Genomic DNA, 144,179 nt, shown 5'->3' with positions numbered 1-144,179 from the left:
CCGTGAGACTGCCATGCCTTCACCTGTGTGGCGTTGCTGGCTGGCCTCTTCTTTTTATGCTTCAAGCCTCAGCTCAAGTGCAGTCTATACCTAGTCAGCTTCCTGGAGGTCAGTTTTTCTTCCATTTCCCCAAAACTCATAAAATCTTCTGTTTTTCATAATTGGCCTCTGGAACAGTGTAGGCAAAAAAAATGTTGAGGCACGCGAGGGACAGGAGAAAGGGCCAAACTCGAAGTGCGGAGAATAGATACAGATACAGGATCTTGGATGACTGAAGACAATGGGGCAAGAGCCCCTGGAGGCAGAACTTGCGTGACGTCTGAGCTGGTTAGAGCAGAAGTGTTTGAGAATAGGAACCAGTATTTGGAATTTAAAAAAAGGAGAGGGAAGATGGTTATGTAGAGTTCTGAGCACTGTATTCAGATGCTGGACAAGTCCAGCTTTCCTTTCTTCCTCTCCCTCCACTTCCTTCCCTCCCTCCCCTTTTCTTCAGCACTTACTGAGTACCTACTGTATGCCAAATGCTGATTTAGACACAGAGGCTGCCGAGACTGAGACATGTCCAGACATGACAGCTTAGGGGTATGCCCATATTTTGTTGATTCTAATTTGTGCATTATATTTTTCACATTCTATCATCTGTGGAATTGGACTATTTCTTACAAGCGTATCGTAGTTCAGTAGCATCTTACTCTATTAGCTCTTTCAGTTTGCAAGTGACTTAGATTTGCTAAAAGACCGGAGAAGCTCTGTGCAATTTTACCTGACAGCCGGATGTTGGTATATATCCTCCTGCACAGCATCTTCTTGGAATCCCAAATAGGGTGACGGGAAACAAGCTCCTTGCTCATCACGATTGCCTCTGTTCATATCACTCCGTCCCTTTACACAGACAGAGTTTGGAGAGGTGAAGTCCTGACCACACCCGACCACATCTTTCTCTTCTCTCTTTCTTCTACCTCTTCCAGCCTAAACCCAGGAAGAAAAAACATAAGTGGGCTTTTTCTTCCCTTATATCATATTGTCCTTAACCCGATTTAAGACCCATTGTTAAACCATAATGGTATCATTCGTATCTTCTGTACTCTATGGGAGGGACTCTGTACCTTATTCATAGATATTGCCTCTTTACAATGTTTAGTGGGAACACCAGGAATTTAGCAAAACTCATTTGACCGCTGTCCTTTGCCCTGAATTTATGTCTCACAAGGGTGAAAGACTCTAACAAACATAAGCTAAGGTAGGAGGTGGGGAGGAATAAAATGTGCAAGTTTAATAATTGTGAAAATAGGATCCCTTTTGAACTCATTCCTTTTATTCTCTTTTTTTTTTTTGTCTTACTGCTTATTGAGAACAATATTAAATATTCCACACTTCAGTGGAAGTACGTATAGGTTTAGCTTAACTATGGTTCCACCTGCTTTTTTGAGAAAAAAGTCTTAATTGTATTAAGAAAATTAAGCTTCAAGTTTTTATCAAAAAATGATGTTGATTTTTATCAAATACCATTGATTCATATATGAAATCTATCAGAATTATGGTTTTTTTCTCTGATACATTAATACAATACTATGTATTTTCTAAGAGTGAATAATCCTTACATTACTGAAATAAGCATTGTTATATCATTTTATTTTAGTATGTGTTCAATTCTCTGGTATTTTATTTTTGCTTTTTCCATCTATTTAAAGGAAATAATCTACATGGTGTGTGTGTGTGTGTGTGTGTGTGTGTTTGCTATTTCAGTCAGGTTTGCTAACAACATTATGGGAGCTCTTAATATAAATTGGGAAGCTTTACATGTTTTTTTAAGATGCTGTGAAATTTCAAAATTATGCTCTGCCTCTTACAAGATGTATAATTTTGGGCAAGGTGCCTTAGTTGTTTTTAGGTTTCTTTTGTAAAGATTAAATACTCAAGTTTTCCCATGTTTGAAATAAATTTTTATAATTTATATTTATTTATTTTGTATGTATAGTTATAATTATATTTTCCTCTATGAATTTCAGATATGTCCACCAGATGTTTACAAAGAATTTTAAAATTATAACCTATAGCAAATCAGTGGTAAACTTTGCATATAAGTTTTGCAAGTCTGTTAATAGTAGTTTGTCTTTTTTTATCCTAGCCCCAGGTTAATTTATAAAATATTTACAGATTCTCCAGTATATTAATGTTACATTTTTATCTCTTAAACTGAGTTTGCCAGCTTTATTGTATACACATTATTTCTCCTGGTTTTATTGTCCACAGCTTTTATCTTTTCTTTTACCCTTTTTATTTCTTTATTATCTTTTCCAAGTTCTGGTAAGATTGCTTGGCGTCTGGGTCCTAATTCACTGATTTGCTTGAAACTTGATAATCAGTTTTTCTAATTTTTCAGTCTTTTTCAATGTCAGCTTTTTTTCTGTTCTTAGTTACTGCTTATTCTGTTGTACAATATGCAAAATCCTCTTCATCTAATCAGAGAATTTCTGAAGTTGCATTTAGCAAAATTTAATCTCATTACTTAGACCATCACTCAGATTCCTTTTTTGACTTGTGCTCTTTTCATATTTTACCTTATTCAATGAGAGAAGGAGGTCTGAGTTGGTCCAGTGTTGGTGGTTTATGTTCTTTTAGAGATTGTGGGGATTTGAAGTTCTCAGATCAAGTAAGCCTGAGCTTGGCTGGACAGCAGCTCATTCTTTTTCTGGCAGAATTGCCTTTATATATAGAGAGAGCAATGGCAGCCTCTTTGGGCTTTTTTTCATCATGGTAGTCCATGTTCAGTATAAGATAATTTGGAAGGTCCCCAAGATTCCTTCTCTTTGTGGCTCTGGCATGCAGTGCATTTGCTTGGGGCGGGGTGACTTATATGTGCCCCTTACAAGGTCACCAATGACTTAACCATTACTTCTGGCCCTTGCTACTGCAATGAAGGTTATGGTCAGATTTTGCTGAGGTCTCTTTTCATATAATTTCCAGACTGCAAAGAAACCTGGAGTGATAGGCCTTTTCTTCATGGTCTCATCTTTATGATACTTAACAAAGATGCCTTCATTTCTAGTTACTGGCATTGCTATGTTTCTTGTTTATAATATCTATAGGCTAATTTCAAAAGAAAACTTGGATGAAATAAAGGGTAGTTAAATGTATCCTCGAGTCACCATTTTTAGCTGGAAGCCATCTCTGTTGTTCTGAAATCTGGGACAGCTACCAAATTAACACCCACATGTACTAGTAATGGCTGGCAGAGTAGGCAATTGGGGGCAGAAGATTTATGCTCTATACTTATTCCATTTCTAAGTCATCACCTACAAGCAGATGTCTTCCACAAGAACATCAATTCAATGGCCAAGAGTATCTTGAAAAGAGGAAGCCAAGATATTTTTTGTAGTGGTTGGTCTTACAAAATTTTTAATATCTTGAAGTCACCAGATCAATTAAATGTCCAGTTGCATTCTGCAATCTCATCTGTTGCTGCTGTCAAGACCCTTCAGGAACATAGGTGGCTGCCTCTATAATGTCTCTGTTTCACCCCCTGCAAGCCATTTCTTGTTCATAAAGTTTACCTTCAGGTGGGTAGAAATTCAGATCACTCCTCCCATATGTCAGTTTTCTTTTTCTAAATTTAGATTGTCAGCATCCCACTGCACACGCGCATCATACTAAACTAAGGAATTTTGACAAATGTGCCCGAGTTTAATAGTGATATCAAAGTCTCCTTTTAAAACCCTAGAAATACATACATAGCTTATAACTTTACATTTAGGTTCTATTGTCCATAAAGTTTTCTTCAGGTTCTGGATGGATTTCCTCTTACCTGCCCCAACAACTGTATACTGGACAAGTGCTCAAATTCAGTGAATTAGGAGCAAAACTTCCAGAAGCTCAACATTTGGGCAAAGCCTCAAAATTTCAGCAAGAGGAAGAATGCCAAGATTTTGGTTATTTCTAGGAGTTACACTTGAAGATAGGACACTTGAGCAGAAAATGCTGTTTGTGGCTGCGATTTGGTATAAGCACTACTATGGGGACTCAGTACAGGAATACCTAATGGTGTGACATGTCGTATGTCCTGTGGAGTGTACCCAGTCTTGCAGGAAGATTGCCAGGGGCTGTTATATGGTTAACATTTCTGAATAAAATCAGCAGCCTTCTAAACTTGTAGGTGACTAAACAAATTTGACCAGAGAAATAGACCATTGGTGCTAATGCTAGAAGTGATTATTACCATTCAGTAAACATGAGCAACTACTATGTGCCAGTCACTGTGTTAAGACCCAAGTATACCAAGATGCATGAGACCTGCCCACCAAAAAGCGAGTCCTTTAGGGAAGAGATTATAGTAAAAAGATGAGCTTATAGAATTCTGTCATTCTACCTATTGGGTTTCATCTAACTCCTTAATAAATATTGATGTTTTAAAATTTTTTATTTTAGAAAATTTCAAACATATATAAAAGTAGAGAAAATGGTATAATGAGCCTGGTGTATTCATTACGTAGCTTCAAAAATTATTAATACACCGTCAAGCTCTTTTTGCCCATATTCCTTCAACTCTCCCCTCATTGAGGTTATTTTAAAGTCCTGAACATCATATAATTTCCTCTGTAAAAAAGTCCAGTTTGTATCTCCAGAAAATAAGCAGGTTCTCTTTTTTTTTTTTTAACATACCTACAATACATTATCATTACATGTAAACAAATTTACAATAATTCATCAATATCATCACATCAAATTGATTATTTAAAAAAACTTTTTTAATAGTTTCTTTTTGAATTGCAATCCAAGTAAGGGCCATTGTTTGCCATTAGTTGATGGGTTTTCAAAGTCTCTTTTAAACTATAGGTTCCTCCTACATCTCTTTCTCTATCTCTCTTTTTTTTTCCTTGAATTTTTTCTTGTTGCTTATTTTATGGCTTCCATAGTTTGGATTTTGTGAATTGTATCTCTATAGTAATTTAAAAATATTCCTTTATTTGCTGTATTTCCTATAAATTGGCAGATTTAGAAGCTCATTTTAAGTTAAAATTTTTTTCAACACTACTTCATAAATGGCATGTTTTTCCATCATGAGGCAAATAGTGTCTTAGTGTCTGTCTCTCGTTTTGAGACATTCATTGGGGGTTACAAAATGGTGATACTCTAATTCTACTATTACTTTTTCACTTATTTCTATAAAGAGAAACCTACCCTTATCAACTACTTATTTGGTTATCCTGTAATACAGACTGATAGGAAGGTCAGGAGAGGCTTGATTTTTTTCCCCTGTATTTATTAGATTTCAAAGTAATGACCTTTCCCTGCATTTCCAAAGGTGATCAATTAGTTTAGTTTGAGAATAATTATCAGCTCATAGTTTTAACCATATTAAAGTATTTCTGGCCATTGAATCATGCTCATTGATGCTCAGATCTATTTCAGACCAGCAGGATTTATTTAGGTTGATGCTGGGGTACTTTTTTTTTTTTTTTAAGATTTTAAAAAAGCACCAGTAGAGAGTGGGCCAGAGGGAGAGCGGGGAGGAGGCTCCCCACTAAACAAGGAGCCTGATGTGGGACTCCGTCCCAGGGCCCTGGAATCATGACCTGAGCCAAAGGCAGGGGCTCAACCAACTGACCACCCAGGTGCCCCAGTGCCAGGGTACTTTTGACACTGCCCTAGTGGTACTCAATAGTTTCCTTCCTATTTTGAATAATGATGTTCCAGTATTTTTTTACATTTCTTACTCTAGACCCAGGCCTAATCATTTTTCCAAAGAGTTCTGTTGCTTTAAGAGAAAAATGATATTTACAGATCACAGTTTGGGCACTAGGGTACTCATTGCTACCAGGTTCGTCATTAGTTCTTTGCTGTTTCAGTGGTTAGAGTTAGGGAATGTTTGTTTTTTGTTGTTGTTAAGGTAAAACACATCATGAGTTAATATGTATACTATCAATTCTAAGTTAAAACTTGGTTTTTATTTAACGTCATCAAATGTATCTCTGTATCTTCTGGTAATGGCATGCACACAGATTTCAGTTCTCTGTGACACCAGCCTAATTAGATGTTTTATTTTTACCAGTCATCTCAGAAAGCAATTGTAACACTTACCACCTCCAATAAGATTACTGAAAATGGTTGAAGGTTTTCTTCCCCTCCACAACCCTCCAGGTCTTCTTGTCCTTAGAATGTATCTCTAATGTACCTTCTTTTTTTTTTTTTTTTTTTTTTAAGATTTTATTTATTTATTTGACAGAGAGAAAGAGATCAGAAGTAGCAGCAGGCAGAGGTGTGTGTGTGGGGGGGTGCTGGAGCAGACTCTCTGCTGAGCAGAGAGCCCGATGTGGGCTTTGATCCCAGTACCCTGGGATCATGACCTGAGCTGAAGGCAGAGGCTTACCCCACTGAGCCACCCAGGCACCCCTCTAATGTACCTTCTTAAGAATATACAGTTATTGGGGTGCCCGAGTGTCTCAGTTGGTTGAGCATCCAACTCCTGATTTTGGGTCAGGTCATGATCTTGGGGTCCTGGGATTGAGCCTCATGTTGGGCTCTGTGCTCACTGGGGAGCCTGCTTGAGAATTTGCTCTGTCCCTCTCCCTCTGCCCCTCCTCCTGCTCTGTCTCTCTCTTTTTCTCAAATAAATAAATAAATAAATACAAAAAAGAATATACAAGTATTGTGTTTTAAAGTTCTTTGTTGTAATTTCTCTCTCTATTCTATCAGCGATAATACTTACAATGTAGTTAGGTTCATTTGTTTCCTATAACTTTTCAATTCAGAGGTTGCTTTTATTATTTACTTTTGTTTTAATTTTGATGTAAAATATTTAGGTAGTTCTAAATCCAAACACGCAAAACAAGATGTATTTGTAGAAGTTTTCTATTGCTGTCCTCTCTCCCATGTTCCCTCCCTCTTCCTATAACTAGCCATTTAAAAAGCATTTTATCTCATCTTTTAAAAAACATATAATTATATATATATAGTATATTATATGATAACATATATATGAAGTAATAATTTATTGACATTTGGACTCAGCTCAACTATAGATGAATATAGTTGAGTCAGAAACCCACATGGACCTGTTAAAAGCAAGATAATAGGCCCCAAATCAAGTTGCTTATGCTAGGCTTTATATTACCAAATCAAGACTTAGCTTTTGGTTCTCTCAGAAATGGAATCTTATGGTAACTAACTACAAATCAAATAAAAACTTGAAACAGCAACAACAAAAAAGAAAGAAATGGAATCTTAAACCGGAGATTCAGGAATCACTGATCAGCACTAGTCAGGTAATCTGCCTGGTAGACCCATGCCATGCCCTAAAGGAAAAATAGCTTTGTAGTAACTAATCAGCTTTATTGCCTACTAGGACTTCCTTGTTCCTACTCTCTTCTGCCTATAAAACCCTTTATTTTCTATAGCTCCTTGGAGCTCCCTTTTATCCACTAGATTGGATGCTCCACACTTTGAATCAGTCTTTGCTCAAAGTCTTTAAAATTTTAACATGCCTCAGTTTATCTTTAAACAGAAGAACTATCCAGCAGAGCCCTGCCTAAATCCCTATCCCACAGAATCATGAGAAATGATAAATAATTGTCTTAAGTAACTATGTTTTGGAGTGTTTTGTTGTTGAAGATTATACAACATATATCCTGGGGTCAATACTATAATAATTTATAGAGATATGAATATTTATTTTTTTAATGTATATCAGAAAGTGGGTTTTCACTAGATGCAAAGGGTTCACTTCTTAGGTGCATCAGCCAATAAATCAGCCCTATTCCTTTTAGTTTGAGCAAATGGTTTTTATTACTTGCAGCAAGTAAGGAGATGGGGATCTAGCTCTCAAACACTTTCTCCCCATGGGGTTAGTACGGGAAGCTTTTCTTCAGTGTATTATGCAGTGGAGGCAGGGAACTTGCATATACATTAAGGGACTTATGAATATTTTATTACTTAGGCATCTTGGTTTAATTGTGCATGCCTAGCATATCAACATGCTAATGCATACATTGTATGTTCAAAAAAATAGCGGAAAACCCCACCTGTAGGAGGAAATCTTAGTATCATAATGAGCTAAAGATAACTTCAGGATAACTCAGGGGGCTTTTGCACAGGTTCTCAGCTTCAATCTGGCTCATGTAAGGGGCTATTTGGTGAAACACCTAACTGGGGATCTCCTTCAGTGGAACTGTAAAAAACAACATTGCTTCCCTTCTTTTTTTCCTGTCTCACTCTTTCCTTCTCCTGATTAGCTTTCAGACCTCTGACTTAAGTAACTTCCTATTGCACCCTAGTTAACAGATTTTTAAAAATTTTCCTTTGGGAGTAACTGCTAGGCTAAAAAAATCATCATCATTAGGCTGATTAGGCAGGAGGTATTAGTCCCATAATCAACTTCATCACAGAAATACTCTCCATAGAGGGGTACCTCAGTTGCTTAAGCTCAGTTGCTGAAGCCTCCAACTTTTAATTTTGGCCCAGATCATGATCTCAGGGTTGTGAGATCAAGCCCTGCATCAGGCTCCACACTGGTGGTGGAGCCTACTTAAGATTCTCTATCTCTCTCTCCCTCACTTTCCCTTAAAAAAAAAAAAATACTCTTTATGGAGAAGTAACATGAAAATATACCATTTCCTGCTATAGGGGAGGAAAAAATATTCCCTGTATGCTTCTGAGTCCTTGGCTGAGACCCCTGTAAGAAAAGACAGATTAACAAGAGAAAACTAACACACAGATATATTAGCTTGTATATCTCATGTGTACATTGCAGATATCCAGGGAAACTGGATATCTGGAAACTCCCAAGATGGCCCAAACTACCCCCTTAAATACATTCTTCGGCTAATGACAAAAGGAAGATGGGTGTGTGGAGTGGGGAGGTCTACAATAGGAGGTTAATAGGAAAAGCAGAGTAAACAAGGGTCAGGTTTTTTACACAGATTTAAGTACCTTCTACATTGTTGAGTTTCTTATGATTTAGTCATTCTCTTCCTGCTACAGGAAAGGAGACACCCATGGAGACACAAACAGAGATTTTCTTTATAAATGTAAATTTCATTAAAAAGGGTGACTTCTATTCTCTTTTCAGAGCTTCTGTGCCTGCACTTTCTCAAAATAATCATCTCAAAATAATCCCTATGCCAAAGAGGCATATTCGGGGGTGGCATATTCTGCTACTTTTTACTGAATTTGTTTTATGGCCTAATAGAAATGCTGCTAGAGTCTTTGGTTTACAGGCAAATTGGTATGTATGACCCCAGGAACATGATTAGACATCCCCCAAGGTATCATAATACAGGAGTGTTCTTATCATTCATTTAGAACAGATTATTTATTTCTGGCTTTTGGAAGTTCTTATTTAACATGTGTACTCATTTTCTAGGCCTGCTATAACAAATTACTACAAACTGTGTGGTTTAAAATCACACAAATTTATTGCTTTCCCATTCCGGAGGTTTGAAGTCTGAAATGAAGGTGTTGGCAGGGCCATCCTCTCTCTGAAGGCTCTAGAGGAGGATTCTTCCTTGCCTTTCTCTTTGTTTCTGGTCAGCAATCCATGGCATTTTTGGCTTGCAACTGTATCACCTCAAACTCTGCTTCTATCTGCACGTGGCCTTTGTCAGGGAAGAAAACAATTTTCCCTTTACTCTTGTAGGTTCTTGGCTGAAACACCTCTTAATAAAAGAGTTAGCAGAAAAAGAACAAACAAGTGTAATAACACATATACATAAGAGAGACTCAGGAAAACTGAGTAAATCCCAGAAACAGTCCAAGCCACCTCCTTAAATACTATACCTAACTAAAGACAAAAAATTTTGGGGGTAGGAATGAGGCTAGTTATGGGAGGTAACCAGGAAAACACAGGAAGCAAGGGTATTGTTTTGATGCGGGCAGTGGGGTCTCAGGACCCAGAAGGGGGGTCCTGGAGGATCAGCTAAGAGTGTTCTTGGCTTCACAGAATGGAAAGCAAATGTGAGCCAACAGGAGGTGAAAGCAGAGTTTATTGAAGATAGAGAGTGAACAGATACAGACGGAGCATCTGGGAGACTCAGAAAGGAAAGGAGCATGAGTCTTGTCTTTGTTAAGGACCTGGGGTTTTTTAACTGGAGAAGATGGTCTGTTGTACATATCCCCTCAGGCATTCAGGAACTGGTTAGAACAAAGAGGAGAGCCCAGGTGTTATTCCATGGAGTCAGGGGGCCTTGGTATTGAGATGTCTAGTGCTGTTAGTCTGGAATACACATTTGATACCTTCACCAGGTCATTCTCACCTGGTCCTTCCTTAGATATATTCTATTCTAGAGAAGTCATTAACTCCTTGTCCCTTACAAGGAGGATATATGCCATTTCCATTACAAGGCATGTGTAAAGCAGTGTGGGGATGCAGGTCCTAGCAAGAGTAGAAGCAGGAAGAGGAGCAAAAAGCAGATCTTTACGGAGTCCTTCAGTTTCCCTGTTTCAGTGTTTGTGCAGATTTCAGTTCTTGCCTTCTCCACTGATGAGTTTCTTGGGATTTGGTCATCCTCCTCTTCCTGGCATGGAGAGGAAGACACCCATACACATGTACAAATGGAGATTTCCCTCAAAAGTGTGAATTTCCCTTAGGAAAGATTAACTCCCACTTGAGTTTCAGAACTTTTCCTGTGTCTCTGTTTTTTAAAAGTAACCTGCACTAGGTAATCCCTATGCTAATGAGGCTAATGTTGGGTGACATATTTTTCTCTTCTTCACCTTCTCCCTTGTGTCTGTGTTCAATTTTTTTTTTCTCCTAAGGACACCTAAGTAATTGGTTAGGGCCCACTCTAATCCAGTATGATTTTGTCTTGACTTGGTAACATGTGTAAGGACCCTATTTCCAAATAAGGTCACCATTCACAGATACTGGGGGTCAGAACTTGAGCATATCTTTTTGGGGCACATAAATTCAATTTGACCCACATCGTGCATTTATTATCTGTATAATATAGAACCTGGAAGTTTGAAATTAACAGGATACCCGGTGAGTGGAAGTACTTAAAACATTTGCCTCTCTTGTGTCTAGGGCAGAATCCCCAAGCCATCTGAGGAATCACAAGGTAATCTTTCAATTATGCAAATACAGGTGCTTCGTTAAAAATGTGTGTGAACAAATATTGCTTGCAAGTTGTTTCATTGGTCTTGTGTGGGTCCCAGGAATTTGCCTATCAAGTTCCCAGATGATTCTTGTGCAAGTGACCTAGGACCACATTTTGAGAATCATTACTTTTATAGAATTTAGATTCCAAAAAGGACTTTTTCAGGGAGGGATATTTTATCACCAACTTTGTTTAGAATCACCAGCTGGTTGTGATAATGAAAGATAAACTGCCTTCTAATAATTTGTATTATCGTTTTAAATGTTTTAGAAACCACAACCCCTCACTGGCAAAGTTGGACTCCTTGCAAAGCTCTGCCCATGGTATGGCATAAAATGAACCGTAATTCTAGGTATCAATGGAGGATAGAGGATGGGGGGCCCTCTGGAGCAGCTTCAGCCTTCATCTAGGTCAGCAAGAGTATTTCTGGGGCGGTAGACAAGTGTTATCTCTTGAACTTTGTTGGACTGATATAAAACAATGACCCTGTGCCAGAAGCCATGACACTATTGAACTGATGAGAAGTCCTTTTTTTTTTTTTGTTTATTGTCTGCCTACCACCACCTCCATTTAGTTTGAATAGGCCTTCTTAGACAATATAGATAGAGTAAGTCCCAAGGGGCATACTGGACAGACGACAAATGTAGTAATTAATTAGAAAAAAAAGGCAAAGCAAGAAAGTGATGTGAGCACAGTGTTGCTGAGTTGGTGGAAAAGGCGATAGTAATGATATATAGAGTACATTAGCCAGGAGCCAGGACACCAATAATGCACTTCCCTGTGTCTGATGAGGTAATTCACACATGAGAAGTATTTAAAGATATTGAATGGCTCCATGGCAGGTCTTTGTAAATGTAGAACCAGGACTCAGCTGCTGTAATCACCAGAGCAACTTTTAAAAAATACTGAAATTTAGGCTTGAACAGATCTACCGAACCAGAATTTTGGACATATGGAGTCTGTGAGTCTGTATTTTTTTAAAAAATATTTTATTTATTTTATTTGAGACAGAGAGAGAGAGAGAGAGAGAGAGAGAGAGAGAGAGAACACACTCTGAGGGGAGGGGCAGAGGAAGAGGAAAAGCAGACTCCACGACAAAGGTCCCAATTCCAACCCTCGCCCCACCCCGAGATCATGACCTGAGCCAAAGGCACATGCTTCACCAACTGAACCATCCACGGCCCAGAGAATCTGTATTTTTATTTTTATTTATTTATTTTTTAAGATTTTTATTTATTTATTTGACAGATCACAAGTAGGCAGAGAGGCAGGCAGAGAGAGAGGGAAGTAGGCTCCCCACGGAGTGGAGAGCCTGACCTGGGGCTCGATCCCAGGACCTTGGGATCATGACCTGAGCTGAAGGCAGAGGCATTAACCCACTGAGCCACCCAGGCGCCCCAAGAATCTGTATTTTTAAAAAGTGCCTCAGGATGACTCTAACGCTCAGCCAGGATTGGACACCAGTAGTGTGTAATGAGAAATATAAAGGGAATCATTCTCACCCACAGGAGAAGTGATGGGCATCCTGTTCCTCAATGATGTAGTTTTGGAATGTCGGTGGGGTCCGGAGCCGACGGCCACGAAAGAACTCTTGAGACATCTGTGGTCCAAAATGGTGGTTTTGTTAAAGCACGGGGATGGCACCTGTGGGCGGAAAGAGTTGCTGCCCCAGAGTGTGAGGAGCAACTGATTAGAGACCTTGGGGTTGGGGGAAGTAGAGATAAGAGAAGTTCCAAAGGGATTTTCATCTGCTACAGAAGACTCGTGGGATACCAGAGGCCTTGCTATTGTCAAACCAAGGTTGTTTTTCCCTCTAGCAAGGCATTAACACTAAGACAGTTGCGAGCTGCTTGGAAGAAGGTAGTTCTCTGCCCGCCTCAAGTATTTGTCAATGGGCTGCAGGTTATAAGGACTTATTAGCTTTATCTACATTTTCTTCTGCCTTTGTTTCCCACATCACCTGGCATCCTGGTTGGCGGTCCCAAATTTACCTTCTTTCCTTTGATTCTCCTAACACGAGATCCATAAACCAAAACTGAAACCAAAAATATGACTGACCTCGTGGCTGTGTATCCTCCCATCTGCTTGAGAATGTTTCTGGGTTCTTGTTGATCTTTGGTAGTCCTGCCAGCACATCCTAAATTAAATAAAGTAGCTACTTCTTCTAGCACGGCATTGGAATGACTCCAGTTAAGAATTGATCTAGTAACAAACAACTTAATTTATGATGGTATAAAAAGCCTCAGCCTCAGAATATCTGTAAAGAGGAAGAATCCAACTGAGATTGAAGTGTGCTGGAAGGAATATTCTCCTCCTTTCTTTGCATGCGGCACACACATGCACACCCACCTCTTGTTTTCATAGATTCTCACAGCCAGAATACTCAGTAAGAAATTGTTTGGGCTTTTAGGCTTCTTGAATAAATAAAATACCCTGGAACTGTGATAATCTTAAAGGAATGAAGATGCCCCCACAATGATTCAAAGTGTTGAGGCGATCGAGAGAAGACAAAGTCGAGTCCTTTATAAAGACTTTTCACTGTACTGTCCATACTCTGATATCTTTCTAACCTGTAAAAGGGACTCAGTAATGGGAGTCAACCCTCCATTCCTGCTCCTGAGTCACCTGGCCCCCCAACTCCTGAATCAGTTAGGTAAGTTACCTTCAGCTATGAACGATACAGCTTCTCACAGACCAGTGGTTTAAACATGATAGAAACTTATTTATCTCCCACAAAAACAGAAGCCCAGAGGCAGGGAGTTCAAGGCTGGTGTGATGATGCCACCATTTTCATGGACCCTGATTTCTTTCTGTTGCTGTGCTTTTTGTCAAAAATGGGACTTTTCGCTCATGCTCCAAGTACGTGGCTTCAGGTCCGGGAAGGTCGGTGGTCTGTCTGGCAAGAAGTGAGAGAAGAGTACAACCCCTTTTATGGCCACAATGTTGGCCATAATTGAGCCACACTTGTTTGCAAAGAAAGCTAGGACACCTCATCTTTATTCTAGTTGGCCATGGAATTAGCTAAAGTCTGGAGTCTGTTACTAAGGAATGGAACCCATCTCTTTGAGCCCATCTCTTTATAGGCAACCATTGTTACTAGTTTCTTGTGTACCCTTTAAGAGATACTGTATATAAATATACAAGCATAAATGCATGCATATATACACACTCCTGCTTTTTTTTTGTTTTTAAACTTGAAGCCTACAAATTACATTTCATTGTTTCTGGTTGTTTGTTTTATGATTTTTTTGTTTCTGTATAAAATAGTTTTAGGAGATCTTCCCATATCTGTCATTATGATTTTGTTTTATCCCTTTTATTTTGTAATTTCTTAATTTTTTAAAGATTTTATTTATGTATTTAACAGAGAGAGATACAGTGAGAGAGGGAACACAAGCAGGGGGAGTGAGAGAGGGAGAAGCAGGCTTCCCACTGAGCAGGCAGCCTGATTTGGGGCTCGATCTGAACCACCCAGGCACCCCTATTTTGTCCCTTTTAAATGACTGGAGAGTTTCCCATGGAAATGATGCACTAACTAAAATCCTACTAGTGGCATTCAATTATGTCTTGGTCTGTTTCTACTATAAATATGCTGCAACGGCTATCATTTTAAGTTTATGTAAACAAGCCAGTAGGATATATTCCTAAAACTGATGGATCTAAATTTGGATGGTTATCAAATTGCCTTACACTTCCCCCAAAAATGTGTGATAATGTTGCAGGATTTCTCTGCCTTTAGTGCCCTCGATTCTTGGTCACGCTACTTTAAAGAATGAAGACATAGACCAGACGGAAGTGGTGGGCAGCACCACAAAGTTTATTGAGCAGTAGTATCAAAGCTCCTGGAGAGGGAGGGGGCCCCTGAGTGGGTTGTCCTTGGAGTTTCTAAGTTAAGGAGTTTTTATGAACTCTTTTGCAGAGCTTTCTTAAGCAATCAAGGCTTTGGTCACCTATCTGTCTACTTACTAGGTTAATCTCAACATGCTGATGGCCTTTTTTTGCTGACATCTGGGGACTTATGTCTCAACTGCCCCTTGCCCATGATATTGACAAATGTTTTGTGATTAACTGCCTTATTTTAGGACATTTTGTAGAAGTCACTTCTGCAAAGGCTGCAAAGCAGAATATTAGTGCAATCCTATCTGAGCTGCAAAATAGTATAAGAGTGCTGTTTTATTCTAGCTGTCCTGGTACCATATTTTCTTGTTGGGGATCCTGGCCCTGACCATCTAACTGTCCAACTCACTCCTAGCAATAATGCTACTTCCTAGCATTTTCCTGTATAGTATACTATAAATATGCCCCCTCCACACCCATAGGTGAAACATACTGCCGTGTCGTTTTAGGTACTATTTTCATCTTTTCATTAGTTTTTAAAAACCATTTGTATTTTTTGTTCTGTGAACTGTCTTTATGTTATCCAATCTTTTTTTTTCATCAGAATGTGAATTTTTCATTGGTTTGATCTCTTCAGGTATTGAGGAATTTCTCCTGGTTGGTTACTTCCAATTTCCTTTATGGTATTTTTTTCATGTTTTAATTTGTATGTTTTAAGTATATCAGTAGACTTTTTAATATCTTCTAGCTTTTGTTTCCTGCTTAGCGAGGTCACACCTACTCTACTCTTATCAAAACATTCTCCTTTATTTTCTTCTAGTACATTTATAATTTCATTTGTTAAGGTTTAATTCTTTTCTGTCTGCGATTTGTTTCCTTATAAGTAATAAGGAAGGAATCCAATTTTACTTTTGCCAGATGGTTAACCAGTTGTATTGTACTATTGTTATTTACTGAATAACCTATCTTCTCTCACTGAATTTAAATGCCACCTTTATCTTATTCTAAGTTCCCATATGTATCTCAGCCTATTTCTGGGACCTTCATTTTGTTCCGTTGGTCTTTCTGTTCAGGCATTGTTACAAACTGTTTCAGGTACTTGGAGATTTATACTGTCATTTCATATACTATATAAACATTAATTTGCCTTTATCATTTATCTTTTTCAGAATTTTCCTAGCTATTTTAGCTTCCTCACTCCCCCAAACCTGGAATCTGCTTGTATAGTGTAAAGAAAAAGTTTATAGAGTTAGTGATGTTGTAAGGATTATAGGCCAAAGTGTTTATTAAAAGAACATAAGGGAAGAAGCAGAGATTAAGTGTGTAAGCTCTGGAGTTGGACTGATCACTTTACTTTCTGACACCGTATCTATAACGTCGACTTTCGGGGCCCATCATTACACAGCCAGCATTTACTTAGTGCTTCGTAGATGCTAGTTACTGTGATACATCATCATAATAAATGCTCAGTAAGTGTTAGCTACCGTATTATTTAGAGCAGTACCCAGCACTTGGCAAACACATTATACATTTTAGCTCTCTGAAGACATGTTCAGATATAAATCATTTTAAATTTTTAAAAAAGCGGATTTAACATGTAACAATTTCCATCTTCTTTGTGGAACTTGGATCAAAGACACGCAGTGGAAGCGTGGGTATGAGTGTTAGGGAGAGCGATGGGGAGTGGGAAATCAGCACAGGGCAGTGCAGTATAGCATTGTTAAATAGCGGCGAAGGTCTGCTGAGACTGGGTACAATAACCAGCAGCAGCTCCATTCCTACATCATTAAGAAAATTAAATCATTTTCTCCAGCAGTCCTCAGCATCCTGGAGGCAAATGTTCGGACTAATCCAGTTTAGAAATTGGAGGATGAATGGGATGTAGAAACAAGGGAATAAGAAAGGATGGCAAAATATAATGTCCCATGGACTCTTACTAAATGGGAAAGGAATTAAATCCAGGAGGGCACAATACAGGGGTCAAGATGGACAAGAGGAAAAACTGTAGGCTTGACGAAGTATGGAGGGGAGAACACTGATACGTAAAATCTTGAGATGAGTCAGGGCTCAGGAATCCAGCCCTGAGCACAAAAGCTTCACCTCAGATCAAGAATTTAAGAGCTTTCCACTTGTGATGAGCACTGGGTGTTGTATGTCAGTGATGAATCATTAATTCTACGCATGAAACTAATATTACACTGTATATTAACTAACTGGAATTTAAATGAAAATATGCAAAAAAGAGAAAACTTATGTGTAGAAGTGTTAAGAATGAGTTGGACAAAATTAGGTTGTCAGGGCCAGGGTCCCCAACAAGAAAATAGGGTACCAGGACAGCTAGAATAAAACACCATTATTATACTGTTTTGCAGCTCAGATAGGATCGCACTAACATTCTGCTTTGCAGCCTTTGCAGAAGTGACTTCTACAAAACGTCTTAAAATAAGGCAGTTAATCACAAAACATTTGTCAATATCATGGGCAAGGGGCGGTTGAGACATAAGTCCCCAGATGTCAGCAAAAAAAGGCCATCAGCATGTTGACATTGACCTAATAAGTAGACAGATATGTGACCAAAGCCCTGATTGGCAGGACTCATCACATCCTGATTGCTTAAGAAAGTTCTGCAAAAGAGCTCATAAAAACCCCTCAACTTAGAAACTCTGAGGGCAGCCCTCTTGGGCCCCCTGTCCTCTGTGGGAACTTTATTCTTTTGCTCAATAAACTTTGCTCAGTTGTGATGACCATTCTTCATCTGGTCTACCTCTTTATTCTTCGAAGTGGCATGACCAAGAACCACAGGCACTAAAGGCAGAGAAATCCTACAACAGAAGCAGAAAAAAGTTTTTAAGAGCTTTAAAAAAATTAATCTTTAAAGCTCTGTCACTTTCTCTACAGGCACAAAGCCATAAGAATGATCAGCCTGGTTTTCTTTGTTTAGGAGGAGTCATTTATATATAGAACAATTCTGTACTCTGAGTTCTTATTTATGATATGAAGCACTCAAAAGACAAAAGTAACACAGGCACAGAAGCTTAAAAAGTGAATGTCTCCCCTTCTCCATTCCTAATTCCCAGGTGTAACCATTCTTAGTTTTTGTGTTCCCCCAAAAGCGTAGCCTAAGACAAGGACTTGGGTGCAGGTATGCTATTCCCACATTCATCAGTAAACAACTTTTGCCAAGACCACCAGGATCTTTAATAAGATGCCTTTAAGTCCAATTTCAAAATCTGTTTTTAGTTCTCTTCCCTTGCTGTCATTTTCTTTGATGTTCATATTATAATGGCTATATTCTGTCCTTCAAGTCACACCGATTTCAGATGTGATTTCAAAAGAATTAGCAATGATGATAGATTCAAAGTCAAATCGTGAGAGAAGAATGAACAGGGTTTGTTTTTCTTGCCCTTTTATTTTTATTATTTTTTTAACAAAAATGTTTTTTCTAAGCTGTTTGCTCCTGATTTTTCTGGAAGCAAGAAAAAACTCAAAAATGTTTGGCTTGATGTTTGAAGAAGATATCTGCTAATTATAGTTTGCAGGCATGCACAGCAAAATAACATGCATGTGGATTACAGCATTTTGTATTCTCTGCTGACACTGAGTGAAATAGGCTATTATTAGTTGAGAATTATGTGGGCAGGATATAGATTGGGGGATTCTAACAATTAAGTGAAAAGATATTTTTTTTTCTTTTTTCAATGCCAGTACATTTTATTGTCTTTCAAAAGCCAGTCTTACTCAATTGAAATTATCTCAGGAGATTTAGGAGTATTTATGCTAAGCTTTTATGAACTCATTTAATTTGGGGTTGACACCTGGGGCTTAGATTACAAAGTTTACTAGTTGGAATGCAAAAAGCATAGGAGCAAAGGCATGGGTTCAGCCATCCTGGGTGTCTTAGTCAGTTCAGGCCGCTGTGACAAAATACCACACACTGGGTGGCTTTAAACAACAAACATTTGTTTCTCATAGTTCTGGAGGCAGGGAAGTCCAAAATCAGAGTGCCAGCAGGGTTGAGTTTTGATGAGGGCCCTCTTTCTGGCTTGCAAGCAGCCACCTTCTTGCTAACTGCTTGTTCAGTGGAGGGAAAAAGCTCTGCTATGTCTTCTTCCTCTTATAATAGCACTAACCCCATGGAGGGGGCACTATCCCCTCATCAATTAATTCAAACCCAACTACCCCCCAAAGGCCCACCTCCTAATACCATCGCATTGGGAGTTAGGACTTCAATATATGAATTTGTGTACATAAACGTGTAGATCATAAAACTGGGATAGTTATGTGTTTTGCCACTTACTACCTGGGTGACCTTGGTCATGACGCTTAACCTTACAGTTTTCTTATCTGTAAAATGGGAGTATTCATTTATAATCTCATTCTCCTGTAAGGATGGAAAGGGATAATGTTTTTAAAGTGTTTGCTGAAGTGTCTATTAATTTAGGTAGTTATCATTAGGACTTCTTTACAAGTACAAAGTGTCAGTCTTTATAACCCTTCAGTACAGTGGTGATCGGTTGTGTTGGAAGAGGAGGCTCTCAGTTAGACACAATGGAGTGTGAATTATTACCTGTGTCAGGAAAAATTATTGGAAAAATAATTCATCAGTATTGAATCATCTACATGTGATGGATTTTGAAAAGGTTCAGGGATACCCTGCTAACTGGCCAGCAGGTAGACCAAATTCATGGACTTTGTTTCAGCGGCATTATACTCTAACCCCAGATGAAACTACAGAAGTTCTAGAATCTGAGACCTGACGCAAGCTTTTAACTTAGTATCCCTTGGCATCCAAGATTGGAGGGAATGGACAGGCTTCAGGTGTATCCATGCCAATGGACCTTATCTGCAGAGAAGCCTAGAGTGTCCTCAAATTCTCAAAGGGATCTCTGATTCTATAAACTATAAAGGTCTTGGACCATGAAGAAACAGTGTGTTTCACAGCATCCTCCTTAATTAAATTTGTTTTGTCCCCTCTTTTTGGATGAAAAACTTTTATTTCCCTTCCCTAAGAAAAGATTAAATTCTTTCGAAATTCTCAAGATCTAAAATTTGATAAGCTAATATATGTTTTTGGGGGTGAGGAAAGGAGTTTTAAATTAAGGAACAGAAAAAAAGCTATCAGTAAATTAAAAAATATTGATGGAATGAGAAGCCGCAGTCTTTTTTTTTTTTTTTTTTTTTTTTTTTTTTTTAAGTATCACAATGTAACCTGAATATTACCAGCTCACCAACCAGTGGGCATGGATGAAAAACATTAATAAGGCCTGAACTGAGCTTCCTTACAGCCCTCTCTACCATGTGTGAGGACCTCAGCTCATTTTCAGTTTTTTGGCAAAGTCATGAGATTCTCAACTGTACTCAGGACTAAGTCCACACATGTCCTAATTTTGTATCATTACTCAAGTCCATTGCCACTAGCTGCCATATTGTTGTTCTTTAGCGTAGCTGCTGGGGCTGGGCTTTTCAGTGGGAATGTTGCTTCCTGGCATATCTGCTCGCGACTGCCCTGAGATTACTGCCAGGGTCACCCTGTGCTGTGCAGACACTGGGGACCTGATCTTCTCTCTAAGTAGCAATTTGGTACCTAGTATACAACATGTCTTAGAGTCTTTCATCATTATGATTTAGCTTTCACTCATAATCCCTGCTTCTCTATAGGTAGCCCCTGAGAGTTGGGATGGATAGCAGATACTTTTTTTCCTTCTGTTCCATATCACTCTCTTCTCTATTCCCGATGAGCATGAAAATGCTCCGTGCCTTGTTTTTGTGTATGTGTTTGAGGGTGAGGTAGGGGATAAGTCCTGCGTACTGAGTGACACATGCAAATAAATCTGTGGGGTTGGGGATTTGAGGAAGTTATGCTCAGCATAGATATTTCAATCATTTTTACAAATTGATTGATTGATTTTTAAAAGTGGGCTCTGCACCCAACATGGGGCTTGAACTTAGGACCCTGAGGACAAGAGTCATGTGCTCTACCACTTGAGCCAGCTAGGTGCCCCCACTTTTCTTTCTTTTTTTTTTTTTAAGATTTATTTTAGAGAGAGAGTGCGCACGTGCATGCGAGAGAGAAAGAGAACTCGAGTGCATGAGGTCGGGGCGGGGGAGGAAAAAGGAGAGGGAGAGAAGCAAATTCTCTGCTGAGTGTGGAGCCTGATGTGGGGCTTGATCCCACAACCCCAAGATCATGACCCAAGCAGGAATTTAAGTGTCAGACGCCCAACCGCCTGAGCCACCCAGGTGCCCCACCCTTCACTTTTTACTATTAGTAATAATAAAACTTTTATTCATTTAGAATACTTCACTTTTATTCTTCACTTTTATTCACTTAGAATACTTCAGGCTGCAAGTAACAGTATTTTATTTACAGTGTCTTAAGCAATAGTGACACTAGTATCTTCTGCTTCCTAATATGCTCTGGTTGAATATCCAGTGTAAGATGGTTTTATTTACTAGTGTATCCCCAAAGCTTGGAACATCCAGCAATAGTAAGAGCTCAATAAATATTCAGTGAGTGAACAAATGAATGTCTGTGCAATTCTCCTTTCTTTTTCCCTCACAAGCACAAGATGACTGTAGCTGCTATAAGCATTATGTTGTCACATAGCAATGACAAAAAGCAAGAATAAAGGGTTTTGGGAGCAAAGACTCTATCCACATGTACTTTTCCTAGCAGGAGGAAAATCTCCAAGAAGACCTGAGTAAACTTCATATGTTTCAATGCCTAGAAACAGATTACCAGCACACCCCTGGACTAATCACTGTAAGAGAGGTATGGGATTGTCATACTTGACTTAAGCCAGTCTTGATTTCATCTGAGGAGGCTGAGCACTTTATAACCGAAGCAAAATTGGTAGCCAGAAAGGAGTCAACCTCTGTTGGGTTGTTAACCAACGGTGTCTGCACACTCTTCCTGACTTTTCTAAACCCAGTTTTTATATTTGTTCCATTTCCTCACTTGTAGCACACGTTTGTCACTGGAATAAAGTCATTTGATCACGTCCTCATTTTAAAATCTTCCACTTGATAGGAATGGGAAGAATACCTGATCTCTGTATGATTTAAATGAAGAAAAAGCCCAGCAGTCCAGAGCCTTATTATCCTTAGAATTAGAATTTAGCAAGCGTCTCTAGGTTGGCCTCCATGCCTCCAGCCTCTTGCACTAATCCACCTGCTTCACAGCCAACTGCATAATAATTCAGATTCCAGAAATGATAGCTTAATTTTTCTGCCTAAGAATTTCTGCTAGTTGCCACCACGCCTCATAGATAAACTCCTTAGTATCACAAACAACGCTCTTCTCAGTCTTGACTCACCCTATCTTTCCAGCATTATCCTTAGGTGTTGGTTCTTAGACACCCCACTTTGCCATGACAGGCATTCTCACACATTTGTGCTTTCCCTCTTTCTGGAGAATCTTCCCCACTTTGTCTGCCTGGTTGTCTCCATTTTATGAGCTTTCCTTAATGGCTCCAGGAGTCACAGGGGCAAGTATCTGTGGTTGTCAGGTCAATGAATGAGGTAGGGCAGACATAAGGGGAAAAAGTGATATTGATGATTGACCTCAGTATTTTGGAGAGAGTAGGAGGTTGTGGAGACAGGCAGACTGGAGAACATGTACTAAAGAAGGGCATTCACTTTCACCTTCAGCAAATTGTTGCCATCATGGAACATGGGCCCCTCATTGCCAAATATTCTGACTATTCCAGAGAAGCCAGGAATCAGCATTTTATGGGAAATCTCCCAATTTTATGTATTTAGAGTTTCGGTATTTCAGAATATTGTCGGCCTTAACCAAAAACAAGCGATAGAGTGAACTACCAGTTTTCCATCTCTGCCTTGGTCGTGCCCTTCTTGGGGCAACCATAGTATTAGATTGAACCACAGGAAATTGCTGAGTGGCAGTTTCATAGGCTTCAATTTGATACTTTGATCTTCCCAACAGTACAGCATGTAAAACATTGGAGAATGATTATTCGAGAATGGCTTGAGTTGTTTCATAAACCTTGGGTGCAGGATATCAGACTTCTTAAATTTTTGAAATAAAATTAATTTTGGCTTTTCCTTCCCAGAGTCTGCCCCAACCAGCATTGGTATGTATGACATACAGTGTCATTTACTTTTCCATCTTTCATCCCCTTCGCTTTCCTGTGGAGGAAAACACTCCAAATTTACCTAATCTATAGTGTGGGACAAGTCCTGTGATGCTCTGGTCCATTCAGAAGCAGACAGCTCTTTTGCTCTAAGCATATTCTTTCTCTCTGTCCTATTCAGTACCTGGGACATGGCTGTGGCTTTCAAGGATGTGATACCCAGTAAGGAGACATTCCATTTTGTGTGAGAGTGGAAAGAAGGGCCTCACACTGGTAGAACCCTACACTCTCTCCTCATAGTCTTGGGGAGTCCAGCTCTCCACCAGGTTGGGCCACTGCCCTCTCCTTCAAACTTCAGAGCACTTTCCTTCTCAGATAATCTAAAGTTTTGTATCACAGGGCCAGGATTTTGAAAAGCAAAGAAGGAAGAGGAAAGTGAGTCTTCAAGGGTAGAAACTCACATCCAAGTTTTGAGCCTTCAGTCAAGAAGACATTACACAGTTTGAAGTTGCCTCTTCCATTCTCATACAGCACAAGGATATCAGTAAATCATGGTGCTACCTGTATTTACGCAACACCCTCCCCGACTTACATTGTATAGCTCACACACTTAGCAGGGTGTCTGGCACATAGTAGACACCCCAAAATTGATCAGCGAATTAGCCTAAATATACCAGTTTTATACTGAGAAAGAAAGGGAAGGAGAGAGAAACAGAGTAGAGAAAGATTTTAGAGGAGGAGGAAAAGCAGGAGGGAGAGAAATGAATAATTACTGAGTTCTGACTATTATTTCTTGTTATTGTCTTGCATTTCTTGTTACTGCAAGTAATCCCGCCCTCCCCAAATGAGTACACAGGCATTTTCATCTGCATTTTGTGTGACAGACAGGAAGCTGAAGCTGAGAGGTTAAGTAAGTTACCCAACATCATGGAGCTTCGTAGTTGCCGAGTTGGGATTAGACCAATACATCTCTCACTCCAGTGTCCTGCCAAGTGCACACCTGTACCAAATATTCCCAACTAATCTGGTGATCCTTGGGACTCTGGTGAAAACTGCCTGCATTTGATGAATTCAAAGTAATATAAAATATCCTCCTGTTGTCTAGCCTGGGGTCCCCACAGAGTGAAATACAGGGAGGTGGAAGCCAACCCTGAGGGCTGGTTTCCACAGTGGCCAAATGTGATGCAGCACATCGCAACTTCCACTTTATTGTCTCTGGGAGAAGTTCCGTGCCTTCAGTTATCAAGTTCTGTGCATTCTTTTGTTTATTTGTTTTTTTCTTTCTTTTTTTTTTTTTTTTGGCATATTTGTTTATTTCTCAATGTGAAAATGTCCTTAATTTGTTAATGTAGCAAACAAATTTCAACTCTGATTGCTATGCAAAAGAACAGAAGATAATCTGCTTTGCAATGAACTTTAAAGTTCAACTGCACACAGGCAACATGCTATATATGAAAAAAATTACTAACCGAACTACAGGTATTAAATACTGAAAAGCGTTAACAGTTTGTTATAATTTATTTTATTTAACAATCTAGGAAGTTCGCAGCCATCAGCAGTTCTAGTGCAATTTCAGGTGCAATTGGGAATTCAGGAATCTCTGTGGAGCTGTTAGTGTAGCGAACCTTGTTGGTAAGATACATGCATACTTTTTTGATAGCACATGTGAAGGGATCTCTCTAAAATTGACTTCCTTAGTTTCGTTCTCAGCAAACTGACCTGGGCCACTCAACATGGCTTTTATTGTTCCGGATGTTAGTGCATGTTCTCTTTTTACAATAAATTCATGACCATCCGAAGATATCAATTTGACATACATGGCATCAGGGCCTTCACACCCACCACAGGTTTTCTCTTCTCCAACCATTATATTCTTATGAAATTCTGTTTTACTTCTATAGGAACTTTGGTAGTTTCCTGGTGAGGCAGGGACACTGTCCTGTTTTCTTCTTCTTCTTTTTTTTAAATTTAAAATCAATTTAATTAACATATAGTATATTATTAGTTTCATAGGCAGAGTTTAGTGACTCATCAGCTGCTTATAACATACAGTGCTCATTACATCAAGTGTCTGGGGGATGCCCATCCCCCAGTTACCCCCTACCCCCAACCCCCTTCCAGCAACCCTCAGTTTGTTTGCTATAGTTAAGAGTCTCTTATGATTTGTCTCCTAGTTCTGTGCATTCTAATGGCTCTGAACACCCTTTTCTAAAGGGGAGTGCTCCCCTGCTACTCTATAATAATCTTTTTCTGATACGAGGCCTTTTACTAATGCCAGTTGTTTTTTCATTGTAAGCTCCTAAGAGGACTAAGCATCAGGACACTCATGCTGTCCATGAAAAATTACATGTGATTATTCCTCTAGCTGAGAAAGAGTGCCTTGTGTCCCTAGAATATAAAGCTGAATGTTCCAGATGGACAAGAGCTTGTGGGGTTCCACACCACTCAGGGGACAGTTTGTTCCTTTCCTTTGCACTTTCTTTATTTTCAGTCCTCCTGATGTCTCTGCATCTACAGAAACTCCTTTAAAGGATTGCCTACTCCAGCTAAGGCAATTCTCTGTGTCTAAAAGTCTCTGATTAATTTCAGTCCAATAATGGTAGGATTTATTTTCCATAGAACCCAGATTAAGGAGATTGATTTGACACATTACTGGTGTATTAATAGAATATTAGTTCAGTGTTGAAAAAGAAAACCAAAACTGGTGGCATCACAATTCTGGACTTCAAGCTCTATTACAAAGCTGTAATCATCAAGCTCTATTACAAAGACAGTATGGTACTGGCACAAAAACAGACACATAGATCTATGAAACAGAACAGAGAGCCCAGAAATAGACCCTCAACTCTATGGTCAGCTAATCTTTGACAAAGCAGGAAAGAAGAGCCAGTTGGAAAAAAGACAGTCTCTTCAACAAACAGTATTGGGAAATTTGGACAGGTATATACAGAAGAATGAAACTGGACTATTTCCTTACACCATACACAGGAATAGACTCAAAAATGGATGAAAGGCCTAAATATGAGACAGGAATCCATCAAAATCCTAGGAGAAAACACAGGCAGCAACTTCTGTGACCTCGGCTGCAGAAAGTTCTTGCTAGAGATGTCCCCAAAGGCAAGGGAAACAAAGGCAAAAATGAACTATTGGGACTTCATCAAGATCAAAAGCTTTTGTACAGCAAAGGAAATAGTCAACAAAACTAAAAGACAACTGACAGAATGGGAGAAGGTATTTGCAAATGACATATCAGATAAATGGCTAGTATCCAAAGTCTATAAAGAACTTATCAAACTCAACATCAAAGAACAAATAATCTTATCAAGAAATGAGCAGAAGACATGAACAGACATTTCTCAAAAAAAGACATCTAAATGGCCAACGGACCCATGAAAAAATGCTCAATATCGCTTGGCATCAGGGAAATACAAACCAAAACCACAGTGAGATACCACCTCACACCAGTCAGAATGGCTAAAATTAACAAGTCAGGAAACAACAGATGTTGGCAAGGATGCGGAGAAAGGGGAACCCTCCTACACTGTTGGTGGGAATGCAAGCTGGTGCAGCCACTTTGGAAAACAGTATGGAGGTTCTTCAAAAAGTTGAAAATAGAGCTACCCCATGACCCAGCAATTGCACTACTGTGTATTTACCCCAAAGATACAAATGTGATCTGAAGGGGCACTTCTACCCCAATGTTGATAGCAGCAGTGTCCACAATAGCCAAACTATGGAAAGAGCCCAGATGTCCATCAACAGATGAATGGATAAAGATGTAGCATATATATACACAATGGGATATTACTCAGCCATCAAAAATTGAAATCTTGCCATTTGCAGTGATGTGGATGGAACTGGAAAGTATTATGCTAAGTGAAATAAGTCAATCAGGGAAAGACAATTATCATATGATCTCACTGATATGTGGAATTTAAGAAACAAAACATAGGATCCTAAGGGGAAGAGAGGAAAAATAAAATGAGACAAAACCAGAGAAGGAGACAAACCATAAGAGTTCCCCATTTTGTTTTAAAGATTTTATTAGTTTATTTGTCAGAGAGAGAGAGAGAGATAAAGAGAGAGTGAGAGAGAGAGCGCACAAGCAGGGGAGCGGCAAGCAGAGGGAGAAGCAGGCTTCCCACTAAACGAGCCCAGTGCCAGACACGATCCCAGGGTGATCTGATGCCAGGTGATGACAGAGCCTAAGGCAAATGCCTAACTGACTGAGCCACCCAGGCATCTCCCATAAGAGAATCTTAATCACAGGAAACAAACTGAGAGTTGCTGGAGGTGGGTAGAAGGATGGGGTAAGTGGGTGATGGACATTAAGGAGGGCATGTGATGTGATGAGCACTGGGTATTACATAAGACTGATGAATCATAGACCTATACCTCTGAAACCAATAATATATTATATGTTAATTAATTTAAAAATTTTTATGTGTTAAAAAAAAGACTATCAATTCAACATAACTTACTCAAGCATCCCACAAAACACAGGACTTTTTGAATGCAGACTTCTTAATCTGCATTAACAAACTTAGGCTGCTTATGAAGGAAATCAACCAGAATTAATAAAAACTCGGAATTACAGTTTAATGCACTAGAAAGAACATTTTTTAAAAACTGCATCTAAGAAATAGAATTAATTCAGTCTAAAGTATTTCCAAGTCAAGATTCACCTAAATCTGCTTTTATATGTAGAAGCTGTGGGTCTAAAGTAAGATCACTGATTTATACTTCAAAAGATAATACTACATATTTTAAAAACAGAGGCAGTTCTTCTAAGATGTTGATCTTGAATGTGATATAAATGTGACAAAATCAGAAATTCATACAAATGCAAATCACAACTCCACCAGGCTGAACTGCTTGAAAATATTCAATAGATGACAGTAACGGCTGCTGTGTATTACATGCCCATGCTTCACCAGCAGCATAATCCTAAGAGGCAGTAATTATTATCCTAACTTTTCAGTTAAGTTATGTTGTCTGAGGAGGTTAAACAACTGCCCCAATACCCAATAGCTAGTAAGTAACAGAACCAGAGCTCAACCTGAGAAAGGCTTAGTTGCAGACCCTTTTGTTCCTAGTGCCCAGTTAATACTGCTAAGAGAGAATTTAAGGGTTGATCTATTCCAATTCTCAAACTTGAGTGATGAGGCTCTCTTTTACAAAAAAACAAACAAAAAAAACCTCACATGGATTCACAGTGTTGGCATAAATTATTTGTATTATAAGAATCTTAAGTAGGTACAAAATGTTCCTTTTATGCCCTTATTTGTTATATAAGCTTAAAGTCAAACTAGATAACAAATTAAATACTAAGCAAATTAAAAAGCCAATAAAATTTTAATTAGTAGCATCAACATGATAGAAGATGCTTGTTTTGCTGAAACTAAATTGCCCAGATTAGTTTTAAAAATACCAAAAAATATCTACTAGTAATGGGGTGTTCATATAAATATAATGTTCAGAATGTTATTAATAATTTCAAGGCAGAGAAATGTTCAGATGCCAATTTTAATGGAGTCATTTAAAACTCTGTAAATGATCTTATTTACTTGAAGATAACATTAGCATTCTGCCTTTTTGGAAATCTACATTAAAGAATATCTAATTGAATTATCACTGGAATGTGAAACTAATATTTTCTCATTATGTTAATTGCTACACAAACCTATACTCCAGAAAGCGGATTTGACTAGGGTTCAGCAAGTCTAAAGTATCGCGATGATTTATGATGATGGTTCAATTCTCCATCTACTTTTCTGTTTCAAAGTTTTGGGTACAAGTGAAAGATAGTGTTAGCTCTTATAATATGTAAGCCTTGAGTTTTCAGTGGCCAACCCCATTACAGTTCACTTCTTGCTCATGTCAATATTTGATCATCCAGCCTTCCACATTTCGCGATTCCTTCCATTTTGTGACCCCACCTGCCTTTTATCCTTAGTGGCCTTTATGTTGAGCTGACAGATGGGGAAAGAGAGCAAAGATTGTATGCACTGGTGGAAAGGTGGGGTAAGTTCTTTCATGGGCCTGACCTGGAAATTGCACACAACTTCTGCCCACATTCTAGTGGTCAGTATAGTCACCTGGCCCCATACAAATCAAGAGAGGCTAGTAAGTATAGTCTAGCTGTGTGTTGAAAAAGGAAAAGGAAACAGAAAACATATAGCAGAATAGTTCTCATTATGAAAAAAAGTCTCTCTCTCTCTCTTTTTTTTTTTTTAGTGAACCAGAAGTTCTTCCATGAACCAGATCATAAATATGAATACCAGAATAGGTCCTGTAATGATGTAGCAGTGACTAGGTTTCAGGGGCCATCCATGCGGGATCTACCTAAACTCACACTAATGTTTTAGATGATCCCTGAAATGAAAACATTAAATATAAAAATTGTCTTTGAAAACTCAAAGGCCTCTGAGAAGACATACACAATCCTGAAGGTCCGTAAGTCCTAATTTTAGGATCCATCTCCATAAACGAAATCTCCATCCTAGTCAGGCTGGAGTGCTCCCCCAGGCCTGTTCATTCACCATAATTATTCCTGGCCTTGGGCTTCTGTTTATGCAGCTTAGTGCCTAAAATGCTCTAGCTCTTTCTTTCTTTTTTTTTATTAATTAATTTATTTTCAGCATAATAGTATTCATTATTTTTTCACCACACCCAGTGCCCCATGCAATCTGTGCCCTCTATAATACCCACCACCTAGTACCCCAACCTCCCACCCCCCCGCCACTTCAAACCCCTCAGATTGTTTTTCAGAGTCCATAGTCTCTCATGATTCACCTCCCCTTCCAATTTACCCCAACTCCCTTCTCTCTAACATCCCTTGTCCTCCATGCTATTTGTTATGCTCCACAAATAAGTGAAACCACATGATAATTGACTCTCTCTCTGCTTGACTTACTTCACTCAGCATAATCTCTTCCAGTCCCGTCAATGTTGCGACAAAAGTTGGGTATTCATCCTTTCTGATGGAGGCATAGTACTCCATAGTGTATATGAACCACATATTCCTTATCCATTCGTCCGTTGAAGGACATCTTGGTTCTTTCCATAGTTTGGCAACCATGGCCATTGCTTCTATAAACATTGGGGTACAGATGGCTCTTCTTTTCACGACATCTGTATCTTTGGGGTAAATACCCAGGAGTGCAATTTCAGGGTCTTAGGGAAGTTCTATTTTTAATTTCTTGAGGAATCTCCACACTGTTCTCCAAAGCAGCTGCACCAACTTGCATTCCCACCAACAGTGTAAGAGGGTTCCCCTTTCTCCACATCCTCTCCAACACATGTTGTTTCCTGTCTTGTTAATTTTGGCCATTCTAACTGGTGTAAGGTGATATCTCAATGTGGTTTTAATTTGAATCTCCCTGAGGGCTAGTGATGATGAACATTTTTTCATGTGTCTGATAGCCATTTGTATGTCTTGATTGGAGAAGTGTCTGTTCATATCTTCTGCTCATTTTTTGATATGATTGCCTGTTTTGTGTGTGTTGAGTTTGAGGAGTTCATTTTAGATCCTGGATATCAACCTTTTGTCTGTACTGTCATTTGCAAATATCTTCTCCCATTCCGTGGGTTGCCTCTTTGTTTTCCTTTTTTTTTTTTTTTTTTGACTGTTTCCTTTGCTGTGCAGAAGCTTTTGATTTTGATGAAGTCCCAAAAGTTTATTTTCGTTTTTGTTTCCTTTGCCTTTGGAGACATATCTTGAAAAAAGTTGCTGTGGCTGATATCGAAGAGATTACTGCCTATGTTCTCCTCTAGGATTCTGATGGATTCCTGTCTCACGTTGAGGTCTTTTATCCATTTTGAGTTTATCTTTGTGTACGGTGTAAGAGAATGGTCGAGTTTCATTCTTCTACATATAGCTGCCCAGTTTTCCCAGCACCATTTATTGAAGAGACTGTCTTTTTTCCACTGTATATTTTTTCCTGTTTTGTTGAAGATTAATTGACCATAGAGTTGAGGGTCCATATCTGGGCTCTCTACTCTGTTCCACTGGTCTATGTGTCTGTTTTTATGCCAATACCATGCTGTCTTGGTGATCACAGCTTTGTAGTAAAGCTTGAAATCAGGTAACGTGATGCTCCCAGTTTTATTTTTGTTTTTCAACATTTCCTTAGCAATTTGGGGTCTCTTCTGATTCCATACAAATTTTTGGATTATATGCTCCAGCTCTTTGAAGAATACCGGTGGAATTTTGATTGGAATGGCATTAAAAGTATAGATTGCTCTAGGCGGTATAGACATTTTAACAATGTTTATTCTTCCGATCCAAGAGCATGGGATGGTCTTCCATCTTTTTGTGTCTTCTTCAATTTCTTTCATGAGTGTTCTGTAGTTCCTCAAGTACAGATCCTTTACCTCTTTGGTTAGGTTTATTCCCAGGTATCTTATGGTTCTTGGTGCTATAGTAAATGGAATCGATTCTCTAATTTGCCTTTCTGTATTTTCATTGTTAGTGTATAAGAAAGCCATTGATTTCTGCACATTGACTTTGTATCCTGCCACGTTGCTGAATTGCTGTATGAGTTCTAGTAGTTTGGGGGTGGAGTCTTTTGGGTTTTCCATATAAAGAATCATGTCACCCACGAATAGAGAGAGTTTGACTTCTTCATTGCCAATTTGGATACCTTTTATTTCTCTTTGTTGTCTGATTGCTGTTGCTAGGACTTCTAATATTATGTTGAACAAGAGTGGTGAAAGTGGGCATCCTTGTCTTGTTCCTATCTCAACGGGAAGGCTGCAAGCTTTTTCCCATTGAGGATGATATTTGCTGTGTGTCTTTCATAGATAGATTTGATGAGGTTCAGGATTGTTCCCTCTATCCCTAAACTTCAAAGCACTTTAATCAGGAATGGATGCTAGATTTTGTCCAATGCTTTTTCTGCATCAATTGAGAGGACCATGTGGCTCTTCTCTCTTCTCATATTAATTTGTTGTATCACATTGATTGATTTGCGAATGTTGAACCATCCTAGTAGCTCTATTTCTTTCTTTTCAGAAATTGATCTAACTTCTACATGACTAATGGCCTCACACTTCTGTTAATAAAGTTCTCCAGCCAGGGCACCTGGGTGGCTCAGTGGATTAAAGCCCCTGCCTTCGGCTCAGGTCATGATCCCAGAGTCCTGGGATCGAGCCCCACATTGGGCTCTCTGCTCGGCAGGGAGCCTGCTTCCTCCTCTCTGCCTGCCTCTCTGCCTACTTGAGATTCCTATCTGTAAAATAAATAAATAAAATCTTTAAAAATAAATAAATAAATAAAGTTCTCCAGCCTTCTCGTTTTCCATGAGCTTTGATTTTTTAGATATCTTATCTTTAAAAAGAACCAAAAATGTATTCATACCATTATCTAGTTTATGGATATATGACTTGTCTTATCAAATGATTTCCCAGCCAGAATCTAGAGGAATTTTTCACTCCACAAAGAAATGAGGAAAATAAAGATAGAACACTGTTTTTTTTTAAAGGTTTAATTAATTTATCTTCCAAGACTTCTTTCCCCTGAGATCATATCTTTTCTATTTTTTAATATTAAAAAATGACTTGTTTTTATAAAATAATGGTTTGAGATATATAGAACAACTCTTTGTCCCTTTCTCCCTGCTTCTCTCTCTCTCTCAATGAAGAACTTGAACTCAAAGAGGTGAATTAACAACCCTAAGTTTACCTTGTAAATTCAAAATAAAATATATTAGTCAGGATATTGTGGACAACAAGTAACTGGAAACTCAAATGAAACATCTTAAACAATGAAGACACATATGAAGTTGTCTTGAAGAAAGGCTCCTACGTAGGGCTGGATTTATTTATTGGCCCAATGATGTCATCGAGGAACCAGATTCTTTCTGTATTTCCTGCTTAGCCATTCTCATTTGGGTAGCTTTGGTTACAAGGTAGCAGTAGTGGTCATAAGCAGACATGGAGTGTTTGACAAAGGGGAGGAGATGGTCTCTCTGAGGTTCTTATGTAAAGGTAAGGTAGGCTTTCTCGGAGGCTATCAGCAGATTTCTCCTTCATCTCATTGGCTGAAAATGTGTCACAGGCTGAGACCCAAGCCAATCACTGCAGCAATGGAAGGGAGGAGTCATGACTGGTTAGGATGTACCACTGAGCTGGGTTAAGGGTTACCTTCCCCCAGGAGTAGAAAACAGAACAAAATTGTGTTCGGTAAACATGGAAGAAGGGGGAGGGGAGAGTGGTTGTCAATGAACAATCACTACCGTCCACATCACAGACTGCTTTTAGGGGTCTTCTTCCTGAACAAGATACTGGCTGAATAAGTAGAAGTAAAAATATACATGTGGGAGAAAGAGGATATGAATTCAGGCATCGAAAGGAAAATGAATTCCTCATTCCTTTCTTTAGAACCATCAAATAGTTTTATAATTTATGATAATGAGCACTTGTATGTGCAATATAAAAATTCCTCCTTCATTCTTCCTTCTGGTGTTATAAACGAGCTTTATCAAATCAAACCCCAGAAATATAAGTTTTTATCACAATATTGATTATTTCAACTCTATTTCTACAGAGATGTAGAAATTTTATAAAATGAAAAATGAGATTTTAGGAGCTGCATAGAAAAGCCAAACAATTCCACAGATTTTCTAAAGCAGGACTTTCCCCCAAATATGTCAGAGCAGTATAAATACGTTTAAAACCAATCAACTTCACTAGTAATCAAAGAAATGCAAATTAGCATGGCAAACATCATCACTCGTCAAAGTGACATTTCTTTTTTTTAGGCTTAGTATTAAAAGTTGGTGTGTATGTAAGGAGATAGGTGTTCTTGTATACTGATGGTAGGTTTGTAACTTGGTGTATTTTTTCCTGATTGCCGTTTTAACAATATGTGACAAAGGATTGTTTACTTTCTGTCTCCACCAGATTTTAGGGCCATTGAGTGCCGAAACTATATTTGCTCTCCTCAGTATTCTTCTTGTTCAGACTACTACCTAATAATTCAATAAATGTGTATCTAATATTTATTGATAGTAACCATCTATTGCACTAATAAACAGATGTTTTAAAAACTAAGCATGACTTTTAACCTGGCATTGAAGTCTCTAGGAATATATATGAAAGAAGTAACTGTTACATACCAAGAATTACCTATAAACATGTTTATTTTATTGTAGCTGATAGCACTAACAACAACAACAAAAAAGTCAGTGGAGAAATGATGTTTAACACTAAGGGATTAGATTCTAAATGTTAGCACATTCAGATGACAACAGCTAATAAAAAAAATTGCTGGGTGCACCTGGGTGGCTTAGTCGGTTAAGCATCTGCCTTCTGCTTGGGTCATGATCCTAGGGTCCTGGGGTCAGCTCTGTGGCAAGCTCCCTGCTCAGTGGGGAGTCTGCTTCTCTCTCTTACGCTGCCCTTCCCCCTGCTGCTACTCTCTCTTGCTTCCTCTCTCTTACATAAATAAATAAATAAATTAAATCTTTATGAAAATTGTTCGGGGGAGCCTGGGTGGCTCAGTCATTAAGCATCTGCCTTTGGCTCTGTCATGATACCAGGGTCCTGGGATAGATCCCCATGTCGGGCTCCCTGTTAGGCAGGAAGCCTGCTTTTCCCTCTCCCACTCCCCCTGCTTGTGTTTCCTCTCACTGTGTCTCTCTCTGTCAAATAAATAAATAAAGTCTTTTTAAAAAATTGCTGAAGATTATTTAAGAATATTGAGTGCATACATAAATGGATATTATCAAACCAAACAAAATTTCAAAATAACATGATCTCTTGTTAAAAATGCAGATAACATGCATATGGTTAGAAAAAAATGCTTGAAATACATACCAGAAAATGCAAACAGGTTATTTCATTATGATGGGAATACACCTGATTCTTTTCAGTGTTTTTTTAGAGCTATCATGTATTGCTTTTGTAATAAGGAAGAGAAGAATAAAAGGTTCTTTTGTTCAAGTGAGTAGCTTGAATAAAATAATCTCTATTTGATTATTCCCAATCAAGTGTCATTATTTTATTTAGGTAATGGTGGTGTGATAAGTGTATACACTTTATCAACCAAACTAAGCAAAAGGAACCACTTACTGGTATTTTCGTGGGAGAAAATGGGCACAGACTGTGGGATGTTTTTCCCACTGTGATTCCTCCAGCAAAGATACATGTTTTTAAATGATATTTTAAAGATTACCAAAAAGAGTCACAAATTTCTGTGTAAAGTGTGGGCTCACATCCTTTAGTTCTGACCCTCAGAATTCAATGTCTTGTATTTGAAGTTAAGCTTCAACCTCGTATATTTCATACGCAAGAACAGCAGCTTAATGCTTTACAAAGCTGCTCGCCTGCTTCTCTCTCTGTGCCAGTACCGTTTAGAGAGCAGGACGAGCACACTTGCCAATAGGATGGATGATTCATGTCAATAATTATGAACAACAGCAATGCTTTTCTCAAAGCAGTGTATTTACTTTAAAAACGCTAAGCAAAGTGGTATCTTTATGCAAATGAATGATATTACCAGCTGTTGAAGCAGTGGGGTCTTTTCTTGGTTTCCATCAGCCCATATCATTGTTGGTGAGAAATCCGGTGATTCAGAGAACATAAAACATGGCATTTTTAACATGACACATTTGAGGCGCATAGTATTGGGTGTAAACACATCATCCCTAAGACATGATTCAAATTCCCTAACAGGTTTTATATGGTCCACCATGTTTATCAGAAACCTCCAGGTTCTCCATGGTGGGTATTTAAATTTTTTCCCCTTTTATCAAGCCTAGGCTTCTACCATCTGCCCCTTCACACATGACTTCAACACTTGCATTGTTCAGAAAAAGGGAACACACAAGACAGAGAATGACTCTACTTGGCACCACTTAAGCTACAAACTTGCCTACCCTAGGACTTGCCAATCCACTCTCCTTTCGTGGTTAATTCCTCTGTCTGTGCTTTGGATTCTTCCCTGGCCGTCCCATAAATTGCACCCTATCAGTTAGACTCCTTTCCTATGTCTTCAGCTTCTGACTTCAACCATGGGCATTTCAGTATCCTCTTGAATGCTGTATGAAGAGCATTAATAAAACTGCACTTCCCATCTACTGAGCATTTCGTCTGTACCAGGCACGGGACTAGACGCTTCTAAATCTCTTAACTTACTTTTTTCAGCCCCTCTTTAAGGTCAGTGTTGTTTTCCATATTGTGCAAAGGAGGGAACTGAACTGGAAGTTGAGGCCCTGGCTAAGATTATGCAACAAGTGTACGGCGGAGAGTAGGGGTTCAAACCTAATTCTGTCTGATTGCAAGACTGGGTCTTTTTTTTTTTTTTTTTTAAAGATTTTATTTATTTATTTGACAGAGAGAGAGATCACAAGTAGGCAGAGAGGCAGACAGAGAGAGGGGGGGAAGTAGGCTCCCCACTGAGCAGAGAGTCCGATGTGGGGCTCAATCTCAGGACCCTGGGATCATGACCTGAGCCCAAGGCAGAGGCTTTAACCCACTGAGCAACCCAGGCACCCCTGCAAGACTGGGTCTTAACCGTTTTGTTATTCTGTGTATGTTCGTAATTTCTATCTCATCGTAGACAAACTTCCTGGAAGACTTGTATTCTCTATCTCCACCTCCCACTCGTCAACCCACATGCAGCTTGGTATGTGTCTGACGTCACTGACGCCACTCCAAGCAACGTTAGCAAGTACCTTCTTGTTTCTAAAGCCAAAGAATATTCTGAGCCCCCTTCTGAACACCACTGTAGTAGCTTCTGACTCTGTTGACAGCTCTCTCCTTGTAACATTCTTCTTCCACGGACTCTCATAAAACACCCACTTTGCTCGTTTTTCTGCCATTTAATCAGTCTTTGGGGTTGTGAGTTCTTCTTTTTTTTCCCTCTATCCCTTATGTGTTGAAACTCCTCAGATATGTCTTCTTCCTCTTACAAATACAAATACTTTCATTACAAATACCATCCTGGGGATTTCATCCAGTCTATGGCTTTACCTCTAAGGGCTTCCAAGTCCTGCATTTCTTTCTGGAGCTCAGGTCTCTATCCTGACCTTCAGACCAAATATCTCCAGTCTGTTTGCAACTGACTTGACATGTCCCACAGGCCCAGAAGTGGGGTGGTGACATGTTGGGAGTTTCCTATCTAGATTCAGACCCCTGGGCTTGAATCCTGGCCCACTACCTAGAACCATGTACTTCTGGGCTTTCTTCTCTCTGGGCCTCCATTTCCTTACTTGTACTGAACTGACCACACACACAAACATAATTTTTCTCTTTTTAAGAGAAATTATACAAATGTAAAAAAAATGCATAGAAATAAAGACACTATTATACTATTGTAGGTTTTCATAATTATTATGCAGGCCACCTGCCACTTCATCAAATGAGAAAATAAGGTTATAGTCTTTAATATTCCAGGGTCCTATTTGTTATGGAGCAAAAACAAGAAAGGAGAGAGAGAGAGAAATAAAAGAGGAAATGAGGAGGAAGAATGATTGAAATTAAAAAAAAAAGCAAAGAAGTTGTGAATGTTCACAAAATTTTATGCATATTGCTATTCATTAATGGTATCACTCAAAATAATCATAAATTATTCGCTAACAGGGACTGGTTGCATTCAGACAGATCTGTACTCAGGAAAACAATACTCGAGTAGTGTTTCTCAAATCAAGTGATCATCAGAATCACTGCAGAAAATTTAAAATATATGTATGTGGGCTTCTCCCTGGACTTACTGTATCAGAATCTCTGGGGATGGAAGCTAGGAATGTGTGTGTGTGTGTGTGTGTGTGTGTGTGTGTGTGTGTATAATTTTTTAAATTACGTTATGTTAGTCCCCACACAGTACATCATTAGTTTTTGATATAGTGTTCTATGATTCGTTGTCTGCATGTAACACCCAGTGCTCCATGCAATCCGTGCCCTCCTTAATACCCATCACTGGGCTAACCCATCCCCCCACCCCTCCCCTCTGAAACCCTCAGAGTCCATAGTCTCTCATGGTTTGTCTCTTCCTCTGATCTTTTCTGAGAATATTTTTCTCACTTTGAGCAAACAGTCCGATCAATTCAAGGAGAGCATACAAAGTCAATCCTAGGAAATTTCGCAGGAAAAAAATTCTCTGTGACCTTAACAATTCAGACTGGCCATCTGCATGGTTCAAAATCATTAGGAAATCTGTCACATTCTAAATTTCCATTTCTTTATGTTTGACTTAGCCTGATCTTTTGGGAACAGCATGATACTTGCTACATTCAATAGGCTGCTTAACTTGGAGTGGAATAAAATTATATCCTTTGAAAAAATAAGCATTTGAGAAACAACCTGAAGGTTTTGGAGGGGAGGAGGGTCCGGGTTGGGTGAGCCTGGTGGTGGGTATTAAGGAGGGCACTTATTGCATGGAGCACTGGGTGTGGTGCATAAACGATGAATTCTGGAACACTGAAAAGAGATCAAATAAAGTAAAATGAAAAAAAAAAATAAGCATTTGAACCAGGCTGAATCAAAGCCAGTTGTTAAATTCAAGTTAACTGATGGGAAAAGAAATCTCTTCGAAAAAGAAAATCTGAGAAAAGATAGGAAAGTAAATCTTTCCTGGGAGAATCTACAATAGTCTGTAGATCCAGTCATTCTTTCTTTTCCAGCGAGGGCTTGGAAATGTGGACATTCTCTCATATAATCTGCCTACATCGTCATGGTGGGGATCAAATGAAATGATGTATGAGACTAAGCCGTGTATGTTCTACTGTTCCATGCCAAAATAAATTGTTAGCGCTCTCAACTCTCTATGACCTCTGAAGTCATTTCCTCCAAAAGAGGTTGGATGGTTTTCCCCATTCAGTTTTTGTTTTGTTTTGTTTTGTTTAGATTTTTTTTTATTTATTCGATGGAGAGAGACAAAGCGAGAGAGGGAACACAAGCAGGGGGAGTGGAGTGGGAGAGGGAGAAGCCGGCTTCCCGATGAGCAGGGAACCCAATGCAGGCTTCATTCCCAGGGCCCTGGGATCATGACCTGAGCCAAAGGCAGATGTTTAATGGCTTAATGACTGAGCCACCAAGGTGCGACCCGCCCCCTCCCACCCCCCCAAGCCCCCCCCCCCCCCCCCGCCATTCAGTTTTTATGTATCTGTTTATCTTCTGCTTCTGGCTTGTCTGTTCTTTTTCTTATCTCTGTGGGACTATAAACTATATATTAGAGAGGACTTTGAATCCTAGCTCAATTCCGTCAACTATTTTACTTGGTGATTTCAGCTGACTTCCAGATTTTCCCATTTAGTGGTTTACTGGATTTTTGTCATTAGTTATCCATATCCCCAGAGAAAAGGGACTTCTGATAAATGGAAAATAATTTCATTATTAGGAGATGAACGTGATTGGCATAGAAATGAATAGGTACAATAAATGAGGGTTTATGGCTACTTCTGTCCCTGCCTATTAGCACCATATTATTTTTGATGTATTTACAAGGCTATCTCTAGAACTAAGTGAACGGCGAGTGGCCAATGTGCCCATTCATCATTCTGTGTTCTCTTAAATAAGGGCTTCAGATACTGAGGTGGTGGAATGTGGTGGAGTGGATGTGTGTTAGGTGGCTTTCCTTCCATTCTTCTGAAAAATCTGCTTTACGCTGGTGATCTCTTTTCTAATGGTAGTAGTAATAATGATAATAATTTAAAAATAATTACTGTCATTTTTGACTGCTTGGCATGAGCGAGGTATTTTATATCCATTATCTTCACAATGGAAGATAGAAATATATATATATATATTACACACACACACACACACACACACACATACACAATGTTGATATGATTAGAGTGGATTGGTTATTTGCGTTAGGATTTTGACAACTCTATGTAGGAGTTCTTTACCAGTTTTCAAGCCAGCTTTAAACCCTCCTAGGATTCCTGTGAGACAGGCTGGCAGCCAGCATCTTAATTTAAGCAGGGTTTGAGCCTGATTCAGTTTTTTGCCTAGCACCTAACTTATTTTTGGAATGCAATACGTGGTAATAAAAACAAAGCAGTGAGCAATAATACAATCAGAGCAACATAAATACACTCCTCAGACTGGGTGAGGTCTCATTGGTGTTTCTTAAAAGAAACACCTTTAGACACCTAAAGGGTGTCTGAAGTACGACCTTGACTGGCAACAAGAGATGAAATAAAATTACACCAATTTTAGCTTTCTTTTCATTAAAAAACTCTTCAAGCTTTTAAAAGAATGGGCCGGCAGCCTCTTTCCATGAATAAGCATGTCTGGAGTCGCCACTGATTGTTTCATTCCTGGTGTTTTGGCATTTTTGGCATTTTGGCATTTTGGTCCTGGCATAATGAGCTTGTCTTCCTTACTTTCCCTTCAGAGCCTTGGGTATCCTCAAACTGTGTCTGCAGTTCTCAGGCAACATTAATTGCCACCTCCTTTCTTCTAGACCAAGTTAGGACTCACTGGCACATAGGAGGAAGTTGGGGAGTCACAGAAGAAACATTCCTGCTTGGGACCCTCTCAGGGCTCATGGCATCTGCTGTGATCTATTTTTCACATCCCATATTCTGGCCTTCAGTCTTACGGCTCCAAATATTGCTAGAGTCCCAGAACTTTCCAGATATAGGGAGACAGATTCATGCTCACTTAGCTTAACAGACTCCATGGAAAACCGAAAATGCTGGAGTTAAATCGTGACAATAAGAAATGTAACTGCCAGAAAGAATCTCTGCTACTGAAGTCTATATGCGAAGCTAAATGTTCATCCGAGCGTTACTTGGTAAGCATGAGAGCAGGGCAGGAGAACTAGCAGAACAAGTTGACTCTTCTAATTATATGGACCTGGACCAGGACATCTGCTACCAAGATGAGAAAAGCCAAATTCCTGAGCAACTTCTTGCCTTGGAGATGACATGGGGTGACACTAGAAATGTTTCCCTCTTCTCTGACCCCAGAAATATTTCCCCTCTCTACAGATCGCTCAGTCCACTTCACTGAGCAGGCACTAAAAGAAAGATAGTTATACACTAGCCCCTAGAGCACATAGACGCGGAGTTGCCCTAATTTTAATCTTACATTCATATTAGGAACTGATCATTTTTCTGAAATAAGATGCCAAGTAATTTTCTGTTCTTCATCTAGGAAGAGAATAGAGGTGGTAGATCAAAGTAAACAAAAACAAAAACCCAGAGGGGGTGGGGTGTGAGTGGGGGGTGCAGATCCCATATAGATATCTTTCAGTGCCATTTAATGGCTTACCTATACAGGTAAGAGCTGTTTTAAAAAGAAGATACTCCCAGGAGGTTTAAATGTACCGAATATTCATAGCTTAGTGCACTTAAATGAGTAATTTTTTGGTGAGGTCTAATGCTTGATTTATAGAAAATGATGATTAAGAACTTTACATAAGAAGAAGCTGTGACCTACAGAGCTGAAGCCACACAGTTGGTTAGAGGCCAAGACAAAATCCACACTTGCTTTCTTAACCCTTGGCCAAAGTTTTTTACATAATTAAGTACAGCTTATTTTTCTCCTATTACCCAGTTGATTATAAACCAGATAAGGAAAGGGAATTCTGGTTTGGGAGAGAGGGAGGTGGAAAGGGGAGCTTTATTTGAGAACGAGACATTGATAGGGACCAGTGGACCTAAAAGGAATCCTGGTGGTAGGCCATAAGGTGCAGGGAACATGATGATGACAAACATCTCCACTTCCGCAAGTTTTCGAGAATTGGTTGGCAGCACCATGCTTTTGGTAGTTTGTTCTACTACTTCAACTACATCAGCTTTGTACAGCACAAAACCCTCATCATCTAGTCCTGGAAGGGAAAGCAGAGCCATGGGAAGTTAATGACGCTAAGACCTGGAGATTCTGGTTAATGGATAACTTTTGAGACTGGGGTAATCTCATTTTGTTTTGTTCTACATTTATTGAGTGGGCCTAACCCAGAGCACACAGAGGAATAGCACAAGGTGCCTGCCCTCAAGAAGCCACAGTCCAACTGAGGAGACCTTCTCTGAAGCAATTCTAGTACCGCATCTAATACCCATTGATCCAAGGGTGTATAAGGCACTGTGATAATGTAGAAATAGAATATAATTCTATTGGGAGTGGTCAAGGAGGGCTTAAAATTGTCTCCACGCATGGAGTCTAAACTTATTGTGGCATTCTTGAGCTTCCACTTATTCCCTAATTCATCATCATTATTGAGCACCTACTATGGGATAGTTGCTACAGATAAAAGACAAATTAGAGGGGTTATTTGCCCTGGAGGAACTCACAGTGTGATGCACTTATTCTCAAACCTGACTGCAGTTTAGAATCATGGGAGAGCTTTTAAAATATGAGTACCCACACTCTACTTCCAAATACACAGCTGAACTTGAAAACCACGGGGATAGTGAGACAGATGTATATGTGAGCAGATGATTAGGTATGATTTTATATGACAAAAGGTCCTAAAGGGTTATAGGAATAACAAAACAGGCATTGAATCCAGGCTCAGGTTGAGGAGAGGGTCCTTGAAGGCTTTCCTGTGAAAATCGTTCTTGCTTAAATTGAGTGGTGAAGGACTAATATAATGTAATGTAGAGTTTACTTAGGCAAAGGACTAAATGTTGCAGGGAGACAAAAGTGCCTGGGTGTTGAAAAGAAACCATAGGCCCCAAATGCAATCACTTATGTTAAGCTCTACCAAGAATTAATACGTAAGTACAGTCTCAGCCTCTTCCATCAGTGGAATTTTAAGCCAATGAGCCTGGAATTTTCCAGATCCGTACTACAGAGGTAACCTGCATGATGAGATCCTTTAGGAAGTAACCTTGCCTGAAACAGTCTTTTCCTTTGCTAGTAACTTCCTTGTCCCATCCAGTTTCTGTCTTTAAAAGCCTTCCATTTCGCACAGCTCCTTGGAGCACCCTTTTGTTTGTTAGGTGGGGTGCTACCCAATTCATGAATTGTTTAATAAAGTCAATTAGATCTTTAAATTTGCTCAGTTGAATTTTTGTTCTTTAATATGGGTAAACACCCAGAGATTTCCCATTTTGTCATTCACCATCCTCACCTCTCATTCCCATTCGTAACCATGGCTCTAGTTGCACCATCTAAACCAGGAGTCAGAACACTACAGTCTGTGAGCCCAATCCAGTCCACCACCTGCTTTTGTAAATAAAATTTTATTGGCACACAGCCATGTTCATTTGTTCAAGTATCGTCTGTGGCTGCTTTTGTGTTAAAACAGCAGAATCACGTAATTGTTTCAAATTTAGAACACTCTCCAAAACTTAGTCTTCAGTAGAGATAATAGCTATTTAACCCTTCTGTGCTTCAGTTTCCTTGGAGTAACAGAACAATAAACACAAAAGCTGCAGCATGTTTTTACGGTGATTTAATAATCAAGTGCTCTGTATGTGGTGGATGCTGTGATTCCTCTTCAGAAGGAGGATTTCTTCTCTCAGGGCTATCTTGGAAGTGATGCCTCAGAAGATAGCACTTGGCTGGCGGCCTTCTGCCATCTTGGAAGAAGAATCACCTCAGGTCATGACTCTTCTGGGACAGCCTTCATCTCATGAGTTATTATTCTGGGAGGAATGAAGAACTGGACCCTTAATCTCCAGTTCAGACCTGAGGGGCCATCTCAGCACCAAAGCTTCCCATGGGTAATGGAAATTCAGCCTTTTCCTGTACCTAAGCCTGTTTTCTTCCACAGGTGTGGATCCCAAGAGCACTCATGAAGCTCCTTCTCAGGATTCGCATCTAGTGACTCCAGCCCAAGATGGTAGGCACCGCGATGGGTCACAAGCACAACACTGAGATGGGATTTTGGAGCTGACCACCATCTCCTGGCTGCCGGTGAGGATGCTGTCCATGGTAGGTGGAAATACAGGAGAGACAGTAATCGTAATGACAGTGAATTATCTGGCTCTGCTGATGCCCTGGAAAAAGGTAGCAGAAAGCTGAAATAAATCAACAGTTAAATGCTGAGTGAGAAAGCCAGAGGGCCTCCCTGGAAACACACAAAGAGGCTCTCATCTCTTAAATTGGGAGGAGAAGGGTTCAAAAAGAAGACCAAGGATAGGCGTTTATTGTAAGAACAGTTGAGGCCGGTCTGTAATGCCAGGGTTGGGTGAATGGGCTCCTGACAGAAGGTATGGGTACATCTGTGTTGATGTCCCTTCAGTAATTTTATTCACTCACTTTATTTATTTATTTATTTATGATTTCCTTTATTCATTTGAGAAAAAGAAGGAGAGAGAGGGTGCACATGAGCCGGGGAGGGGCAGAAGGAGAGGAAGAGGGACGAGCAGACCCCACGTGGGGTGACCCTGTGACCGTGAGATCATGACCTGAGCCAAAATCAAGAGTCAGCCACTGAGGCACCCAGGAGCCACTGTCCCTCCAAGAATTTTAAATCTCCAGATTACCCTGAGTTCTCTGAGCCTGCACAAATGGACAAATAGGCCACTCGTCCTCTCTGTTAAGCACTAGACACCCACATGCTTGCTTGAATTTAGTCCAGAGGCCTCTCCTTTGCAAGCCATTATGTATTTTATTCAGAATCTCCCCATAGCCGCTCCTGATCACCAGGTTAATTACTGGGGTTAAGTTATGAAATAACTCTGCCAAGGACCTGCTTCGATGGCTAAGGGAGGAAAAGAACTATTACTCCTTGAGTCCAGTTTCAACACCAGTCAACTGGGACATTATGCCTGGGACTGGACTCTGAGGGGGCCTGACAAAGGTGGGTGGGAGATGAATTTGGATACAAGAGAATGTACCAATATGGGAGCATTCTCCTGCAATACAGGTTGTGATAATACCCTTGCAAGGGCCTGAGAAAGGGTGACTCCTAGAATTGTGTAAAAAGCACTGACCCGTGTTAAGTGAGGCAGAAGTGATGGAATTGTCTGACAGCGTTACACAATGAAGAAAGGGAAGAAGGTATTTGGCACCCGCCTTCCTTGCCTGGTTTGATGGTAAATGACTTGGGCAGCAATCTCAGTCTATTTTTTGTTATTGCTGTGTCATTCCAGAGATGTCCAAATCAATCAAGAGGATGCAAAGTGATGTCAGGAATAGTACCCCAAGAGTGTCTCATGGGGACCCAGCAGTCCAGACACACCAAGAGACTGCTGGGCCATTAATGGTTCTGCTGGACCCAAGTAATTTATAGCTCCTGGAGTTCCCTCACCTCCCATCACCCCGTCCCCAACCAGGACAGTATCCCTGTACCTGACCTCATGGTCCAGATTTGTGCCTCCGACTTATGAGACCATATCAGGCAGGGCAGCCCTGGATATTTGCACTGGTGAGATAGGGCCTATCATTTCCAAGGACAAAGTGTAACAAGAGGAAAGAAAGTCTGATAATCAATTTCAGGAGAACTATTCTCTGATAACAAGAAGTAGTTTTTGCTTAGGAAGCAATCTCTGGGCTTTCATTTTTCTGGCCTCAATCTATATTACCTATTGATTTTCAGGTTCCAGAACATCAGCTATTTTACACAAATTCTGTTCTATTTTAAAAATCTGCAGTGGTGTATAGTTTGGATATTAGTTGGACATCCCTTATTTATATGAGCGTTGTATTTGGGAATGTGGAGCCGAGAATGCTTCCTTTTAGATTAACCAAGTGACCTTAGCCCGCATGGAAATTAGTCCCTGGTCCTGTATTATTTTTTTTTAAGATTTTATTTATTTATTTGACAGACAGAGATAACAAGTAGGCAGAGAGGCAGGCAGAGGGAGAGGGAGAAGCAGGCTCCCTACTGAGCAGAGAGCCTGATGCGGGGCTCCATCCTAGGACCCTGGGATCATGACATGAGCTGAAGGCAGAGGCTTTAACCCACTGAACCACCCAGGTGCCCCTCTGATCCTGTATTTTTAAATTCTGTGACCTTCTATCATTATGATTTCCAGTGGATATGGTAGACATTGACTCTGGTTACAATTTAAGGAGATACTTAGGAAAGCTCCCTCATTTCTTCTTATACTAGCTGGCTTCCTAGAAATAGTCTTCCAAACAGTGCTATAAATTTCACTATAATCAATCTATCAATCAATCACTGACATAGTTTATGAATGGGACTCAAAATAGTGCCATGTTGGTGCAAAGTTCAAGACGGAAGCCTGGCGATCCCGCTGTGAGGATGAGACCAATCCCCAGTTCCATTCAGGAATGCGTTACCAGGTTTTGCTTACCATTTAGCATTCTGGTCCTTAGCGCCACACATCGGACTCTCCCTGTTTCTCATTTATTGCGTAAGAACTTACCAGATTCTCTCTTTACTCCAAGTCAAGAGTGGATGCCATTGGTGTAACAAGGAGCAGACAGACTGTGAAAAAGAAAATATGTGAAGAGTAAAGGGGAAAAGGCCTCAGCAAATAGGGATACACACCACTTTTTGACTGCAATAGTTTGCAAAAATGAAAGACCAAATGGGGTGCTAGAAAGAGCCTTGGACTAATTGCCAAACTCTGAGAATCTTTTTAAAGATTTTATGTATTTATTTGAGAGAGAGAGAGAGTGCACACACAAGCTGAGGGGAGGGGCAGAGGAAGAAGCAGACTTCCTGCTGAGCAAGGAGCCCAATGTGGGGCTCAGTCCCAGGATATGAATATGCGTAAGTAATGTATCAGGAAATGTTTCATCAAATCTTTGAAGGAGAGTTGTAGAAATGTCATGTAAATGACAGTATAATATGGAGAATTCAGAACTGATTGATCCTCTGTATCATTGCTGTTATTTTTTGAGCCCCCATGTTAAAATTTATTAACGAATGGTCAAGGTCAAGCTGGCATGAAGTTCGAGAGGTGAGCCACTGGGCTCTGTCATAGTCCTGACCTATTCATCTCTCTTAGCATCTCTCCCTTCGATCATTGATTTAGTTGGCATATAAAAATCTGTGAATGGCATAAGATGCTAGGAAATTACTGACACATTAGATTAAAACCAACAAGGCAATCATCATTAAAGATAATGTGAAGCCTTGGATTGGGTGCCTGGGTGGCTCAGTGGGTTAAGCCTCTGCCTTGGGCTCAGGTCATGATCTCAGGGTCTTGGGATCGAGTCCCGCATTGGGCTCTCTGCTCAGCAGGGAGCCTGCTTCCTCCTCTCTCTCTGCCTACCTCTCTGCCTACTTGTAATCTCTGTCTGTAAGTAAATAAATAAAATCTTAAAAAAAATGTTGTGTGCAGTAAAGCTGAGATTTGATCTCAGATTGATATAACTCCAAAGTTCATATCAGGCTCTTAGAGGATATTAGCCACTGAAGGAAACAATGTATGGGTGGGAATGCACCGATATGGGTAAGAGTAGAGAAGTAAATTAACATTTATTAGGCATTTACTATTAGCTAGATATTTAACATGCATTCCCTTGATTAATAATACAATAACTCAATGAAATAGGTGTTATCACATCCCCATTTTCATAGGAGGAAACTGAGGTTCACAGGGCTAAATAACTCACCCAAGATCATCTGATACATAAGTGGTAGAATCGGGATCAGGCTACGCATCTGTTTGATTCAGTGACCGTAGTTGGCCATTATTTCCCCAACTTCGGATACTCCACATGGCACCCATATTGATTTTGCCCCATTTGTAAATCTGTACTGTAATTCACTTATTTTTTTTAAAGTCTCCTTTTTAAAACTTTAACTACAGAACTGTATACAAAACTATAAATGAGAAACCAGCCAAATCTATAAAAGAGAAACCAGCACCCCTTACCATAAGCAAGAAGAAGCCACAAACATAAAGACATTAATAGTGTTGGATTCCAGCTAACTACTGTTGCCTGTGGAAATTTCTGGCTCTGCAGTCTCTCTCTCTTAAAAAAAGGAAATTTTTGAGGTTACTAAACCTTTTCATACTGAGAAGGTCTCCTTGACTTAAGGATTGAAAAATTCAAGTAGAAGTAATTATCTCACTATAATTAAACATAATTCAAAGCTGTTTAATGCACTATCTGTGAGATAGCTAAAATAATCTCATGAACCATCATGTAAAGACATCTTACGTTCCACCAGTTGCTCATATCCAGTACTTTTTTCATCTACTCTTTACGATTCTTTGTAATTGCTTGAGGAGTAGTGGATGATGAATGTGGTAGAGAGAAAAGGCTTGGGACAATCACCAGCATTTTCAAATCCTGGAGGGCTAAGATGTAGAAAACAGAACTGATTTCTTCTCTTTTGCCCAAGGAAGTCACAGTAGGACAAATTGTGTGACATTTTGAAATGCAACTGTCAGCTCCATACGATATACACTTTGAATATTAAAACTAGCTATAGAAACCACCACTGCTCAAAACATTGAGCTTCTGCCCATGAGACTTGATAGCTGACCATCTTCCAAGTTTGATATTAAAGAGATTATTTTATTTGGGGGATTGGAGTCAACTCTAAGATCCTTTAGAACTTCAAGATCATTTTCAATTCCATCATTCTCTAAGACTCCATGATGCTTTTTGCTGCTTAAAGATCAGTAGACCTCTTCAGATCCTATGGCTGGTTGTTGCCTGGGTGGCTCAGTTGGTTAAGCATCTGCCTTTGGCTTGGGTCATGATCCCAGGGGCCTGGGATCGAGTCCCGTATTGGGCATCTTGCTCGGTGGGGAACCTGCTTCTCCTTCTGCCTTCAGCTCCCCCTGCTTGTGCCCTCTCTCTCTCTCTCTGACAAATAAATAAATAAAATCATTAAAAAAAAAAAAAAGAAGAAGAAGATTCTATGGCTGAGGATTTTATTCTAGGCAAAGATTTTCAACTTCAGAACTATTTTGGACTGGATAATTCTTTGTTGTTGGGAGGGGGCGCTGTCCTGTACATTGTAGGATGGTTGGCAGCATTCCTGGGCTCTACCCACACTAGAAGTTAGAAGAACCTCCCACTGTGTCTACTGTCCACTATGTCAACCAAAAGTGTCTTGAGACACTGCCAAATGCCTTGTAGGGAGCAGACCACTCTTGGTTAAGGATCACTGCTTGAGACCACTTCTCTCTTTGTATATTTACTCTTCTGAGACAGGAATCAGTAAGAAGTTTTCAGAATATTTATAGCTCATGCATACTTTTACCATTGTGCTTGATGCATCTAACAGACATCTGTTGAGTATCTACAATATGCCAGATGCCACATTAAGCTTTGTGGCTACAGTGGTAAGGGAGACAGACCCGGTCCTCACAGAGCTCGGTGATGGGTGGGTAGGATTCCAGGGGTTGAGGGGAGAAGAAGCAGCCTTGTATGGGGTTTATCATAGTTAACCCATGTGCTTATCTGTTTCCATCATTATCTTGTGAAATTCTTTTTTTTAAAAAAGATTTTATTTATTTATTTGACAGAGAGAGATCACAAGTAGGCAGAGAGGCAGGCATAGAGAGAGGAGGAAGCAGGCTCCCTGCTGAGCAGAGAGCCCGATGCGGGACTTGATCCCAGGACCCTGAGATCATGACCTGAGCCAAAGGCAGCGGCTTAACCCACTGAGCCACCCAGGCGCCCCTATCTTGTGAAATTCTTAAAGGTGAGAACCATATCTTTCTAATCTTTTGATTCCCAGAGCCTAGCTAAATGCCTGGGATATAGTAGGTGCTCTACAAATGTTTGCTGACTTAATGAATGAGAGGGTAGGGGATGGGGTAAGGGTAGGAAGTGGTAACTTACCCAGCACATTGAACAACAACAACAAAATCAACCATATTTATTGATTGGTGGAGGACAGTTTATATAGGTAAGTTTTTGTTGAGTTTCTGATACATTAGTATCATGGCATCTTTTCATGAGTTTTATCATAGGTTGTTTTTAACGAGTGTAGCCGCCTATCCTAACACCCCTCGGTATAGGAAAAAAATATGAGCCAGGAATGGCCTGCCATTCCTCTTTCTATTACTCTACCTTAAGATTAACAGACCTGGGGATAAAAATATATGTTTATAAAAAATATATGTTTATAAAAAATAAAAAATTAAAAAAAAAAAAAAGATTAACAGGAGGTAAAGTTTTGAGCCTCAGAAATGATCAAAGCAGGGCTTTTTGTTGTGGCCCATTTGAACCAGGAATTCTGGTGCATTTGGTCAAACTGCAACTTTACTAGATTTTGTTACCAATTTTAGGATTGCATGAGGGATTGATAAAAACTGTGAAGATTGGGGCATCTGGGTGGCTCAGTGGGTTAAGCCTCTGCCTGTGGCTCAGGCCATGATCTTAGGGTCCTGGGATCGAGCCCTACATCGGGATCTCTGCTAAGTGGGGAGCCTGCTTCCCCCCCTCTCTCTGCCTGCCTCTCTGCCTACTTCTGATCACTCTCTCTCTCTGTCAGGTAGATAAATAAAACCTTTAAAACAAAACAAAACAAAACTGTGAAGATTAATAATGAGATTGACATTGTAATGCTATGTGTTATAGCATTTGTGATGCAATGTTAAATGTTACAATGTTAATGTTAAATTAATCCATGTCTACTGTACCCAGTTACACTGCCCTCCTCTCTCTGTCTCAGTCTCTCATTGAACATCACAAATGTTTAATGTCTTTTCTCTGAGTCATACTGGCTGAACTCTGACCCAGATCTATGTGTTCATGTCCTTCTAAGGTAAGAGCAGTCTGTAAATAAAAATTAAAAGAGTAGTTCCACTACATACCTTATTTTAATTTTATTTTTTGTTTTTTTATTTTTTTTATTTTTTTACGGGCGCCTGGGTGGCTCAGTGGGTTAAGCCTCTATCTTCAGCTCAGGTCATGATCCCAGGGACCTGGGATCGAGTCCTGCATTGGGCTCTCTCTCTCCTCTCTCTCTGCCTGCCTCCCTGCCTACTTGTGATCTTTCTCTCTGTGTCAAATAAATAAATAAAATCTTAAATTAAAAAAAAAAGATTTTATTTTTAAGTAATCTCTACACCCAACATGGGGCTTGAACTTACAACCCTGAGATCAAGAGTTGTGTACTTTTCCAACTGAGTCAGCCAGACGCCCCTATGCACATTATTTTTAAAAGGTCCCTTACACTTGGGATTCTTAGTGTGAGAGCAGGGACCACACCACACTTATTTTTATATCCTGCACAACACATACCATGTTATCTTCCCGGAAGTAGGCACAAACAAATTTTGTTGAGGGAAAAGAAAAAACATGTTATAATTATTTCATGTGCATCATGCATTCTGTTATACGTCAAGATTTATGCATTATATATTTCTAATTCTGTCTGCAGTTATCATTCTACTGAGTTAGGTCAATAACTTTGACTAGAGGAACTGGTACTCATCACACCCTGAAAAGTATCTGCTGTTTTTGCTACGCAGCATCCATTCACCTCCGTCTGGATACTTCACCTCCATCTGGATAACCACCCTCCTTCCCTACTCTCAGTTCTTGTGCGTGGTGAGCATGGGGCTCAGGTCACGATACCACATTTTCTATAGGCCTGCTACCTGGCTCGTTTGAGGAAAAGACATTGGTTCAGAGCAGGGAAAATAAGGCGATGAATTTTTGTTTTTGTTTTCCTGGAATTTGGGAAGCACATTGCTTGGTTTTTCCCTCGCCCGAATTTGAGAGAATATGAAGTCTAGAGTTGTTGCCACCATCTTATAGCCATGAGGAGAGAGATCCAGAAAACGGAGGGATGGAGGAGGGAAGAGAGAGAGAGAGGGAGACAGAGAATGAGAGAGAGAGACTGAGACAGAGAGAGGAGGGCAGCGTAACTGGGTGCAGTAGACATGGATTAATTTGCAGCTAAGCTGTGCCACAAGGTAGCGTGACCATGGTTTTTGTTTGTTTGCTTGTTTGTGGTTGTGTGAGACACTCTATTTTGGCTTAAACTGTTTAAGCCAGTCTTCTGCCACTTTCAACTCATAGTATTATACATGCTCCAAACTCAAATTACATTTTCTTCATTTCATGGACTATTATAGTATTATGTACACTGCATCAGTTTTAATGCTCTGGGAGGAAGGAAATAAATGAATCTGAACTGGGCTTTTATGTATATAATTATCATTAATTCATCTAATATTTACTGAGCCCTTATTATGTGCCATTACCCAAAGAATTCTGAAAACACAAACCAAACTTATAAAAACAGCGGCAAAAATGTTTTTTCCCCCTCCCACTAGGGCTAGCTTTTTTTTTTTTATCATAAATATAATTATTAGTGGCTTTTGTATGTCATTTGGAAGAATATTCCATAAAGGATAAATTCTTTCATTTATACATAATATTAAAAATTATCCCTTTAGAGGAAGGAATTTTTAACATTTATAGTTTCTGAAATATGTTTAATTTTATATATCCAAAGAATACTATAAAAATTCCTCAAAACTTCTTTTTTTTTCATAAAAAACATCATTTTTTGTCATTTAAGTTGAGTTTCAGTTAGTTTTTAATTTCCATGAGACTGGGGGCACTTAATTGTGCTTAATTGTGCTCCCCAAGGATGGTAGCATTTGGCTTTCTGCTATGGTAGGCCTCAGATTGGGCATGGCCTCCAGGAGCATGGACCCTGCCTGCATTCAGTGGTTCCTAGCATATCCGGTGTCATAGCCACAGCCAGTGTCTTCCCAGCTCCATAACCACTGCGCGCTTGAGCCACTTGAGCTGTGCCTTGATATCCTTGACGAAAGTTCTTCATGGTCTCCAGAAGAGACCCTATGATCCTCTGGGTCTTACATGTTGATGTGGCATGTTAGATACGCGTAAACTCTTGTAGTTTAAGGCAGAAACATTGACAACTAGTTTCCAAATTACATGTGAAGTCATGTCCATGAGTCTCTACCCTGGTTTTTTATCAACCAACAGTCCTAGGATACTCAAGAAGATAATTCAACAAATTTAAAACTGTGTTCCTTCAACACAAAACCCAAAAACCTTTTAAAACCCTTTAAAAAAGGTTTTAATTATTTGAGAGAAAGAGAGAGCATGGGGTAGAGAACAGGGAGAGGGACAACTAGACTCTGTGCTGAGCACAGAGCCATCACAGGCCTCCAACTCAAGACCCTGAGATGATGACCCGACCTGAAACCGAGAGTTGGATGCTTAACTGACTGAGCCACCCAGGCGCCTCTTAAGCTATTTATAGCAATTCACAAAACTTAATAGAATTTGTCCAACTTGAGATAGATTGCATGGGCTAAATAAAATGTTACATCTTGGGGTACCTGGGTGGTTTAGTCAGTTAAGCATCTGTTTTTCAAGGCAGGTCATAATCCTAGGGCCCAGGCATCGAGCTCTGGTGACTGCCTTTAAAAAAGGCAGAGGGGAGTCTGCTTGTCCCTCTCCCTCTGTGCCTCCCCGGCTGATACTTGCGCTCTCTCTCTCTCTCTCTCTCAAATAAATAAATAAAGTCTTTAAAAGATAAAATAAAATGTCACCTTTGTTTTGGGTTTCAATTATATTAACTCAACATGGTGATATTGTACAGTTCATATGGATTAGAAGTTCTGATTGGTAGTCTTTAATTCATGAAAAAATGGAGAAATAATTCACTCAACATTTACTTATATTATGTATCTCACCTTGATGGATGAAATGTTTTAAAACTTAAGGTGTAAGTAGGAGAAATTTTAAAAAATGAGTCCTTGAGACTAAAATATTATGGAACCAGAGATAGTATGTGACCTCCTACCTTATAGAAAAAGAAACCAAGACCAGAAGAGGTAGAATGACTTTCCCAAGGCCTCATTGCCTAGTGGCTGTGCTGGATTGGGACCCCGAGATAATAATTCTATCTAGTACTTATACCTTCATATTAAATATTGGATAATAGAGTCCCTATTAGGGCAGAAATGTAGACAAAGTAACACCAGTCAGTTGTATTTGCTTTGAGCTTGCTTTCGTGGTGGGAGTGTGCATAAAAAATCTTCCTGCACCAATTCATGAAAGAATTGTGTAAGTTACATATGGGCAGGACAGTGTCTGTTTCATACAGTGTCAGATCAGTGGTGCTTAGCATAATGCCTGTTCTAACTTAGATTTCCAATAAAGGTGGAATGGACAAACAGAAAAAAATATATAGGGGACTAGTGCAATATTCTCATAAAAATCAGCTAAATGAGGACTGAACCATCTCTCTGTTGCCAGGAAATGCAGAAGTGAGATACAGGATAACTATTGTTGCATAGATAAAGTAGTGTTGTGGGGGGGCAAGAGTGCTCCTTTGATGGGAATGCAAAGCTGCGTTTCCACTTAAGAACTTGAAAATCAAGATCATTATGATTTTCTATCCATCAAGGCTTCCTACTCAGAAGAACACAGTTTTAAAAGGAATGCATTTATCCCATCTCAAATTTTTGGTGTGCTTTTTTTTTTTTTTTTTCTTCTCTAAAGCATAACAAGCTTGTCAGAGTTTCCATGGTGAACATGGGGCACCATGGAAACTGATAGATTTAGCTACACAAGAAGAATAAATAAAATAGGCAGGCATTTATTTCACTGTGCAATGACAACTTCTCTCCTGCCTCGAAGAGCAAAGTGGCTTCTCATTTAACCTGCCTGTCCCGCGTTCTTTGTGCCTCATGAAAACACGAGTTACTCATTGCATAATGTTATGACCTGTGCCCCGCATCATTTCATTGACCTGCACTGATTGGATTGTTCTCCTTGAGGTCCATTGGTCCTACTTTGGTTTCACTTTGGGGCAGATCTGTGTGTCACTGGCAACTGTTGGAAAACGATGTACAATGTGAAAGTTGTAAATGAAAGCCCACGATGCACCGACATAGACATGGCAAAATCGAGTGGAAAATTCTTCTCAGTCTACTGTGATGAGACAGTGTGTGAGAGCAACTGGAGTCAAGACCCGGGTCCATCCTATACCAACTAGATAGACAAACCAACCCCCCTGAGCCTCAGTTTCTCCATCTCTGAAATGGTTAAAATATATCCTGTACTTTATAAGATTGTTGTGAGGCTCAGAATAAGATAGTGGAAGAAGAAACCAGTAGTGGTAGAGTTTTGAGACCACTGGCTTCATCTAAAGTAGGGAGAAAGTAAGGAGAAATTTTGAGAAACGAAGCTGTTAAACTTTTCTGTGTATTTGAAAATTTTCATAAGAAAATGTTGGAAAACTAAGTGAAATGAAACTCTTTCTTAACTTTTAGTTCTAATGAATTGATCACCATTAGAACACACCTCTAGAGATTTCTTTTCTCACTAAAATCTGTATTTTTCAATACAAGAGAAAAATTCAAGAGAGCCATCACTTGAAGTCCAACATGTATATAAGTCTGTGAGTATCTCCTGTTTGCCAGGCACTGTGTTAAGGGGATACAGAGAAAGAAAGGAAGGAGACGTGGTCCTTAAGTAGAACACAATCTTCTGGTGGAGACAGATAATAAAGGAACAATTATAGCACCCCACAAGCTCAGAGAAGGAGCATTTAGTACCTGAGAGAGAGTGAGGAGGTGCAAAGATGTTCTGGAAGGGGTTGGAAATGGGCAATTAAGCTGAAGGATTTAGCCAGGGGAGAGTGGGTAGTGAATTAAGGCAGGCGCGGAGTCAGGTGGCAGAAGGGCACTGCCGGCAGAGATCGTGAGCAAAGCAGGTGCACAGTATGTGGGATACTGGAGGGAGAAGAGCCTGAAGAAGCAGCGAGGGTTTCAGGAAGCCTCCGTACCAAGGAGCGTGTCTTTTCTTTGGAAGGAAGTGATACGTGGGTAGAGCACTGAAAGTGCATACCATTGTTGGATTTCCTTCTGAGAAACTGAGTTGGTGAGGGTTGAAAGGAGCCATTGGTGACGGAATAGGGGTACTAGGAAATAGCAGGAAAACGCACATTGAATATTATCTTCTTAGGTCCTTTCAGTTCTAATATTGCACAGCTATAAAAGTTGGCCAAAGAAAGAGCTGATGAATAGAAACTGTTACTTCCTCGAGACTTTGGAAGCACAGTACATACCATTGGTACATGCTTTGCTGGGTCAGAATAACCCTGTTAACCAGAAGCTGTCTGGTGATGTCCTCGGGCCATGCTTCAAAGGTAAATATAAAAGTGCCACACTCCTACCTTCCTCCAAACTTCGGTGGCCTTGAGAACATTTCCCTGGGGATACCAAGATGGAAGTCGAAACTGTAGGGCTACCAGCGAAGTAAAGGACCAGGATGGAGAACACATGAGAATAGTTGGGAAGCCATGATTTCCTGACACCTGGCTGAGCTGCGGCTACCGGATCCTAAGCGGGGTGCCTACAACTCAGCTGGGAATTGAAGTGGGAGAGAGCACTGCTTGGAAGAGCTAAACCCTGAGGAGTGCTAATGCTATGCTCCCCGGAAGCCCAGGACCATTCCTTCTGTTCAAGATGAACTTTATTTATTTATTTTTAAGATTTTATTTATTTATTTGACAGACAGAGATCACAAGTAGGCAGAGAGGCAGGCAGATAAAGAGAGAAGCAGGCTCCCCACTGAGCAGAGAGCCCGATTTGGGGCTCGATCCCAGGACCCTGAGATCATGACCTGAGCCGAAGGCAGAGGCTTAACCCACTGAGCCACCCAGGCACCCAAGATGAACTTTATTCAAACCGATACAATAATTACTTGTTGCATAAGCCACACATAACAACGTTAACAAACATCCAAATTAAATTCCCTAGCAATTCCATTTCCTGTTTGGAAATGATCCCCTGTTTGGATCCACTTTGAAATTCTAGGCTCTATGCCTACAGGTTCTTCATGCTTTTAACCATAGCATAAATGACATTTTAAAAAACTTACCATTTCATCATATGCAATTCCCACGTGGCTACAGAGTTCCCCCATTTTTAACAACTGCGTGATACCCTACTGAGTAACTAGATTCTAATGGACTAAACTAGTCTCCACTGTTTGGTCACTCAGGTTGCTTTCGTTAAAAGAGCTTTGGCTGCATCGTTTTAGGAAACCCAGTAACTCTTCTGGAAACATTTAATTGACTCCTTTTAAAAACTAAGACACGTATTTTCTTCACTGTGGGTAGACAAGCCTGGGTCAAGAGGATGTTTTCACTGTTCTGGCCATGGGGACTACAAGGAGGGAGCAAAGTCTGCAGAATCAGGAGGAGATGACAGGGGAAGGGGCTGATGAGGCAACCCCAAGAGGCAAGTGCAATGCTCTCAGCTTCAAGGGCTCCTAATTCTGAGTCCTTGGTAGGGTGACCAGCCACCTCAGTGTGCCAAGGACTGCAGCATTTCCTTGAGGGGAAGGAGCTGAGAATGTAATGAATCATGTATGTAAACTCGCCCTGTGTTGTAGTGGTGACAATTCAGAGAAAGCCTGCTCATGCTCTGAAATGAGAAACCCTTATTCTGTAGGCAGGAGCCAGAAACATAGCTAGCTCAGGTTATTGCTCTGTTCCCCCCCAAAAATGATTCATACATTTATTCAGTAAATATGTATGAAACATCAAGCACGTTTCTAGGCACAAGAGCCTGGTCTGTGGTGCTTCCCTTACTGTGTGTGTGTGTGTGTGTGTGTGTGTGTGTGTGTGTGTGTGTGTGTGTGAGAGGAGAGAGTTAGAAATAAATGAAAACACATGAAATAAATGAGGAAAAATATGATAACTACGATGGCAGACATAAGATGGATGGATAGAATAAAAATTGGGGGGCTGGGGGGGCTGCTACAAGTTTGGTGGTGCAGGAAGTTTACCCTGAAGGGCTAGTACATTGGAGGCACGTGGGTGATGAGAAGAGCCAGTCCTGTGAAGGTCCACAGGGACCATTAGGGGCAAAAGGAGGGGAATGTGTGAGGCATGAGTGGAAACCAGGTGATCTCCCTGGGGGATCTTCGTAAAGGACTTGGAATGCAGTGCAGGAAGGAATGCCCAACTGGAAGCAGTCTTCACCACCACCCTATCTAAGTGCCACTTTCGCACATGAAGATACAGATTCCAAGGCCACTGCCTTGCCCACAGTCTTGATTCCTAACCCGGGGCTCCTTCCAGCACGCCATGCCACGCTGCCATTCCTAGCCGCTCGGCTGGAGAACTTAATCTTCTCCCCTGGCGCAAGTGGAATTGAAGCAACGAGATTCATTTATTCTAAGTGTGAGAACGATGGGAGATGGAATTATTTGTGGATGTTGTGGAGGGACACAACGGCCAAAACACTGCCTCAAGCTGGAAGAGAGGGACTTTGAGGTACAGTCCAGCCTCTGCCGGTGGGGCCCCCTCGTAATTCCGTTAAGAGATGCTTTCAGAACTCCAGATTAGGACCGATTCTGCAACCTGCAGGAACTGAAAATGAAACTAGTCAGTGAAGCAGGCAGCTCCAACGGGCCTTTCCACCTTTTCCCAAACTTGTGCGTGTTCAGACCTTGAGGGTGCCTTAGGTTAAGAAAGTACAAGGTTTGGTCACAAAATAGCCCGAAGTTTGCAAGGCAAGAGAAAGCAGGCAGACGCAACTCTAAGTAAGCCAATCAAGGCTGGCGGAGGAGGCTGGGGGACAGGGAGCAATAGCAAATTTAGTGACCGGCTAAGGTACAGACAGGGTTGGAACCATCCGCTCCTCCTGCCCCTTCCTTTATCTCCCTCTCTTGTCTCCCCTGGGTCGGTCACTCGGCCCCCCGAGGTTAAAAGTACTGCGTTGCGAGCGGTGATTTCGGAAACAAAGAGTTAACCTATCAAAAACTAACACCGGGGAGGAGAGAGAGACCACACCCCGAGGGAGCGCGGAGCCAAGTCACAGGAGAAAAATCCTATTGGCATCGAGGAGGCAGGAAGCCCGCCCCTGGGCGCGGCCTGCAGGGGGCAGGCTGTCGCTCCGGAACGCGGGGGCAGTACGAGGCCCGAGCTGGTGCGCCCGGCAGCCGCCCGCAAGGTGCAGGGACCCCCGCGTCTCACCTCCGCCCGGTGCGCTCTCGCCGGCTCGCGAACGCCGCGCCGCGCTCCACCGCTGTCATGTGTGCCGCCCCGATGCCGTCCCTGGCGCACATCTTCCGAGGGACATTCATCCACTCCACCTGGACTAGCCCCATGGAGGTGCTGCGGGATCACCTCCTCGGAGTGAGCGACAGCGGCAAAGTAAGCGGGCGCGGGGTCCGGGCGCACCCCGACGGGCGCGCGGACAGGTGGAAGGAATCGCGCGCGGTGCGCGGCGGAGCCGGGATTTGCTCGGCGCTGAGCGGGAGTCGCGGCTCCGGAGTTGAACTTGAGGGTTTGACTCTCGGAGAACGCCGGGAGAACCCTGGCGCTAGGTTCGTGGGCTGGCCTGGGAGTAACACGTTCCCAGAAGCTGGGAGCTGGGGAGTACGCACTCCCACGGGTGGTTAGACAGCCGTCCAGGCTGCAGTGGAAGGGAGAGCAAGGCTATGCCCTCGCAAATCTTAAGAAATCATTAAGAAACCGAAACTTGGCTTCATTCATCTTTGTGTCTGCGGCGCCTGGCACAGTGCCTGGCACAGGCTAGGCGCTCCGTAAATTTGATTGAATTTATTGTGGAAGAAATAAGAGAGGAGAGGGACACTTGGTTAATGTTGGTTAGCCCTTTCGGCGCGCAGAATAAGCAAAGAACTGATTTCATTCACTTGCTCCCTCCACAGACAATGTACCAACGATTCCAGCTAGATAACTTATAATACTAGCAAGGGTAGTCTGCGAGAAATTATCCACGTGCCCCCTGCCTCCCCATAGCCATTTTCCCATTTGCATCAAAGCAAGCAGTTCCATTTCAAGGCTCAACATGTCTTCTATGAGTGTATCTTCTATACTTCTTTTTTCCAAAATCGGGATTTCCACAAACGACCTAGGTGACTTGATGTCTGATATTTACTGTTCATACACACGGTGGTAACAGCATCAGCAGTGGCTTGGCTGGTTTGATAAGTGGAGGCCATTCCATTTTTAGCAGAAAAAAAATAAAGATGAGGTTGGGATATTTTTTAGCTTTTTCCCAACTACCAGTCTGGTTAGCAAAAGTACACCTATTTGTGACTTGTCAGCTTGAAGTTACTATTCCTGACTAAAGATGCTTCCCAGTCAGTGACAGTTTTGAATCGTGACTCTTACATTTGGGGATAAGTGAACCCTGTTTTCTTATGGTGCTTAAAAAATACTCTGTGTGCATATTCAGGGAGCCTGCTGCTGTGTTTCCAAGGTGATGGAATTCTCAGAGCTCCCCCAAATGGGGAGACTTCAGTAAATCCCCAGACTGTTTAATTATTGCCTTGTGTACTTGACCGTCAAGTTTGGGGGAACCTTAGGCTTGGGGCAAGTCCCAAGAAGCAAAGGAACAGAGACCTCTACACTGGGGAGAAATTAGAGAAGATTGCCTATCACAAGGAGCTGTTCAAGTCTTGGGTATCTTTTTTTAAAAATTAATTTCCCATATCCAGAACTTTAATTGGTAAGAAAGCAGGCAAGAGGGTGGGTTTGAAGACTGTCTTCAACCAGTAGAGAGGAGTCAGAAAAGGAAATAATTTATCTAAAAAAAAAAATTACCTCTTCTGGGGGTTGTACAGAAGGAAGGCATTATCAGGGAGTCTATTTCCCACTGAGGAGCATACTGAAGTTTTAAATTTAGAAAAATGCCATTCCCTCACAAGATAAAATTAGCTAGGAATTGGATACAAAGGTGAGTTAACCAAGTGCCTTGTAAACCATTCTAATCAGTGAATTGGTAACTGTTGATTTCTCTTCTAGCTGCAAGGCAGTTGATTGTGGACTTCATATATGGGCCCCATGTATTGCAAGATTTGATTTTTCCCATTTTGAAAGTGGGAATGCTTTGCCTTTCTAGTCATTGAGGTAATATTTCTTCAAAAAATGTCAAGATTCTTTTATCAAATGATCTCCCCATAAGATAAATAAGTGTGGAGTCATCATGACGTTTACATTTTTACTGAGCTCCTAAAGCTGTTTGCTCTAGATGATCAGAAACATTGAGGGGGTGTTTTTTAAAATGCTGGTTCCTGGGGGGTCGTCCTTGGAGAATGTGAATCTATAGGCCTGGAGCGAGCCCCAAGAAATGGCATTTCAGCAAAGGTCCCAGGAGATTTGGAGGCAGGTAGCGGTGGGTTCCATTTTGGGTGACCACAGTGTATATGTTGTGTGTTGGGACCAGTTGTGTGGGGTCTGGGGACCTAGTTCTTCATTTGGAGCTCCCGATTGGGGTTGCGTGAGAGAGAGAGGCGGCATGACCTCCTCTATCCTCTCTCTCCTTTTAGACCTCATCTCTCATGTCCTGTAACTTCATTTAGACCCAGAACATGATAATGACCAACTACTTTGAATTCATTAATTAAAGCTCATTCAAAATTAAGTTAGTTTTTAAAATGCTGTGGTCAACTTTTTAGTGTTGGTCTTTTTGAATTCAGAGTTAGTTTTTCCTACTTGAGAGGCATGTAACTTTTAAAAAGAAAGACTTCAGCACGACTAATTTATTTGCAGATACTTAATTAAGTCTGGAGATGCTCTGTGCTCTGATATTACCAAATACTTGATTCTTCCCACATAGAACAGGATTAGGTTGACTTTAAACTTGCCTAAAAGATGCCTTGGGTCTTTTAATGCACACTTAACCTGGAAGCAAGCACAAGGAAGAGACTCATTTTGGGGGTAGTGTCCTGGCGTGGCAGGAGCAAGTCCTATGGAGCTTGGGTTCAAGCTCGGTCTTCACCACTTACTTTTTCCGAGACTGTGAATGAGACTTTTAACTTGCCTGAACCTCCATTTCCTCATCTGTAGAATCAGATTTTCTATTGCTAAATATTAAATGAGATAATTTATGAAAATGCCTGGCACTTAGTGGATACTTAGCACAACCCTGTTCATTCTGTCCTCTTCTTTCCTCTGCTCCTAGTGATGTGGTTTTTGAATGTTGGTGTGTTGGTGTTGGTGGGGTGAGGTCCAGCACTAACAGCCAAGAAGGAATTCTTGAGATATCTTTGGTTCAAAATGGTGGTTTTATTAAAGCACAGGGACAGTACCCTTCGGCAGGAAGAGCTTTTGCCTGCTGTTCCCTTCTGCTCTGGGGTTGTGAGAGCAACCCCGGAGTTGGGAGAAGTAAAGATAAGGGAGCTTCTAAAAGGACTTTCATCTGCTAAAGAAGACTCAGGATCCTGGAGGAATATTGCAACCTGCTTATCTCAAGTATTTGTCAATGAGCTGTAGGTTATAAGGACATTTAATTTTATCTACCTTTCCTTCTGCCTTTAATTTCCCACATCACTAGCCAACCCTTAACCTCTTGCTCACTGTTGCTTTTTTTTTTTTTTTTTTTTTTGCGTATTTCCACATGGTGGCACCATTGCAGACCAACAAGTGGAGAAGAAAGCCATGGTCTGCGAAGCACTATGTGGGAAGAGGGGGCACAAGATCCAGCTCTGAAGCCTCACAGCTCATCTCACTGGCTGGCTGGGACACAGAGATGCATCTGGGAAGAAAGAGCTAACAAGCATTTATTGACAGATTCCCTAGTACATCATATTTAGTGTCCCACTGGTCGTTATTCCCACTGATGGGTGGGGAAGTTGAGTCGTGTCTTCAGTTCAGGTCATGATCCCAGGGTCCTGGGGTTGAGCCCCCACTGGGAAGGGAGTCCACTTCTCCCTCTCCCTCTCCTGCCCCTTCCCCCACTCGTGCTCTCTCTCACCTGCCATCTCTCACTCTCAAATAAATAAAATCTTAAAAAAAAAAAAAGAGGCAGTGTAGTGTGTCAAGAAACAAATTTCTTTTTGTCCTTTTTTCCCCTTGAGTATGGTTGACACACAATGTTACCTTAGTTTTAGGTAAGATATGAACTCTTAAGAATGCTTCTGTCACTTACTACTTATGTGAATTTGATGAAGTTACTTAACATTTCTATTTCCCAGTATCCTCATGTATAAAATAGTGTAATCCACCTCATAGGGTTGGGTGGAAAGCTTATGTGAAGTAATAGTTGTGAAGTACATTGATTATGCCTAGTATGTAGCCAGTAGACGTCACGTATGTATGTATGCCCAGTAGACGTCCGTGGTTATCAGCAATGGAGAGGGAGAGAAGTGGACAGGATTGACAGTGACTTAGGTCAAGTCATCGGGATTTGATGACAGAGTAGAGAGATATATGTGACTGTATTGAATCATATGGTGGGACACTCATTTTCCCAGCTTCCTGGTGGTGAAGAGTGGCCGGGGATGACATTCTGACATGCGGGGGGTTGGCTAAGAGGCTTCTTGGAAATATTTTTCTCCTTAAGAAATGTGGGAAGAGAAGGTCTTCCTTTCTTGGACACTTTCATGCGACGAGTGGGGCTGCTGCTGCCGCCATCATTTGAGACTCTGAGGAAAACATTAAGAGAACCTCAGAGACACGTACCTAGTCTGTCTTTGAACATCATCAGATATGTCCATGAGTAACATCACTGGACAGTTAACTGTCCCTAGAACTTCCTGCTGCTCATTGCCCTCAGACTTCTGCGTGATAATGAAATGTCTTTTTTTTTTTTTATTAAGCTAAGCCTTTATTTTAATCTTTATTTGTTGGTAACATTTTTTATCACTGAAAGCAAATATTTGCAGTGTTTAAATTTATAACATTTAGAAATTGCAATATTGAGATTTGGGGTAGAGTATAATCTTTCATTATACATTATATTAGACATTAACATTGTTAAAAATAATAATAATATCAAAAAATATAGATCATAACTAAAGATGAGGTCTGTTCCTTGGTAATACTTCTGTTAACCGAAATATTTGGAAAACATGGTATGACTTTTTTTTTTAATATAATTTTTTATTTTTTATAAACCTATATTTTTATCCCCAGGGGTACAGGTCTGTGAATCACCAGGTTTACACACTTCACAGCACTCACCAAAGCACATACCCTCCCCAATGTCCATAATACCACCCCCTTCTCCCAAACCCCCTCTCCCCAGCAACCCTCAGTTTGTTTTGTGAGATTAAGAGTCACTTATGGTTTGACTCCCTCCCAATCCCATCTTCTTTCATTTATTCTTCTCGTACCCACTTAAGCCCCCATGTTGCAACACCACTTCCTCATATCAGGGAGATCATATGATAGTTGTCTTTCTCCGCCTGACTTATTTCGCTATGAAATGTCTTTTTTGTCTACACCTCTGTTAATTGCAGCCCAGGGCACCTCCAATGACTGTACTGCTTTTTTTTTTTTTTTTTAAAGATTTTATTTATTTATTTGACAGAGAGAGACCACAAGTAGGCAGAGAGGCAGGCAGAGAGAGAGAGGAGGAAGCAGGCTCCCTGCTGAGCAGAGAGCCCGATGCGGGACTCGATCCCAGGACCCTGAGATCATGACCTGAGCCGAAGACAGCGGTGTAACCCACTGAGCCACCCAGGCGCCCCTGTACTGCTTTTTTCAAAGAATTGTATTATTTTTCAAAGGACTGTTCACTGCCTTCTGCTTTTCCCATTTCTGTCTTCTTATTGACCCAAAAGGTCAGTGCCTTTTCAGGAACTCCTGTCAGTAGTCAAGCCTGGTCGGTTTACCTCTGGGTATCTTTGTATATATAATCCTCTCCATTGTCATTGACCTTGTTTAGCCTTTCGTTGTCTCTGGTTAAATGAACAGAGGAGCCCCCTAGTTGTTTGCTGTCCCCCATTCCGATATTGCCTCCTCACGCCTGACGGTTCTGTTATTGGAGCATGGGTAGAATCACATATCTCCTCTGTTATAACCTCCCTCTGGCTCTCCGTTCTCTCTAAGATCCAAATGCCCCTGATGGACTTTCTAGGCATGATGTGATTTGGCCCTAGCCTGCTTTTCTAATACGTCCTCCTTCTCTCTGGCAAATAGGAGGAGGATTCCCATGACTGGTTTACACCACAAGGTATCCATGAGCTGAGGGGTATCTATCCCTGCCAATTTCTCACTGTTTTCCAGCACATCGTGTTCTTTTTTGCCTCCTTTGCGGGTGCCAATCTCAGAGCCTGGAATAGTCCTTCTTTTTATATCCTCCACTCCACCTCTTTTGAAATAAAATCTTGCTTTTCCTTCAAGATACCATTCTGATGTTGTCTTCTCCAGTTTCCCTGGCCATCATCCTTCAGGTGGAATAGGTTACCTTTCGTTCTGCCATAGATGTTGGCATGGATGGTGAAGCCAATGTCTTTCCAGTAGTCAGGAGCATGGCTTCTGGAGTCAGACTATGTGGATCCGAATCTCAGCTCTGCCTCTTACTTGGATGAATTTTCTATCGTAGCTGAGCTGTGACAGCCTCATTTACAAAATGTGGACAACGGCAGCACCTTGAGGGAATGGTAGCACAGACGAGATAGTGTGTGTAAAGCATCTGGTACCTAGTAATTGCACAATAAATATTGGTCCCTGTTCTTATTTTTCTTTCACTAAAGTAATTATTGCATTTTTACCTTTCATCATGCTGAACTTTATAGAACGTTCTCACTCACTGAGTTGATGTGAAGTTCTTTGACAAATGGGAGGTGAGCTAGAGAGAAGGTAACATACTGTGCATTGGACTCTGACAGATTCTTTGAATATCAACAATCCTGAGATGAGACAGCATATTTCTTCTTCGTCATCCCTCCTTTACAAATGAAGAATGGAGACTCAGAGGGTTTTTTGTCTTGGCTGCTGTCACAGCTGTCACAGCAAGGAAATGCCAAAGCCAAGATCCACACCCCTGCCGGTCTGATTTCCAAGGTCTCTGCTCTGTCCAGGAGTTCCTACTGCCTCCGATCATGAGGAGGACTGAACCTCTATCATCCCCAGGGCCCCTCAGCATTGTCCTATTGTTTTGGTACAAATTAGATGGTCAGTAAGTGTGTTGAATGTGATGTGTCATACAAAGACTTTCATGTGTCATGTGTAAAAAAAAAAAAAAAAGACATTTCTAATTCCAGAGATTTTTTTGTCAAATTGAATTGTCGTCGATGCACAATGTTACATTAATTTCAGATGTACAACAGTGATTCTACAAGTCTATATGCTGTGCTCACCACAAGTGTACCTACCATCTGCCACCATCCAACGTGACTACAATAGCACTGACTCTCTTTCCTACACGGTACCTTTCATCCCCGTGAATTATTCTTTCCATCACTGGAAGCCTGGATTTCTCACTCCCCTTCACCTGTTTTGCCCATCTCCCTTCCTCCTGTCCTCTGGCAACCATTAGTTTGTTCTCTATATTTATGGGTCTGTTTCTACTTTTTGTTTGTTTATTCATTTGTTTTGTTTTTTAAGTTCGCCGTACAGGTGAAATCCTATGGTATTTGTCTTTCTCTGTCTGACTCATTTCACTTAACATAATAAATACCCTCTAGATACACCCATGTTGTCGCAAATGGCAAGATCGCATTCGTTTTTTAAGGTCGAGTAAGAGGCCGTTATATATTCACACCACATTCATCCGTTGATGACTGCTGTTGACTCTTGGGCTGCTTCCCTATCGTGGCTGTGGTAAATAATGCTGCAGTAAACATTGGGGTGCATGTATCTTTTTCAAATTAGTGTTTTCATTTTCTTTGGGTAAATACCCAGTAGTAGAATTACTGGATCGTATGGTGGTTCTATTTTTAACTTTTTGCAGAATCTCCATACCGTTTTCCAGAGCAACTACACCAGTTTATATTCCCACCAACAATGCACAGGGGTTCCTTTTTCTCCATGTCCTTGCCACCACCTGTTATTTCTTATCTTTTTGACTCTTGTCATCCTGACAGGTGTAAGATGATTTCCCAGAGAGATTTTTTTTTTAATTTTAAAAGATCTTATTTATTTGAGAGAGAGAATGAGAGAGGGCAAGAGAGAGAGCATTAGAGTGGGGAGGGTCAGAGGGAGAAGCAGACTCCTCGCTGAGCAGGGAGCCTGATGCAGGACTCCATCCTGGGACACCAGGATCGTGACCTGAGCCAAAGGCAGTTGCTTGACCACCTGAGCCACCCAGGTACCTCCCAGAGAGATTTTTAAAAAGCACAGTTGGACGTATTTGAGGCTTTCAAGCAACACTGCTGGGTGTAAACAGTTTGCTTCCCTTCTGCGTCTCTAACATTTCCTGTTCCTGGAATTTCTCAGCAATCATTTTTTAAGAGTGAGCAATAAAAGGTGATGATCTCTCAGGAGATCTGACCTCACACATGATTTTGACATTGTTTCCTACTTTTTAAAAAGCCATATCCTTTTCCTTTGTGAAGACATTTTTTGGTTAACCTTATTAAATTGATCTATTAATTCTAAATGATAAATCACATTAACTTTAAATTTAACTTCTAACTAAGATCTGGTTTTCAAAGTCTTTCAACTATTGTATTAGGTGCTTCTGCTTGTGAAATGCTGATTCCCCCCCGCCCCCCCCCCCACCCCGGCATTATTTATTCAGGCACTATTACCTGAAACCATTTCACTGCAAATTACCCTCAAGTCTTCCCCTCTTGGCCTGGCTCCGTTTGATGCCCTCATGACTCCTGTTTCTATAGTCACAGTGCTCTATCTCTTCTCAGCCTGTTACTGTTTTGTTTTGTTTTTTAAGATTTTATTTATTTATTTGACAGAGAGAGATCACAAGTAGGCAGAGAGGCAGGCAGAGAGAGGTGGGGAAGCAGTCTCCCTGTGGAGCGGAGAGCCCTATGCGGGGCTCGATCCCAGGACCCTGAGATCATGACCTGAGCCGAAGGCGGAGTCGTAATCCACTGAGCTACCCAGGCGCCCCAATGTTACTGCGTTTTTAAAAATTATTTTGACAGAATGAACCTTTTTCAGTAAAAAACCACACCTGAAAACTCAACTGTATCTATCTTAATTTATCAACAAGCTACTGATTGATGAGTAGTTAAAAAGAAACATCTTGGAGGGTGCCTGGGTGGCTCAGTGGGTTAAGCCGCTGCCTTCGGCTCAAGTCATGATCTCAGGGTCCTGGGATCGAATCCCGCATCGGGCTCTCTGCTCGGCAGGGAGCCTGCTTCCCTCTCTCTCTCTGCCTGCCTCTCTCTCCGTCTACTTGTGATCTCTCTCTGTCAAATAAATAAATAAAATCTTAAAAAAAAAATCTTGGAAGGCTAAAGCAATGATACAGTAACTGATTAAAAGTAAGGCTTCTTCTAGACTTATGTATAATGCTCTAGAAATGTTAAAGGCCCAATGTTCCCCAGTAACTGAAATGGACAGAAAAAGGGTATCCTGTGATCACAGTCCCCCCCTATGCACCCACAGCCTTATATACAAAACACATTTCCAGAAGGCAATTTTAATATTACAAACCTAGATAATACTTTTGTAGGGCAGGAATGGAGAGTTGGGAATGTGGAGGAGAACTTTTATGTTGTACCCCATAACTTTTTGTATTGTTAGTTTTTTGTTTCTGTTTCACTTTTATGATTTAACGTAAAGTTTATGATCTTAGAGTGCACACTTCAGTGTCATTTATGACCATCCCCATGTTCTGCAGCCACATCTTTTCCCTAGGTCCAGAAGGTGTTTGTCACCCCTAAGGGAAACCCATTAACCATGGAGCAGTCACTCCCTATTCTTCTCTTCCCCCCTCAGCAACCACAAATTCGCTTGCTTTCTCTAGGTTTGCGTAGTCCTGATGCTGCGTATACATGGACACATACAGCATGTGACCTCTTGTGCCTGACTTTTTTCACTGAGTTTAGTGTTTTCAAGGTTCACTCAGGTTGTAGCATGAGGCAGAGTGCCATTCCTTTTAATGGCTGAATACTTAACTCTGTGGGTATATTTTGTTTGTTCATTTGTTGATGGATGTTTGAATTGTTTCTACCTTTTGCCTACCATCAACAGTTCTGCTATCATAACCACTATCCTTGTGCAAGTTTTAAAAACCAGTTTAGGGGCGCCTGGGTGGCTCAGTTGGTTAAGTGACTGTCTTCATCTCCGGTCATGATCTCAGGGTCCTAGAATGGAGTCCCACATCGGGCTTCTTGCTCTGCGGGGAGCCTGCCTCTCCCTCTGCCTGCTGCTCCCCCTGCTTGGGGATGCTCACTCTCTCTCTCTCTCTCTCCTCTCTCTCTCTCTGGCAAATAAATAAATAATCTTAAAAAAAAAGAGTTTATTATTTAAAATCTTTTTATGGCTCCCCATTGCTTAACTGTGGAGGGAACCTACCCCTGGCCTCTTTGAGTATTTACGTAACTTTCCATATCGTTTATGCCTTTGTGTTTTTGTTTACATTTCTCCTTCGCCTTCCACCTGCTGGATGGATACACCCTTCAAGACTAGTTTAAGTGTTGCTTCCTCAGTGGTGTCATTGTTACCACTCCAGCCCTCCTGTTCCCAGGCCTAGATAATCTCTTTGTGCCCCACTTTTTGCTTGGCACTTCTTCTTCTTCTTCTTTTTTTTTTTTCAAAGTATAAACTTAGATTCTGTAGGAAATGCTATATTACCAAAACAGTATCATATCCCCAGCATCCAACCCACTCCTTTAAAAAAAAATATTTTATTTATTTATTTGACAGAGAGAGAGAGAGAGATCACAAGTAGGCAGAGAGGCAGGCAGGGGTGGGGGGGAAGCAGGCTTCCTGCCGAGCAGAGAGCCTGCTGCAGGACTCGATCCCAGGACCCTAAGATCATGACCCAAGCCGAAGGCAGAGGCTTAACCCACTGAATCACCCAGGTGCCCCTGCTTGTCACTTTTTTTACAGCTTTCATTTTATCTCTTGAATATCCCCTGTAACCTCACCTGGAAGGCAGAGGCTATGCCTTTATCACTTTTGTATCCACAACTCTTAGCATACGGTAGGCACTCAGATGAATATTTGTTGGATAAATAAATGGTGTTTGGATTTTCTCATCACAAGATAACCAGGTTGGAAAAGTTCACTTTAGGAGTCAGCGAAATGCGCAGCTAGTTAAAAATATCTTCCAAATAACCAATTGTTTGAATAAGAACTCGGGGTTTTTCTAATCTTGACGCTTGATACAACGTATTTGGCCACTGGGAGTTGTAATTAGTTTCATGTCCTAGTGAATAATTAAGAACCTGGAAAAGTAGGTTTTAATTGGAACTCTGAGACCTCATAAAATTCTCAAATGTCTTTAACTCGGACTATGTTAAGGATCTGGAATATTGTAGATTATAGAGACCTGCTTATTCCCTTTGGTTTTATATTGTGGTTTGTGAAGTGTTCACTTCTTCATAAAATGGTAATTTCCTTAAAATATTGCTTGTAAATTGCCACTTGCAATTTACAGTCCTGGAACATGGTAGGTCCTCAATGAATAATAGCTCTTATTATCCATCTCCTGTCCCTCCCTAGTACCTAGTGTTTTAGCACAAATTGGTATTCGGTAAACGCTTGTGAATAAAAGAAAGGACAGAACAGACTGCTGTGCTATGTATCCTATTCCTTTGGGAGCACAGATGGGGCAGAGGTTTCCCTCCATACTATTCATCTAGAAGTTGTTTTCCTCCTGCCGTGTGTGGAGTCGTCTCATGGAAACCTTAACCCTTTTGGAAGTATAAAGCACAGAAAGAAGCCACTCTAGGTCCCCGGGCAGTAGGACCATGGGAACCTCCCCATGATGCAGCCTGTTGTGGCCTCCCCAGTCCTGTGGGGCTAGTACACTTGGGGCGCGTACAAACTGATAGCTGGTAAGGAAAGAGCAAAGACTTCAAGGAGTTGGGATAAAGGGGGGAGCCAAAGAGAGGCAGGTTTTGCCTTATTTGCGCTCAGAGTCAAAAATCAAATGAGCATGGAAAAGTATAAAATTTCTAGAAGAGAAAGCTGGCGAGTATCATGAAGTGTGAAGCCAGAGGACTTGGTTATTTTAAAGAGAGGCTTCAAGAAGGCAACCCTAAGGAAGTGACCTTGGAATTGAGTTTTGAAGTTTCAAAGGGAGATCATTAGGCAAAGAAAGATAGAGGAAGAAACTGTGCAGAGACTCAATGGGGAGAAAGAACTGGGAATGCATTGGCAGAGGCTGGAGAAGGAAGGTTGGTGGAAATAGATGAGGCCAGAGCGAGAAGCATCAGGCCATTGTAGGCTTTTTCATTTATCCGAGGGCAATGCAGTGGGCAGCCAGGGAAGGATATTAGGTAGAGGAAGATAGATCGGATTTGCATTGAAAAATGTATATGTAAACAAGGATTGCAGAGTAACAGAGTAAAACTGCAGGTAAACAGACTAGACTGTGGAGAAGGGCAAGAGTCATTGCTAGAGGAGATGAGTTGGAAGTCATTGCAGTGGACCAGGAAAGAGATACATAGGCGGTGGTAGAGTTGGAGAGAAATGGCAGATCTGTGACATAAGAGGAGGCAAAAATCAGTGAGATTTGGTGACCAGTTGGATAGAAAGGACTAGGGACTAGCTTCCCCTGGGTTGCAAGCTTATACAACTGGATGGATGTGTTCACCATCACTGGTTGAGAGACCAGAAGAAGAGGTCCACCCAGGAAGGGCAGACTCAGAGGTCTGTTACGGTCATGCTGAGTTGGGATGCCCCTGTGACATCCACGTGGAGATAGTAGGTGTTGGCTTATAGGTCTGAAGCTCTGAGCAGATATCTGAGTGGGAGATGTAAAATGTGGAATAAGGGTTGAGAAGAGAACAGGGATATATTAACTGCAGTGGTTGAGTTTGGATTAAAAGAGAATGAGTAGGATGAGAAGAGCAGCCCAAGGGTCAGAGGGTAATCGTGGGAGGGTGGTGTTATAGAAGGCAAAGGATGGGGGACCACTTCAAGAAGGAGGGAACAGAGCAGATGGTAGATGTTACAGAAGGAATAATACTGGGAAAATGTGCAATGGATTTAACAACCTGAGGTTATTGTTGACCTTAAGAAAACTTATTTTGCTGAAGAAAGAGGATGACAATCTGCTTGATTTGGGTTTTGGAATGGGCAGAAGATAAGAAAATGCAGATGGTGATCATAGACAACTCTTTTGAGAGAATAAATGTGTAATATTTTTGTTTATCCCACCAGAAAAATAATAGGGTACCTTTAATAGTAATAAAATACAAATAAATCAAGTATGTTTTATTCTCCAATTCTCAGGTTATGTGAGGACTCTTTATACAAATGTCTCACTTCCGTAAGTTATGTAAGCATGCTGGTATTGCCCACTTGCAAATGTTTGAGTAGATGCCAAGGCTTTGGCAAACATGTATATGCCACAGCTTAGAAGTAGCTGCAGCCTACTTAATAATCATTTTACTGTCTTATCTCAGAAATAAAATTTAGCATCTCATTGTTACTGGAAATCTTGGGGGTTCAGACAGTATTTTCGTTTTCTAGTGCAGGTTTCTAGGAGTGAAATCGTTCTCATGTTAGTAAGATCAAATGGGAGAGGCATAATTTTTCCTTAGTTTCAAGATCTTTTTTAAATGATTAAACAAAAATAAACAAACGGAACGAGGAAAGACAAAAACCAGATGTTTTCCTTATTTCAAGATGCAGTTTGATTACAGGAAAGCATTTTGGGGCTTCCAGTTTCTCTAACGCCACTGAGAAAACCTCACTCCTTCCTTCCTTCCTGGTGGATTGCTTACAAAAGAAGATTTAATCCAGCTGAGAAAAACAACTATAAATGACTCATGCTAAGAAGGAGAAGGCAGTCCTTATGTGTATGAACACAGCCTTGTGTAATCATTCTCATTTCCCCTCTCTGTCCAGACACTCAAGTAGAAGAAGGAGAAAAATAGGAAAACTTGTGCTCGATTTATGCAAGTTGAAATTAGAATGAGGAGAATTATACCCAGAAACCTGGAGAGGACTGGATGCTTCCAAAATGCCCAATCACTGGACAGATAGAGTAAGAAGTACGAGGAGAGGATGTAGAGATACAGTAAAGTGACCAATGGCAATAAAACTCACATCAGTTACATTGAGTCCTGTGTTTGGGCTTCTCCATCTTTTAGTCCAGAGCTTGAATACTCTTGTCTCTCATTCTCCCCTATGCATACCTTACCCATCACCTCCCCCTAAAAACAGCCGGATTTTTCTAGTTCTCCCTGATTTTTCCCTTCTGTGAGTTTTCTCAGCTCGGTCTGTAATGCCAATTTGGCCCGTGCAAACATGCTGCCATGCGTTGTTTTCAGTTTCCTATATGCGCCCATATTTTATTTCCTCAGCTAGAAGATAAACTCTTGAAAGGTGAGGATCATTTCTTACAGATCCCGGAATCCTTAGCAGTCTGATGGGCATATATGTGCCTTTCAACAGTGTGTGCTGCCTTGGATTGTTACCCGTTGAAATGCATGGCACAATGTGACAAAAGGGAGGTCGAGAAGCATATTTTAAGCAACTTCCTGCCAAATCTGGGAATTTCTCCTCCCCAACTCTGTACACAGTGATTTGATTGCCAGGCGCCCAGTCACAGGCTCTTGGCATGCACAGATGTGACTTTGACAGATGAACCTGAAGGTGTCTCCGATTTTATTGAGGTTTATGACTGAATTCCAGAAGCTGCGTGTTGGCCTACTAGTTGGTATCACTTGGCGAGCACACGAGCTGCCCTGGTTTGTCAGCACCTGCACCTCAATGTAATTCCCCATCCTGGGCATATATATATATATATATATATATATATATATGTGCATTTGTGTGTGTTTGTGTGTATATATATATACATATGTATATATATATATATATATATATGCAGTAACTCTCATGAAACAGTTGGAAAACAACCCAAACTTGGCATTTTTAGAAAATGTTGGAATGTTCTTGAGAAAACTGATAAGCAAAGGAAGACGGACTGCCATGAAAGTAGTTTCTTTTCACTAGTGGTGCCGCTGCCGTGAGCTCCAAGCTCATCTAGTAAATAGAATGTGCTCAGCAAATATTTGGGGGGTGAATAACCAAGAAAATGATTATTTTTAATAAAGGCAAAAGATTTGTATAGCATTTCTGATGTATCAGCCACTGGTCTAAGTCTTTGATATATACTAACTAAATCTTTGCAACAACCCTGGGACTTGAGTACCATTATGTCTCCATTTTTCAGGTGAGGAAACTGAGTCATAACAATTTAAGGGACATTTGTTCAAGGTCACATAGCTGGTAACTAGCAGAGTTAGGATTTAAACCCATATGGTCTAGTTCTTAAGTCTGTACTTTGAGCCACTCTGGCACCAATGAAAAACTACGCTGTTGCCCAGCTGTGCCGGGGGCGTTGCGGGGTTGGGGGCATAGTCAGCACTTAGGGCATAGTCAGCACTTTCTGTGGTAAAATTTTTGCTTGCTTTTGGCTTTTTATCGCACAAAAGAAAACTCCTAAGGTGTTCTTTCAGTTTGTCAGTGCTCCTTCCAAAGCGATTCTGTGTCCTTTCCGAGATCCACAATTAGCTAATTCTTAACCAGGTTTTCAACAACACTGTTGCGTTGTTACATGTGAGAGCTTTAGAAACAGTGAGTAGTTTGGCCTTGGGAGTTGTGGGAAGTAAACTAGGATCGGTTCATAGCCGCCATCCATCTTCACCCAGGAAAGAAATTTGTAAGGCCAGGAGCTGGACTTCTGAGTCTCTTTCATGAGCTTTGGGAGTTGAGTTTGTGGAGTTCGGAGAAGCTTACAATACGTCGGGCATGTGAAACCAGACGTTAGAAATTGATAAACAAACAAAACAAAGCATACAAACACACACACAAAAAACTCCAAAAATCCAAACTAACAAAAAAAGAAATTGAAAAACATTTGGTTTTCCAGGGGAAACTGGGGAAAGCTTTGTGATTAATGTGACCACTGAGACAAAGAAGTTTTCAATTTCACTATATATGATAGAAAAAAATAGAAATTTAAAAAAACGTGGGTTTGAGACCCAGGAATGGTGCCCTACATCTGAACCTCCAGGAGGAGGCAATTTTTATTATTTCTTACAACTGTGTCCCATCCAGGGAGCAAATGGGATGAAGAGAGGGGAGTTTGTAAATCAAACAAACAGAAAGAAAGATAAAGCTTTTTTTTCTCCGTAAACTTAGAGAATATGATGTCAAATACCATTCTATAGTTGCCACAAAAATACAACAGGAAAGTTGGATTGGACCCACAGGTTTGACTAATGATGCTGTGTTCATGAAAACACATAATTATCCCAGAGCTCTTGAAATGAACCAGTTGCAGTAGTTTGGGAGGGGGAGGGAATTTGCACATAAGAATTTTGCAAAAATGACTCTCTTGGAACTATATAAAGGATACAGCAAGAGGCAAGGAGTATTCATAAAGTCTGAGAACAAACAAAGCTTATTTTTGTCTTCGTCCAGTACAGATCTTTTTAAGACCTTAAAAACTGGACTTTTGTGGAGCTGTGTGTAAAGGGGACTTTATAAAATAATCAGCATTATGGGAAAATATATTAGTCTAGAAGTTAGGATACCTGAACTGGAGAAGGGATTCTGTTATTCAGACGATTGTGTGTTCATGGGCTAGTCAGTATTCTTTGTGCGTCTTCTCTGTGAAATGGGTACAGGGATGTGGTCCTCTCGAAAGGATTTTTATTTTCTTCTTTTGGGAGCTGGGGACCTCTGGGGCTGCTGTGCATTTCATCAGAGCTTACTGCTCACTGCTTCTCTTTCAGACTAGAAAAAAAGACCTTGATGCTTCCCCTCTGTTCTACAAGTGCTACCTAAAAACACTACTTAAAAGGTCTTAGGCAACATATAATTATTTTGTAACTAGAGGGCCCTTTGGAGTATCTTGCCCAGTCCATGGCCATACCGCCCTGAACACACCCTATCCTGTCTGATCTTGGAAGCTAAGCAGGGCTGGGCCTGGTTAGTACTTGGATGGGAGAGTGTCTTGCCCAGCGGATTTATGGAAACCGGTAGCACTGGTGTTACTTTATACCAGGCAGACTTTGGAGCATTTTACTTGTGTTATCTCATCTAATGCTCATGCCCACTTTATGAGGGAGGTAGTCTTATTGTCATTTTATGGAGGAAACAAAGGTCTAGTGAGATTAAGTAACCAGTTGTCAATGTCAAACAGCTGATAACTGTTGGAACTGGGATTTAAAAAAAATATACCTGGAGAGAAAGTCCACAGACATGATAGGAAATCTCCAGTGCACAAAAGGAGATGGAGTGACTCGAGAGTGTCCTTCCTTGTTCCAGTAGCCTGGACATGGTATTGCCCTCTTCCAACAGGCAACCGGTTTCTGTTTCCAATTTCTTGTTTTGTTTTGTCTTTTAAAGATTTTATTTATTTATTTGACAGACAGAGATCACAAGAAGTAGGCAGAGAGGCAGGCAGAGAGGGGGTGGGGGAAGCAGGTCCCCTGCTGAGCAGAGAGTCTGACTTGGGGCTCCATCCCAGGACCCTGGGATCATGATCTGAGTCGAAGGCAGAGGCCTTAACCCACTGAGCGACCCAGGTGCCCCTCCGTTCCCAATTTCTTATGTATTTCTCTAAAGATCATGTACAAAATATACAAGATAATATATATGTTATATATTAAAATATTATGTGTTCTTTTCTTTCCCCAGCAAATCGTGGTACCCTAAATGTACTATTAATGCTTTGTCTTGGACATTTGTTCTGTATTCTGGAAATGATGAGGAAATAGAAACATATTTATTGATTTACTTATTTATTTATATTTTTCATTAGATTACTGGCTTATTGTAAAAGGAAACAACTCAAGAGCAGCCAGATGGGAGAAATACTTAGCGAGGTGTGGGGAAAGGGCATGGAGTGCTCCAGTCTTGAAGCTCTCCAAACTGCACCCCTGTGGGCTTCTGTGAAGGCTCCGTTATGTAGGCAGGATGGGTTAAATCACTGACCATGGGTGTTTTATTTAACTTCCAGCCCCTTTCGCTTCCTGGAAGTCAGGGTGTAAGACTGAAAGCTCTAATCCTCCAGTCATGTGGTTGGTAGAAACGTTTTTCGGTAGATGAGTGACACGTGACCAGAGCTCTCTTTTCGAAGGATAGTCCCTGTGGCCTTAGGGAGGAGAGTGTAGATGGAGATGAGTTTGGAAGCAGGGAGGTTCTTTTTTTTTTTTTTTTTTTTTTAAAGATTTTATTTATTTGACAGAGAGAGATCACAAGTAGGCAGAGAGGCAGGCAGAGAGGCAGGCAGAGAGGCAGGCAGAGAGGCAGGCAGAGGAGAGAGGAGGAAGCAGGCTCCCTGCTGAGCAGAGAGCCCGACGCGGGACTCGATCCCAGGACCCTGAGATCATGACCTGAGCTGAAGGCAGCGGCTTAACCCACTGAGCCACCCAGGCGCCCCGGTTCTTTTTTTTTTTTTAAGATTTTTTATTTTATTTATTTATTTGACAGAGAGAGATCACAAGTAGGCAGAGAGGCAGGCAGAGAGAGAGAGAGGAGGAAGCAGGCTCCCTGCTGAGCAGAGAGCCCGAGCGGGGGTCGATCCCAGGACCCTGAGATCATGACCTGAGCCGAAGGCAGCGGCTTAACCCACTGAGCCACCCAGGTGCCTGGGAGGTTCTTTTTTCAATAATGAACACAGATTCCCACTTCCCCGATTACCGTGTAGACAATGTGACCTCCTACTTCTTCCACCTCTAGGGACCTCTGTTCTCTTTCCAATGCAGCCACGGACCATGGCCTGCCCTGGAATCTTCGAGCTCTGACCAGGACCTGTTGTTCCTCGCCTTGTTTCCAGCCCCAGTTTTCATGGGACAGGGCCTTACCTGATGCTGTGCGGTCTGGCTTTGATAGAAGCATAGAAATAAGAAAGCCAGAAAGTCACATTTCTTGAGTTCTTACCCCATGCCTGACGCGTCTCATTCATCATCTCGCTTAATCTTGGGAAGAATTATTCGTTTTCATTTTACAGGTGAGAAACTGAGCCTTACACAAGTTCAGTAACTCATCTAAGGCTTTTCAAATAGTAAGAAGCAGAGCTCGTATGCACACCCAGGCCTTTGTGGATCCTGAGCCTACACACTCAGATGATGCTACCTTTGGGTCTGTTTGGCCTAGGGCAAGGGTTAGAAATAAGGCTGGGGTTAGGATTCACCTTAGGATATACTGGTGTCATCTACCTGATCTCTGCCCTGATGTCCTAGAGATGGCCTGCTCCCAGTTTGCTTTGGGATTCCTGGCTTCTGGGGAGTGGAATGGAGGGTATGAAGCTCAACCCTGCCCAAGTTCTGTGCACTTGAATTATCGGTTTCAAGCTTAAGAGTCGGCCTTTGTCAACCATCCCTCTATTTTGAAGCCCCCTCCCTCTCTCTTCTTCTTTTTCTGATTCTCTTTTTCCTTCCCTCTAGCCATTTTCCAAATATTTATTTGAGTGTCTTCGTGTGTCTGGTGCTCTGTTTGGTGCCAGGAATACTAAGGTCTGAGAGCATCAGTGTCTTTTGAGGAGGTTATATATTAATGGAGAGACATACACCCTCACTTAAAATGACAATGCAGTGAATGAAGAGCTTGTGTGAATTTCCTCTGGCTACTCTAACGAATTAGCTAGACCTGGTAGCCTAAAACAATACACTTTGATTCTCTGACATTTCTGGAGGTCAGAAGTCTGCAGGTAGTTTTACTGGGCCAAAATGAAGGACCCTGTCCCCTCTGAAAGTTCTAAGGAGGAATCTGTTTCTTGCCCTTCCCAGTTTCTAGAGCTGCCTTCCTGCTGTTCTTGGTTCCTGGACCCTCGCTTCATCTTCCAAACCAGCATCTGGCTTCAGTGGTCACCTTGGCTTCTGCCTCTGTGTCAAATCTCTATCTCCCCTTTACTAAGGACCCATGATTACATTTAGGACCCACTCTGATCATCCAGAATAATTTCCCCATGTTATGATTCTTAATTTAGCCACATATGCAGAATCTGTTTTGCTATATAAGATAACATTTACAGGTTACAAGGATTAGGAACCGGCTGTGACTGGCCATTTTTTAGCCCTCCACATTGCTGTTGGCAGATGCATGTAAACAGTGCCAAAGGAGCGCCTTGTTTTGCTTGAGGGCATAGGTCAAAAAGGTTGCAGGGAGTACGCGGTTGACCCTTCACCTGAATTCTAAAAGAGTGGGTGGAAATGAACTTCTATGTCATTACTCCCCAGTTCTGTCTCTCTGGCTTTCCCTTTCCCAGTTTGTTTCCTGGCTCCTTTCACCCTTCTGGGCTCATTAAATCAGCTGTAAACCCTAGGCTTCTCCTGTTGATCCTTTTCCACGATCTTGTCTTTCTTAGATGTCAGCCTCTTGCACAGGGTTCTCATTCACCTCTGTACAGATGTCTCCAGTCTCTGTCTCCAGACCTGGATACCATCAGTGCTTCAGTCCTGTGGCCGCCCCTGTTTTAGGGGCAGCTCTGTCGGCAAGTCTTGTTCCTCCACCCCATCTGTTCTCCCTACCCACAAACCAACATCTCCTCCTGGCTTCCATACTTCCATAGTTCTGTCCTTCTGTCCTCGGTCTCTCATCCAGAGTCTTTAGTATATATATATATACATGTATATGGACACACACACACACACACACCCCATTTCCTTAACCGTTCCCCCACATCCGTGTACTATCATATTATGTGGGTCCTCTCTTAACATTCTACCCACATCCTGCTACTCTACACTGGCCATTGCCTTCACCCAAATGAACCATTCAGAGGGTAGAGTAAGACTTCTTCTGTCACTAAACTCTTCTCCCAACTTACTTACCATCATTGTTCCATTAATTTTCACATGTGATTCTTGTTAAAGAAAACTTCTAGAGCATGAAGCCTAAACTTAATGTGACATCTCAAGGTTCTCCAGAGTCTAGGCACTACATCACATTCATGTGTTTATCCATCCAGGATTTAGCAATCACCGCTCATATGCTAAGACTGTGGCAGGAAATGGAAGTATGATAACGAGTAAAAACAGACATCTCCACCCTTGTGGAATTTGCCATTTAATGATAAAGACAGATATAAGTATAACATTAATTATGAATACACGTGAGATTATGAATTGCAAATGTAATTAAACCATAGTTCAGGCTTTCATGATGTCTATGATGTGTTGGCCACCATGCTAAACACTTTACGTGCGTTATCTTATTAAATTGTCACAAAGTGTTCATAACTATTATCCCTACTTTATAGATGAGAGAACAGCAGAGAGTTTCAGTAACTTGCTGAAAATTCACGCAACGGGAAAGGACTTAAGCCAGGCAGACTGGTTCTAGATTTTGTCCATTTAGTCACAATGTTGTATTTCCATAAAGAAAAGGTGTCTGGTGCTTTGAGAATCATTAATTGAGGATAGGGATGGGGAATTTGAGGTAGTCAGGAAAGGTGTCCTAAGGAAAGACAACTAAACTGAAATAAGAAAGAGGTATAGAGTTAATCGGGCAAAAGGAAAGTAAAGGTGTTTATGCAGAGGGTAGGTTTATGTAAAGGCCCAATGGTGGGGAGAGTAGGGTGCTTACAGGGTCTGAATGGGGTCAGTGTGGTGGAGCAGAGAGAGTAAGGGAGGTGTAGACAAGGCACTGGATTAGGCTGAAATTGGATTAGGCAACCATCCATCATCACCCTGTAGATCATGTTATAAACTTTTCTTCATCTTAAATGAATTGGGAAGCCATTGAGGGTTTAAGCAGAGGGTAAGAAAGAGATGTGAGAAAAGTTTCTGAATTGTATGCTGAATTGATGAGGTCCCATTCTCTAGAACAGGAACCCTGGAAAGGAACTAGGTTTGGGACTAAGATCATGGATTCCATTTTGGACATGTTGACTTTGAAGTCCCTTGTGAGAAATACTAATGAGCTATCAAGTAAAATGTCAAATACATCAATCTAGAGTTCTTAGAAGTCTAGGTTAGACCTTTAAGTTTGGTTCCTTTATGTATGAAGAGTAGAAAGGCTCAGCACTTGTTTAACTGACCATTTGCACCTGAGAGATGAACTATTGAAAGGCTTCATTCCTACTAAAGAGAACTTAAAGATCTAATTGTGAGGTCTGCATTTATCTTTCTCAGCAGATTTGAATGTGGGGTAATAATCAGGCAGAGTGGGAGGAATTAATTTTAGATTCCTTGTCTACTTTCTACTTTTACAACAGATTACCATTGTATAATCATGTATCCTTCAGTGATAGGAACTAATTTTTGGCAGTTGTGGTTTGGAGCTATTAAAAGAGAAGTGGGGGGAAAAAAAAGAAAGAAAGAAAGAAAGGAAAGGAAAGGAAAGGTTGTGTGAGCAGGCTTCTCGAGACTGCAACATACCCATAGTGCTTGGATCAAAAATGGATCATCTAGGTTAACTATTGCTGCATCACAGATTGCCTCAAAATGGAGGGGCTTGAAACAACTGTATTATCCTTACAGTATCTTTGGGTTAAGGATTCAGGAGCAGTTCAACTGAAAGACTCAGCCTCAGGATCTCTCATGAGGCCTCTGTCAAGATGTTGGCCAAGACGAAAGGCTTGACTCAGGCTGAAGAATCCATTTCCAATGTTCAAGTTGATTTACATTACTATATGCTAGTGCTTACAGTGGTTGGCAGCAATCCATGGTATTTCCACACAAGAGCTTCTCCTAGAGCTACTTCAGTAAATTCATGGCATGGCTGGAGGCTTCCCCCAGAATAACAACCCAAGAGTGAAAGAGCCAGGTGAAAGCTAGAAGGCACATACCATCATACATGCTTCATGCCCAGTGTATCACTAAGTTTGGCCCACTGTAAGGTTGGGAAAGGAGACCAGACTCCACCTTTTGAAGCGAAGAGTGCTGAAGAATCTGTGGACATGTTTTTGAGCCACCACATGGGTGTTTGGTATCTGAGTTGTGGAAGGAGCCTCCCCTCTCACCCTGTGTAGAAATTAATTTCTGCTACAACAAACCGAACAGATGGTCAGTCATCCTCTGTGTGGCACTTCCAACTAGGAGAAGTTCACTGTGTTGTGAGTCAGTGACTTCCATTTATACCCACTTTTAATTGTTAGAAGTTTCTTCTATTCATGAAATTGAAAAACTCTGTTGATGAATATTCTATTATTGAAGCTGCTTCAGCTGCTCTGGAGTGACACATTTATGTGATGGTGTATCCATTCTTTGTAAATATGGTAATCTTCTTGGCTTCTTTCTTCTTCGGAGAAATACTGTCATTTCCACTTAGAATTTCCTCTCATGTTTTGATGTCAGGGTTTTCCACAATCTGGTCACCTTCCTGAAAACATCTCAATTCAGTTCATCCCTCCACAACTGCAAACAAGCAACTAGTTCTGTACACAGTGCTTAAAAGGACTTGGCCAAAAAAAGCTGTCCTCACCTGGCACAATAGAGCAAGACTGGGAAAAAATGACTATGAAAACTGAAATCATGCAAAGTAATCTTAAGAATCAATGAGAAGGGACACTTGGGTCACTCAGTCAGTGAAACGACTGATTCTTGTTCTTGGTTCAGTTCCTGATCTCAGGGTTACAAGTTTGAAGTTCCATGTTGGGCCCAGCATGGAGCCTACTTGAAGAAGAAGAAGAAGAAGGAGGAGGAGGAGGAGGAGGAGGGGTAGGGGGAGGGGGAGGAGGAGGAGAAGAAGAAAGAAGAAGAAGAAGAAGAAGAAGAAGAAGAAGAAGAAGAATCAATGAGAAAATGATGATTATTGAGATCTTTAAAAGCTTTTGTTAAAACCTGAACGATTTTCTTTCCAATCTGAATACATGGGGAAATAAAATAAAATTTAAAAAAAACCAGTAAAACAAGTATTCATTTACTACACTCTAATTTAAAACATTAGAAATAGGGAATTACAGTGTTTTATTTCTTCATTAAAAAGCAGTTAGCAAGAGTAGTTTGGACAGTGCTTATGTTTTTCATCTAATTTTATAATTTACTACACAGAGTGGATGTCTTTCGTTTGCCTTGGCAAACTGTCATCCAGCTTCTAGATCAGCTTCCAAGATTTTATCTCTTGAACTCTCAGTGTTATGAAATTTCTCTGAGATACTTCTCTAAGAGTTCCTTTAATAGGAAGTTTTTGCTGGTATCACTTCTTCTAAGACAATCACTATTCTCCTTTACATTGATATGTCCACTCTGCTAATTTCCTCTGGCTGTAGATCTAGAATTTTTCAAATGGTGTTACCGTCAAAATTCCCGTACTCAGCTATTTCTTCTCTAACTCCTTTTGTGTTAGATCCAAATTTCACTTTTGTGCTATTGCTTTTCACTTCTCTACTGAACTTTCATCTGTGTTAGTCAGTTCACTCTTTTGATTCTTATTTTTGTAAAATGCCACATGAGTTTATTGCTAGAAGTCAAGGAGGGAACACAACTACACACTTTGCTGTCTGTGTGTGAACTGAGTAACAGATGATAGACCATAGTAACTGCTATTTGAACCACATCATTGGGGAGCTGGTGTTGTTTAACTAAACTGTGTTATCTGAAATTGATGTTTATCAGATCCATGCAAAGCAAGGGTTGCCTATATTTTTATATATCTGACCTTAGTTAGAATCTGTTTGTATGGGTAGTTATTCCACATTGCTTATTTTGAACTCATGGTCCTTGTGATTATCAAGTCTCAAACATCTTTACCTTGTGCATTTGATTTTTCTTACATATAAATGTCAGATTCTACTTACATTCTGGTTAAGCTTTCTCCTTTTAGTGTTAGCTTATGGATGTCTTTTTAAAAGTTGATTTTGCTATCTGGGGAATAAATTATCTTTTCCAAGTTGTTATCCTTTTCACATCTAAGCTGTGAAAAAGAACACAGCTGGGGCGAAGCTCAGTGATGTTTCTTGAGATCTCCAGACATGTGTCGGTCATTGTATTAATCAACTCTTTGAGTAGAAATATATAACCAGATATGAAATCTCCAACTCTGTCGTCACCCAGTTGCCCTTCTCAGTCTTGTCCAACAAAGCTAACTGGTGCTATCAGATGCCTTTCTGAAATCAAGGCACACTGTGTCAGCAGTTGTCTCCTGAAATACTACTCTGGTTACTGTGTCAAAAATTAACACTACTGACAATACCTGATGTTTACAGAGAGCTTTAACACTTCATAGAGTGTTTTATATATATCCATTTAAAAGTATTTTGTCGGGTGCCTGGGTGGCTCAGTGGGTTAAGCCTCTGCCTTCCGCTTGGGTCACGATCTCGGGGTCCTGGGATCGAGCCCCGCATCGGGCTCTCTGCTCAGCGGGGAGCCTGCTTCCCCCTCTCTCTCTCTGCCTGCTTCTCTGCCTACTTGTGATCTCTGTCTGTCAAATAAATAAATAAAATCTTTAAAAAAAAAACCTATTTTGTCTTTTAGGATCGAAAAATGTGGCACATATATTATTACCACATTTTTGAGAGCAGTAAGTCAGAAAGGGTATGGGATTTGCCTGTTTTCACAGAACTCCTAAATAGCAGAATCTTGATTCTTCAGTATAGTGTTGTTTTTCTAAAAAAAAGATTTATTTATTTATTTATTTAAGTTGGAGAGCAGAAGAGGGAGAAGGAGAGAGAGAATCTCAAGCAGACTCCCTGGTGGGCATGGAGCCCAAGTTGAGGCTCAGTCTCCTGAGATCATGAACTGAGCTGAAATCAGGAGCCCAATGCTTGATCCACTGAGCCACCCAGGCACCCTAGTATTTTTTTAACTACCTCAAACTTCTCATATGAGGTGCCTAAGGAAAACAAAGAGAGTCTCTGCAGTGTTTTTCCTTTACTGATTAGACTAGTCTTCCAGTCCTTCCTCCTATAGAGTCTGGTACCAGTTTACTAGGAGTACTGGAACAAAGTACTACAAACCAGTTGGTTGTTTAAACTGGAGACTGAAAGTCTGAAATCACCCTGATATGAGGAAGTGGAGATTGCAACGTTGGAGGTTGGGGGGTAGGAAAGGAATAAATGAAACAAGATGGGATCGGGAGGGAGACAAACCATAAGAGACTCTCAATGTCACAAAACAAACTGAGGGGGGCCAGAGAGAGGGTGGTTAGGTTATGGACATTGGGGAAGATATGTGCTATGGTGAGTGTTGTGAAGTGTGTAAACCTGGAGATTCACAGACCTGTACCCCTGGGGCTAATAATACATTATATGTTTATAAAAAATTTTTAAAAAAATTTTTTTAAAAAGTCTGAGATCAAAGTATCAGCAGAGTTTGTTCTTTCTGAGAGATGTGAGGGAAGCATCTGTTCTAAGCCTCTCCCCCGGCTTGTTGATGGCATCTTCTCCCTGTTTTTGTTTTTAAGATTATTTATTTGACAGAGAGAGACACAGGGAGAGAGGGAACACAAGCAGGGGGAGTGGAAGAGGGAGAAGTCGGCTTCCCGCTGACCAGAGAGCCCTATATAGTGCCTAGTCTCAGTGCCCTGGGATCATGACCTGAGCCAAAGGCAGATCCTTAACAACGGAGCCACACAGGCGCCCCCCCCACCCATGTTTTTTCCCTTTGTATAAGGACACAATTCCTATTGAATTCAGGCCCATCCTCATGACCTTAATTTTAACTTGATTACCTCTGTAAAGACATTATTTCCAAATACAGTCACATTCTGAGGTATTGGAGGTTTAGGACTTCAACTTAAGAATTTTAGGGAGACTGACTCCAACCTATAACAGGTCCCTAAGCAGATTTCACGTTTAAAAAAAACAAAGGAGTAAATTTGTGTGGCCAGTACTTTCGTGCATGCCAGCATTTTCTTATCAGTATTTATGTGCCTGCTACAGTCTGTTGAAATAAACTTTGTAGACTATTGTTTTCACCTTTCAGTTTCCAAAAGAGAAAATGAATGCTTTTCCTAAATTCATGCTCAGGTGTCCGCTTGCTGAATTTGTTTCTGAAGATGTCTTTTGTGAGATAGCAACTGAAATTATTGGGTTGTTTAATGGGTTAATGATTCAAATGTGTTGTGTTTTTTTTTTCATTTATTTATTTTCAGCATAACAGTATCATTATTTTTTCACCACACCCAGTGCTCCATGCAATCCGTGCCCTCTATAATACCCACCACCTGGTACCCCGACCTCCCACCCCCCCGCCACTTCAAACCCCTCAGATTGTTTTTCAGAGTCCATAGTCTCTCATGATCACCTCCCCTTCCAGTTTACTCCAAGCCCCTTCTCTCTAACTCCCCATGTCCTCCATGCTTTTTGTTATGCTCCACAAATAAGTGAAACCATATGATAATTGACTCTCTCTGCTTGACTTATTTCACTCAGCATAATCTCTTCCAGTCCCATCCATGTTGCTACAAAAGTTGGGTTTTCATCCTTTCTGATGGAGGCATAATACTCCATAGTGTATATGGACCACATCTTCCTTATCCATTCGTCCATTGAAGGGCATCTTGGTTCTTTCCACAGTTTGGCTACCGTGGCCATTGCTGCTATAAACATTGGGGTACAGATGGCCCTTCTTTTCACTACATCTGTATCTTTGGGGTAAATACCTTGGTTTTGAGATTTGGGGTGAATTCGACTCAATGTTTGATGACAATACTACCCCTATTCCAGAAACTGATTAAGGCCTCAAGGGATTTTGAATTTAGGAAATGAATAAATTTGGGTGTAACAATTTGTATCCAAAAGCCATTCACAAACTATCAGGGACATGTAGAGGTCGTCTCCCATGTTACTGACTGCTTAAAGAGACATATATGATCTCACTTAATTCTTTTTCTAATTTTTAAAAAAGATTTATTTATTTATTTATTTTTATTTTAGAAAGAGAGAGAGAGTGGGAGAGGGATAGAGACAGAGAGAGAGAGAGATTGAGTCCTCAAGCACATTTCCTACTGAGTGTAGAGCTTGACATGGGGCTTGATCCCTGGACCCTGAGGTCATGACCTCAGCCAACACTAGAGTCCCAAAACAAGTGTCCCAGTATGACTTCACTTTAGATTGCTAGTTTAGGTGCTGTCAATATCAGATCTGTGTCATTCTGTTTTCCCACTGCCTCTACCCTACTCACCGTGTTTCCTGTTGGTGATTTGAGTGTTCCACAGATGCTAAGCATGAACATTTTGTGTGGTATGATTTCGATGTTAAAAAATAACATTTATTACGAGCAGAGAACTTGTTTTTGCTCATATATTTGCTCACATAAAAAAGAAAAGTTGTAATGCCTGTGTGTGGGGTATGAATGAAGACACGGTGAACCATCAGCTTTCTTTGAAGCCTCCCAGATGCCCTTCCCGTCCCATTCCCCTCTCAGGGAGCCATGATCCTAAATTTTCTGCTTATCATGTCCTTACTTGTGATGATACTTTCATTTGAATATTTGTATTTCTAAACAGTACACTGTTTGCTTCGTAGTTAAGATTTTAGGGGCGCCTGGGTGGCTCAGTTGGCTAAGCCTCTCCCTTTGGCTCAGGTCATGATCCCAGGGTCCTGGAACTGAGCTCCACATCTGGCTCCTCGCTTCTCCCTCTGCCTGCCTCTCTCACTGCTTGTACTCTCTCTCTGACAAATCAGTAGACCAAAAAAAAATTTTTTTAAGATTTCTTTATTTTTAAATCATTGCAAAATTCTTTTAAAAAGCTACAAGAATACTCTGACTAACTCTCATATAGCCTTCCCCCAGGTTCCCTACCATGAACATTTTACCACATTTGTTTCATGGTTCTTCCCCCGCCCCAGTACGCATATATACATGTTTTATATGTGTATATGTATTTTGTATGTATATAGACATATTTTTATTCTGAAATAACTGAGGGTAAGTTACAAACATCCTGTTCTAGTCTAAATACTTCGGTATGTATTTCCAAACAAAACAAAACAAAACAAAACAAAAATGAGGATGCTGTCTTACATAATCACGTACAATCGTCTAGATCAGGAAATTAATGTAGATCTAAATCTGCCGTATTGTCCACAGATCCCTTCAAACTCTGCCTACTGACCCAGTAATGTCCCTAATAGCTTTTTCCTCCTTCTGGGTCAGGATGCCCACTGACTTCACAGGTTGTTTATACCTACCATGAATTTTTAGTTGCCTTTCACCTGGGACAGGTCTTCAAGTTTGTTTGTTTGTTTGTTTTAAAGATTTTATTTGTTTATTTTACAGACAGAGATCACAAGTAGCCAGAGAGGCAGGCAGAGAGAGAGGAGGAAGCAGGCTCCCTGCTGAGCAGAGAACCCGATGTAGGACTCGATCCCAGGACCCTGGGATCATGACCTGAGCCAAAGGCAGAGGCTTTAAACCACTGAACCACCCAGGCACCCCTGTTTGTTTTTTTTTTTGTTTGTTTGTTTGGGGTTTTTTTGTTTTGTTTTAGATCTTCAAGTTTTAACTTTCCTAAGTTCCAAGAAGACAGGACAGTTTGTTTGTTTGTTTTGTTTTAGGATGTCTTCCAGTTTGGGTTCACCGATGTTTCCTCATGATTAGACTCAGATTCTGTATTTTTTGGCAGGAATTCCACAGAAACTGGTGCTGTGCTCTTGGTGCATCATAGCCCAGATGCATGATACTGGTTTATCCCATTATTCTTTTTTTTTTTTAATCCCATTATTCTTAATGTTAACTTTGTTCACTTGGTTCAGGTAGTGATTTCCTGAAGTATTTGTATGTAGTGATTTCAGGTAGTAGATTTTTCCACTGAGAAGTTATTATTTTCAATATAGAATAAATTATGTGGAGAGATATTTTGAATTTATATAAATATCCTGTTCTCCTACAAAATTTTCTCTCACTAGTTTTTTTTCCATTTTATTTTATTTCTTTTCAGTGTTCCATAGTTCATTATGTACCACATTCATTGATAATTTTTGCATGACTCATTTATTACAATGATGGTTGCCCAATGCTAACTTTCTATCATTCCTTCCACATGTGTTAGTTGGTATTCTACTGTAAGTGTCTGCATACAATAAGTACATTTAATAATATTTATTATTATTATTATCAGATATCCCATCATTTTAGAACATGTTTTATTTTTCTAATAAAAAGTTACTAAATGCCAATGAATCACCAGTGATGTCATTAGATCAGAAGAATTACTAAAATTACTTTTTTATCTATCAAAAAACACGTTTATTCTACAGCAAAATAAGGTTTTATAAGACAGCCAGGAAAAAAAAAATAAGACAGCCAAAAATACTACACTTTTCCAAGAGTATTTTTTTAAAAGATTTTATTTATTTATTTGACAGATAGAGATCTCAAGTAGGCAGAGAGGCAGACAGAGAGGAGGAAGCAGGCTCCCTGCTGAGCAGAGAGCCTTATGTGGGCTTGATCCCAGGATCCTGGGATCATGACCTAAGTCGAAGGCAGAGGCTTTAACCCACTGAGCCACCCAGGCGCCCCTCCAAGAGTATTTTATTAAACTCTAAAGTTAAAAGGAATAATTATTAAAAGCTATTGCCAAAAAAAAAAAAAAAAAAAAAAGCTATTGCCAATCAAAAAAACAGTCATAAATAGGATAAAGTTTTTTGGACATGTTCGTGTAAGCCACTGGGGTGGTTTTCAAATTATACAGTTTTTTTTTTTAAGATTTTATTTATTTATTTGACAGAGAGAGATCACAAGCAGGCAGAGAGGCAGGCAGAGAGAGAGGAGGAAGCAGGCTTCCCGCTGAGCAGAGAGCCCAATGCGGGACTTGATCCCAGGACCCTGAGATCATGACCTGAGCCAAAGGCAGCGTCTTAACCCACTGAGCCACCCAGGCGCCCTCAAATTATACAGTTTTAACTTACATGAGTCTTTTTAGGAGTCTGTAGCAGAGTTTGGCAAACTTATTTTGTTGGCTGACCCAGCTGTTTTGCAGTGACCCAAAGAGCAGTTTACTCTTCATAACAACAAACATCTTGCCCAAATTTGCCATCTGGTGTTTGAAGCCTCTATCTTGCAGAGAGTTTTTTCATTAGCTGACAGTCATTACTCATCCGATATTGGCTTTAGTATTGCTGACATTCTCAGTACTGCTCATCCTAAACAGCACAGTTTCAAGTGATAGAGCACTTGGAGTGGTTTCCTTAACAGAAGGGATTCAATTATCTCATCTGGAAAAAAAGGAGCTCAGATGAGAAGGTTCTGGTCAGCTGGCACCATGTCTGATTTTTTGATTGTATGAAACCTGGTTTTTAATGATTTCTATATGTGCCAGAGAGCCTACCTAAACTGTGACTTGTGGAGGAAGGTCGTGAGTCATAACAGGTACCATGAAATGGTGAAAGATGGAAAGAATGGCCCCATAAGCCCAGAGAAACTCAGGATCAAACAGCCATTATTGCCCTATAAAGAGAATATCAGCGATATATTAAAACTTTGCCGTATTCATTTTCTAAAATAATTTTAGAGATTCCTTAAAAATAAATCTCAAGGCTGTACCATGATCTACAAAGCCCCTGGCTACCATCTCTATTCTTCTAGTCCTTGGGCCATATCCCTAACTGGTGTCTCAAAACTTGCCAAGCATTAATTTAAATTTAAGTAGACGTGTCAGAGCCTTTGTCCTGATTTGTTCCCTCTGCCTGGACTGTTCCTCCCAGAATATGTGAGCGTTTTACTACCTTCCTTTATGCAAGTCTGTGCTCAAGCGTCATTGCTCAGAGAGATCCAACACACACCACATTTTATCTCAACCATTTAGCTTGCTTTATCTTTCATCACAGCGCTCACTAATACAAGCAATATACCTCGTATTCACCTATCGATTTAATTGTTCCTACTCCCTGGAGTAGTGTTTGACATGCAGGTAGTGATTGTTGAGTGAATACATGAGCTGGAGCAAGAAAACCATCTAATAAGTCCTTGATTTGTGGATTCAAGTTCTCTCCAACCCAGTGTTACAATGGTATTTAAAGAAGACTCCTGTCTACGCTATGTCTTGCAGTTTTTTGCCTCTGTTCCTGTCATTATTTACCTTTTCCATCCTTTTCTCTCCAACCCTGGATACTCTGGCCGGAGTTCTGCCTTCGAAACCTTCACTGAACACACCCACTGCTGTCCATCTGAGCCCCAGGGCACTGCGTGCTCTCTTTATCCCTTCCTTGTCTCACTTATCGTCTGTCTTTGTGAATCCGAATTCCCCAACTATAGGCTCCATGAATGGAGATTACATTTATGTATTCTATTTTTTTTTTTATTTTACATTTTCATGTACAATTAAAATGGAATTAACTTTGATGATTTTGTTACAAGAAACCACTTATTAACAATTTTGAATCCCGAAGAATGTACTTTAAGGAAATGATCACTACAATCAACATTCAGACATGCCAACACACACACCATATTCTTACCAAAAAGTGTGATTAAAGAGCAGGGGGATGGGGAGGGAGAGACTAGTAAGGAAAAGCAAAATATATATTTTTTAAATATTTTATCTATTTATTTGACAGAGAGAAATCACAAGTAGGCAGAGAGGCAGGCAGAGAGAGAGAGAAAGGAAAGCAGGCTCTCTGCTGAGCAGAGAGCCCCATGCGGGACTCGATCCCAGGACCCTGGGATCACGACCTGAGCCAAAGGCAGCGGCTTAACCCACTGAGCCACCCAGGCGCCCCAGCAAAATATTTTTTAAAATGTGATTATACCATACATGTTATCTAGTAACCTGCATTTTTAAAAACACTGTAAGATGGTATCATGGATAATATTCCATTAGGTAGATATTAAGCCTTCATTGTAACTTTTTTTTAAAGATCTATTTATTGATGAGAGAGAGAGAGAAGGAGAGAATCTTTCAAGCAGACTCCCCGCTGAGCTCGGACCCTAATGCAGGGCTTATTTCCACGACCCATGAGATCATGAGCTGAGCCAAACCAAGAGGCACACTCAACCAACTAAGCCTCCCAGGCACCCCTTCACTCTTAGTTTTTGTTGCATTGTATTTAATCAACCTCCTATTGACTGACTTTGAAATTGTTTTCAGTTTTTCATTCTTGTGCCTGTGTAATGTATCCTTTTCTGGGTAAGTGCGGTGAGAAATTTGAAGAGGGGATAGATTTCAAATCTTCATGATGGAGAGCTGGAATGAGTTGACTAGAGAAAGGCTGTTTACATTTTTCTTTTTAAACTAATGTGTTGGGACGCCTGGGTGGCTCAGTTGGTTAAGCAGCTGCCTTCGGCTCAGGTCATGATCCCGGCGTCCTGGGATCGAGTCCCACATCGGGCTCCGCAGGGAGCCTGCTTCTCCCTCTGACTCTGCCTTCCACTCTGTCTGCCTGTGCTTGCTCTCGCTCGCTCTCTCTCTGACAAATAAATAAATAAAATCTTTAAAAAAAAAAAAAAAAAAAAAAAAAAAAATAAACTAATGTGTTAAAGGAATTTTAAAAATCTATTTGCTTTTACACTTTAAAAAGTTGATATGCATAGTTTTTATTAAACTCATAATTTTTGGCAGATTATAAATATGTATCTGTTAAAATTGAACTGTGACATTACTTTTAAAAATCTATCTGATAGAATAAAAATATAGTGACTTGATATCTACCTTAATCTATTTTTTAAAAAATCATGAACTAGCTTCTCTTTAATGATCTAAAATACTATATGGTCCCTTTTTCTTCTTGAACTACTAACTCTGTTCTACTTTCCTTACAGAGTCTATGCTAATGTGATATAGTTTTATATTGGAAAGTCTTTTATTAATCAAGCATTGCCATCAAATTTATGTGGATAAATGTATTTAAAATTTCCTGGGACCATATGGTAATTTGTGAAATGTAAAATACAAAAAGCTGTTTTTTCCTCCAACTAGATAATATATGTATGGACAAGTGTTGCTTGTTGGTAGAATAAAATAGGAGCACCATCAATTTTTTTCTTATTTTCCATTTTTGTAGATGTAAGTGCTGAGAAACATTTTCACATAAATCAAGTAGATGTGACTGAGAGGATCTTTTTTTATAGCAATGTCTCTCAATTCTTTGAATTCCTTCTGAGTTATTTGATAACATTAATCTATTACTGAAAAAACATTTTTAATGATATCTTGGTGTCTATACAATTAGGTTTTCTGTAAGTTTTACTGAGAGTAAAGACCGCAGTGCTAGAGAGAGGTCTTAGGGTGCCAGGCACAGGCCTTGGTAGGAGTATACTTGACCTTGATGATTATGGATATTCCCTCTGTCATGTCATGTGCTTTGCTCCAGCGCTGTCTGGGTCCACAGGTGTAGCCCAGAGAGGAGGAGAGTTGGATTCAGTTAAGGCTGAACTTCTACCAGATGTCTGTTGACTAAGACATAAGAAATATAAAATAATAGGTGGCAGAATCTGAGCCCGTCAGGGACACTGTGGAAGAAGACCACTGATGGACTGGGGAAGAGTGGAGAGGAGCAGGTAAAAGGAGGTTGTCCAGGTGGGAGACTGGTTGGAGTAGTTGAAATAGCAAACTGGAAGGAGAGGTCATTGTTGTCTGACGTGTGATGCAGGAGTTTTGGAGGTGGAGCAGTTGTGGGTCATGAACTTGTCCGAGTTATGACTGTGATATGAAGTTCTTGAACTTCATTTTTTCATTTGTTTATGCAAAAGTCGCTGAAAATGAATTCATGGAAGTGGGTGGTCATGATGTCAAAAGTCTGCAGTGATTTTCAAAGGAATGAAGGCAGGGCTTGGAGTGGAGAGGAAGAATCCGAGCCAGGCATCAACAAATCTAGAAAATGAGAGAAAGGGGCTCTTGGAAGCTGGAAGGAGCAGGTCTTAAAAGAATTTAGTTTACAAGGAGCTTCAGGAGAAATGGTTTGGAAAGGATTGTGGTGGGTATGGAAGGAACCAATTCATTCCCTGACTCGGATGCGTGAACACCTACCATTTGAGAAGCACAGGGAAAACCATGTCCTCAGGGGAGAGGCTCGATTATTAGAAGGGAGGAATTTGTATTTGTGACAGGGATTTTAGTTCTATTAGCGTGTTTCTGAACCACAAGCTTACTTAATGTGTTAGTAAAATTTCTTCATGGAGTGCCTGAGTGGCTTGGTCGGTTAAGCAAATGACTCTTGATTTTGGCTCAGGTCATGATCTCATGGTCATGAGATCGAGTCCTGCATCAGGCTCTGCGCTCGGCAGGAGTGTACTTGAGATTCTCTCCTTCTGCCTCTGCCCCTCCACACCTGCTCGTACTCTCTCTCTTAAAGAACAGCAACAACAACAACAACAAAAATCCCAAAGAAACAACAAATAAACTTACTCAGTTTCTTCCAGAGTTACTAGTTCCTTCAGTTTCCCTGTCTCTCCAGAATAAGTTTTTTGATCATTTATATTTTCCTCAAAACCACTTATTTCAAATATATGTTCAAATGTGTGAATACAGGTGCTTTACAAACTGTTTTTATGTAGGTATGCATATATGTATTTATGTGTTTAATGGTAAATCATCTCTGAGTTATAGAGATAAATTGTTTTTGTGTTTTTTAAATTAATTATGGATATGCTTTGATACTTATTGATTCCAGTCTGTTTTCAGGGTCATCAAATTATATTTTCTCATTTGTAGAAATTACATTTTCATTTTCTTTTCTGAGAATAAAAAAATCCCATTTAGGGGCACCTGGGTGGCTTAGTGGGTTAAAGCCTCTGCCTTCAGCTCAGACCATGATCCCGGGGGCCTGGGATCAAGCCCCACATTTGGCTCTCTGCTCAGCAGGGAGCCTGCTTCCCCCTCTCTCTCTGCCTGCCTCTCTGCCTACTTGTGATCTTGGTCTGTCAGATAAATAAATAAAATCTTTTTAAAAAATCCCATTAAAAAAAAAAGTGTATCGTCAATGAATAAAGAAATCAACATATTTTACTTTATTTTCAGTTCCACTGTTTTTTGCACAGTATAGTGCCTTGCTAATATAGTGCCTTGTATCTAATTAATTAGATACATTCTATTTAGCAGTCTTTTTTCAATATTTTATGTACCATAAAACATTTGTTCTTCTAATATTACATTGATAGATGAAATACAGGATATTTCCTGCATATATATTCCATTATCCCTTGTTTTTTCTGGCTTTGCAGTCCACTTTTATAGAGAAGACAGTAATACTGTATTTAAAAAAGAATCAGCAATAGATACAATGTGTCTAGCATTTAATATATTTTAGGGATGTGCTAACATCTTTACCACAGTTACCATATTTAGTCTTTACAGTAACCCTGTGAAGTATGTACTGATGTTATCCCCAGGGTGCAGATGGGGAACCCAGACCAAGAGAGAATTAAGTGTCCCTCCAAAGTTCCCCAGCTGTTGCGCATGTTGTTAGGGCTTTGTTATCGTAAGAGATTGCTCTGTTAGCCTCTCATCCACAATACTAGAAAAACATAGCAAACTTCTTTATGGCAGATGGCCAGAACCAGAGCATCAACATAATTCATGCTAAGATTTGATTGTCGGGCAATTATTATGTGCAATTATATTCAGTGTTAATAGCTTTACCCATGATATACTACTACCATACTCTGGACATGAGTTTCCTTTAACAGCTTAACAAAAGTCTTATATTCATCTGCAGTGAGGTACACTTTCTATAAATAATTGTTTCCTTTAATCATTTTGGGATGTGGGGAGAAATAGATATCAATTAGCCTTTTTTAATACCCTGTGTCTTCAAATTAGAATTTTTTGAAGTCTTATGTGTATCTGTAGGCAGAAAAAGAAATTTCATGCACTTTGCTTCCTTGGTCAAGGAGAGGCAAACCCCTGTCCTTTTGTGTCTGAACTCTATCCCATTTGGTTATCAAACACCTTTTTAAAAAGATTTAGATATTTAACTACAACAAATGCCTATGGCTTATTGATCTGTGATTCTTCTTTCTTTCTTTTAAAGATAGTGTTTCTAGAAGAGGCATCCCAACAAGAAAAGCTGGCCAAAGAATGGTGCTTCAAGCCGTGTGAAGTAAGAGAACTAAGCAACCAGTAAGTACAGCCAACATCTTCCCTTTTGCTGTTAAATAATGCCCTTCACTAGTCTCAGGTGATTACAGACCTGCCTCGGAGTCGGAGAGGTTTTATTTTTTTCCTTGTGGGGCAAGGTGAGAATGAGAAGGGAATTCGAGAACAGGAAGCTGAAGAATGGATGCTTTGAGAACAGGAGGCTGCCATCATCCGTTTAATTCTCCAGCAGATCTTTGTGGAGTTCACTGTGTGCAACAACCAGGATCTGGAGAAAATGATGTGTAAAGTCTTCGCCCTCGCAGGGTTTATAACCCACGGGGATCTCAGAGAGCAAGCAGGTACGCAGATAGGGAAGCACGCCAGTGATAGGTTGTGCTACCTTCTGTGAAGGTATATAGGAAGGAAGGAAGGAAATAAAGAGGGAGGAAGAGAAACTGCCAGGGGTGAGGGGAGATGGAGGCTTGGGGAGCAGCAAGTGACAGCGCAGTTAGGGAACAGTCATCCCCCAAAGTGCATTTGAGCTGTGGTTTTATATTGTGGGTTTTAAAAAATATTTTATTCATTTATTTGAGTAAGAGAGAGAGACAGAGGAGGGAGAGGGAATGGGTAGGGGGAAGGGGCAGAGGGAGAGAGAGAAAGCAGCAGACTCCCCGCTGAGCAGGGAGCTCGAGTACTCAGGGCTCCATTCCAGGACCTGGAGATCATGACCGAAGCCGAAGGCAGAGGCTTAACCCATTGAGCCACCCAGGGGCCCCTACAGGCATTGTTATAACTTGGGAAGTGACTTCTGAGCGGTGTGGTGAGGACAGGGAACTAGGAACCAGAACATCTGGCTTGAATCCTCTCGCTACAGCTTGAAAGCAAGTCACTTCCCTTCTCCGAGCCCATCTCCCAGGCTGTTAGCAGAATAATTGTTCTCAGTGATGGTGGATGCCTCCTAAGGACCCTGCAGCAGCTCTGTGAACTGGGTTACCCGTAAGGCTTGGAGACAGAGGGGCTGGTCCCAGTCCTGACGGATGGGGCGACTGTTCATAATGAAGTTTGGTGCACCTGTGTCTGTGTTCAGGTTCCTACCTGCTGCCTCTCTGGGTTGGGAGGTCTTGGGCAGCGGGCCCGGAAGTGAATCCAGTGGGCAGGGAGATAATTCTAGCCACTTCTGTGTGATTGTCTGCTTCCTCTTGCTAGATTGGTATGAGGATGTATGTTGAGGAATGACTGACATTTAGTCTCCTGCTGGCTGGCCTTCAGGACAAGGGGGCAGAAGCTGTGGGAGTAGATGAGCTGAGGGGAGGGGGTGGAGTGGTTGAGGGTGGGGGGAGGGGCAAACACTGCTGTGGGTCTTCACATCCTTTAGCTCCTCTTCATGAGGCTGCTTTTGGAGGAAAGCCCATCGGACAAATACAGATTCTGGGGCCTCTGTAGGCACCACACACAGAGAAGTGGTAAGGTAAGAAAAAACATAAACCTTGGTGGAAGACTGAGGTCTTTGTAGAAAACCTTACACCAAGCACACAGATATGTGCGCTTGAATTTCCGTAAGTCACAATGAAGATACCACAGAAGACGGTGTCTCTGATCGTGCGTTTAACTGTACCTGCAGGTCTATTTCAGCATGATGCGGATTTTCTTTTTCTTTTCTTTTTTTAAGATTTTATTTATTGGAGAGAGTGCATGTGTAAGCACAAGCAAGGGGAGGGCCAGAGGGAGAAGCAGACTCCCTGCTGAACCAGGAGCCTGATGTGGGGCTTGATCCCAGGACCCTGGGATCACGACCTGAACTGAAGGCAGACTCAACTGACTGAGCCACCCGGGCGGCCCGGGATGTGGATTTTCTTAAATGAAAATTACGACCGGAGCACTCTGAGCAGAGCTTTAATGGAAGTGGATCAGATTGTGACCGTGGACCATAGAGAGGGTGGCAGGGCCAGGATTAGGCTGAAACAAGTGAGGCATTCACATTGGGCAAGGAATTTGAGGGTAGTTGGGAAGGAGAAAATCTCAGGAATGAAGATAAGTAATAGTTGGATGTACCATTTTTAAAAATCAAAATTAATGCAAAAAATCCGTAATGGACAAAATACTAAAATTTTAAGTAAAGACAGGATGTTATTGGTTGTTTTACACCTCTGCACTGTTGGACAAGGAAATGGTCATTTTCAAAGAGCCTGGGGTTCCCAAGCCCACAGGGCCATCACACCTCCCAGCTGGCAGGTGAATGAGGGTTGACGATGTTGAGCAAACAGCTTGGGCACCTCAGAACCTTCTAGATTGTCTTATGTTTTGATGGTAGAGCTTTCATGAACATTGTCAACTTGGTTAAAATATGAGTGGGTGCTTTGATAAGTGTATTTGGGGCAAACCGTCTTCTTTGTCCTCAGATTCTGATACAGACTGGCCAGCACTGCAGGTCTAGAATATGAAATTAATGATATTGATGGGGAAGTTGAGCTTTTCTAAGGCATTGAAGCTAGTGAGTAAGGAAAATTGAAAAGAGTTTTTTCATCTCTGCTTCCTTAAGAGAATGCTCAACAAACCATGACTTTCCCTTTCCCACTACTTTCCCATTCTTCCACTACCGAATATTTTTTTTAAGTTGTTTTGTTTTCACTTTTTTTTTTTTTTTAAAGATTTTATTTATTTGACAGAGAGAGATCACAAGTAGGTAGAGAGGCAGGCAGAGAGAGAGAGGAGGAAGCAGTCTCCCTGCCTAGCAGAGAGCCCGATGCGGGACTTGATCCCAGGACCCTAGGATCATGACCTGAGCTGAAGGCAGGGCTTTAACCCACTGAGCCACCCAGGCGCTCCCCACTACCAAATATTTTTAAAGGGATTTCTCCCTCTGCCCGGTACTTTCTCTAAACGCTGATCTTTCATGTTCATGGGTTTCTTTTCCACATGTAGGACACAGTAACTAAACCATTCTAGAGTTCTGGTAAGTATTCTACGGTATAGGACTGAATCCACATGAAATCAGGTGTCTCCCCAGTCACCGCATAGAAATGAGGGCTCTCCTTGCCTGAGACCACTTGCCCTTGACCCTTGCCCTTGACAATCTCTGTACTCTTTTCCCTTCACTGCTGTTCTTGTTACCCCTCTTTCCTGGGTCTCCCTCAGTCCTCCTGACAGCTCTGCCCAGAAGGAGTATGGCCTTGTGTTCCTCATTCTTACTCTTGTAAGTGGACGGTGCTGCTCAAGATTCAGTTTTGTTCTTTATACAGAAATCGTTGGCACCACCAAACACAAGGCTTACTTCCGCCGTGCAGACTCTCAGACCTGAATCTGTCACCTCTTATCCCATGTTTCTGATGCTCTTTGGACCATTGGAGATCACACGGACTCTAGACTTAATAACATTACCCTGCCCCCAATGTGGGAATTCCTCCTACATTCCCTGCACATCATATCTTATAATCAGCTTCACATGCTCAAAAGCTCTCTTCTGGACTCATTCCTCTCCTCTGCTGCCCAGAGCTAATAAAATATCAAGCTTTTTCTTTTGTATTCATCTTTTCCTTTCTGTTCTTATCACCATAATCTTTATTCAGAAATGTCATGCTTGGGACATGCATGGAAGGAGTCTCCTAGCACATTCCTGCCACGGCCAAATTCATATCCTACAGCCGAGGTTCAGTGTGTCACAGCTCTGCAAAAGAGAAGACAAAACAAAGTAACAAGTATCCTCAGCATACCCTCCCTCCTGGCTAGAGAATAGCCAATACCAGTTAACTCACTGAGCTGATTATTCAAGACCCTTTCTAAGATGGGTTTTTTTTGGGGGGGAGGGGGAGGCTGTTGTTTTGAAACTTTTTTTTAGTGTAGCACAGATCTTAGGTGTATACATTGATAAATTTTGACAGACACATGTAACTATGTGACCAACATATACTGATCAAAATATGACACATTCCTATCAGCCTAGAAAGTTCCTTTCTGTCCCTCTCAGCCCCTTGTCCCCTGTTAAAGTTTTTTCGATCGCATAGATTACTTCTGCCTGCTCTGAAGTGTCATATGGCTGGAATAAATCAGTAATTCCTGTGTCTGGATTCTTCATTCTTCATAATGTTTCCTAGAGTCATACATTTTGTTGTTTATATCAGTAGTTCTCTCTTTTTTATTGCCAAATAGTATCCCATTGTGTTGAAATATCACAGTTTGTTTATCTGTTTCCCTGTGATATTTGAACTGTTTCCATTTCGAGGCTAGAATACATAAACCCGCTCTAAATATTTTTGTCCGGCGCTTTTTCATAAGGGTCTGTTTTATTTCAGTTGGGTAGACCACTAGGAGTGAAATTGCCCACTAAGATCCTTTATATTTTGACCAGCTCTGCTTTTGTCTCTCTCTCCCTCTCTCGTGTCTCCCCACCCGGCCTAGACATAGCCTCACCCACCCCTAATCTGCTCAACAAGATTATAATCTCTTTGAAGACGTCTTATTTCTCGTGGGACCTCCCACAAGGTTTAGGAAAGTTTTAAAAATTTACCAGCTATTTGAGAAATGTTATTTGTTTGAACAATACAACAACATGAACAAATCACTTGGCCCTTTCATTTCGCGGTGTTGGAGACAGGAAAAGCCCCAGGACTGAGATGTCCTGAGAGGTCCGCAACTCCCACCTGAGAGGAATCCATGGTTCACCCCCTCGTGCTCCGTGCCCCCCACCTCGTAGGCTCACTTAATGCCACCCTCTTGCCATACAAGCTTGTCACGGCTCTTCCCAGCCAAAGCTGAGGACGAACTCTGTCCTCCGAAGGGTAGTGACCAAGAGTACTGAGCCTCCGGACAAACAGCCTGGATTGGAATCTAGGCTCCAAAGCTGACTAGTTGATTGATTTTTTTTTTTAAAGTTACTTACATTTCCCGAGCTTCAGTTTTCTCTTCTGTCAATGAGGATAACTTACTTCCTAAGTTTATTGTGAGCATTACATCATCATAACTACTATTTTTTTGAGTGCTTTATATTATCCAGGCACTGTTTTTTACACTTGCTAACAATCCTCACAACAACCCTGTGGTGTAACTCCTATCTCTGTTGTACGTCAGGGGACACTGAGTCACAAGGAAGTTAAATAGCATGTCGGTGATCCCACTGCTTGTTGATGGTGGGGTCTGAATTCAAAATCAAGCAGTCTGAGTCAAGAATGTATATATATATATATATATATATATATATATATATATATATATATTTTAAGTCTCTCTTTTTAAAATTTTATTTATTTATGTTGACAGAGAGAGATCACAAGTAGGCAGAGAGGCAGGCAGAGAGAGAAGGGGAAGCAGGCTCCCCCCTGAGCAGAGAGCCCGATGCGGGTCCCCATCCCAGGATCCTGAGACCCTGACCTGAGCTGAAGGCAGAGGCTTTAACCTACTGAGCCACCCAGGCGCGCCTCTCTCTCTCTCTTTTTAAGATTTTGTTTATTTATTTCACAGAGAGAGTGACAGAGCACAAGCAGGGTGGACAGTGGAGAGAGGGAGAAGCAGACTCCCTGCCGAGCAGGGAGCCGGATATGAGGCTCCATCCCAGGACCCTGGGATCATACCTGAGCTGAAAGCAGGTGCCTACCCATCTGAGCCACCCAGGTGCCCCAAGAATGCATATACTTAACCCCTGTAACAAACTGACTCCCACAAGTACGACAACACACACAGATGGTGTACCCAGTACACATACCTCTTCAGTAAACATTATCCACTATGGCCACCAACCACATTATGGCCACCATTTCTGGTTCCCATTTCTTTAAACATAATGCATTTTATAGATACCCTGGGCTTTGTCTGCCTTTCACTGAGGCGGTATACATTTGAATTGGTAGCATAAGGGATTCTTTGTTATGTCAACTTTTGAGCTCAAGTTCTTCATGTTAAAATATAATCAATATTTTCTTAGGAGGTGCTGGTGGTGGTACATACAGTCTTCTGACAGATATCTGTTTGGATGTGTGTAGACACTTAACAGACACCAGTGAACTGGATTTGTTTTAAGTGTCTGTTAGTTTGGGGGCTGCCTCGAATCTGTGGGTAGTGCCCCTGAAAACCCTTCCAAACATCTTTCCAGGACTTTCTGTTACAAGAATCAGTGGAAATATGAAAATTAGTTGGTGGTCCAAGGGACGAGCAGGAGGGGTCAGCAGCACCTGGAGAAGGCTGTCCGAGCCCGGGGACTGTGTCTTCACTTACCCATCCCACACCCCCACCCAGGGCAGTCTCATCTCCCAAGATGGCCTGTTGCCAACCAGCCTCAGTTTGCTCCTGCTGCTTCATTTCAGAACCCAGCCTCTACCTCACAGGGGAAAGGACCAGGTCTCTTGGAGTCAGCCAAAGTCTAGAGGACCTGTGAGTCTAGCACTGCGGCCACTGTTTGTCATTGCCAGTCATCCTTAATGACTTGGGAGTGATTCCTTAGCATGGCTCTAAAACCTTTAAAGACCTTGTTTCTCATTTTTGCTCTCCATCCTACAACCTCCAGTTATGAGAACAAAGTCATCGATGTCTTGTTCCACGACTGCTTTGCTTCTTCTCCATGCGGTGCTTCTGCCTGCCTCGATCATCTTTGGTTAACCCCACACGAGCCATTCTGCCATTCCAGTGCACGAGGCGTAGGTCTCCCAGCAAGCTTCACTTCTGTTTCTTGATCCGGAGATAAGAGGAGAATTTACAGTCATCTGATTGCATTAGCTCCAACCTACGTGGGGTGAACAATTAAATCACTGTGGAGAGAAAATGGGATTTAAAGATATGGAAAATGATTGAAGATGTTATTAAATTCTTTTCCCCTTGTATTTATTTCCAGTGAGTTCTTCATGCCCGGGCTGGTTGATACACACATCCATGCCCCTCAGTATTCTTTTGCTGGGAGTAATGTGGACCTGCCGCTTTTGGACTGGCTGACCATGTACACATTTCCTACAGAACTCAAATTCCAGAACATCGACTTCGCGGAAGAAGTATATACCAGAGTTGTTGTAAGTATATTCCTCGTGAGTAGCAGCGTGTTACGACCAAATCACCTGTAGACACGTCTATTTCTTGGGGGCATATTTTAGTTACAAAGCATAGGCAGATGAGGCTAGAGTGGACTGTGGAGACATTTTCAGTTTTTTTTCACAGCCCCAGGAGTGTGTAGACCACCTACATCTTCTACACAAGCTAGCCCCTAGCAGAGAGAAACTTGAATCCAAGTCCTCAAATCCCCTATCTGGTGGGCTCTCTTGACTCTCGATCTGTTACTTCTTGTGTTTCAAGTTACTAAATTTGAGTTCCATGCACGTGTGTGTTCCCTTACTCCTGCCAATCCACAGTGCTGTTCTGGGGACCATATGGAATAGCTGTGTAACCTTTGGAAAGTTCCGTGACTCATTTTCCCCATCTGTAATATAAAGTAGAGATCATGATAGTAACTTCATAGGATTGTTATGATAAGTTAATATTTGTGAAGTTCTCAGAATAGTGCCTGACACATGGTAAGCATTGTATATGTTTGCCTTAAAAAAATGTAAGGAAATTTAAAATTAAAAGTTAAAATTACAGTTAAAGGGTTTCATGTTATTTTAGTAGCTTCCCAAAGGAGGGAAAAGAGGATGGTTTCCTATAGCGGGTAGTGGGAATGTGATGAGCATTAACACCACTAGAGGGAGCAATGGAGCTGGTTCAAGTCATTGACCAGTGACTGCTGAGTTCCCCAACTGTGTAGTGAGGGCTCAGAAGATGTCTTTACTTCCACTCTCTCAGAGAAATCAGTCCCCTTCTTTCTACCCCAAACCCTGTGCCAAATCCACTCAGCAACCAGAAATAGCTTCTGCAATGGAGAATACCTTTTGCAAATACCTTCTTATCTGACCCCTACCCTTTGTCATGCAGTGCGCTTAGTCTGAACATTTCTGCCTTGTTGTTGGACCCATAGAGGGTTTTTCTTCTAAAGTGCTGGCTGTGTGATGGTGACAGTATTATAAGCCTTATAAGGTTACCTAACCATTCTGCCATTTCCCCTGGTCTCGTATTATTCAAGCCTTGAGGAGTATAAGCGAGGACTAGCCTGTTTCCTTAATCATAAATTCAGTGTAATGGTGGTTCTTACCTAATTAGCCTGCATCCACCAGAAAAACTGAGAGGGACTAACACAGTGCATGAAATTGCTGGGCCACTGTGTTAATGAATTGTGTTAACCACACCAGATCTTTTCTCAAAATGTGTTTATCCCTCTCATTGTTCTTAAAAGGGTTGGAGATACCTTAAAATAACATAGTACACAGTGGAAGCAAATGAGTCATGAAAGCATGGCAGAGGGAAAAAGGGGGAAAAGAAAATAAAACTGAGAGGGAAACGTATACCATGGGGGTCCGTGCAGCTGTTAGAATTTGCCACAAGTTCAGCTTTAAGTTTCTAGCCGCTGACCCAGGGAGGAAAATCAGTGATGTAATTTGCACTATGTATATGATAAAAAAGAAGATATTTGTTAAGGTAAAGCATTTCTATTCCTTATACTAATTTTCTTAGAAATTAGTTTCAATAATATTTCATATAGATGCATGCTATGTTGTCAAAACATATATTATTAAGGTGCTATAGTATTTTTAAAAAAACAATATATCACTGTTTTATGTTTAGACATTTAGAGTATTTAGTACCATATATCCTTCAGGCAGTACTCCATAAATACTACTTCTTGTAGCAGAGAGTTAAGTATTTAATGTCAGTGAGTACAAAATAGATTTTATTCTTGATAGATACTTGCATTGCCTACTCCTGTGTTTCTGGTGGTGAGCAGGCAGGCCTGCATACTTTAATGTCAGAAGAGCTGATGATATTGCTGAAATCTGTAGAAGTTGAGATTTGTTAACTAGAACCCATCCTTAGACTGAAGACTACTCAGGGATGCTAAAACCATACATAGGAAGAGATCCAAGCCATTTTTGTTCGTTCGTTTTATTTTCTCCCTCATAAAACAGTTCTAGATCTATACCTCAGCAAATGGGTAAATCAAGACCCTAGAGTTTTGCGCCATAGATGATGTTGATCATTTACTATGCAAGCGATTTAAAATATATATTAGCAAACATCTCCCAAGATTACTTGGGAAAAAAAATCCCAGTAAAGCAAGCCTGGATTATCTTCCTTTAAGCTTTGCAACATGCTGGGCACCTGGGTGGCTCAGTGGGTTAAGCCTCTGCCTTCAGCACAGGACATGATCTCAGGGTCCTGGGATCGGGCCCCGCATTAGGCTCTCTGCTCAGCCTCCTTCCTCCTCTCTCTCTGCCTGCCTCTCTGCCTAATTGTGCTCTCTCTCTCTGTGTCAAATAAATAAAATCTTAAAAAAAAAAAATTGCAAATGGATGGGAAATTACAGTTTCCAATTACACTGGAATAAACTAAAAACACTAAAGGCGCAGGAATCGATACATCATATCGTTTGCAGTCAAGGGATTGGAGAGTGAGATCCCTGGTAAAGGTGCCAAGATAAACTGGTTGCAAATATTCTGGGTGACAGAATGAATGTGCTTACTCTGTCGGGTTGTCAAAGATTCAACTGATGAATCCAGCTAATTCCAGAGAGCTGTCAAACCATGGAGGTATAAGATGAATCGAAAGAAAATAGGCCACTCTTTGCTCCCTCTTTCAGCCCAGTGGAAATGCAGATCATCTACTCTGTTAAGAAGCCAGCGCTACTCATCTTGAAGTTTGTAATCATCCTATGTTTGGCATCTATTTTGAGCTCAAAAAACTTGGTCTCAAAACCTTTCTTGTCAAGAACTGAAGGCTGGGGAAAGATTGAGAAACACTACCCACAGCCTGATGTTCTTGGTAGATTCTTATAAATGGGAAAGATACAAACTCGTCACTAACGGAAGAGCCCTCTTGAAAGCTTATGAGAAACTAGGGTGGCATTGGGTCCAGGATGCCCAAATATAGAACAAATGAAGACGGGAAGCGGCTGTATGTTAGGTGGCCTCCTCAGTTAGGATTTAAAGCCAAACTCCTTTCTTGCAATTACGTAAGTCGCACACATGTAGCTGCTTTGTTAAATGGGCTGAACTCAGTGGGGGCCAGTTAGGATAGCTTGGGGTTTCTTTCCTTTCTCCTCTCCCTCCTTTGTCTCCCCTTTTTCCTCTGTGGTTTCTCTCTGTCCTGTTCTTTAACTATAATTTGGGCAGATTCTCGAACGTTTTATTTTGTTCCCATCCAACGTGAAAGTACAATTTCTCATCCAGTAAAAAAAGCCCTCCTCCCCTGCCTTAGAAAGACTTAATGTCCTTGTCTGTGTGGTGCTTCCACTGTCCTCCTAAAGAGCCGACACTTTCTATTTTGAGTTCACCTTCAAGCCTCGATGTGTGTAAAATTTTGAGAGTATAGAAAACATTAGATTGCACTTCTGTGTTAATTTGGAGTTCACTTTAGTCTGGCTAGGGCATGCAGCCTGACTTGGGACTCCGTCTCATGACCCTGAGATCGTGACCTGAGCTGAAATCAAGAGTTGAACTCTTAACTGAGCCACCCAGGTGCCCGCATAGATTTTTTTTTTTAAATCAAGCTTCCTTCTAGCCTTACAGATTGCCTCTTTCCTCTGGGATTTTTTTTTCTCCAGATTCTTTTTGCCTCCTCTTTTTTTATACTAACTTTCCTCCAGTGTTTGTTGAACCTTGAGCGTACATTTCATATTTAAGTGCGATGCTCTAAAATACTGATTGGAAGTCTGGTTGGGGTGGCACTTGTTGATGAGGGAACTTTATTATAGGATAAACAGTGATGGCAGTGAACAGCCCTCTCAACTCTGGGCCCCAAATGCCTCTGTGAGGATATCTTCCTTCTAGAACGATTCATCTTCTCTAGGAAAGAGTTCCTTAGTCCTGCCAGGAATGGTGGGACTTGCATATGGGACATTTTGGGGGAAAAGTGACCAAGGATCCAGAGGGTCAACCAGATTATCCACTTAAAACTCCTTCCATTCCCTGCCGTACCTTGCCATAGTGGGTGTCCAGTCTTCAAATACAACTGCAAGTTTCTGCAAGAGCAATTCTCTCCTCCAAGTATCTGGTTGGGGTGGTTGGCTGATTTCAGCAAGGAGGAGAAGGGTCTTGCCAGGTTTAATCATCTGTATACAGACGGCTAGCCAATTCCCTATTAACAGCTCGACACTTCTTTCTCTCCTTCCATAGTCACTTCCAGGTTTTCATTCTTTTTTTTTTTTTTTTTTTTTGTCTTCTAAGAGGATGAAGAATTGCTTCCTTTGCTTGTGTCTCTTTCTTCTGGGTTAATACATTTTATACTCCTTTACTGTTAGGTTAGTGGAAATGTGCTACTAACCTGCTAGGTTAAACTAGAAATCTGGCTGAATAATTTTGCCGTCTTGTAGAAAATGGAAAAAAAAAATCTCATTTACTCATCCCTGGATGCAATAAAGTTTGGATATCCTTAAGTAATCCTAAAAACCAAGGAATTAATCGGTATTGCATTTTGTGAACTCTGCAGCACGGAACGGTGTGAAATCTAGGAAATCAGAAGTACCAGCTTCTTCTCCAGCTCACACTTCCGGAATATAAATACTTTTGCCATTTACCTTAACCGCATTTCATATCAAGATGGCATACCTTTAAATAAAAACATTTTAAAATGAAAAACTAGAATTCTATTTCCTCTTTATTTGCCACGTGACTTTTCTGGGCACACGCGATTCATGGTTTTTTGTGATTTATTTTTAGAGGAGAACACTGAAGAATGGAACAACCACAGCTTGCTACTTTGGAACAATTCACACTGACTCATCTCTGCTCCTTGCAGAAATTACAGGTGAGGAAATGAAAGCGTGATTTATGGGCACATCAAGCCAAGACAGTCAGACCATGCCCAACGGTGACTTGTACGTGTGGGCTGTCCTGCCTTTTAATTGCTAGAATTTGAGCACTGCGTTTCTTGTGAGTAATTAGCTGTATGTGTATGGCCCTTGGGTGCTTTTTATTGTGTACATAATTTGATTATTTATTTATGGTTTTGGTTCCAGAATGATGCGTATGGGTGTGAATTTTGTGTATTAGTTTAGGGCGCTTGGGAACAGGTTTACTAATTCTCACTGTGGCAACAGTTTATTACATTATAATCCGTAGACACATTTTGGCTGTTGACTAGGCTCAGGGCACTGTGCTAAATGCTGGGAACACAATGAAATAGAAAATAGTCTCTGCCCTTGAGGAGCCAGATGGGATTAACGATTAATAATCACACACCTTGATTAGTAACTGTATTAACAGCGGCTGTACTCTTGCTAGATGCCTGGCTTCGCACAGAGCACTTGCCGTGGATTATCTCAGCTCAGTTGCAAATAGCCATTGGAAGTAGGCATTCATGCCCTTGTGTTATGGATGGATAAACTGATGCTCAGAGGCCATAATGCCCAAGTCACACGGCTAGTAAGCAGATTGGAGACTGGCTTTAGATTAGTAATTCCAAAACTCGTACCTTGCACAGCCCCCAGAACGTAGCAGATGCTCAGTAAATACCACTGGCTGATGCGCTGATACTTCTGCTCGCTGGCCAAGGTAGTTTCTGCCAGAGGCTTAAAGGGTAGCACTGAAAATATGTATTGCTATTTTTGGAGGAGACAAAGAAGACTCAGAATCAGATCATCTGGAAAGAATTCAGAGAGGAGCCTTTGAATGAGCACATCAGGCCAAATTGGGGGAACATCAAATTCGGGGAGGAAAATGTCTTCCCAGCAGGGGAAATGACATAGACAAAGCTATGGGGACAGGGACATCCATAGTGCATAGAGGAAGCAAGGAACAGAAAAGCTGAACTGGAGGACAGGATTCCCCGCATGGTGGGATGGCAGAGGAGGTTGGGCAGATTCCCGGGATGGTTCAGCCTATGGAGAGGTTTGAATATGCATCAGATACTCAAAGATTTTGAGCAAGATGAGGTAAATGGTGAAGGTGATGGTTCAGGGAAGAGTCATCTAATGGCCAGGTATCACAGCGGATTACAGGGGAAAGAGAGAGGGAAAAAGACCTTTGCTAGAGTCTTATGACAGAGGCAGAGACATCGGACAAACAGTATCTTCCATGTTCTAGCAGAAATAAAATTTTTCTAGGACCTCTAGTGAGGACCAGTTCCTTAGTGCTGAGAGCTGCTAGGGGACTAAGTCAAGTTCCCCACCGATGATCATATTGGCCTCGCTACGGTTAAGAAAAGTAGCGCTATCTTTTCTAATCCGTATGTGCCAGACACTTTATAGACGTTATAGGGTGTATTCCTCATAACCTTACACATAACAGAGGACACTGGGCACATATGGGTTGAGACCTTAATCCAATATTATCACCATCCTGGTAGTAATCCAAGGAATAGTCAGTGGAAAACCTTGACCTACTTACAGAATTTCGTGTGGTTTGTTGTTGTTGCTCCTGTTCTTTCTTCAGATTCCTTTTGGTGGTGGGATCATCCTCTTGCCTGAGATCATGATAGTCTGTAGTCCTCATGCCGTGAGGACCTTTGACATTCTCCCTTGTGTTTTCGTGATGATTTTAATTTAAGTGTGTTTTCTAAAGGCTCGGGAGGGATATACTGTTGGGGTAAAAGCATAACTTCACATTCTTTTTGTGTGGCCTCTCACAGATAAATTTGGGCAGCGGGCGCTTGTGGGCAAGGTCTGCATGGATATGAACGCTACTGTTCCCGAGTACAAGGAAACCACCGAGGAGTCCATCAAGGAGACAGAGAGGTACATGGGTCTTGGGGCGGTCCCTCTGAGGCACTGATGGAGCGAGAGACGGAGAGAGGCAACTCTGTGAACCGGGCCCATAGGCACATACGCACTGTGTGGGTTTGCCCTTCTTTATGTAGGTGGTCTAAAGAAAATGGTGCATGTCAATACCATTTTGAAGCCTCTGGGAACTTGCTATAGGAATCCTGTGGTGAATCCCTTTGTGAAATGAAGGATTCTTTTTATTTTTTTTTTTAATTAAAAAAAATTTTTTTTTTTAAGATTTTATTTATTTATTTGACAGACAGAGATCACATGTAGGCAGAGAAGCAGGCAGAGAGAGAGGAAGGGAAGCAGGCCCCCTGCTGAGCAGAGAGCCCAACATGGGACTCGATCCCAGGACCCTGAGATCATGACCTGAGCGGAAGGCAGCGGCTTAACCCACTGAGCCACCCAGGCGCCCCTGAAGGATTCTTTTTAAAAGTTAATGATTTACCTTTATTACAGATGGAGGTTTCTCCTGCAAATCGAACTTGCTTTTTTTTTTTTTTTAAAAAAGGTTTTATTTATTTATTTGGCAGACAGAGATCACAAGTAGGCAGAGAGGCAGGCAGAGAGAAGAGAGAGGGGAGGAAGCAGACTCCCTGCTAAGCAGAGAGCTTGATGCAGGGCTCAGTCCCAGGACCCTGGGATCATGACCTGAGCCGAAGGCAGAGGCTTTAACCCACTGAGCCACCCAGGCGCCCGAATTAAACTTGCTCTAAGTGTATGGTCTGTGCTTCAGATTCCTTTTGGTGGCGGGATCATCCTCTTGCCTGAGATCATGAGCTTCTGTTATATTTTTTTAGGTTACATTGGGATAGTCTGTGGATCCCAAAAGTACCTTATCTACATTTATTTTTCTTTAATGGTTTTTCTTTAATGGCTTTAATTTCCTTTCTTTAATGGCTTTTCCATAGTCCCTGAGCGTTTGATTTGACAAGGAATTGCATTGTCTGACAATTGACATCCAAGAGTAATAGAAGAACATTCTTTATTTGTAAATCTTCCCCAAGACCTAACCTGTCCTGATGCAACTTTTGGAAGCCCAACTTTCTACAATTCCAAACCTCCTTCACCTTAACTGTGTCCTCTGGAAAGGATGGCTTAGGAACCACCATGTGCTCACAGAAGGACCCAAGCATCACCTTCCTCTTACCGTTGGCCACATGCTGAACTTGTCTACGGATGTGTGTTTGTGGTCATAGCAAGCCTTAATCCACATTTTATTCTGAAACAAAGGACCACCACAACACAGAAAGCTAGCTAGTAAATGTTTTCGGTTGGGGCACAAACCACTGTTTCATACGCTCTGCGGATACCACCATTTCTGATTGCCGCCTTCATCCCACCTGGTCTCGTTCCTCAACACCCACCCCAGCCCCCCGACCTGCCCTCTCCATTTCACAGCCATCTCTGGCCTCTTCCAACAGCCTTACTCCATCATCTGTGCTCATAGAGCCCTACGCTTCGAAATGCCTCCAGGTGCATAGGATGCCAGTGATCCAGTATCCACAGAGCATAGCATCCTGCAATATTTCCCCAAATAGAACTTAAGCCAGTGGAATGGCTTGAGTGATATGGGAATACTCATGAGCAGCCCAGCTGATGTTAGGGGGGTAAAATTGCATTTCCCTGTGATTTTGCACTCTATCTCTCTGGCTGCAAATGAGAAAGCCGAGTAATTACTACTCGTTAATCTTTAATTAGTGCTGGGGAAACATGTATGGCGTTAGAAATGTTTGCATGGAAATTAAGACATGTAAGGATCATGTTTTCACCCTTTTAAAAAATCTATTTAAAAATGCCAAAATTTTCTATCTTAGCCATTTGTTGCTTTATTTCAGATTTGTGTCATGGATGCTCCAAAAGAATGTAAGTAAGCTTGTTCCCAGCTTGGTTTTGGATTGCTTTTGTGTCATTTGTAAGATTGGCTATTAAGTTGTTTGGTAAAGATTAGTCTGTGTGTGTTTGGCTTACTCCATGCATGCAGAAATATTTCCCCAGAGCCTTCGACTATTTTTACATTGGATCCATCAACTCAGCTCTGTGCGATCAGGCTTCAGTGGTTTTTCCCTTCCTTTTCTCTGGAACCTTCTAATCACACAGGACTGGTCCCTGGGGAGGTGAGAGAGGCCTTCACGGATGTGGACAGATTGGGAGCAAGGGGAAGTTGGCTACATCAGCATTGGCTCTGGCCTCTTGTACAGCCTGATCTGGTCTAGAGCACGGGTGATGTCCACCGTGATGCCCCAGGCGTTGGCCGCCTTGGTCCCTAATGTGTGGTATGTCACATGGCCTGCAGACTCTCAGCCAGCCACTCCTCTCTACATTGCCCTGGTGTTGGTGAGCCTACAGAGGCATTATCGGTTCCTCCCCCCCACTCCCAGCAGGCCAGTTCGTAGCTCCGTTGTGCAATCTCTTAGATTGGCAAGCCAGACCCTTCCCTTCCTACCTTTTTTGAAGTCTCATTGGAAACTGTGAGAACCCTATTACTGTCAGTCTAATCTCAGGAGAACTAGGTGAAGCTTTGTGGGTCCTCACGCTCACCCTCTTTTGAGCCCTTCTGTCCTGCTCAGCCTTCACCTTGAGTGACACTAGAGCCAGTGCTACCCCCAAACATCCTGAAGGAGGCCATGGCCAGTACTCCTCCCTAAGATGTAGATGGGGAATAGGCCACCACTTCTCTCTGAGTCTCCCCATATCAGCCCCCTTTAGAAGTTCTTCTGCTTCCCATTTCTCTCCAGGAAGGCCACCCAGTCGAGGCCTTGTCTGAACCTTACATGGATGTAGGACTGGGACTATCTGTCATTTGAGACAGGATCTTCTTCCACTGAACTTGGTGCTGTAGAATATTCTCTCTCTTGTCCTCAACCAGGAGCTGTTTTCATGAAACCCGCTGCTTCCACCTACTCTTAGAATGGGGGACTATCCCCCTAAATGAAGATATGAAATTATCATGTTGTATGATCTGCATGTTGGGGTATGTCACACATTCACGATAGCTATAGTTTCCTTATCAGTTTTTTCTTTAAATTATTTCCAGTATTCTAGAGTGAAGCCCATAGTGACACCACGTTTTTCCCTTTCCTGCTCTGACACTTTGTTGAGTAAACTGGGAAACATGGCGAAGACTCATAATTTGCATATTCAGGTGGGTGTTTTTCTCCTGTTTGTGCCCCTGTCCAGACCTGCAAGACTTTTTAGTACCCTAAATTCTGGCAGTCCTCTCTAGTTCTTCTTCTGAGATTTCCTAGAGAAATAACATCATAAGATAGGAAGGCCTCTTATAGATGTCACCTAAATCCATTTCTTTAATTTCTCAGATAAGAAACTTAAAATTCCTTTAACACCGCTGCTGCCTCCCCCCGCCCCCACACCTCTCTGATCAGACTTAGAAAGACAAGACAAGGACGTCATCTGTAACAAAGCCAGATCGATAACACACTAGTTACTTGTTCTCCCTGGGATAAATTTAATTTGTTTCTTTCCTACTTCTCTCTTTTATTTGATCCTTTCCTCAGTGTTCTAGTCTTTCATTTTTGGAGGAACCACCTATTATTTGAAAAGCAAAAAGAACCTAATTTCTACCTTACAGAAATGCATTTAAAAACCCTTTTGTTCTGAGTTTCTTAATTTAAAAATCAGGAACAAGAAAGTATATCTTACTTTGTCATTAAATGGTTGCGATTTGGGACTGAAACACTTTTTAAAGCTTCCAGCTGGGTTAAAATTGGAAGTTGCGGTCTCCCCTTTCCCCACCCAAGCTTCATGACGGATTGCACTAAAATTTTCCCTCTTAAGAGTTGACTATCTTGGGGCGCCTGGGTGGCTCCGTGGGTTAAAGCCTCTGCCTTCGGCTCAGGTCATGATCTCAGGGTCCTGGGATCGAGCCCCATATTGGGCTCTCTGCTTGGTGGGAGCCTGTTTCCTCCTCTCTCTCTGCCTGCCTGTCTGCCTACTTGTGATCTCTGTCTGTCAAATAAATAAAATCTTAAAAAAAAAAAAAGAGTTGACTATCTTACAACAAAGGGCAAGGTAGGGGAAAGGCAACACGTTGATTCTTTATCATGATGGAGGGTGTCTTGTTTTGTTTTCTTGATAAGATTTATTTTGTTGGGGCTCATTAACTATTCTTGTCATCCCCTCCCCCCTTTGGGGGGTACTGTGACATTTGGTGTGTTTTTTTGGTAAGACTTTATTTGTTTATTTCTCAGAGAGAGAGCACAAGCAGGGGGAACAGCAGGCAGAGGGAGAGGGAGAAGCAGGCTCCCTGCCAAGCAGCAAACCTGATGCGGGGCTCCATCCCAGCACCGTAGGACCATGACCTGAGCAGAAGGCAGACGCCTAACCAGCTGAGCCACCCAGACGTCCCAACATTTGTATTTTTTATTCAATCCCACACAGTCATAGGGGAGGAAAAAGTTTCCCTGACTTACTTAGAGTCCCTGGCTGGGTCCGAACACTAACTTGACAAAGACCATAGGAGAAAAGCATACAAATGTATTTAATAGAAGTTTTACATGATAAGGAGCCTTCATAAGGAAATGAAGACCCAAAGAAAGACATAGGAGCATTTGTAGGTTAGGTTTGGTGACAAGTGCCCAGTCATGGGGGCATATAATGTTTGGATTCTTTGGAGGCATCCCTTTGGCTTAGGAGATAAGGATGCTCCTTTCCTTCAAGGATAGGGTGGTCCCCCCTCACATACGAGCTTTATGATCTGTTTCAGGGAGGAGGGTGGGGGGAGGCCAGAATGACCTTCAGCTATTTCCCTTCAGCTGAAAATACGCATTGTGCCCTGGTGCCATATTTGGAGGCTGTGTTTCGAACTCCGTGAACACAAAACAAAATCGAGTGCTGGGGGTAAAAGCATGTGTGCCTACATTGGCTCAAATTTATCAAAGTGAAAAGAATCATCGGGATGTCCTTTTTTCTCTTCAGATGCCCATGCATTTCTTCAGTGGTCTAGATTTCCTCCAGGCGAGCATAGAACTCACCCTCTAGGTGGAACACTCTATGTTTAGAACATTACTGTTTTTTCTCTGATTTCTTTGGCGCACACTTTACGTCATGGAGAAGAGGAAATGGCGCTGCCGTTCTTGGAAGTGGCAACTTGATCATGAGTTTTTTCGCATTATATGTACTCATTACCAGTTGGTCTGGAAGGATTTTTGTTTTAGGCAGGGGTGTGGGGTGGTTACACTTAAGTGTTGTATCTCTGAGGCTTTATGGTGCCCTCAAGGAAAGGTTGGTGTGGGAGCCAGGATTCATTTGTTTTGACTGGGCGTGGAATTTTATGGGCTCTTTTTCTGGTGATGGCAGGATTGTCTAGCTGTTATTTTCTAAACCATTTTCTGTAGAAGAACTCATTCTGGAGGCAGATGAAGGGGACAGAATGAGGACAGGGCTCTAGAGTCCCAATCTTTGCTTCTTCCCGAGAGGAAACCTGTTTATGCTTTTTACATATTGTATTTCTATATATTTTTATATGGAGAACATACTCAGAGCTGAAAGAGTTTAGAAAATTACTCCTTGAAACCAACCCTTATATTTGAGATGCGAGAATATAAAGACCCAAAGGAAAGAACTGACTCATCCCAAGACCCATAACCCGGCTCAGAACTTGGGCTAACATTCAGCTCTCCTTGTTCAAATTCCAGGTTTCTTATGAGTGAACCATGCTATCTGTCCTTTTAGAGCCATGAAACTCTTTTCTTAAATGGCCAGATGGGAAGAAGCAAGTTCCCACAAATAGCTAGGTTCAAGTACTCTCTTCAAGTACTGTTTTTTTTATTCCCACTAGCTATAGAAAGAATGTAACATGGGTTAAGGTTAGGGCTAGAACATTCCATATTCATGTAATTATCATGTTCACATTCATAGTTTCTTTTTCATATAGATGTGGTATGTATATAATATGTATAATTGTTTTCAGTAAAACCCATGTAGCATCTTCGTTGTGTTACCTGGCAAGTAGACACCATCCATACCATTTTTGGGGTAGGAAGTATAATTTCTAATGGTATTTCACATTAGAAAATTGAAAATATTACTTCTTTTCTTGTAGAGTCATATAAGTGAAACTGTAGGTGAAGTTGACGCTGTGAAGAACTTATTTCAAGATTATAAAAACTACACAGATGTGTATGATAGGAACAATCTTCTGACAAACAAGGTACGTTGCGTATCATGACATAATCTGTATCATGGAGGGGGTACTTATCTATGTTTTAAAATCTCAGTAAATCTCAGTATTTGGGGGGCAGCGGGAAATAAAATGAAATAATAAATAAAATCTCAATGGTAATCCTCAGATTTTTCCAATATGTGCGCATTTCCCAAACTAGAGTAAATTCCAGTGCACAGTTAAAAATCGGCCTGCAGTTTAATCCCAGTAAATAACTCTCAAGGCTTCTTTGAGGGTGAGCTTGTCTCTTGGTCCAAGGACGTTTTGTCAGTATCCATTAGAATGTAAATGCACATTCCCTTGAGTTAGCAGATGCATTTCTAAGGATCCGTTCTGTAAGGAATATGAATAGGAATGTTAACTCATGTGGAAGTTAGGAAGTGTCTATCAGTGGGGGATTGTTCAGTTTACAGAGCATCTGTAATTAAAATTTTATCCGGCATTCACAAGAGTGATGTATACAGGCTTACAAGGAAGAATGTCTACAGGGTATTGTTTGCTGTGTGTGTATAGATATGTGGGTACATGCCTACTTAGAAAGCAGTATCTGGGGTGCTGGGTGGTTCTGTTGGTCAAGCATCTGACTATTGATTTGGGCTCAGGTCCTGGTCTCCGGGTCTAGGGATCAAGCCCGGCCTCTGGCTCGGTGCTGAGTATGAAGCCTGCTTGGGATTCTCCCTCTTCTTTTCCCTCTGCTCCTCCCCACTTACGCATTCTTTCCCTCTCTCTGTCTCTTAAAAAAAATAATTATCTGGAATACAAACATTGACTATTAAATGTGATCCACCTGAGGGAGAAAACGGGACTAGTTAGTCTTTATTTTTAGACACTGTGGTAATGCTTAAAAAAAAAAATGAGTGTATAATACTTTCATAATTAAATAATTTCACATTAATTAAAACTAATATAGTGGGGAGACCCTTCGTTAAAACAATATACCCCTTGGCCTTGGGCCTTGGCCTTCAATGACTCGTACAAACTGCATGGAGAGTTGAATCTACTGCAGCAAATAAATTCTTCGGGACTGTGAAGGGAGGGCTGACTATGACTAATTTGAAAGGTTAATACTCTACATAGATCTTGTAAATGCTACACCGTAATTTTCAGCCTTCTCTACGTATATTTCCATGTGATTAATAAGTCAACCTGCCATTTGCATGTTAATTCTATTTGCACAGAGCTTGGGAAAATTTTATTTACTTATTTACTTTTTAAGATTTTATTTATTTATTTGACAGAAATCACAAGTAGGTAGAGAGATGGGGGTGGTGAGGGTGGAAAGCAGCTCCCCGCTGAGCAGAGAGCCCTTTGCAGGGCTCCATCCCAGGACCCTGGGATCATGACCTGAGACGAAGGCAGAGGCTTTAACCCACTGAGCCACCCAGGTGCTCCAGGAAAATTTTATTTTATTAATAATTCTTTGGTCACTGAACTGTGCCTCCCAAAGGAGAAAAGCTATTAGAAACAGGTTTTGTGCTGAAGGAAGAAGAATTTTGAAAGAGTGAAGCTTTTTTTTTTTTTTAATTTTAATTATTTTCATTTGAGTAGAGTTGACACACAGTGGTACATGAGTCTCCAGTGTACAACGTAGTGACTCAACTTTTCTGTGTTATGCTATGCCCATGACAAATTCACTACCATCTGTCACCGTACAACCTACCACCATCGACTCTATTTCCTAGGCTGTGCCTTTTAGTCCCATAATGTATTCATTCCATCACCGGAAGCCCACGTCTCCCGCTCCCCTTCACCTATTTTGCACATCCCCCCACGCCTTCCCTTCTGCATCCGTTTGTTTTCCGTGTTTACAGATCTGGTTCCGTTTGCTTGTTAATTTTTCTTTGTTTTAGATTCCACATGTAAGTGAAATCATGTGGTATTTGTCTTTCTCTGACTTATGTCACTGAGCCTAATAACTTAGCATAATGCCCACAAGGTCCGTCCATGTTGTTGCAAATGGCATGATCTCATGTTTTGTTATTGCTAAGTAATATTACACACTGTATTTATACCACAAGGAAGACTTAACTCCTCTTCAGGAAAACCCACAAATATCATCAGGACTAAACAGAGAAGTGTCATATGTGGGCAGTGCCTGCCTTCTTGGATCGACTTCATCTTCCAAATTAATGCATATAAAATATTATATTTCCTAATTTTTGTGAAAATATAAATATGGGTGGTAAAACAGCTTATTTGGTTGTGCCAACTATATTCCAATTTAAAAAAGACCTAAAAAATAGGTAAATAAAGATTATTTGCTTTTTGGGGCTCCTGGGTGGCTCAGTGGGTTAAAGCCTCTGCCTTCAGCTTAGGTCATGATCCCGGGGTCCTGGGATCGAGCCCCACATCGGGCTTTCTGTTCAGCAGGGAGCCTGCTTCCTCCTCTCTTTCTGCCTGCCTCTCTGTCTAATTGTGATCTCTCTCTGTCAAATAAATAAATAAAATCTTTTTTAAAAAAAGATTATTTGCTTTTGTTTATCAAGAGCATCAGTGCCTGTATTTCACTAGGAGCAGAAATGAGAACAACTCTTTCCAGGATTACGCCTACAGCTTCCATGTGCTGACAAAGAAAAGCTTACTTCTAGAAAGTTCTGATTAAGATAGAAGCAAACACAGCCCCACCAGCTGCTCGCCATGTAGAATTAGGAAATAAAGTAGCGTGCCTCAAGGCAACAATGTATCTTTGAGCTGGATGGATATCCCAGCCTGTAGACCCCCTGGACCCTTGTGATTTTATAGACCTTTTTGGAGGGGTAACTTGTACACAGGGATTTTCAACATACAAGTAATCATAAATGCTCTTGGGAAGAGGCTTATAGATAAGTCACAGCTTCAGTCTGCACCTGTGACATCTTGCTGGGAGTCGAGACTAAGGGAAACGTTTTTTAAGTGGCAGACTCCACACAGGACACTCTTCTCTCCAGACAGTGATGGCACACGGCTGCTACCTTTCAGCAGAAGAGCTGCAGGTGTTCAAGGAGCGGGGAGCAGCCATTGCCCATTGCCCCAGTTCTAACTTATCGTAAGTAGACAATCATCGGTCGGTCAATGGTGAGTGTTTGGGTTGCGAATTAGCAGCCCAGATACCTTCAGTTTTCTCAGCCCTGCCTCCAGGGTCCCCCCTTTGAAAGTTCTGTTTAATTGGGACAGGAACCAGGTAGATGCACCAAGGCCAACCTCTGCTTCAGTGGGGAGAAAGAGCACTCAGTAGAGGACATTTATTGCAGAGTATGCATTTGAAGAACGCAGCATCTCTTAAAATTTCTGTGTTTGCCCAAAATGGGACAATAGGAAGTACAACAGAAAGAGTTCAAAACCTCCAGCATTTCAGGGTTTGCAACTAAGGACCGCTAGAAAGCATATGCCAGCCGGCCGTTCCAGAGAGAGGGTACTGACTTCCCATTACTTCGCATGCTCTGCAGTCAGGAGAAGGTGCCACAAGCCAGTGTCCGACAGTGTATACCGTGCTGCCGGATCCAACAGGACACCAGTTCACAGAGGAGGGACCATGTCCTGTTGTAATTCCCTGGAAGCTTTATTTATAACTAGTTTTCAACCCTTTGAAAGGTCATAGATCTGTGAGTCAGATGGAAATGATGGCCTGTATTTTCAGAAAAAAAGCTCACAGATATAGAAACATTACATCTCCTTTCAGGGAATTAATAGATCCCATGATACGGATCCATGGGTGCCAAGTTAAGAACCCATGCTCCAGGATTCGATACAGAAAGGATCTCACTTCCGGTTCTAGTTGATAGAGAATAGAGTTCCTCCCACTTGGAAGCAGGTTGAGATGGATCATTCATGTATTCATTCAGCAAATTTATTTCGCTTCTGCTAGGTTTTAGGTTTTTTGAGGGTTACTTTGTATCCTCTGTTCTTTTGAGTTCTTGCGGACCATGAGACCACTCATGTACAAGTAGTTCATGTGCAGGTGATTTCAGGACGTCTGTGGGTAAGACAGAGAAGGCAAGGGGGTCAGTAAGAGCACTGCCAGCTTACCACTGTGGGCTCCTGCAGTTTAATTCTTCCAGAAACCTCGGGGAACCAAAACATACCTCAAAGTCATTCTGCCTTCAGGGTGAGGAAGCGGGGTTAGTTATTCCCACACACCTATCAGTGATTTGTGGAGGGCTTCTGGGTGAGGTGAAGAGGTACAAATTCCCTAGAACTCCTGACCTTCTGAGAACAAGGACAGAGCAGGCTCTGTGATGGGGAAAGAGCCCCTAGGTAGAGTAGGAGGTGTTGGCAGTTGGAAGTGTAGGGAGTTGGCCAGCAAAAAGAGATGTATGTCAGATAGAAGCAGAGGAAAGACATGAGAGCCACAGAGCTATATTTCTGGTACGTTTTTGAGAGGTTCCAGAGCCTTCGGGTTTTCAAACATTACGTGGTCACACATGACAGGGAATCTGGCCTATGTATGGCTGTGACCATAGGGAAAGAATTTAACATTTCCGGGGTTAGTTACACAATATCTAAATTAAAATATGATACAGTTTTGCAAATTGAAGTTAGAGGTTCAATTTCCTTATGGGTACGTTTTTGTTTAGATGGTCACTGTTATTCTTTCTCCAACAACTTTGATCTATTGCGCGTGCGCCGGGGATTTGACAGTGGTACTTACGTGCGTCTTCAAGGAGACCACTGTGACCTTTGCCTCTTCTCAGACTTCTAAGAAACGCTTTGGTTTTCCTTTGATTCTAGAGAAAGGCAGCGCGTCTAGTAAGCTCAGGGTCATAATGTCCGGAATTCAGTCTGGAACCTTCTCTCCTAGCTTCTGCGGTCCTCAGCCACAGCCTGAGAACAGTCAGGTCCTGACTCATCAGCCTGCACCCCCTTTCCCAGTAGTACCCTCCTTTGATTTCCCAAGTCACTACTCATTCAGGGTAACAAAGTATCCCAGACACAGAGGAAAGACAATGTTTTGCAATTTCTACTTTTGAACATAGAAGGATGAGTTTATTAAAAATGAAAACAAAAACAAAAAACACTGAAGAACAGTAGATTTTTGCATGAATGACAAGATTGAATTCCTTCATTTATTTTTCCTTACAAATGATCCTATTTTCCTTCTGTTTCTTGCTGCTTTATACCCTGCTGAGATTAAGCTCAACCCAATAAGCAGAGCTCCTTTATGATAGTTTTTTTTTTCACTTCGGGACTTAGATGATCTGATTTGACTAATGTGTTTGTGTCAACATGAGAGCTTTTATGATGGGAAACACAATTTTAGTGAAATCACTGTCATTATTGTTGGTGTCCTTTTTTTGTTGGAAACACATGCGTCTCCTTGTCCTGACTATTTCCTCTTTCTACAGGCTCAGCAGCGGCTTTCTCAATGTGCTCGAAGTCTTGAAACATGAAGTGAAAATAGGGCTGGGTACAGGTCAGTAGTTTGCCATTTGGACATGGGCAAAGTGGTTGAGCATAACTTTATGATGTGACTAATTTCCAGGTAACAGTTTAAAGAATTCGTTTTCTTATCTGGTAGTCCTATCTCGAGCTAATAAAATGGTGGGAAGGCAGCAGTAAGAAACTATATGGAAAGGGAGAAGTTTTAATGATGCTAACCTCCTGAGGGCCATCGGGGATTGCTTGACAAAGGGTAAATCCTTCTAAGGTATTGTAGAGTTTTATTGTTTTTGGTTTTGTTGTTGTTGTTGTTGTTTAAGTCCTTTATTTCTTTCCCCCCTTTTGTTTGGTCCCTCTGGCTAGGTTTTGATGGTTTGGATTCATATGGTCTTAGTTTTCTGTAACTCTGTCATTACAGATACCATCTCAAAAGAAAATTATTTGACCTTGCCATGGGGAGCAGAGATTCGGTCTATGCCAGCATTGAGAATTTGGAGATATATTAAGAACTTGCTTTGCTTTTGATCAGTGTTTAACAAAATGAGATTCCAACTCCCACAGGCAGTCTGTTGTTTGCTGGGATGAAGGACATCCTAGGTGGCTGATGAATTAGTGGTGCCTTTTTTTTCCCCCCACAATACATTTTAATTGTTTTTCCTGACTGTGTGCAGTGTGGCTCACTTTGAAAGTATGAGACAGGCCCAAATGCATAGGCATATCTCCTGTGAACCTTTTATTTCTGTGTATGAATAACTAAAAAAATTTTTTTAAATGGGTATGGGGCACAAGGATTTATTTTCATTCTTGATGCATTTACCTTCCTGATACTTAAGAGCATTGGGATGTTTGCATAATGGCGAAGATGGTTGTCATCTTTTCTTGCAATAATTCACACATCAGTTTTATACCAGCAATGTCGGGAAGATATACAATAAAATGAAATGACTTATTAATATTTTTAAGGAGGTGTGCTAGATTAGATGTTCACTCCCATTTTATGTGAGTCAAAAGAATTATGATTTTTGAAAAATTCTCATGTAAGACACCAATCATTGAGACCATGGTAATACTTGGATATAGTCACAGGTGTTAAGCTAGTTATTTTATCATCAGAGAAAAGCTTTAATGAATAAGAAAAAACACGGCCAAGAATTTTTGTTACACACTAGTCTATTAATGAAAAATTTTGTAGATAGCCAAAAATCAGGTAGGTATTTCTTTCCATTTTTCTAGGATTTTGTCCCCCTGACTTAAGTTCATCACATGACTTCCAGTTCTTGACTTTGGTTGTACAGTGGTGGATACAATGTTTAGGTAAAGCTCTTCACTTATTAGCTGTAAGACTTTGAGCAAATTTCCTTAATTTTCTAAGACTTCATTTCTCTAATTTCTGTAACAATAACAATAGTTACAACTACGTCTATCTTATAAGCTTATTTTGAGGCTTAATGAGAAAAAAGTGCATACAGAATGGTTATTAGCACATACTTGACACATTGCACTAGACTGGTTTAAAGGGAAGGAGCAATGCTGGTATATTGACCAAAGGTTTGATTAAATATGACATATTCACTTACGAACTGGGAGAATGCTGCTGCATTTTACATGGTTTCTGTTGCAATAGCCCCACTGCATTCCACTCTTTTTGAAACATGACCTTTAAATATCAACCTGCCTCTCTCCTGTAGGCTTCAGAAGATCATTTAACCCTATACTATGGGCCGGGAGTAGGTCCACAAGTGGTTTGTTCACTCTGTCTACAGCAAGTGGAGGCAGATCTGGACTTTCTCAATTATTAGATAGGAGAAACTCACATGAAGCTTAACAAAAGTATTGCAAAATCAGAGAAAGTCATATCAAAAAGAATGAGGTGTGCCTGGGTGGATCCGACTCTTGATTTCAGTTTAGGTCATGATCTCAGGGTCCTGGCATCGAGGCCCACATCAAGCTCCACAATGGGTATGGAAGCTGCTTAAGATTCTCTGTCTCCCTCTTCCGCTGCCCTCCTCCCCACTCATGTGCACGTGCACATGCTCTCTCTCTCAAAAATAAAAACAAAAAAACCAATGAGAAGATGATCTTATCTCTGAAACTGACCTACCTCAGGGTTTAGAAGAAAAATCTCAGGAAATTGCCATCATCCTTGGAGTACAAGAAGACATGGTATATGAAAAGACCACAAGTTGTGATGGAAAAAGACATTTTAAAATGAAAGACGAAAACTGGGGGGAAAAAAGAGTGAGGAGCATGTAGACAATCCTACAGGACTGAAGGGAGGGTAAATTTTACAACCACTTTGGAAAACTGTTTGGCTATTTCCTATAAAGTTAAATATACTTTGACATATGACCCACTAATTCCATTTGGGGGTATTTACCCTAGAGAAATGAGCACATATGTTTGCAGAAAGAGTTGTACACGAATGTTTATGCCAGGTGTATTTGTAATAGCCCCAAGCAGGAAACAATCCCAAATCCCGTGGACTGGGGAATGGATAAGCAAACTGTGGTGTAGTCCTAGAGTGGAATGCCACTCAGTCATTCAGGAAAGTAGAAACCACTGATCTATGTGAAACAAAGGTAAATCCACAAATATTTTAAGTGAAAAAAGCCAGGCACAAAAGAGCACATGCTGTATATTTCCATATGCATGAAACCTAGGGACCAGTGGAGCTAACATTATGTTGATAGAAATCAGACGGTGGTTGCCAAGGATTGGGGATGGGGGCAGGGAGAGCAAATGACTGGAAGGGACTGAGAGAGAACTTGCTGGAGGGATGCAAATGTTCAACATCTTGTCTTTCTGAAAGGTAGTTAAATGGCTAGTATAATTGTTAGCATTCGTCAAACTAGAGTCAAACGGAGTTCTATGCATTTTATGTTGTCTTAAATTATAACTCAACTTAAAAATAACAAACAGTGTAGGAAGCTATGAGTAGAACTATTGCAGAAAATTAAATCAATGATGTGGAAAACAACATCGACCAAAGATCGAAGGGGGTGTTTGAGAATGATCCACATGGAGCACAGAAAGAATAACAACACACAGTGGGGGTTTTCTGACCCAGGACCCAGAGCAAATGGAACAGAAGTTGTGAAGGATAAATCTTTTTTGAGCTTAAGAAAGAACCATGTATCATATTCAAAGAACTTAGCCTGTTCTATGCTAAATCGTAACTGATTGGTAAGATATTAGAATTACAAAGAAAAAGGAAAAAAACCCTGAAAACGGTAAGGCAGGGAAAAAAGTCAGTTATCAATAAAACAATTAAAAACCAGTTTGGTTTCGGGTGTTTTTGCTGGCATGAAAAATAGCAAGATCAAGAAAGAGTTTGGAGCCAAATCATTGTTACCCAAGCATATTATATTGGACGAGATCCTCCTTTGTTTGCAAAGGCAACACAATTCTCCAATATACAAAGTCTTGGAAAATATGCTCCCCATGAACTCTTTGAAAAAATTACTTGAAAATCTACAGCATTCAGTGGGTTGTAAGACAAAACAATGGGCCAAGGTCAAGGGAAATGAGGGGACAACAGCATATTAGGGAGGTCAGTTAAAATAGAAAGAAGATATAAAAAGTTGTAAAAGAGTTTAAAAAATGAAAGCAAAAATCAAAAATGTATCTTAAGAGAGCATATGCACAGTATTAAAGTAATACCTTAAAAACGTTAGCCGGCTGTGAGCCTTAAACTGCTCTCAAAAAATAAAGTCAGTAAACAACAACAACAAATATAAACACAATTCCGTCTAAAAGCTCTCCCTGAAAAATTATCATGAAGAAGTAGCTTTTAATTCCCAAAGTTCTCATCTGTATTAGAATAGAGCTAGATTGAGTTTTTAAGGGTATAGAACTGTGAGCTTGTTTGAAGTCTCATGTTATCCAAATTATCTTTGTAACTATGCAGGCATATTTCTGTGAGAGTGCAGGGAATATCCAGATAAGAGTTTCTTCTCTTAGCTTTATTAGCCATTTGGGCATTGCACTGGGTTGAACTGTGCACTCCTTACCCACCCCCATCCTCAAAGATGTCTACTGAACAAAATGTGACCTTATTTGCAATAAAGGTCTTTGCAGTTACAATTAAGGTAGAGATTTCAAGATGAAGTCATTCTGAATTAGGGTAGGCCCTAGATGCAATGATGAATGTCTTACCAGAGAAAATGAATGACATGTAAAGACAGAGAAGAAGGCCATTTGAAGGCAGGAGCAGATGTTGTACCAGTATCATACTGCGGTAAGCCAAGGAACCGTTGCAGGAGCCTCCAGAAACTGAAAGCAGCAAGGAAGGATTCCTCCCTAGAAGCTCTGTAGGGATCACAGCCTTGCCAGCACTCGGATTTAACAATTCTGTCCTCCAAAACTGTGAAAGGATAGATTTCTACTATTTTAAGCTGCCACATCTGTAGTGATTTTTTGTAGGAAATGAATACATTGGACATGCATTTGATACTGATTGCAGGTTTTGAATTCTTTCAACTGTTAGTCTGTGTCTGTTCTGTGTCTAGATAAGATCTTTTCTTGGAAGTATATTCCAGACAGAGTGTCAGTCACTAAAACCCAAAAACCAATGTCATACACCTAATATCCCATTTATCGAATGAGGTTACTCTTGTGGCTTTATTTCATCTCCTGTAGATGTGGCTGGTGGTTATTCGGCCTCCATGCTGGATGCGATCAGAAGAGCAGTGATGGTTTCCAATATCCTTTTAATTAATAAGATCAACGAGAAAAGCCTTACCCTCAAAGAGGTCTTCAGACTAGCTACTCTTGGAGGCAGCCAAGGTAATGACCATTTTGTCTCTTTCTTTTTTTTTCTTTTTAAAGATTTTATTTATTTATTTGACAGACAGAGATCACAAGTAGGGAGAGAGGCAGGCAGAGAGAGAGGAGGAAGCAGGCTCCCTGCCGAGCAGAGAGCCCGATGTGGGGCTCGATCCCAGAACCCTGGGATCATGACCTGAGCCGAAGGCAGAGGCTTTAACCCACTAAGCCACCCACGTGCCCCCATTTTGTCTCTTTCTTGAGCAGCATACAACCGCGCCAGTCTGTGTCCTCGGAAACAGTATGAATGCTCACGAGAGTGGCATCAGCAGGCACCCCTTATTCATACCCCAATGCTGCGTCTCATGTACCATACCCCAGATTTAGTGGGTAATGTTCAGACATGTGGTGGAGGTATCCTTTCTTCAGCAAGTCCCCTGTCTTTGGCAGAGGACATGTTCAACACACAATTATATTAATGCTTTGATGGATATTTGCAATGGTCCCATGTGAGTGAGTTTTTGAAAATCATCAGCTTTTTCCCACTGAGTCGAGTAACACGTTCTCTATTGGCCTGAGGGACGAGAGTAATGATATTCATAATAATAGTAAAAATAATAGCCAAGACTTAACTCTTACCAGGTAAGAGGCACTGTGCGTCATGCTTTCTGTATTGTGACTTCAACTTCACAACCGCTGCTAATTCCGCACGACCAGCGAGGCACCTGAGCAAGGCGTACACGGTTGTCAAGCTAGAGTGCCCTGATTTGAATCCAGAAAATCTGGTGCCAGAGTGCAGGTTCCTACTTTTCCTCTGCAAACCCCAGCTTCAACTCTGCATTTTGTTGGTCTATTTAAGGACACTAATTACCCAAAGCTCTTTAAAAGGAAAAAGATGTAAAAGTGTAATTGATTGATATGTAAAGACTGCTTATCAGCTTTTTCCAGTTCTCACCTGTAACCATATTTTTAGGGGAAAAAATGGAAATTGGTCATTGTATTGCTTTTAGTCACTTCCGTATTTTAGTGTGATCTGGGTGGAAGATGGTGAACACAGCATGAAACTCAGGTAGCTATTAGGAAATGAAAACATCGAAACAGAGACAGTGTAGATAGAGAGATTTATGGGAGATACCCAAGGTCTTAGAAAATGGAGGAGAATGGAAGCTGAGAGTGTCCTGGGAAGAGAGACCTTCTGGCTCTTTGGATGTTCTGGGCTATGATGAATGCCATAAAGAATATTTCAGGGGAAACAAGCAGAGGTCATGCTCTTTGCATTTTCTTAAGTCTTATGACTTTGTTTTCTAAAGTTCCAAGTTTTGAATCATCCATTTTATAAAATTCCCCTTCCCTGTTGGTATTGTTGGCCCACCATCTGGTTTTCATGGTGCCAGTGGACTGGACTTAAGTGCCTTCTGTATTCTAGGCTCTCTGCGAGGTGCTTCATCGGGATCCTGTACGAGATCAAGCTGGCACGGGGTGCTTACCAAGTCATGTCTATCTTGCTGTGTAGCTTTTAGATCTAATTTCTGGACCCTGAGCTTACTGTGATGGAATTTCTTCTCCTAAGTGCGTGTCTCTGTGAGACTCTGAGTGAAATGAGACGACTGGATCACTGTTAAAATTGCAGCATCTCCCCAGCTTGTCACAGCCTTTCCCTTCACTCTCAAGACCAAGATGTGCATAAATCCCCCTCACAGGCACATGTGCTCCAAAGGCAGCGAGACTACATTTCCTGAAATGCATCTGAACTGCTTACCAGCCCTCCTGGGCCTCTCTGTAATAATCTGAATTTAGACCAGTTTACAAATTTGTAAAAGCAGGTGTGCCTTTTTTGGGTTAGCACATGCCTGACCTTCCAGGCCTGAACAATCTGCTCAGTTAGTTGATACGTATATGTACCATCAAAACTCTGGCAAATGAAGCTGATCATCTGACCTATTAAACACACAACAATTTTATGTTGAATACAGTCATTAAAAACTTCTATTTTGTTAAGCTTCTTTATCAAAGGCAAAAAGATTGTAATTGGCAAAGGAGGAGAGAATATCCAATGATTTTTCTACTACATTCGGTCCTTCCTACACAGTTAGTAGGAGTCACCTAACTGCCTTTAACATTTTCTAATTACTTTTGCACCCCTGTCTGCCTATAAGAGTTCTTTAGCTATAAAATCTTGTTCTTTTTCTGAGAATAAAAGAGTTACCCTTTAAACAATCTTTTAAGAACAAGTAGGGTTTCTTAATCAGTGCCTAGGGAACTGCCAAAAAATCTGCTGGATATCCATACAGGGAAAGAGAATGTACCAGATTGTGTCTAATGGAGGTACCTGATCCAATATTTTCACATCGGACTCTATCTTGATGGGACAGAATTCAGCCAACACATGCAAAAATTCAAATAAACAATGGTGCCCTCCAGCTGGCCTTGCTTCCTCTTCGTAGCTCAGCGTGCACTCCGATTACAAGCTTTAAGGAGCTTTAGAGTTAATATCTTTATTGACTCGGAAAGCCAACTACTCCCATCTTCTGAAACTAAATCATAAATATGACAGATGTTCCTCCTTGACATCCGATATTCATGGAACATGAATTCTCGTTACAAGATGGATCAAGTCAATAGACAGTACTGACCTATTTTAGAAAACCATTCTTCCCTGGCAAGCAGAAAGTCCTTGAGGTTACTGAGAAATTGGTCTGCTTTCTAAAGCACTGGCACTCTTGAGTTAGGAGGACATACTTACTTTCAGAAGTCAATTTTCCCCATTCAGTGGATTTAACCTAAGGAACTTAGGATGGACAGGCCTGCGTTGACGAAGATGCAAAAGGATACTTATTTGAGGTTCATTTCACTGCCATGAAAATAGATCCCGTCAGCTGTTTCACAGAACAAAAAGGGCAAGAGTTGGAGTGTGTGGGGGGAGAACAGGAGGGGAGAAGAAGACATTATGTCAATCGTCATGTTTCTTAGAGGGATGAATGGAAATCATAGGCCAGCTGGACTGTGAAGGGCACTAATAGAGCCGAAACAGACAGACACCATCTGAATTAGAGATCGTGGTGATGAGGGGACCTGTTTTTATTCTCAGATTTTGCTTTCCACATGCTTCTTCTGCTTCCTGTGTGTCAATGTTTCAGGATTTCTTAGAATGAGAGCTTCTCTGCTTCCCATTAAGATAGCTTTTTTCTAGTGATAGTTTGCAAGGACAGATGGGGACATTTTCACCATCTGAGGGCTCCAAATACTGACTGTTTACTAATTTATTCCACTCTGTAGCCCTGGGGCTGGATAAAGAGATTGGAAACTTTGAAGTGGGGAAGGAATTCGATGCCCTCCTGATCAACCCCAAAGCATCTGACTCTCCCATTGACTTATTTTCCGGGGATCTGGCTGGTGATACATCTGAAGTAAGTAAAACGAATTTCGTCAAAAGGCATCTTTTTCATGAAGTAGTCAACATATCTTCCCTGGAGGAAAAAAAAAATTAGAAACGGAAACATTTTAAGGGAATACAGGGGAATCTTAAAAGGGAAAGTAGATCCTTTTCAATTTGCCAATGTAATAATAAGAATGATGGTACTAACAAAAACTTGTATTTTGAATATATTTATATATTTGAATCTATTTGACTACAAGAAGTCCATTTCTTTTTCATTAACGCAAGTAGATTTTGCCTCTGAGAAATAAATTTGTATGTCTGCGCTTTATCAATCCCTGTTGACTGTGAATTTACTCTTCTAAATGCACAGAATATTTTTTCTTATTATTACTTCATTTTTCATTTTAGGCTGTAATCCAGAAGTTCCTCTACCTAGGTAGGTGGATATATGTCTCTGTGCTAAATAAAATCTTTCCTGGTCTTTCTTGGGGATGGCCCCCTGCATGTGTGGCCCCATAGGTTAAACTCTATGCATGACCATTTCCTTTATTATTTTAACAATTCCTCAGCATCAAGCCCATTTCAGGGCATTATCTGAAATGCCCGTGTTCCTCTGAAAGATAAATCCAAAGCTAAAGAACGGCAGGTTCAGGGAAGAGGCTGTTGGGTCCCTTCCTCCCCATTCACTCTCAACACCCGCCCAGTCCTTCCTACCATGTTCGATTTGTGGTAAGTTTGTGGTGGAGTCCCACCACCCATGTTTGGTGTGTGTGTGTTTTGTTTTATTTTGTTTTAACGTGTTCTCACATTTGATTCTGTTCACTGAGAGAAATAAATAGTATGGAAGATTCTACTTTGCCCCCCCTTGGTCTGGGGAGCTCTGAGTACTGGGTGAACTTGAGAAGAGAGATGGAGGTGCCGTTTCTAGAGCTCTGTTCCTGGAGGCCCTCTGTCTGCCCATGCGGAGGATGATTCTGGCCTGTAAAGATAAGCATTTCCTTTACTGTCAGGGCTGGAAGTGCAAACCACTCCAGCTGACAGGGCTGCCCGCAGAAAGTGAACCCAACTTTCTGTGATTTCTGCCTTCGGTGCAGAATTCAGACCCTAATCCTCCAGTTCGATGGAACCCCGTGTCTTGGTCATGTCCCCTTGTCCAGATTATGAACAGTCCGAGAGGAAAAATATGTAGCTTTTTGTATTTTCCCTCTCAGAAGTGGTATTTGTTTTTAAATCCCTCCCTGTGGCAATTAAAACACCTACTGACATAGGAGCGCCTGGGTGGCTCAGTCCGTTGGGCGTGGGACTTTTGGTTCCAGCTCAGGTCATGATCTCTGGTTGGTCATGGCACTGAGCCCCAGGTCGGGCTCCACACTCAGTGGGGCGTCTGCTTCTCTCCATTCTCTGCCCTTCTCCTCCCCCCACACTCACACACTCTCTCTCTGTCTCAAATCAGTAAATCTTTAAAAAAAAAAAAATATGTATTGACATAAAAACACTTTATGAATGATTCCTTCATTTTTCTTTCAGGAGATGACCGAAATATTGAGGAGGTTTATGTGGGCGGAAAACAGGTGGTCCCCTTTTCAAGCTCAGTGTAAGACCCTCGGCCTCTAGGAATTCTCCTGGGATCACGTGGTTCTGCATCTCCCTGGTGCCCAGGCCGAGTTAGAAAGTCCAAAAATAGTATCTTGTTCTTGGGATGACTCTCTCTTTCTGTGTCTAGTTACAGTACTCACTTGACGAATCGTTTGAAGGGGGTCGTGCTAATTCCCAGCCCTCCGGTTGGGAGGATTCAGAATCTCTCCCTTTTGAGCTGTTTGGATTTACTTTAAGCTCAAATATAAGGGAATGTTATTCCTGGTGGGGTTCTTATTGTGAGATTTAAGTCAAATCGATCTTGTATTTGGAAATGTGGAGAGAAAAGGTATTCCTGTAAGGCTAGATATGTTGAGCTAATAAATGTGAAAAATCAAAATGGAAAATGAACTAGTAAATATATTTTTATGAGGGAGAAAAAATTAGACTACGAACATGCATTGGAAAATCACTTCAGATTATGATTAAAAATTATGTACTGAGCATATTAATTTCAGAGGAGAACTTGTTGAATTTTAAAATGTGTTTCTAGATTGATCTTGTGTTCTGGAAATTTGCACTTAATGGAATTTGCATTTCAGAGACGTGTTATTGTTGTGCTTTGCCTTCTTTGGGGATGAAATGTCAGAAATTGAATGCCACATGCTTTCTTCATATAGTTCTGTGCTGCAGAGTGTTTGACAGAGGTTGGGTGTTAAAGATTTAAAGACTTAGGAATATTATTCATATAACTACAGGGTACAAATAGTGGTATTTTTGTGTACTTTAAAATCACCTTAATGTATAAATGTGTGATGCTATTATTGCTTCAGTGTTATTAGAAAAGAAACAAACTCCATACTCCACTGTTGTGTAGACTGGAGTCTTCATAAACTGGGTCACGTGCTGGGCAGTAAGGAGCTACCAGTACTAAAAGGAATGGTTTCATCGCAATGATGGGGTCTCCCCAAGAGGTATGCCATGGTTGCTGAATATTTCACCCTTAGATCTCAATCTGGTAGAATTTAAAATGAAAGACAAACTCAGTTAAATACATTATTAAAAATCTTTAAACCCTGCTTACTGAAAGCACTGGATTTTTCCATTTTATCCTGTTGCCTTTTTAATTCCTTATAATTTTGGGGACATTCAAATTTTAGGATAATGAAAGTACATGCCCCACTTAAGGTTTATAGTAATAGGACTCACCTACACTAGACATCTAGGAACATTACACAAAACAAAGAGTATTTTTATGCTTCCCAGTACAGTGTGCTTTTCCATAACCTATAATTAAAAGCAAATTTTTTAATAAACTCTGAAGAAGTATTGATGTGAACGTCATTTAAATACTACAGTTTTCTCATTTAATTTCAAATACTATGAACCAACACGGAAAAGGAATAGATTTTCTTACTGTATCTTCACACTCACACCTAGGACTCAAGTGTAACTCCTTATAATTTACCTTAGAGTAGGGAATATAATAGGATATATCTATATTATATTAGGTTCTTACAGACCTAAGAACAAAATTCCCCCTCTTGTACTATAAATTTGATCCTCAATTAGTTGTACTAAATCAGCAGTCTGTTTTTCCCGGTGGAAACACTTTTAGATTTGATTGTGTACACACAACATCTAATGATGGAACACAGTTTTGGTCTTATTTTCATTTTTTAAAGAATTTCTCTTATTTGAATACAGCTGACACACAACTTGATCTTATTTAAAACACACAAGCAGTTTGTGTTGTGGGATATTAAGTGACTCCGTAAATTTAGCTTCCAGTGGCCAAAGGAACTTGGCTCCCTGGTGTCTAACCCACAGGAGTGGACTGAAGAATTTAGATCAGATGTGTAAAATCCTCTCATAGGCAGCAGCTACATTACCAGCCTTTGCAAGATCCTACACTTGTACCTTCCTTAAGGAAGTATGTGTCGATGTCCAGCATCAGTTTTCACTTCGATGAAGGATTCTGTATATAAACAGGTGTGACCTCAGCAGCAAGAAGAGTGGCCATCTACAACCAGTCTGTCAAACATTCCATTTAGCCCCAGGAGTATCTTAAGACCTGACTATCTTTTCTGGTAAAAATAGGATGTGTTGAAATGTTTACGTGTAGTTCGCTCTCCCTGCATCTCTTAGAACTTCTGTGTTTTCGTGGTTCTCAGCGCAGTGGTCCTGAATGTGGCGTAGGCTTTGTGCAATATGGCAGTCTTTGGCCGTACATGTGGTTAGAGGCTCTACACCTTGAAATGTTAGCTTGGCCTCATGTGGCTTGACTTTCTGAATTGTGGAGAAGCAGTTTTTCAAGCCAACCCTATTTGTCACTTTATGGTCGAATATTTTGCTCTCTGACAGGAAAGAAAGAATGAAGGCTCCTTAGCAGTCCCCTCCCCTCGCTCTGTACTGGTGGAGTCGGGTTTCATGGCGTTTGTTAATGGAATACACTTTAACAGGTAAAAACTGAGTTAACAGTGCTGACAGGCCTGCGTCTGAAAGATATTTTCTACAAGAGAACAGAAAAGGGGGCTGATCGGGTAAGGTGAATTGAATTTCCAAAAGGGAATGAAACATGGGATTAGGACTGAGAGGTTGTCCTGGTAATCGTACCCTGAGACTAAGAATCTGCTCCCTTCTTTGGTTCTTTCTCTGATTTCATTGTCGAAGGTGCTAGAATGCAAGAGAATATCTTGGACCTAGCTCCCTTCATGCCAGGAGGAAGTCTTTCTAAGTTACTATTGTGAGCACTGAACCCCACAGAATCTCTTTTTCACTGCCCTGAGAATTCTGCATAGTAAAGGGAGGAAAGTGATTGGAAACTTTCCTGTTACGCTTAGCTGATCTTGAGCCCTGGAGTGTCCCTGTTGGCAACTACAGAGGTAACACAGTGGATGTGAGATCCAGCAATGTATTCTGAACCTTTATTCCCTTCCAGACTCTTCCTATTTTTAAGCTTCTCACCTCAGAACCAGACATATGGAAAGCTTTCAAGGCAAGCTGGAAGGCCTATTGTATCAGGTCTACCTTGGGCGTACATGGAAGATATCTAGACCTCCACTCTTTTGTACCCTAGTGGACATCTTTTCATTGTTGTCCATTTTTTAAGGTTGTTGATGCTGCTGGACACATTCACATGTCTAAAAGGAGCATTCTGAATTTTTAAAAGGTAGACTAAGAAATGTGTCGTGGCAATGTCTTGAAATAATTCTCAAATTAAACGGACTGTTACAAATTTTTAAGTTTTTTGTTTTTCTGGGTTTTTTGGTGAGTCTTAGAAGAGATATTTGCAACCTCAGATCTACCCAGCCCCTTTCAGTATGATTTTGGGCCCTGACCCTTTTCAGTCTCTATAAAGAAAGTCTGTAAAGAAGTACACAGACGAACAGACACTACTGGAAAGCCCTAGCATTGGACCCCATGCGTATTTTCACAACCAGCCTCTCCCTTCCCCGCCCACAGTCCCAAAGGTGAGAGATTGAGAGCTGAGGGGTTAGTCTGTAAATCTAGTCCAAATTTACTGAAATGCAAAACTTGGGAGACCAGTGATGGAACGCATGTAAATTTTTTTTTTTCAATTACAAGTTTTATTTATTGTTTGTTGTCGGAACTCATGTAAATTCTAAGACAGCTTTCAGCGTCCACGAGGAACAGACACCATGGGGCACTGAGTTGCCCGTTTATTTCCTGTTCAGGAGCCTGTCAGAAAGCATTCTCTATCACAAACCACCTGACATTATATGTCGAACTCCGGACTGCTGCTCTTAAGGACATGTATGTGTGTATTCATGAGAACATTTTTACTCAGTATTTGTGTGATTTGCTTCCCTGTTCATGTGCTGAGTGAGCTCCTTTGTGCTTCAGACAAAAATAAATGAGATTTTGTGTTTACATTTTTTTGTTGTTGTGAGTTCTATCGCTCTGACAGAGGGAGATTAATCTTGCAATGTGTTTCTCCTTTTAACATGAGTTTTTAAAAATAGAATAGAATATGTAGCTGTGGGCCAATGTGTATCTTCCATTTTATGATAGACAACATACATAACTTCTAAAAATTAAGCTATAGAATGTCAGCCATTTAGATTGCTGTTACTTTTGATTTCAGCATAGTTAAATTTCTTATTTTCTAAAGTCACAACAGAGTAAGAAATGCACATTAACGTCAAGAATTGGTTCACACAGGAGCATCTGGGTGGCTCAGTTGGTTAAGCATCCGCTTTCAGCTCAGGTCATGATCCCGGGGTCCTGAGATGGAGCCCCACATCAGGCTCCTTGCTCAGCAGGAGCAAGGAGCCCAGCAGGATTCTGTTTCTCTCTCCCTCTGCCTGCCTGCCTACCGCTCCCCATGCTTGTGCTCTCTCTTTCACTATCAAATAAATAAATAAAATCTAAAAAAAAATACTCAGAATTCTCAGGTGAGTAATCTAAAAAAAAAAAGTACACCTAATTTGTAACTGAGCAAAGAGTTCTGTTAATAGTTAATCAACAGGCATGCGCAAATTATTGCATGGTATTAAATTAGTCATTTAAATAAAGTAAGGTTTAGATACAAAAATACTTGTCAGTAGCAAAATAGGACCTGTACTAGGGTGTTTTCAGGACCACATGCATTTAGAGGAAAAGGATCCTTAAGTATTGCCACCAATAAGAGCAGGTTTTGTTTTGTTTTGTTTTGTTTTTTAATTAATCTTGCTTTAAAATGGGATAAGAGAAAAAAATTAAAGGAGTTAAGGAAAGTATTCTGTTCTTTAAAAAGTGATAGAACATTCTTTTAGAGTATAAATCAACTTTTTCACGAATTCAGACTCATCCCCTCTTAACGATCAAGCCTACCTCCACCATCACTGTAAAATTACCTTAGATCCATCATACTTCTTGGGTTTTTCCCATGCTTCTACGTTGGTTGAGTCTGCATTTTGGGGTGGGAAGAGAGGTTGCTAAAAAAAAATATGGGAAAACCTTTAGTGGGCAATCTTTCCAAGGAAACTCAGAAAAAAACCCTTTTTACCTAAACATAAAAAGTGATCAAGAAAATATGAACAGCTGACATGGGGTTTTGGAGGCCCCTTGAGCCCTCCTCGATTGCCTGGACTCTGCCCTTCCTTACAGGGAAGTCAGCAAACATTTGCTCTTCTCTTGTAGAAAGAGAGCTCAAAGTCATAGCAGAAAAATCCAACATACAAGAAATAAAGTCCCTGGAAAGATTTATCATTCAGTTTGATGATAAAAGGTTCTCACAGGGGCACTGGGTGACTCAATGGTTTAAGCCTCTGCCTTCGGCTCAAGTCATGATCTCAGGGTCCTGGGATCGAGCCCCGCATCGGGCTCTCTGCTCGGCAGGGAGCCTGCTCCCCACCCCCCGCCCCATGCCTGCCTCTCTACCTACTTGTGAACTCTGTCAAATAAGTAAATAAAATCTTTGAAAAAAAAAAAAAAGGTTCTCATATCTGCTTGAAGACTGAAACTTACAGCTTCACTGTGAAATTAATTTCTGTTCTAATTTGGGACGGTCTCCAAATCAGACTTGTGTTTTACTTCTGTCCAACAAAGCCACAGTGCGTACGTGAGTAATTCAAGGAAGAGTTTGACTCTTGTGTTGTAATGGCTCAATTTGCTTCCTGAAGCGTTTGAGAGGCTTTAAGCTGCTTTGGTGGTGGTTTTTGTTTTTTTGTTTTTTGTTTTCCTGCAAAAGTTGATTGCTTTGCCACCTGAACTTGAGAACAAATCGAGGGACGGCTTTGTACTTGGAAAGCACTTTGAAATCTCTACTGAGTCACGGAAACTAAACCCATAGATAAGGAAATGAGAGAATTTTGCTATTTCAAAGGAGAATTTCAGAGGCTCAGAAAAAGAAGTGCGCACACTTCTTTCAAAATTCATGTACATTTTTCTCCAGGCAGAGCTGTGACAGATGAATCAGGCTTGGCCAATTACATATTCTGGATTAATCTATGTAAGCACCACCAACCCTCCAGCATCATGAACATGTCTTGAATGTCTGTATCCAAGTAAAACCACACAGTGATGACTCAGGCATATGGGTGTGAAAGACAAGCTGTGGGGTTTGGGGGGTTTGTGTTTGTTGTTGTGTTCAGCTCGGGGACACTTTTTTCCTTTTTTTTTTTTTTAATGCCCAGGACAACTGTGCCCTCTCTCGCAAATGGGATCTTTATTATAACCTATAGGGGGAAAAGAACCCACTATGTATAACTTGTACAAAATTCTCATGTTCCTTATAAAATTACTGCACAGATATAATGAGAGAGAAATCAACATATATGTGCAAGACTTCATTAGTTTGTGGTACTATAGGCCATGTCTCATGGCATGATGGCTTCTAACAGAAATTGCAGATAATAAGTCAAATTGCCCTGAAATGTATGTAGCTGTTCTCCTAGGCCTTTCATGTGTTGGTAAAACTGAATACTGAAGATTAATGAGTTGCTTCTTTTAAAAAAGACAGAAATCCATATCTGTAGGAAGCATAAATAACAGCCTATCAAGGAATGTTTAATTTGCTGATCATGAAGTTGGTACCTTTTAGACCATGTTCATTCAAGTGATGTTTTAGTAAATACACACCACATACCGGGCACATGGCCCAGTGCTGAGGGTTAAAAACAACGTCCACCTCTGAGGAACTCAGCCTGGGATGGTAAGTGAGAGATCTGGAGAAGTCAGTGACAGAGGTATGGAGTGCTCAGAGGGGCAAGCTAGGGCGTGTTGGGTATCTGGTGGGCAGGGAAAACAGAGGGCAAAGTCTAGTGGTGAAGGTGTCACAGAGGAAGCAGTGTCTGAGCTGTGAAGAACAGGAACTTTTCTATGTGAAGATTCTCCAAACGGTGTTCCCAAAGGAGCATGTGACATTAGCAACAGCCGTCACCATGAGCTTGGCCTCTAAAAAAAGTAAGATAAGGTTGAGGTGGACTAATCCATTGACCATAAAGGTCACCAGGGGTGAAGGTTTCCAGGCCCTTCATCCTAGAAACTCTGATTCAGTGGGTCTGGACTAGAGCCTCCAAATTCTATTACGAACAAGTACCTTGGTGAGGACAGAAAGCCGCTGTAGTGACAAGGGCCATCCCGGTGAAGACAAGGACCAGATGGGATCAGAGGTGTGAAGAGAGAAGACATGTCAGCCAGTGAGTCCAGAACTAGGAGCCTTGTGTGCAACAAGGGTCCTTGACCTGTTCACTAGGCAGATGTGTGATGAGCTCACAGTACAGACAGACCTGCACCCCAGTGGGTGGGGAGAGAGAGGCCGGCGGCCATGTTCCTTCCACAAGGAGAAACCTGAGAGGATGAACGCTGCCCAGAATCATCCAGATGCCTGCTCCTGACTCTGGGGCTGGAGACCGAGGAGCTCCTGTGCTGCCTGACCTAACCAGAGGCCCCAGGGCTGCTGGGGCTCTCAATGCTCTACCATTTTGTGGGCTACCTCATTGTCCTCCGGGGGCTCATGCTTCTGCCAGCTTTGTTTCTGCCACTTGCAAATCAAAGAGCCGAGACTAACATCCCTCTAATCTCTTTGCCCCTCATATGGCTGAATTCTTCGGGAACAGGTTATAAACTTTCTTCTTAAAGAAAGGACTGAAGGATAAACAAAGAAACAATCACTTCACAAGCAATCTGGCCATGTCCACAGCCCAAGCCTGCTCAGAGGCTTTCTCTCCTCCACATCCATAGGGGCCCCCTGGGGCCTGAACCTCCACATCCATAGGGGCCCCCTGGGGCCTGAACCCTCCGGGACCCCAGACCAGCTCCACTCAGGGTTCTCTAGCTCTGCTCCAATAAAGGAACTCGGGACAAGTCGCTCCTGGCAGAGTCCTAGGTGGGATACCAGGAGAGTCAGATGCTGCTTAAAGAAGTAAATGGCAGCAAGTGTAGCCAAAACAAGAACCTGTTCCCTCTCCCAAAGGGACTTCACAGAGTGGAGGAAAATTGGGGGACGACCTTGGGAGTCAGGGCTAAAGATGGTACAGTCACATGATGGAAGTGGCCTGGCTCAAGTTCCCAGTGGAGCACCCCTGATCGAGAAATCCACGGATGTAAAGGAGAACACTGGTCCCACTGAAGATTCAACAGCTGTTAACACACAGCTGTTCTGACACTGAAATCCAGGGCTGTGAGTTAATACCTTTGTTGAGGCCTTTCAGGGCTCTGCCCCTACCCAGCTGGACTGACCAAAAAACCGGGTGGGAAGCTTCCCGGGGAGGGAGACCCCTGTGACCTTGGGAGACAGGGTCAGGCATCCTTGCTGCCAAAGGAAACTTGAACTCAGGAGAGTGAGCCTCACCCCTGGGTGTGGGGCCAGGAGTCTCTACTGCTGTGTGCCCTGTCATTATGCACTGCCCTTCTCCTGGGTGGAGAATGGGTAATGACATGGCACTGCTTTGACCTCCCCAGCGTCCCACAACTTTAGGTCAGGTCTGGAGTGCTCGGAGCTCACGGCTGGACTCCTCTGGAAGCAATCAGTGTTTTCCACGAGTGCAAATGGCAGTGGACAAAGAAGATCACTTTCTGTTTGTGCAGGAAGCAGGCGTACATCAGAGAGCACGCTCTAACAGAGCCTGACCTCCAGCCCCCTGATGGCCTCTTCTGTCCGCCAGGCACCTACGTGGGTCAGTGGTGGCCCACAGGATACTGGCAACCAGAAACAGAGCTGTGGTCCCTTTGGAGTCATGGAGGGCCTGACCAAGGCCATGTGCCATCTCCCCAGCCAGCCCTGGGGTGGTGCTCAGTGCCCCGGTGGAGAAATGCTTGGGTCAGGCCTGAGTGTCCTTGGGTCTCTCTCAGACTCTGGTCTAAGCTGCCGTGATTTTTGTTCCCAAAAAGAACCAACCCACCTTAAGGCGAGAAAAAAGCTAGTAAGAGATTCTCTGCTCAGTTTGAAGGATACTAAAAACTCCACGAGAGCCTGCTGGAGCCACAGAGGCAGCCGGGAGGAGGCCAGTCCTCTGAATCACCCACGCCGAGTCCAGCAGCAGTCAGTGAATATCCCAACAGGTAGCATCTTCTCCGGAGGACAGGGTAGACCTTGTCCAAAAAGAACAGAAAAGCTTGACTTCAAGGACAGACAAAACCACTTGAAAATGCATCAAAATCCCATCGCCCCCTAGTGGCTGATGGCAACAACATTTTAGGAGCAACTCAAAAGAACATAGAACAACTTTTGAGGGAGATGATGGATGCTCTGGCTGAAAACACTCATTTTCAGGGAAGCCCAAAACTTTCCCAAGTAGGAAAGCTCCGAGAAGGGGCGGTGCAGGAACTGCAGGGGCAGAAACAAATGTCTGAGGAGGAAGCAAGGGGGTATGGGGCGAGCACTGGTCAAATACTCAAAACTGCACTGAAGATGGTAAGTTTGCCTGTTCTTTCCAGAAAACATTACATGATGGCAACTTGACAATAGACAGAATAAATCACTTGGTCTGTGAAGCAGAAGTTGATGTGAAGAAACTCATTGATGCTGTTAACTGAAAAGACTTGAAAGAGAAAAACAAGGACATATTGAAGAATTACGTGAAGAAAGCCAATGGAATAAGGAGTCCAGAAATCAAAGAAAAAGTCAGCAGTCTGGGCAAGTATGTTTACAGGGTAAACATTCACACCTCGGAAGTGAGATTCAAGTGCTTCCGCTAAGCCTTGAAATACTGCCTCAACTGCCTCAAGAATGTAACACAACTTGACAGAAAACCAGTTGAGGAGGGAGTAACCGCTGGAGAGAGGAGAAACTGTGAAAACATCAGCCACTGCCCTCAGAAGTGCGCCCCCTACTGGCAGATGGCAGAAGTCTCGGAGAAAAGACTGGAAAGAACCACGTCCTGCCGGCAGAGATGGTTGGTGGGCAGCTCTGTCCATGAGATTTAAAAGCTCAATGACCTAGCAAAGAACATGGTCCAAAAAGACACAAACTGGCTGAAGCTGAGTTTAGATTCCAACTCTTTCTCTCATGACTCCCTGCGATTCTGCATGCAGCCAAGGGCAGGGGCCCCGTGTCAGAGAATCTCCTGGATCATCAGGTCCCCAAGGAAGCATTGAGGCCAGGATCTGGGTCACCTGTGGGTTTGGTCAGATTGCAACAGGTGAAATAAAAAGTCCACTGAACATCTGCAATCACCTGATTGCACCTGAATATCTCTTTAGGAATAACTCTGATTCCTCTCTTTTCAAGTTTGACTGAAGTTATTTAATTAGTGTTACATTTGTTCTTATTGCCAAAGGCAGTGTTTTACAAATACAGATAGTTTTAGGGACGCCTGGGTGGCTCAGTAGGTTAGGTGTCCAACTCTTGATTTTGGCTCAGGTCATATCTCGGGGTCATGGGATCGGCCCTATACCAGGTTCCACACTGGGGCATGGAGTCTGCTTGGGATCCTCTCTCTCCATCTGTCCCTCCCCGCCAAAACTCCCTCTCTCTCTTAAAGTAACAACACCCCCAATATAGATGGTTTTATTATAATTCTTATGACTACATTATTTCCACTTCAATTCTGTCTCCTCTAAGATAGTATAAGTACTTTATTTTGATTGAAATAAAAAGTCCACTACACTAACCCCAAATTGAGAGAGGTTTGACCTGACTGGATGAAGATGTTTAAAACAATAAAGATAATGTGTATATGCTGTGAGTTTTTATCAGAAACCTAAGAAGTTACTAAATATTTATATCAATGTTTTAAATACAATGCCAAAAAACCCTCAAATAACCACACTCCCAGCTAAACATAGGAATATTTTTATTAGTTTTATCCTAAATTCATGTTACTTTGGAGGAGTTGATATTTTGCAAGTACTTGTTCCTTTTGTGATGCTTTTTTAGCCCTAATTATCCTGTTAAGGATATTCTTTGCTGTTTAAACATCTCAAATTTTATGCAGTCAAAAAGGGTTTCATTTGTGGGGGGAAAAAAAGGCATGTGCTCTCTTGAGAGCAGGCAGCCAATGCTGAACAGTCTATCCTAAAAGGGTTAGGGTCATTTCTACACACAGGATGCCTTCCTAGGACACCCCATCCCCCACCATCACAGATTATTAGTCCTTGTACTTGATCCAACCTAGGCCAACCCAATGCTGTTTTCCTGGAATTAGAATTCAGGACCCAAATAAACTTACCACTGGGTTATACGGCAGAATCCTTAATGACAGTTGTAGTCAGAGGCCGAGGGTGTGTTTCCCTCTGGGCTTGGCTCTTACAACCCGTGGGTGTGCCAGATGTGTAAGCAGATTCAGCCAGCAGAGAAAAATAGGACCCCAGGGCGGGCCTGTGCTGAGAAGCAGAGAAGAGAAGCTGTGTTGGATCTCTGGTAATTTTTTTTTTTTTGGCCCCAATTAAGACCCCCAAGGGAGCACCTGGGTGGCTCAGTCGGTTGAGCATCTGCCTTCAGCTCAGGTCATGATCCTGGGGTCCTGGGACTGAGCCCTGTGTTGGGCTGCTTGCTCAGTGGGGAGTCTGCTTCTCCCTCTGCCTCTGGTCCCCCTCCTTATGCGTGCATGCACGCGCACGCTCTCCCTCTCTCACAAATAAATAAATAAAATCTAAAAAAAAAAAAAAAAAAAGACTCCCAAAAGATCTGTATGTGCTTCCTTGTTGCAGGTCCCAAAAGATTTATTGTATTAAATCCTCTACACCCTTTTTCCTCTTTTTTTTTTTTTTTTTTTTGGAATCCTACAACTCTTACATAAAGACTTATATGCCATTAAATGCAACATTGTCATTCTTTCTTATCGCCCCCGCAAATGCAGCTGAACTTGAGCTGGAAAAGGGTTCAGGTGTGGACAGAGAGGTAAGAGGTCCCTCAGGAGGCTCAGAAGGTATTTCAGGTATGCAGATGCCAAGACAGAACAAAAACAAAGACGAGGAGGACAAGACAGACAACCCTGTCCCAACTGCTAGGGTTCAAGTGTTTTCCTAATAATCACACTTGTGACCACAGAAAACAAAAAATGACCAGGCCTCAACGGAGAAGTTAACCATTCATGAATCCTTATTCAAAACAAAACAAAACAAAACAACCCATACCATGGGAATTTAAGGGCCACATGTTTCTGGGCCAGTTCTCAGTAAGAGTGCCCATGAAGAGTCCCCAACAGCAACCAGTTGGGACCCCTTCTCACTCCTGAGAGCTTTCCCTGTATCCTCGCTTAATAACACTCCATCGCTTTGAGGCAGGCATGGGGGTCCATCTTCTGCCATTCTGACCGTCACACAAGTTAGAGTTAGGATTCTTCTCTGGTGAGGTGAAACATAGACCATCCGCTGGTTTGGCTACCGGATGAAATTCTTTACATTTGCACTTCCCACCTGTGAAATTAATCCTTTGCATTTAAATAGCTGCCGTGTCCTGCGGCTTCTCAGCTACACACTGGACAGGAGAGAATGTCTCTTAGCTTCTAGGAGGAGGGGACATGTGAGTCATACAGGACTCTGCAGTCCTTGGAGGGGTGACACAAATACCCCAGAGGGAGGACACCCCAACAGGGTGCACCCCCCATTCTGTGAATAGGAACAGAATTCCCCGACTTCTTCTCTTTTCTTTAAAAGATGAGAAGTAAACTAAGGTTGATGTAATGAGAGGCATCCTTATTTTATACCACACACTGTCCAACTGATTCATACTGAAGCCACTCAATCTTCACAAGAACCTAACGGGAAGGGACCATCATTGTCTTACTTTCACAACAGAGGCTGAGGCCCCCAAAATTAAATAACAGGGTTGGATTCAAGGCCTGGTAAAGGATGCTGGTGGGATAACTGGCAAACTCTGAATAATGTCTGCAGATTAGATCAGGGGTCTGCAAACTGTCTTTGGGAAGGGCCAGAGAGTAGGCATTTGGGGCTCTGTGGGCCAGCAAGGAGAGCCGCTCAGAAGTCTCTGTCACAACTACTCAACTCCGTCTCTGCAGCACTAAAATTAGAACGTCAGTAAATTTCACTTGTTAGGTTGTTCTCAATTATTTAAAAACATCGGTAGCTACAACTGATCAAGGGAAAAAAGGGGTTCTCGGAGACGGCTGACCAACCAGCACGGGAATTCAGGCCTCAAAGCCCTTCCAGGTTCTTCTTTCCCACCCCATTTCCCCCACGTGGGCCACAAGCACCAAGTATGCAAAAGTAGAAGGGCAGAAATCTCCCTCCCTGCTTGCGCTCGGGGCTCAGACCTCTGGAGAGCAGCCTTCTCTGAACCCACCGGTGTTAAGTAAACCTCCCATCCTCCAAGGTCTCTGAGGGCCATTTGGTTCTTCCTCCAGGATCCAGTCCAGGTTGCATAACACTCGGCTCCTTGAGCAGGTAACCCAACTGCACTAGCCCAGGGTTGCCACTGCTTTGGGGCCACGGCCGTGTGGTGACGCAACGAGCGTCGTAAAGGAGTAGGCGCGCCGGGGCTGATTTCCGGCAGTCTCCCGTCTGGTCGCCAGCGACCAGACCCGCCCCGCTGTTCCCACCCGGACTCAAAGGAGGCCTGGCTTCTGAGGACTTGGTCTCCACATTGGATTCTGGTAAGGCCTGGGACCCCAGGACCAGTCAGCGATGCCCCCACCCGTCAGGGTGGAAGGGGAAACTGACTGCTTCCCAGAGACCTCTTAGAGGTGTCGCAGGTAGTGCCTCCCAGGGAGGGCGGAGGTCCCTCAGGTCAAGAACCCC

At 41.4% G+C, this 144,179-nt stretch overlaps 1 protein-coding gene, 1 long non-coding RNA gene and 1 pseudogene across 2 annotated transcripts; 1 reads left to right on the top strand and 2 right to left on the bottom strand.

The window, feature by feature from the left end:
- Positions 1-24,501: 24,501 nt before the first annotated feature.
- On the bottom strand, positions 24,502-24,934 carry LOC131812628 (elongin-C-like; annotated as a pseudogene).
- A 33,763-nt stretch (positions 24,935-58,697) lies between these two features.
- GDA (guanine deaminase) lies at positions 58,698-134,426 on the top strand. The gene is made up of 14 exons (XM_059143594.1): positions 58,698-58,973; positions 95,467-95,555; positions 102,331-102,502; positions 107,234-107,321; positions 109,143-109,248; positions 111,117-111,144; positions 112,316-112,423; positions 115,340-115,447; positions 118,387-118,484; positions 120,781-120,848; positions 125,453-125,599; positions 128,855-128,985; positions 129,366-129,393; positions 130,485-134,426. The coding sequence occupies exons 1-14, from the start codon at positions 58,851-58,853 to the stop codon at positions 130,553-130,555; spliced, it is 1,365 nt and encodes a 454-aa protein (XP_058999577.1). The 5' UTR covers positions 58,698-58,850; the 3' UTR covers positions 130,556-134,426.
- On the bottom strand, positions 128,058-143,878 carry LOC131813259 (uncharacterized). The gene is made up of 4 exons (XR_009346694.1): positions 143,725-143,878; positions 141,650-141,803; positions 135,392-135,472; positions 128,058-129,045 (listed from the first exon to the last, which is right to left on the bottom strand). It is a non-coding gene; the product is annotated as an uncharacterized LOC131813259 (long non-coding RNA).
- Positions 143,879-144,179: the final 301 nt, after the last annotated feature.

This window comes from Mustela lutreola, chromosome 12 (genome assembly GCF_030435805.1).
Source record: "Mustela lutreola isolate mMusLut2 chromosome 12, mMusLut2.pri, whole genome shotgun sequence".
Classification (NCBI taxonomy): Eukaryota; Metazoa; Chordata; class Mammalia; order Carnivora; family Mustelidae; genus Mustela; species Mustela lutreola.
Note: the sequence above shows the minus strand (reverse complement) of the source record. Positions and strands in the feature narration are given on the sequence as shown.

Bases quoted from the DNA above. Each gene is read 5' to 3' on its own strand.
- GDA (XM_059143594.1), top strand. From the start codon at position 58,851: ATGTGTGCCGCCCCGATGCCGTCCCTGGCGCACATCTTCCGAGGGACA. The intron at 95,556-102,330 runs GTAAGTACAGCC...ATTTATTTCCAG, and splicing joins GTAAGAGAACTAAGCAACCA to TGAGTTCTTCATGCCCGGGC. The intron at 112,424-115,339 runs GTGGGTGTTTTT...CTTTTCTTGTAG, and splicing joins CTCATAATTTGCATATTCAG to AGTCATATAAGTGAAACTGT.